Source organism: Gymnogyps californianus, chromosome 2 (assembly GCF_018139145.2).
Source record: "Gymnogyps californianus isolate 813 chromosome 2, ASM1813914v2, whole genome shotgun sequence".
Taxonomy (NCBI): Eukaryota; Metazoa; Chordata; class Aves; order Accipitriformes; family Cathartidae; genus Gymnogyps; species Gymnogyps californianus.
In genome coordinates, this window is record NC_059472.1 from 63,563,760 (window position 1) to 63,684,259 (window position 120,500).

A 120,500-nucleotide genomic window follows, 5' to 3' on the forward strand; every position below is an offset into this window, starting at 1 on the left:
ACATGCAAAAGGTCCAAATGAAGAAGAAACAATTGTCCCTCACCTCTACGCAATAATTCATTATTTACTCATCTAAAAAGATGAAGACTGATGTTCAACTCCCTCTGCAGTTGACAGGAAGCATGCCTTCTCCTGTGTGAGACAAAGAATGGTATTACAAACTGTATGTTTCCAACTATTTTTGACATCCCAACCCAAATCTGTCCAGGTACAACAGGTATAATATGAGATTGAGCTTTTGTAGTAATAAGCTGCTATGCACAGAACCTACTGTTGAACTCCCAGAGGAACCAGAGGGAGGCAAGATCTTCAGCTTAGGGCAGATCCTGGCATGAAGAGTTATAAAACGAAGGTAAACTTCCTAGAAATAACCAGAGTTCAACTCAGAGAAAGTCAAGATGCAGAGAAAAGCAACAGGCCCAGTATGTTTTCAGTTCAGTACTTGAGGGGTAGTGAAGGAAAGGATTGTCTTGTTCCTACTTAAGCATCAAAAAGCCACGTAATTTGGATGCCTGATCCCTTTTTCAAATATAGCTGCAAAATGAGTAATATTACAGACCAATCTGACCATTTCATAATAGGCAAAGACTCCTCAAGAGAAAGTTTGTTGTAATAAGACTGACGTTCCTCATCCAGTCAGGATTAAGAGAGTTCAGCATTCAAGTTTGCAATGTTTCTCCACAGATAGGAAAAAAAAACCCAAAAAAATCAACGGCCAGAGCACTGAACACAGCACCGCTTCCCACACCCAGAGGCCTTCAGTCTTGGGAAGGCTCATCCAACAGAATATCTCACCAGGCTCCTGACAGACTCAGGAATTTATGTATCAATACTTCCACTACCAACTTCCGTTAGCCAAAGAGATAATAAACAATAAGCACCGTGTGATTCCCTAAGGCAGAAGGAAAATGAAATCAACGCTTATTTCTGTGAAAGTGTCATCATTTTCATGCAGAATCAGCTGCTGGTGGCCCATCAGGTGCTCATCGCTGTTGTTCAGCAAACAGTTCATTACCCTGTAACAGGGCAGAGAACAGAGAGAGATGTTCTTCCTAATGACTTCCAATCCCCATTTCCAAACACACACACATACACCAAATGCTGCACTTCCAGGTTTCTCTACAATTCATTAATGTTCATTCTCTTAATCAAGTAAGGCATTCTGCAATCAGGCAACAAATTCTTAAATAGAGAGCTTGCCCAGCTTTCCTTAGAAGCATTTACTTTTATCTCTGAGCAGAAGTCACGAGTGTCTTTTTTTTTTTTTTTTTTTTTTAAGAACTAGCAAGTAATTAGCTGCTATTCCCAATACTTTTCCCCTAACAGCAAAGCAAGTGTTATTTCTTAAATAGCTGTATTATGGCTGCGCTCAGGGATACTCTTCAGTATATTACAGAACCTTGTATATTCTCACTTTTTCCACAGGCTCTTCCCTGCCACATCAGTTTAAAAAAAAAGGAGAGGAACTGAAGTCATATCCTTGGCCACTAGATACCATGCAATACCAGCTGTTACAGTCATAAGAAAACTCATCCTATTTTCATAGGAATCAAACAGCTGCAAAAGAACAGACATCTAAGTCTTTACCTATCATAATTTGGTAACAAATATGTTAAGTGTACATAAACATAATTGTTAAAATGTTTCATATCATGAAGTACAAGGGTACTTGGACAACTTTCCTCATACAGGAGCCATTTTCAAATGACACCTCAACCACATGCTGAAATTTGGAATAGGAACTTCACAGTAGTGCTGATGAGAAAGGGTCAAGCACAGCTTCATCCGATTCATGGGTTCAATTCAATACTTGTGGCTAATGCAAGTTTTTCTACCAATATGTATTTTTATATTGGAAGAACTCTACTTTTCAGATGCATAATATTCTGTGTGTCGCTTCCTTTGGATGCAATGCTTCAAATGTGATTTTGCCTATTTCACAGAATCTACTTTTCTCTTTCTACATATATACCCACATTATACCCACATATATATACCTACATTATACCCACATATCCACACATTCAGAATCACCAAGTAATTGCAGTGATTATTCTGACCTTCTAATTCAACTTAGCAAGGATACTAACAGAAAAAAGTCTTGACAAGTTATCCTTCTAGATAATTTGATATTTTGGATCAAATAGTGATTTGGTGTTCATTTCCATCTTCTCTAGTCACATACAGTACATGGAACTACACCAGTGTTAGTTCTTACAGCTTTTTGTCACAACTGTTGACTGAACCAAGTGATGGTGGTAAAACAGCATAGTACTGACATCTTCTGGCACAGTTCTATTGAAGACCATGAACCACATAGTCTGACCAATTTAGTCAGTGGGCCAAACTCAGTATTGTAGGCATTGATCAAATCTAGTCCAAAAATATGTATGTGTGCTGGTTTTGGCTGGGATAGAGTTAATTTTCTTCATAGTAGCTACTATGGGGCTATATTTTGGATTTGTGCTGGAAACAGTGTTGATAATTCAGGGATGTTTTCGTTATTGCTGAGCAGTGCTCACACAGAGTCAAGGCCTTTTCTGCTTCTCACACCACCCCACCAGCAAGGAGGCTGGGGGTGCACAAGAAGTTGGGAGGAGGCACAGCCAGGACAGCTGACCCCAAGTGACCAAAGGGATGTTCCATACCATATGACGTCATGCTCAGCATATAAAGCTGGGGGAAGAAGAAGGAAGGGGGGGACGTTCGGAGTGATGGCGTTTGTCTTCCCAAGTAACTGTTACATGTGATGGAGCCCTGCTTTCCTGGAGCTGGCTGAACACCTGCCTGCCGATGGGAAGTGGTGAATGAATTCCTTGTTTTGCTTTGCTTGCATGTGTGGCTTTTGCTTTCCCTGTTAAACTGTCTTTATCTCCATCCATGAGTTTTCTCACTTTTATTCTTCTTATTCTCTCCCCCATCCCAACCCAGGGGGAGGGAGCGAGCAGCTGTGTGGGGCTTAGTTGCCGACTGGGGTTAAACCACAACAGTATGCCTTCAGCTTACCCCAGAAATGGACACAGACACAATGTAAAGAAAAAAGGAATTTACTACCACCTCCCAAGCATCATATCACTGCTTGCAAATTTCAAGCAGCCACATTGCAGAGTCTGTTTTCAGTGTCACCATCTACAAAATGCCCTACATTTGATATTATATAATTTCCCAAGACAGACTTGCTAGTGTCTCCACATTAATGAACAATGAGATCTCAGAAGAAAATGTTCAGGGGATTTTTCCAGTTGGGGAAACAGTAATACATATTCAATAGCTGCCACTTACTTTCTGCAGAGCTTCAATGCTTCTATACATGATAACAAAAACATTTTCGTGCTTAAAATTAATAACATGCACAGGTGTCTGTCTGGATTAGGCCAAAAACATGGTTAGGCCAGTGACCCTGTTACATGGTTTAACACACACACAAAAACCACCAAGGCCTTTGGGAAAGATGCAGGGTTCCCAAGTTACTGTTATCACAGACCCCATCACATTTTTTATTTCACAAAATATACACTAACATCAGTGATATTATTCAGTCAATGAATGTGATCATTTGACTCTGCACATTTAACATTCTGCTAGCACATTCAATTCCCTAAGACAACTTTGCTCCTAAAAAAAAAAAAAAAAAAAAAAAAAAAAAGGTGTTGGTGTCCAGTTCAGCATAAACCCATCATCTTCCTCTCTAGAGATACTTCTACTTCAGTGATAAGCAAGGAGTTTTTTATAGTGTAGGCCACTGGTTTTGTGCTCTAGGGTGATGCTCATAAGCTACTTGTAAAATGCTCATAATAGATAACCAAGAAAAACAATATTATTTCTACTGGAATTTTATGTACAAACCCACAGAACAGAATTTTGAAATAAAGGCAAAAACATTTCATTGTTCAAGCAGACAATATGTGAAATGATCTGCACACCACCTTGATCTAAGGCGGTATAACAGTAAAACGGATAGTTTTGCTACTGAAGGAAGACATCTCCAGACATGGAAAACCACACTCACATTTGCATAATTGGCCATTTATAATAAGGCCGTGTTCTGCAACTCGTACATGTTTTGAACACTTTCCCACAGCTGTAGCCTCATCAGAATCAAACATGACCTTCTAAATATGCTCTAACTCTTCTAACATTATTCAGAACAACTCCATTTAAATCAGGAGAGCTGCTTGCAGACCAACTTGCTGTGGAGCTGAATAAAAGAAACAGGTCTTTGCATATCTAATTGTTTAGTACCTCATATCTTAGAATGAAAACAGGATAGAGGCTCATGTATGAATTATTCCTCCCAACAGGAAAAACAATGTTGTGATTCAAAAATGTTCAATTCAATTTAAAAAAACCACCAAAACCCAAAAACACACACTTTTTTTTTTTTTCCTAAGAGCACTATGATTTCAAGGAATGTATAATTGCTTCATTTTTATCCTCTGCATGTAGAAAGATGCAGGATTGACGGACAGAATGCCAAAAAGCTTGAGCCGCTGACTTCAAGCAGTCTATAAATTCTTGTGGAATCTTTAAAATCATGAATTACTTAGAAGGCTTCCTCTTCCCTCCACCCCTTCATATACAAATTGAGAAGAATAACACAGAGCTTGATGTCATAAATGACAAGAAGTCAACAATCCTAAAGACTGACTGGTCTAAAAGACAGCCCAAACCTCTCATTCAGCTTGCAGTTAACAAAATCATGCAACCCCATCTTCCACATGAAGCAGGCAGGAGAGAAGTTGATTCCCACACTTCCCAAAAGTTAGGGAGGGAGAGAAGAAATCTAGAAGTGCATCCGCAGATATTGCAAAAGCATTTGCAATGCAAGGATTTACTGATGTTACACATTCTACCAAAGCTCATACTCCCACATATTCAGCCAGTTCAGAAATTGAACGAAAACTGAGAAACTTGCTGGACAACAAAAAGAAAATACAGTTTGACTAAGGAATAAATTGCTATAAAAATGGTTAATACAGGGTCAGATTTGGATGGAACAATGAAGTTAGTCTGCTCTTAGACTTTACATAAGCAAAACTGAAAGTTCAGATGAGACACGGGCAGCTAATTCTCCCACGTGAAGCAGGCACAACCTGACCTCAGTGCAACGTCAGTGAGTGTTGCCAAGGGAGCACTCACAAGCCCGTAAATTGTTTTTAATCACTGCTAAATTAGTTTGTTGGAATTTTGGAACTATTTTACCTACACACATACACCCCCTCAAGTTCATTGATGCAGAGCAGCTTCTGCAGGCTGAGCAGCCAAGATTCGGAGGAAGAGAAACAATGACCTGAAGATTTTCTCATTTTGTTTCCAAATGACACACTGGGGGGGTGTGGGGGTGTGTGGTAAATATATCAATATCATGAAGAGCAATGAAAACAACTAATCTGCCAATCTGATTAAAAGCATTCATTTTGGGTTTTGAAGCCTTGCAAAAGGCTATAACTTACAGAGTAAGAAAACTGACAAAATTATACTATGTATTTGGTTCTTATAAGATAATGCTAAATAAAGTTACTGCTTGCAAGATACGTGCAGTGTCACAACTCCTGTGCCAGGAAGTAGCTTGTTTCAGGGACTTAAACATCACTACCTGGCCAAGAAAAGCAAAGAGATATGGGAGGCTTCCCCAGTACATACTCTCCACCTTTAAAAAAAGGCAAGGTTGTTTCTACTTAGACATACATACATACAATGGTTTCAGATTCTATTTGCTCTATTCTATTTTATCCTTATCTCTCCCACCGCTCAGAAATCTCTGCCCAAACACCAACATTAAGCAAGGAACTGCCTAGTCAACCAATGTAGCCCAGGTGATAAAGCAGAGAGAAAAACAGTTTTCCTGCTATTTGCTATGGCTGCTCCATCTCTCCCTATCTAAACACCATTCCAAATAGACCCATATAATCCATGCCTTGCCCCTCCAAAGAAAAATCAAGAACATCTCTTCTCCAAATATCCTGTACAACAAGAAAATAAAGAAACATTCTTGAAAACCTCTGAAAGCATTGGTGTGCAGGGCAAGACTATCTCTAAAACCATACAGAAATATCTAAAATTTTGGCACTTAAGAATTTGGTTTCACTGCATAGGAGTGGTCTGGCCAATGATTAAACTTAAAGGACATGAGTATTGGGTTATCCTCTTGATGGCTCCCAATTCATAAACAAAACAAGCAGAATTACATAGGAAGCTTTTAATCAGGAAGTGCATTATGTGGGATGGTGATGATCATTTCATCCACTACTGTACCCTTCCTAAAGTGCACAACTGAAAAAAAAGCGATTTTCCCAGTTCTGTTATATCTTAAATAGATTGTAATTACTAATCGGAAAGATGTAGCTTGTATAATTTCTTTTTCTCAAAACTATTCTGAATAATCAGTAAACATTGTCAACTGTCAAACGCTCCTGAAGGCATAACTGAGAACAGGAAAAAATGATCCTGATTAACTGCATGGTTGCATCTGTATCTGCCAGACATCCAGAGCAGGCAATTCTGTCATGCAATATGATAAGCAGCTTCTTGCAAAAGAAAAGGGCGGGGGGGAACCCAAACAAACAAAAACCAGAATACTAGCTAATTGGACACATCCATCAGACATGGAGATAGCCGGTTCAGAAAGAGTTGAGACTTGCAGTTAATTTGTCAGTTCCTTTTGTAGTGTGAGAGACCATCACTAACCTTCTGCAACATCATTATAAAAGTATGAAGTATGGTACAGACAACAGTTTATTGGTCTAAGATTAGGTAAAATAAATAATAGTAGCAGATTAATTTCTAGTTCCACAGTTACCGTTGCCCCTTATTTTCCCTTTTGTTTTTCATCACGTATCTCTTCTCCCAGCTCTCATGAATTCCATAAACTGCTTCATTTAGAAAACACCACATCTAAGCCAGCTCTCTTCCCACTCCCAGCACCAAGCAAAAAGGAAAGGAGCACAGTCGCTCTATTACAGCATCTTCCAACTTCCCCCAGGCTGCTTCAGGTAGAACAGATTAAAAGCAAACACTTGCACAAAGATTTCTCAGCAAGCAGTTCTTAAAGAATGTAAATTAAAATGATTGCTTGGTGGATGGGATAGCAGTCTTAAAACCAAGAAACACAAACCTGAGACATCACCCAGTTATGAAATATTTATCCCTGTTAATCCTCAATGAAGTTACACATTGCTGAAAATGGTCCTAGCTATTAATCAGCCAGATTCTTGCACTTCAAAAGCAACTTGCTGATCATCAAATGACTTCTTGCCACCTGTCAGGCAGGCCCTAGAACATCCAGCACAGTAACACGCCAGCTTTCTTCCTTTTGCAGAAGGGGTTAGGGACTTTCAACAAGCAGGATTAGCAGAAACTTCTCTCTGGTCGCTTCCCCTTCCCAGCCATTTTTTTTCCAAAAAAATGTAACCAAAACAACCAATGAGCCATTTGACAGAATTTTCATTTTCATGCACAGATTTCAGTTTTTCAGTCATTCCTCCCACCAAGTCAACTCTAATGTAACTTTTTTCATTCTCAAGTCAGCACTTCGCTTCAGTTAAAAATAATGACTCAACCTAAAAATGTTGCAATGCAAAAACATGGATTTAAAAAACAAATGGGTTCAAGTGGTGCTGAGATCATTCAAACGTAAAAAAATGAATTTCTCACAAGAGCAGATGTTTTCAGACCACTCAACCTCAGGGGCTTCAGTGCTATCCTAACTATCACAAGAAAGCCTGAATGAATTCGGGAAACCCTTGATCATTCCATTAAGTACCAACCCTATTTTTAAGAGGTCCTCAAATAAAAGTATGAAAATAAGAAGGATGAGAAGGTTAAACTCATGCAGTGTCACAAGAAAGACTCTGTGAAGATGAAGAGTTCATAGAAATATCTGCTTGCTTTCCACCTTTCTCTCCACACCAAGTTTTCAGACAGCAGTCTACATACCCCTAGACAACACTGCACTACACTGAGTCAATGTCACCAGAGTTCATACTAGAAATTCACTTTTGAACAGGATAGCCCAGTCATCCCCACTTTCTATGCTTTGGTTCAATTCCTGAAGTGGTTGCAGAACACATGAGCTGGATTCCTTTCAGGTGCACTCAAAACAGAGGTGCAACAACTGCTTATGGGTGCTCAGTTCACAGCATCAGACTAGAATAGTCCCAGGTAAACTCCCTACACGTGCAGCACGGCTACTGGATCCTCTGCACCAAATGTTTTGCCTTTGAGATCCGCTGAAAATCAGCTCCACTACTTCCCAACATATACACAGGCAGTAAGGGTTCCCCCAGAGGCAAGTTACCTGTGTGTGCTCAACCACCAACATAAATGAAATTTTTGAAATGCTCTCACTGGAGAATTTCATTCTTCCCAGTTCCAGAAATCAATAAGGTCAAAACCAACTGCCCTAGATAGTTATTATTACAAAGAACAGCTATATATGTTTTATTTTCAGAAGCAGAAAACTGCACTTATTCTTTTTGCCTCTCTGCCAGAGGCAAAAAAAGGTTAACTTCACGATCCTGCTCTAAAAGCCAAGCTGAATTTTTTGCGAGCTCTGCATCCCTCACCAGTGAGCAGCGACTCTATAGCTCGTGCCTGTTGTTTCAAGCCAGTGGAAAATCCAGCACTGCAAAGGGGAACGTATTTAACTAACTGACAGTAGCAGAAATTGAAGGGTATCTGTAAGCCCAGAGAAAAAGTGCTGAAAGTGCAATTTTCACTTCGCCTGTCCTACATTAATGATTAATTTTATGTCAACTGCAGTAATTGCTGCTCAGCTCCTCACATCTTCATCACAGCTGGAGGAGAACAAATTCAGAATTAAATATTTACATGAAACAATCAAAACCTGCTTTAGATTGCTACTGCATACCCACCAGTTACTAATTCAACTGCACTTTAGTTAGAACATATACCTTGAACTAAACTTAAAGCTTTCAACCATTCTGTACTTACATATATTCTCAAAATATGACAACTTTGCACTTTAAAAATTATGTTTATCATAACAAAAAACCTCTTTGCTTCATTTCTAGAAGTCCAGCTATTTGAATCAAATATCTCTCTTAAGTTTCTAAAAAAAGGAAGAAAAAGCCAACCTTGTCCTTCAAAAAAACACACCTGTGTTTTACAAAGCCTTCATTGAACAAAAATGCCTCTAGTCCCAAACACTACAGTTTCCTAAAAGACATCTTGCTTCCTTAAAAATAGGTAACTGGGCCAATGATCTTTTTAAATTCCCTATTATATGCCTGTTTTGTGGTAATTTGAAACATGCAAGGGCAATTGTTAAAATTGTAACTCAATACAGAATCATTGAGACTCAAACAAGGACAGGCTTAGTATCGCACCCCTAATACACCATTTTATTTAAAAGACTTCAGTACTTCTGTGATGCAGCAGCCTTCCCATATTCAAAACAAGAGCAACATGCCTGCGGTAATGTACTGTGATTTGTCCCCTGGTCTCTCAATGCAGTATTAGCAGCTTAATAGCCTTTGGGAAAGCCAAACGCACCGATTGAGGGCAAGTCCCTCCCTCCAATGAAACCTTTTTCAGCATTCAGAGAACTTTCAGAAAAGCACTGGTACAGGAGCCAGAAGAAGGGTGGTATCTCATGGCTTCTCTAAGTCAGCATTTGAACAAAACAGAACAGAATATGGAACTATTTTTATAGAAGCTAAATTATTGCAAATCGTGAAAAAAGTACAAGCTTTAAAAAAAAAAAAAAGTTCATTTATCTTAAGTTTCTGGCCCCTCTTAAGCGATCTGGAAAAGCACTGCAGGAAAGTGGCCGGGATCACTGTTCTCTGAACCCTCTTCCTCCGTGCTGCTCACACAGACTCAGTGAGGGGCTGTCCCTTTAGCTTCCTGCTTAAAAACAAAGTACAAGAGAAGTCCTATGGGAGTAGCTGGACAAATCCACTCTGTCTTTTGCATTAATTTTATTATCCAACCGTATATGTCAGAAAAAAAGCTGCCGCACACTCCAGCCTAGCTGTAGAGGGAGCGCCCCTGAAGCATCTACCGAGAGACAGACAAGCTGCAGGCAGCCCTAAGGCACGTACTCTGTCTCCTTGCATATCCAAAAGCATCGCACTTCGCTGGACGAGGGCCAGGTGGACGGAGCAGCCGTGCAGTACACAGCTGGTCAGAAGTGCGACCTTTCGCTCAGAAGGAAATTCTGAAGTTTCTAAACTATTCTAAACTTTGCTGGCCAAGTGAAACTTGTGACACCAACTGCACTGCTTCCTGGTGTGTGGCTGCATGGCAAGAACCAGGCCAACAGCAAGTGTCACATCAGAGTTAACAGAAACTTAGAGGTAGCAACGGAAATAATTTTTCAGCCTTTGCCAGATAGGGATTTTGTTTCCATTAGAAAGGAAAAAACGAATCAGTCAGTAGTGACAAACAGAGCTGACTAACAGGCATATAATTCTGCAACATGAGGTGTATTACTTGCCAATAACATATTAAATCAATAGCTAAATGACTCAGTCACAAATCAATACAACTAACTCAGTTGTTCTTACTCATAAACATTCCAGATGATTTAAAATACGGCACTAGATTTACCTTGTCAGGGCAGAGTTTGGGAGCGGACAAAGTCTGCGTGGTGCTCACACTCTCAGAGCTCCATCTGCAAATCTGGAAAGCAAAGTGTTAGGTGACCTACGCCAAAGCCATCAGGCTATTCCCACATAAGAAATACTGCATTTTAACATCCAAAGCTGGTTATCTAGAGCTCTTTGTATGCCCCAGTATGACAGATTTCATTTTCCTCACTTTATCAGGCAAACTGCTATCATCTTAGAAACTGAAGATCATCTTTGCTCTGTCCAACTGTGCAGGTAAAAAAAAAAATTGATCAAGGACCAAAAGTTGGTCCACATTTTGCCACAACTGCAGAAGTTATTCAAGAATATGCTTAACCTGTCAGCAGTCCTAACAAAGTAAAGACGCTCATATGCCCACTCAATTCAGCAAGGTACATATCCATTTTACGTTCAGACTGAAAACATCTTCAGCCTGCTGTCCTGGTTTAGGTTACGACAGAGTTAATTTTCTTCCTAGTAGCTGGTATAGTCCAGTGTTTTGGGTTTAGTAGGAAAAGAATGTTGATAACACACTGATGTTTTCAGTTGTTGCTAAGTAGTGTTTATACTAAGTCAAGGATTTTTCAGCTTCTCATGGCCAGCCAGCAAGAAGGCTGGAGGGGCACAAGAAGCTGGGAGGGGACACAGCCACGACAGCTGACCCAAATTGGCCAAAGGAATATTCCATACCATATGACATCCTGCCCAGTATATAAACTGGGGGGAGCTGGCTGGGAGGGGCGGATCGCTACTCAGGAACTAACTGGGCATCGGTCGGCAAGCGGTGAGCAATTGCATTGTGCATCACTTGTTTTGTATATTCTAATTCTTTTAGTATTGCTATTGTCATATTATTATCATCATCATCCTCATTATTTTTCCTTCCCTTCTGTCCTATTAAACTGTCTTTATCTCAACCCACGAGGGTTTTTTTTTTTCAATTCTCTCCCCCATCCCACTGGGTGGGGGGAGTGAGCAAGCAGCTGCATGGTACTTAGTTGCCGGCTGGGCTTAAACTATGACACCTGCTAATTAAAACATCAAGATGGCTGAACAATCAAAATGAGATGGCAAACTCCTGCAAAATACTGATTTTAGATATTGATTCCAACATTTAAACTACATTTGCATCAAGCTTTAGCTAGCAAAAAAAAAATAAAATCTATTATGCATAGCACTCTTACGTCATTGCACATTCAAATAGGAATAGTATATACGTTTAAACACATGAAACCAAAATATGCTCATAGAGTTTCAAATTCTTTTTGGGAATAAAGTTTTGAAAGCACTTTGATTACACAAAGGTTGCGTTTACTTTTCATTGAGTCTTCTAACATTCTTATTACATCATCAGCTCTTTTTGTCCTCCAAAGCCTTTATATTACATTTACCAGATACAAGCCTGATATGTTGAAGCCAGAATTACTGAAGATCTGATAAAACTCTTTCCTCTCCAGGGGAGTCTGCACAGGGTGGAAGAAAGAGGCACAAGACAGCTCTTCAGCCTTTTGCCCACCGTGTTCACTGGAGCTTCAGCTCTTCAGCCTCCTCTGTGCTCCAGTTTTTAATTCCTTAGCTGTGTGTTGTAGCTTAATGAAGAGACCATCTCACAGGTAAATCAGTGACCTTACTGTGTGTGACATTTCCTATGTTCCAGCACAGTAGAAAGCTGAGTATCATAATCTGGTCCCAAAGGCCCTTTTCCTTAAACTAAGTACAGTATATATGTAAACTGCCTATACATGGATAGGCAGCTTTCACACCAAAAATAAAAATATAAACCTAGTCTAAACCCCAAAGAGACTTATAAAAGAAATGATGTGTGAACCACTGTGTGAATCCCTTTAAAAACAATACTCACCTATACATAACTCTAGACAGAGTACAGCAAGTTACCACATATAAGACATGACTTAAAAGACAGCCACAAGGAGTGGAAAAATACAGAAAGAATTCTTCCGACAAATCAGGAAAAACTATATGCAAAACAAGTGCAAGCTATATAAAAAGAGGTCTGAAATATTCCGTAAGTCTGCTTCAGATTATTCCACAGTATCAAACACCTAACTCTATTGTCAAGCAGGCAATTAGCAACTAAATCTCTGCAAGAAGTGATCAAGGAAAAGTAATACAGCCCAAGAAAACATGCCAAGGCCAATTCAAACTAGTGTGGACTTCAAGGCATAGGTCTGCAACAACTGATGCTGTACTGTACAGAAATACATTAGAATATATAGAAAATTTTTCACCAGCAAAACAACGTACTGTCTTTGGAGATGAATTGAATCAGTGTTCTGTTCCACTAACTTTCCTGCAAGGAAACAGATGAACCTTGATTGCATCCCCTGGCTCCCTGGCTGTTGTAACCCAAAACATCCCAGGTGGATTCAGCAGTATGTGCAGAGCAGCAGCAAATTTTATTTGTTATTTATAAGCTAGGTAGAAGCTGTTTCTGAAGTCTCTGATTCCTCTGAAAGGAGGAAATGAATTTGAATTTACACTTGAGAAGAGCAAAAAGTACTGTGGGAGGACTGGATATGGTTGGAGCAGTCTGTGATGTCCATCCTATAATCTCTTATTTTGAATGCCCTACAGAGCTTCTACAAATTGAGCTGAAACATCACAAACTCTTAAATTAGAGCTTTAGGCAGAGGCCTAAAGCCAGACTGACAGTCTGTCTGTACTGAAGTTTTGTTTTAGTTATAACTGTCACATCTCTAAAGTTAAAATGGAATTGTTAAAATAATTTATGACATGCTAAGTGTGTGAAGTGTGTGATCAAGGCACTGTTTCCAGAACACAAATACAGGTGTCACTTACTGAAAAATCAAAATATTTTATTTTGAAAGGTAAAACCTCTGCATATGCAGATTCAGCTATTATTTGAGCCAAATGAATTCCTGTCTTCTACAGTTATGGTTAACAAACAAGAAAGATGAGCTTTAGTAACCAGATTATAATTGCTGAACCAGTTTCCATGGACTTCTAACTAGCATATGGACACCTATAGTCCTCCTTCTAAAACAGAAAACTGGAATGGTTCTAAGGTATTAACAGAGGCCAGCACATCCACTGGATTTGTGAATGGAAATGACATGGCTTCAGAAAGACCAGCATTACGTTCCCTGGCAATTCTGTATATGAATAAGAAAGTAACAGCAAGCATACAGCATTTATGATGTTATCCCTCAAAGCCCACGAGATGACACTGCACATTTGATACACACACAAAGATAGGATCAGCTAGGTACATTTCAATCACTCCTGGCTCTGCTTAGATTGCCAAGGTAGAAATGTGATAAATTGCTGCTACTCCAATTTTTGCTGAGTAAAATGTACCAAAGCGAGGGCAGCCTGCCCCACTCCTGGGCTGTCCTCATGGGGAAAAATTTGTTCCTCACATGCAGCCTGAACCTCTTATTTCAACTTTTGCAAGTTGCCTTTCACCTCCTGCCCATGCACGGCTGGTCGTTCTCCTCGATAACCTCCCCGCAAGCATGCAGGGCTGCTGCTAGGTGCCCCCAAAGCTGTCCCTGCTCCAGGCTGAACCAGCCCTCGTCCCTCAGCCCCTCCCCACAGGGCAAGGGCTCCCACCCTGACCATCCTGGGGGCCTCTGCTGAATGCCTTTCTTGCACTGGGAAGGGGAGTTGTCCAAAGCTGCATGCAGTAGTCTAGATACGGCCTAACGAGTGACAAGTAAAGGGGGATAATCACTCCCCTTGTTCTGCAGTTAATGCAGCTTAACTGTAGGTTTTGTGACCACAAGCAGAGGAGTTGTTCCTCCTGTTTGTTTCCCAAGCTGCATGCCTTTGTGTATGTACATTTTATACAGGTGTCTTTTGCCCTGTTTTATCATTCCTGAGGTTTCTCTTGTACCTGTCACTCGGCATCCTCACCTATGGTATCCTTACTTCCCACGTTGTTCCTTATTTAAGCTCTCCTCATCAGGTTGGCCAGCCTGTTGGTAAAGATGCTCTCGCCCCATTTTGTCAGGTAGATCCCTCCTCTCCCCAGTGATCCTTGATCTTCAAAGAGGGTCCTGTAGCTGTAAAAGCCAGTTTTCTGTCTGCAACACCAGCTCTAGCTGGGTCTCTACACAGATATGCCAATCTATTATCCATCTTTCCTGGTGTTACACAGATTGCTCCCCTCCTCCTGCAGGCACGCCACCGCATCCCCCTCCCCTGCCCTAGCCCCAGCCCAACCTCCAAGGCTCTGCTAAGGCCCATGCTGTACCAGGGGAGCTGCTGGGGGCAGAGACCCTGCCCTGCAGAGCAGCACTTCCCAATGGCGGCCACTGAGCAGACCTGCACCATCTTCAGCAGAGTTTGGCCAATCTCTAATTGCTTAAAGATTTACACAATTTCCTTAATGCAGATTCTTCCTCTAAAAATGACCAATATCTGTCCCCTCATAGGAAGAGCCCCTGGAATAGACGGGGCCCATCCCAACCCAATACAGCAATCCCCAAGTGTCATTTTGGTTATAGGAAGGTGTCGTGGTTTAATCCCACCCAGCAGCTAAGCACCACGCAGCCGCTCCCTGACTCCCCTCCCCGCCCCCAGTGGGATGGGGACAAGAATTGGGAAAGAAGGTAGAATTCGTGGGTTGAGATAAGAACGGTCTAATAACTAAAGTAAAATATAATACTAACAATAATAATAATGAAGTATAATAATAATAATAATAGTAATGAAAAGGACTATTAAAAAAAAAGGAGGGGAAGGGAAAAAAAAAACCCAAATAGTGATGCACAATGTAATTGCTCACCACCCGCTGACTGATGCCAGAGCCACGATCTGCACCTCCCGGCCAACTGCCCCCTGTTTATATACTGGGCATGATGTTCCATGGTATGGAATACCCCTTTGGCTAGTTCAGGTCAGCTGTCCTGGCTCTGCTCCCTCCCAGCTTCTTGCACACCTGCTTGCTGGCAGAGCATGGGAGACTGAAAAGTCCTTGGCTTAAGATAAGCCCTACTTTGCAACAACTAAAACATCAGTGTTATCAACATCATTCTCACACTAAATCCAAATCACAGCACTGTACCAGCTACTAAGAAGAGAGTTAACTCTGTCCCAGCCAAAACCAGGACAGAAGGCTAATAAATAAATTAGGAAGGTCTTGTGCCTTTATACAGTTGCTTCTTCAAGAACTGTCACTATCCAGTTTGTATTCTGCACCTAGCCATAACACAGGCCCCTACCATTTTACAGCTCTTCAGTCTAATAATAACTAACAAAAAGGGAAGCCCAAACAACTTGCAGGAGGCTCAGAACAGCACCATGAGCAGAAAGACACAAACAGGGCACAGGCGTACAACAGTTGCACTTGTCGTAGCCAGAGTAATTAGTACATAAAATTATTCAAGAGTATCAAGCAAAAAATAGACTTCTTATAAAGTGAAATTTTTCACTCCCAGTGGTAATTGTCAGTGCTGTTGTGAGAGTTGTAACAGCCCCCAAGAGACAGTAAATACATAAGTGCCCTTTTAATCACTGCAAAATGCTGACATGTGGTTCTGTCCCAAATCCTATTGAAAGGCCTTTTTCATATATTGAATCTAACAGTCACTCTCTCATATACATATTTTAGACACAAACTATTATTATATATCAATGCTAATATAATGACTGTTAGCTATCAAAAGGTTTTTTAGAAAAAGCTTCCTGCAAAGTATTTCAAATTGAACTTGAATAAGCACTTCTCTGCAGAAAAGTGCTCTACTGAGACTTTAAAAACAACTCCGAATTTAATTTGTCTCATAACAAACCTGATGTTCTCTGCACCCTGACTTTGCTCAGCTCACTTGTAGACATTTTGGTTATTCTTGCTCCTGCACCTTTTACAAGCCTTACCAAAGACCATTCAAAATATCAGCATTGGGCAGAACTCATAACAGAAACACTGTTAGCATTTTGGAGTTGTCAATGCAAACAAAAACAAGCTGCAGCCTTACTCCACGGGAGTTTACTTTCCAGGTAAATCCTTTGTTTGATAAACCTTGTTGGAGAGTCTCTCCATGATGCAAAGTAGAAGCTCTCTCTGAGGTGCCCTCTGTATTCCCTGGGAAGCTGGAAAGCCAGGCTGGGGGCCAGTAAGCGTGATCATTCAAGACTTGCGTGCTTGAATTTCTCCTTGAGTTTTCCTGCTCAAGAACACCAAGGTAAAACTGAGTTCATATGGCTTTGATATGAAATCAGAACCTAGAAGCCCTCAAAGCCAGAACTGAATTAATCATTTGTGAATCAGAGAACTTTAAGTGGCTTAAGATGAGAGACTACGAGAGACGGGAGCCTTCTGCAGTAAGGGAGCAGAATATTAAAAGGCCTTTGAAGAGTCCCGCCAGCAGGTCAAGAGAGGTGATCCTTCCCCTCTACTCAGCACTGGCGAGGCCACACCTGGAGTGCTGGGTCCAGTTCTGGGCTCCCCACTATAAGAGAGACATGGACACACTGGAGAGAGTCCAGCAGAGGGCCACAGAGATGATGAAGGGACGGGAGCATCTCTCCTATGAGGAAAGGCTGAGAGCTGGGACTGTTCAGCCTGGAGAAGAGAAGGCTCGGGGGGATCTCAATGTGCACAAACATCCGAAGGGAGGGTGCAAAGAGGATGGAGCCAGGCTCTTCTCAGTGGTGCCCAGTGACAGGACAAGAGGCAATGGGCATAAACTGAAACACAGGTGGCTCCATCTGAAGATGAGGAAACACTGCTTTGCTGTGAGGGTGCCCGAGCACCAGCACAGGTTGCCCAAAGAACTTGTGGAGTCTCCATCCTGGAAGATATTCAAAAGCCACCTGGACATGGTCCTGGGCAACTGGCTCTAGGTGGCCCTGCCTGAGCAGGGGGAGTTGGACCAGATGACGTCCAGAGGTGCTTTCTAACCTCTACCATTCTGTGATTCTGTACTTACATGATGTTATCATTTAAAATCCTAACCCAGTAGGCACATGAAGGGGGGAGCGGGACGGGGGGGGACGACACACAAAAAAACCCCCTACCCGCTTTGCACTGTATACAGAGGAAGAGCAGGCTCAGTGTTTGCAAGCTGATTTTGCCATTTTGTTTACACCACTGCCTTACCTAAAACAACAGAAGTAATACTAAGCTTTTCTATCTCATGGTCTGCGTGAGCTCTACATTCCTACCCTACCTCCCCCTTTAAAAAAAAAAAAAAAAAAAAAAAAAAGTGTTGGCTTTTACCTCTCCAACAAGATGGCGTAACTGATCTCTCCTGTGCTGCGCAGTAATATTAGTTACCGACAGCCACAGAAAACCTCTGCAAAGTCTCAGGGTGAAGCCTCATGTATTTGTTATGACAATGACATTTTGAAAAGCGTAAAAAGGTAGTCAGAACGTAGGAAGGCTCCCTTAAATTAAAAGTATTATTTAATTTTGTTCTTAAACCCTCAGTTCTGGCTGCTCTCCAAGAGCAGAAAAGCTAGCAGTTTGCAAGAGTGGGAACCAATCTGAATAATCATGGGTGAATGTCACATACAGTCCAAACAAATCCATTTACTCCTCAATAAATGAGAGACTAATAATTGATTTTTTCCTAGCAAGTGAAAATTTGGTATTTGCAGAAATCACATTAGATTTTTCCCTAGTCATAAATTCATATTTACACCTGATTCCACTGACAAACACTTATATAATTCAAGAAAAATATCGATCCATTTTATTAGCCATGAAAAGCATTTAATTTTATGCTGGATGCAAGGGCAAATGTAAACATTTTGAAACAGTGGGTTTTAAAATATTTACTCTGAATAAAGAATAGAAGCAAGCTGTGAATACATAATTAAATCAAAGTAACAGTATGTTATCCTACTAATCTGGAAATAAAATTCACTCCCATCAAACATCATCATTCATTTAAAACACTTCCATTACACAGCATTTTCCTTGTACCTTTTTCCTTCATGATCCCACTGTTTTCCTATTTTAAGTCAGATTGGTTTTTGTATGACCTTAAGAAACAAAAGAATACAAGACCAAGAACAAACAAAGAAAATCAAGAACAACACTAAAACGTACAAACTGTTTAGTGAGGTACCTGAAGGCTTTTCATTGCAGGATCGACAGAGATGAGTGTCATTTTCTAGCTGCTAACAATCTTTTAAAATTATTATTATGGTTAGTCACACAGGATTTAAGAAGGCTGATACTTGATGGGAAAAAAAAAAAAAGACTGCAAGAGTTAATGCATTTTAAAAAAGACACCAAACAAAGAAAAACAACAAAATATTCTGATTTTTAAATTCACACACTCAAGTTTGGATTTGTAGGTGCAGAGAGTAGTGTACCAATACAAATCAACTTTACCTATTTCACCTAGGTACTTTCCGAAAGGCAGTCAAAACAAGTAAGAAAATCACACACATCTGAAGATGCAGACTACAGATAACAGGGTTAGGAAAACTTGATCTTACAGAAGCCTGAATTCCTAAAGCATTTTCCCAATTTACTAGAAAAGAAAGTTTTTCCAACACATTCAATATGGAAATGAAAAAAAACAAAAACAAAAAAAACCCAAAGCAAAAATGTGGGTTTGTATCAGTAAGTTTTAGAACCACGTAAGATAAGGACACTAATTTGATCTTGGCATGCTACAGTCGAAGCAAACAAGCTCAGTCTGAAGGCAATAAAAAAGTCAGAGCTATGAGCTAGATTTTCAGCTCATTTGTGCTGAGAATCTCAGTCATATACTTGTGCAAACACTGTGTACAGGTGTTGCTTTACTGCCATGGTGCTATGTAAGAGGAATAAGCACCTCTACTTGGAACTCTTAATTATAGATGACAAACTATAAATCACTAGCTTGTTGCAGCATCAGAAGCCTTAAGATGTGATCTATCATGTCTGCATCCCAAGAAATAAATTAATCCCCGTTTTGTTTAGCAGAAGGCATAGATTTATTACATTTATTTATGAGCATGATACTATTGGAAGAAACAATTAGGGCCATGCTTGTCTTGAATATTGCTTTCATCCATTCTTCTGCCATTGCCTATACCATTTTGCACTGATACCATTTGATACCCATCCTATGCAAGCATAAAACGACGTAAGGTGCAAGGCAGTGGAGAAGCAAGTACTGTATCTTAATACAGAGTGAATCCCATGGGATATTTGCTCACATGAAGAACAGTCCTAGTCATGAACTTCCATGAACTAAAAAAATTTCACAATATAATCCAGGCACGTAAGATTATTAAATGTTCACTGAAAAGCATTAACTACTTACATATATGTGTGTGTGTCTATCTGTATATATGCACAAATGTATTTTGTCCAAATGACTAGCTATTGTAATCTAGGCAGAAGTGGTTCTTTAGATACTCACTCTTAGATGTTACAAACAATATTACAAACAAGCCTGAAACACATTTGGAAATTTATCAGCCTCAAATGAACAGTGACAATCACTTTTCAGTGACAATAAGAAAACAATCAGAATTTGACAGGAAAAAAAAAATACTGACGGTTGAAATCAGTTTAAATCCTGGGGTACTGAATAAGGGTTTCCCACAATTATTTTATTTCACTATTCTTTAGGCTCACCCATGTTGTTTTACAATATAATGGTAATACAAGTCAGGCATGCCAGCAGGAACTTTTTAATGGAAGGAAAAACTGTCTGGGCTGTGGGGATACTCTGCTAGGAAGAACAGCAGGTGAACATACTAGTCATTTGTGTATCATAAGGTACTATATCCACAGCAGGACTAAATTACCCTTCAGAAACAAACTTCCTTGACCACCATTACTGTGATCACCAACATGAAGCTATATGCTGTTAGTGATGATACAAACATAGACCTTTATAGTCCAGCTGAGCAGAAAAAGCTCAAATTCTAGACTAAGTCTACGCATATTAAAAAGGCAATGAAAAATGCTTTGTTGCTTCCTATGAGAAAGGCCTTTAATACAAAGAGTATTTGGGGGACGTTTTGTCTCTCCTTTTTCAGAAGGTTTTAATTGTCAATTATGTGCACTGTCGTTCCCAATAGCACAGTTGTGGGTTCACGATAAGCTGTCATGGTTTAACCCCAGCCGAAAACTAAGCACCACAGAGCCGCTCGCTTACTCTCCCCGCACAGGGATGGGGGAGAGAATCAGAAGGGTAAAAGTGAGAAAACTCATGGGTTGAGATAAAGACAGTTTAATAAGTAAAGCAAAAGCCAAGTGCGCAAGCAAAGCAAAACAAGGAATTCATTCACCACTTCCCATCGGCAGGCAGGTGTTCAGCCATCTCCAGGAAAGCAGGGCTCCATCACGCCTAACGGTTACTTGGGAAGACAAACGCTATCACTCCGAACGTTCCTCCTTCCTTCTTGTTCCCCCAGCTTTCTATGCTGAGCATGACATCCTATGGTATGGAACATCCCTTTGGTCAGTTGGGGTCAGCTGTCCCAGCTGTGTCCCCTCCCAACTTCTTGTGCACCCCCAGCCTCCTCGCTGGTGGGGTGGTGTGAGAAGCAGAACAGGCCTTGACTCTGTGTGAGCACTGCTCAGCAATAACGAAAACATCCCTGAATTATCAACACTGTTTCCAGCACAAATCCAAAATATAGCCCCATACTAGATACTATGAAGAAAATTAACTCTACCCCAGCCAAAACCAGCACATAGGCCAAAAGCCCTGCAAACAGAAGTATGGATGTATTCTGGCATGTTAGCATTTTGACCAAAAAAATCCTGCTACTTGACACAAAAAACCCCCACAAGTATTACATATCCGAACAAAGCTGTCAGAGCACAAGGCTACTGAGAAAAGCAACCAACAATAACACAACAGCTGCTTAAAAACCAACCAACCAAAAACCTTTCCCGTCTGTAACATGATGCATATTCTCACAAGAAACCCGATACTGCTATTGGTAGTAGAGGATCTTCACTGAAAAGGATCAGTAGGATTATGCAATTTAGGAAATTAATCCTTCATAAGGTTCCAGGAACAGGTTGTGGTTTCTCATACATTGTGTGAAGAAATAAACTTCTGATTTAAGTGAGTTTATAATCACACGCTAATTAAGTAATAAGGTGTAAATTAAGCCTTACTGCAATAGACCAGATATTTCCAATACAAAGCTCAGATCACTGCTGTCTTAAAATCCAAGGCTGACAAAAAAACCAAAACCAATTACAACAGTAGTAGCACTTACCTTCCCTCCCCATCTCTCAGAGAACCAGAATCCACTGGGTAGCTCAAAGGATAAATATTCACAGTGCTGTTCTAGCTACATCCAGTTGCAACAGACTTGCGTTACCACTTAAGGCCTGCCCCATCCTGTATGAGGGCAGCAGCAGACCCACTCCCTCCATTACACACACACTCTGCCAGTTTTAAGATTAGTGCTACAGAAGACACAAACACCTTTGTGTTGATCCCTGCAGTAACGCAAAGAAGACTTGGATGGATACAAGGCCTAATGCAATCTGCAAAAGTCGTCAACAGCTTATCCACTGCATTAAACTCTGTGTAAACAGCCACCGTACTAAAGGCTGTTTTAAGTTTCCTCAAATTCTCTGCACAATTGATCCATAATCATCTGAGTGCTCAGTGAAGCTTAGTATCCTACTTTATTCCATTGATTGCAAATTGCCTGTTCAGTTCCCTAACCTGTGTTTCAGCCAACACTGCACTCAGTGGAAAAGGCTGTTTGCAGTGTCTGGCTATTCTAGAAACAGTAATCCAATCACACACGGTATGCACGGTGTTTGATTCCTTTGAGAGGTATCCTTGTTGTTTTCTTTCAACCCTTGGGGGATATATAAATGGAGAGTTTAAACTGAGCCCATGTCATAGGTTCCCAAACATCTGTATGAGGTAGCAGGAGAGCTCAAAAACCTATTTGAAACAAGATTGCTGAACTCGCTACAATTAAATCCCCATGTACAAGTGCTAACATCACAAAAATAATCATCAAACTTGGAAATAATCGGCAAATCAGCTGGCAAACTTGCTAAAGCAGCCATGAATGGGAAGGCCAAAGAGACAACTACCTTCTCCTCCAAACAGTGGTAAGGCCAAAGACAGTAGTGGGTTGTTGTGGAGAAATACACGACTGCCACTGCCACGAATCTCTGTGCTTCATTAATTAGTTTCTAGGACTAATTAGTTAATTCAGTTTCTAGGACTGCTAAATACTTTTTCTTTAAAAGGCAAGAAAAATAGTAGGTGCAAGTTAGCAATTCACGTTCTGATGAAGAGCATATCCAGGTAGGAAAAAAATAGAAGTCCTTTTAATACATATTTAATCACAATTAATTTGCAAGGAAAAAGCAGGGCTGTGTAATCCTGTTAGTGGTAATCAGGGAAACAAGCAATTGAGGTAAATATCAGATCTGACCAAACTAAAACACTTGTTTGAGACATTTAAACCAACTGTGTTCTAAAGAGGAAAAAAATAGTTCAAAAAATATTTCTGTAAACAACAGCAACAGTTTCAAGAAATATTTTAATACCCCTTCCATTGACATTTCTTCCCCCAAATCAGTAAGCAAGTAAGCAGCTGTGTAGCCTTTGGGGTAGGGGTTTTATTTGTTTTAAACAAAAAAGATCTAGTAACCATTAATTCCTCTCAAATAACAGGTTTCACAACACAGGGGCGTGTGCTGTTTTCTTTATAAATGGGCCTAAAGAAAGACTGGCCAGAATTCACTACGATGAATGTTGTTCTTTGAACTATTTGAACTCAAACTACTTTAAGTAAAATTTGCATGTTAATTTAAACACATAAACACAGCACCCTAGCATGCCACTGATAATGAGAAAATCAACAAAGCCTAGTCTAAAAAATTAATTGATTCTGAGGTTTTTTTGGTCAGTTAGAAAGTGCATTGGTGCCTTGTATCTTCCCTACCAATTGCAGTGATCTGCAGAATAATGAATCCAAGTGAAAGACAGTTCATTTATTTCTTGACTAGCAAATGCACGGTTGTCTTGAGCTCACACAAAATAGTTTTCAAAGGAAACCCCATTAAACTGGAACATATGTTAGTTGTTCTTATATTGTTTCTAGCAGAACAGCAACATGAAATTCTGAGTTTAATTAAGGTTAAAAATACAACGCTGTCTTTAAAACAATGTACCTATATGTCTCATGCTTCCTTCCTCCATGTCTCACAGCTTGTTTTTTAAGGCTCAGAAAATCATATGCTCAGAGAAGACAGGAAACTTGTAAATTATTGCTAACTTGTAGGTGAGGTTATCTACAACTGCTTTCAAAAGATGCTAAGTACTTTTAAAGTTCTCTCTCCTTCTACTTGAAACTTTTTGCAAGGAAGACTTCCATTTCGTTGTTTAACCTTAATGATACATAGGGCCCGCATCTGGAGCCACACAGATGCCAGATTGCGGCTGTCCCTCTCACCCCGCAACACTTTCCTGGTTCCACTGAGCAGAAAGATGTAGGCTACCATCCAACCATCCAGCAAAGAGCACGCATGTAACTTCAGAAAATGAGTGGTACCATTAACTTTAACAGACAGCCTATGTGCTTAGACATGGGCATGCACATGTTGTAAAATCAGACCACTAGTTTACTACTATTCTTTAAAAGTTTATAAGCATCCTCACAGGGCAAAGAAAAACAAAAATAAACCAACACTGCAGTAGCGAACACATTAATGGCACTTACTACTTAGAAAAAATGGTAGACTTCAGTACCAAAGAAATTCATGTACCTGTTCACCGTCCTAAATTAAAGCATTTTTGTCATTCTTTTTCCTCCAGAAACCTAATTAAGTTCAGTAACTCAACACAGGGTTCATTCTCCTTGAAAATGCACATATAAGGTACACCTAGTATTTCAACCTTGCTCTACTTGCACATGCACACAATTATCTACTATAATAAAGAATGACAGAACATGAGCAGGATACTCTACTGTGCTGCACACACTGCATAATTTATTGTTTCACTGTTCATTCACTGGAAAGATGCTTTCGAGCATGTTTATTGTTATCTCTTTCTTTTCATCCATTCATGGGTGTATGTACTGATATCAGAGGACTTAAAAGAGAGGCTTTAAATATCAGCGGAAATCAGGTCGGTGTCTTTTTCCTCAGAGAAGTGCTGAAATCAGAGGTGGTGGGAAGTACTGCTTGAGCAATTACTCCCAGGTTGCACTGCAGCAAGAGACTCAGAAATCTGCAACAGAAGGCACAATGACAGTAGATGCTCCACAGACACTTCTCTGACAACAGGACAATCTATTAAATGAATAGAAACCAAATTCAGCTTTAGAAGTCCTACAGTGAAAGTGGCTAGCAGGCAGGAGAATATTCTGTCAAATAATCATTACAGGCTTGCTCTAGCCTTCTGCTCTCTGCAAAGCTCACTCTTTTAGCCACTGTTGAGGGAGGAAAAAAAAAGAAAAAAAGACTTCTCAAAGACAGCCTGCTGAAAAAGACTTGGACTGTAGTCAAACAATTCCCCCCCATGACCACCACCCTAATGTCTTTAAATTCACATCTAATTATTTTCATTTTCTTATTGCCAGAAATTATTACTTTTTCTGGAATAAATGCTGTGCAGGAATACAAATTCTGCCTTTTGCTGCCACCTTGTAAGACATTAGACTTGTGCCTTAAATATCGTGGCACAAGTTTATTAAAAGAGAGAATGGTAAGTTACCTCAAAGAGTTTGCTACTACAATTTAACAGGTATTACAGTAAAAGCTGAATAAACAAGTTGCACCAGCACAGGGTACATAGGTACTGCATAATACAATATTGTGATGCATGAACAAGACACTAATTATAAGATCAGAAATTCTAGATACTGGATAAAGGATTTTTGCCTTAAACTATTTAAAAAATACAAAACCCACACTAGACTCTTTAGTTCAAGTTTACACAAGCTGATGGAAAAAAACCAAACTGAACAGGAAAGGAATAAAATCAAGAAGCAGCAATGCAGTTTATGCAGGTCTGACAGAAACCAGCAGAAAATAAGCATCTACGGGCTCTAAAATAAGTATTTACGGGCTCTGAGATCAGGTCAGACTCAGACTAAAATTCAGCCCAAAGCAAGGTTTTGCAGCCAAGTTCTGCACTTCCAAAGCCAGGTTTTATTGGTGAGAGCAGCTGACAGAGTCTCACCTACAACTCTATAAATGGAATTTCTGCAGTCCTCTTCCACCTCTGAAGGAAGTCCTACCATACTGTCAAACCAACTTCAGAGCTATCTGTCTGTCTGCTTACATATCCCTTTCACTCCGATGGTTCTCTTGCATTTGAGCAGTGCTTGAGGACTCTAAACCCAGCAGAAATGCTGCCATCACAGTGAGTACTTTACAAGGGCTGCAGGAGGTAACGATTCAGGATACACAAGGCCATTAATTGATTATTTTACATTTAGCTCCAGTAGGCAATCGTAGCTACATGCTGAGCCATGGCAGTTACTTTCCAAGCAAATACTTTCTTAACTGAATGCTCCTGTACTTTCAAAACTGCCTTGCCTTTTTTTTTAATAATCTTTTAAAAGAAAAAACATATCCTGCAGAAAATTGTTTCTTCTTTCAAAAACTACTTCCAACTGTGAGGATTTGACAGGAATTATTTCACTAGTACAGCTACAGCACACAAACCATCCCATATATATTCTTTCCATTCATGTTTTAAAATGTTTATTACCAGCTTCTCTGTAGGTGCCTTCCAACTTACTGCCTGCTCTCCTGTTTCCTAATACTAAAACAGATTCACAAGACAAATATTTTGTGCTATGAAAAAACTTCACCTTGCTTGTAAGTCCAGCCTTCTCTTCACAGTTCAGTAAGGGCTCACTGCAGCAGGCCAGGATTTTTCTAAGTTCTTTTAACTTATAAAAAGTGTAATACTACATTACTATGACAAAAACCTTAGTAGATCAATATAGACAAAGTTTTCATCAAAAAACCCACATCCTGTAGGCTATTATTTTGGTTTTCATTTTTTAAATCCAGCTTTGATAATTTTGAAAATACCTCCCCAAGAAACTCCATGAGTGACCTCTCATGAGAGCTTGTGACAAGTTTGCATTTTGAGACTTTGGAACTAACAAAGGATGTAAGTAGTACATTTCCATCACCTCTACATCTCCAGCATCCTGGCAAGCCCAACTTAATTGCCACTCAGAATGCCTTCACTTTTAACTCATTTTACTCTGAAAAAAAGCAAGCAAAGCCAAGAGAAACTCAACTGGTCAAGTTCACAGAAGAAAAACATATGCATGTTTAAGCAGCCAGCATATTACTGCGCATGTAGAATATTTCTAAGTTTTAGAAGTTTCAAATAAACTCTTGTAATACAGGCCTTCACCTGATATAAAAAATAACAAAATACAGACATTTCACTGAATTATTGTACTAATGAATTTTGTCAAAGAGATCTGGAAAGTTTTGCCATTTCCTAATGCTTAAAAACGTGGATCTTCCCAATTACTGAGGAAAAATCAAAGTTTGTCATGCTCTCATTATAAAGTATGAGAGATTACAAGCAAAGTAATAAATACTTAAATGGCAAGTACAGTATATTGCTTTGATCAAAACTTATATAAAACAGGAAGTCTGTAAGAAAGCCTAGGTCTGATATTTTTCCCATTTAAAAATCAAAGTTCTTTCCATTTTTCTCAGAGTAAAGCTCAGTATTTTCTTGAGGGCACATGGTGTTTGTTTCCCGCCCCAACTTTGTTAATTAACCTTATCTAGTAAGTCCAAAGGATGCAACTGTAGCTTCTATAGTATCAGCTGTGACTGGACCCTGTTGTTTACAGAACCTAATTCCGCAGGACAGTTGCAAGTACCACGGCATTGCAGAGCCTGGTTTCAGTACAGCTTTTTTAAAATCCCACATAAGTGTTATTTGTGAGATTTCACATCAGCTCTTCTGTAAGCTACAAAATCATCCTTCAAGTGAGATCAAATATGTTGTATTAGCAACCAAGAATAAAAGCAAGCACATGCACAAACAGTTCTCCACACAGGAGACACTTTGAAATGTGCTATAATCACAGATTACAAGTAATGAACATCAAATTAGGAAGGGCAGCAATCTTCTTTTCTATTCCAGTGTTTTAATTAGGGAAGGAGGTGAGGGAAGAAGGAGGGGATATTGTGAAAGAGGAATGGTTTTAACATTCAAAGTCAGCCTGTAGCTGAGAAATATCAGAAGCGGGCATAGTCCAGAAGTGGGCTCACACCTAAAAAGTTTACCTGAAATTTCAGGAGGTATATTTGTGTTGCTTCAGTAAGTCACTGAGTCAATACCATTAATTAATCAGATCAAAAAAAAGCAAATTTGCTATTTGTTCATGAGAATGGAAAGTTTTCTTATCTTTCCCTAGGCAAGCAGGGGATATTACAGGCACTAAGGCCCTTGTTTCACTCACACCCACCCCTTTGCTACCCAACAACATAACACGAGAGGTAATAACTGTAGCATATAGTCCTCAGACTCTCAATCCTTGTCAAACTGCCTCTGTACCAGAAGAAAAGAAGACTGAAATCATGCTGCAAATTTTAAAGAGTCTTCCAAGCAAGATTCAGAAACTACAGACAAATAAACCTGACATCCACAGTTCTTCAGAACAGCATTAGTGGCAGGTCCTCTTCCCCTCTCTAGTTTTTGCCAGGTGGGGAAAAGATTACAAAGGACACTGAGGAAGATACACTATGCATTCACATACTAAAGAAACTCAAAGACTGCGTAAAAGACTTACATTATTAGATTACTCCCTTTATAGCAGTTATTTTGATTGACAGATGATTATATTTCCATTGAGTCATCCCCCTCTCTCTGATGCAATTTTTTGTTCTCTGCAAATACACCTTTTCCCTGTTGGCCAAAGGCATCTGCTTTGTGCTGCAGTTTTATCTTTATTCCTATGTGCTACGATGCCTGACAATGGGGTTCTGAGACAATATTGTTTACAACATCTCACATAGTGCAGATAATTACGAGTTTGCATGAGTCTGCATTGTCCATATCTATCCATTTATTCAAATACATACCAAAACCAGTAGGGTGCACTAAAGAGATCCAACTGAGTCTACAAGAATGTTGTTCTACCTCCACTAGAAGGAATATCTACTGCTGTGAACAATTCAAAACCTTTAAATGCCATCAGCATGCAAGAAAACAGAAAATTACATATGAATGTATACCACAGACTCAAGTGCATTTTCCAGCTGCTAAAATAAATTATTCTCACATGCACGACATAGAACATTTGAAACAAATCATGTCACGCAAATGCCCGATTAAAACCATCTCCATTGAATGTAGTATACAGCATGCACTGAGTCCCTAACACTAGAACATTGAATGTGTCATTTTTTGGGAAGCATTGCGGCCAATTACCACAATTTCCTAATAATAATAAAGTTTATAAGCTGTTCAGCAACCACAGCATTTTCCATAGCACCATAATGAATTATCCTCAGTTTCCACCTTATTAGAAGTTTGCTGTTACAATGCACATCTTGTTTCTTGTCTCAGAAAAGTATTTATTTCTTGCTACCTGCTAGAATCATCTTTCAGCTGTCATTGTGGCATTGCATACTACTTAAGGTGAATCTGCTTACTGCAAACAACACCCACTTGCCATATTATTGGGCTTCAACACAAGCTGAACTATCCTTGTCCATGAGGTATAAGAAATATTGTACAGTTGTGTCACATTACAGTTGTGTCTCATTTAACCTCATCATATACATAATAGGCTGGCTCTTGGCTACCTTCAGATGCTGCACATAATTCCAGAAGCACTATAGCCTGTAGATTTAATTTTTTTTTTTTTTTAAATCAGGAGAAGGACTTTCTAATAACTCAGAACACTTACAGTTTTTCAACCTTGGGGCTGCTTTTTTAAAAAAAAAAATCAAATCATTTAACATTTTGTTGCGTGTTGTGCAGAAGAATTCAGAATACCCAAGCTAACACTATGCTTCCAGTTCCAGAACTGTATGAACACCATTCTATATGAACACATTAACCCTGTGTTGCCATAGCTATACTATTCTTTGAACCTGCACATGGATCTACAAATCTACACTAAGGAACCACATTGCCAAACGTTGCACTGCCAGAGGTATAATACAAATTGTCAGATCTTCCAAATCCTATAATAAAAATAACACTTTTAACAAAAAAATAACACATTACTCCCTAAAAACTTTGCTTTTTGAGGTTTTTAGGTAAAGCAGAACATTTTCTGAATCTATCCAACTTCTTGCTGTGCAGAACACTGAGCAGTTCTAAAGGAGCACTAGACAAAAACATTGTTACGATATCAAAGACAAATATCTAAGTCGTTTGCAGAGCACGGGCAGTGAAGAGTTTTAAAATCTATACAAGCTGTTGATTCTTGGTTCATTGATCAAAGATCTGCTGGCATAAGAAACATTTCAAAACAATCTCTTGCTTCAGTTTAGATGAACTATGATGTTTCAACCATAGAAATTAACTAAGAAGAAGTGAAATATTGCCGATTTTCTATGCAAACCTCAGCAGCAAAGTCCAACTCTGACCCCACTTGCACATTTTACAGTGGAACCATCCTGACTCTTCCACCCAAAGAAAGTGACTTCATATATACTATAGAAATTAATGCAGCAGGGTATGGAAACACTGGGATTGACCCAGGCATAATAAAAACAAGGAGCCTGGAACAGAATTCACTGAGGAGACAGAAACTGCTAGAAGGTAGTTAAACTGCTACTGAAAAAACATTATTCAAGACAAAATGTGCAGAAGCACAAAGGTCAACAATGAGTACGAACTAGAACTGCACTCAGTAACTAGCTCCTCAATGAGTGACTCTAGGGCAGTGATAAAGAAGCACATATAAGCAAATGAATCCTGACCTACAAACTAAAGATTGCTAATCAGTGTAACCACATGGGGACAGCAGTTACTTGGAAAGGATAGTTGCGTGACTACCCCTAGATTTACTGCTGCAGTTTCAAGATACATTGGCTGGAAGGGGGAAAAGGGAAACGACGTGAACTTCACTTTGCTCAGACAACCCAGCAAAACTGGCCCAGCAGTTCAGCTACTTTTAGAATTCTTTTCAGCATCCATTTCCAATCGTCAACCTTCACTTCTCCAAAAAAAAAAAAAAAGAAAAAAAAAAAAAAGGAGTTTTTGAGAGAGACCTTACAAAATTATCTTTTTCACAGTAACCTGATTAGGAACCATTACAAGGAGATGCATTTTACCATTACGTTACATGACTGCAGGTGCTTCAACACAAGAATAGTGCTTCCTATGTAATGCTGGAAAGACAAAGAAATTTTCCAATGAGCACAGGAATACACCTTCTCATAAAGGCAATGAGGGAAATGTGAACACAAAAAGCAAATTATGTACTGACAGAACTTCAGACTTTTCAAATGTATGCTTACATGTTTAACTATGCTTATCACATAAGTCCTGCTGGGATCAAACCCTTTCCTGCAGATATGCTTCTGTCAATATTCTCACTCAAAAAAATCTGGGACAATGAGAGAAACAGGTGGTGATTTTATTCCCAAAAAGCCAAACTAGATGTATGCATAGATACTCAAAATGAGATTTTGTAGTAGAAAGTACCTTTCAAGTCACTGGTTAAAATCCAGTCAAAGAAATTCAACATAGCCTTCTGTCATTATCAGATAAGATACGCTACCTTACAGTTACTTTAAGGCAGCAGGATAAGATCAGCCACATAACTGAAAAGCAGGTAACACAGACATAAACTGCTTGCATGTCAAAACATGTTTCTCCCCACAGTTAACTGAAGAATGCAGTGAAACTGCAGGTTTATGCTACTGCAGGATGGAATTTCTGGATGATGATGATGCCAATTTGCTGCATCATCTTTAGTATCTCTAGAGGCAGCAAAGCTGAAAGGACATGACTGCTGAGCTACCTGCGTATGTCCAGAGGTGACATTCCCAGGGTGAAGTTGCTGATGAACTTTAGGTGCCATCCATGCTGCACCATTCTTGATCTACTTAGAATATCTCTGCCTACAGGAAGCACTTTCCACAGCCTTAAATTCACTTAAAATGCAAACTAGGAAAAGCATTGCCCATAATATCAACAGGAGTTTTTTTAAACCCAATGACTAAGATTAACCAATTTCAGTGCAAATTACAAAATTCCTTTCAGTTTAAACTAACTCATTAAACTCCCTTACATGCTAATGTTCTTAAGGCTAAATGATTAGAATGCAATTTCTTCTACTGAATCAGTAAGCCGCCACAGAAGTGAAGCCAACTATTTTCACAAAAGGACCCTCTCCTTCCTCTACTCCCTATTTTACACCCTGAAAATTCTACTAGCCAAGACAAATCTCACATGCCTATGACTTCTCTCGCTGCCTGTCACAAAGTTATGGGAGTCTACTGTGAAAATAAGCATTAGTGAAAGTGGCAGGGAAAAGTGCTGGTTTATGATTTATGTCCTTTACAGAACAGATGGCTAGAAAGTTCACTAAGTCCCTGTTGCCAGATTGCAGCTACTATACATATTAAATTCATGCTTCAGTTCACATTTTCCTTACAAATGGCTGAAACCTGTTCTATAACCTGTCCAATTCTGCCAGTAGTAAGCAGATGCTACCAGTGTGAGACATTCTGTATAAACTTTGCTGGTCTACAAGTTTATATTATACTGGAATCTTCTGTCTCTCAGTTGCTTTAATCCAGTGGGCAGCTACTGTTGTTTTCATCAAGGTCATCAGGAATTGCCCCACACCTTTATAAGATATTCAGTTCCATACTTGTGGGAAGAGTTCAAACAAGATTTATTGTAGTCACTATGTGGCCAGACCACTTGCCTGACACTGATGAAGCTAAAAAAGGTCCTGGCAGCTCCCAGCAGCAAACCTGCCAAATATTCAGCAGATAAATGAACAAGGGACATCCCTCTGATTCCCTCTATGGATACCACTTGGAGGAAGGTAAGACAGAGGCAGTATCTGATGTAAAGAAGTGTGGGAAGAAACAGGTAAAGAAGCATGGGAAGAAACAGGTAAAGAAACAAAAGCAATAGGAAAACAAGAAAAAGAGGTAGAGGCTGAAGCCTGAAGTACAGAACTTTTTTCCACCTTCAGCTGCAACCCTTGTACGTGCCATTACATACAGTGACCTTTTTCTTGCAGTCTCCTGCTGCAGTTTCCAAGGAGGAGCTGCAAAGATTACCATTTGTCGGCTACATTTGTTGTACCAGCCTTACATTGCATTTCCTGAACCCTCAACAGTGGTCCATAGCACAGGAGACTGGTATCATCAGCAAAACAATTAAATTACAGAAGGGCTAGTCCAAAACTCCAGTAAATTACTGCTCAGTAAATTGCTCATGGGTAAACTTTGCATTGTGAGAGACATCCTGGAAATAAAAGAAATTCACCTCTCCATAAGGATTACAACAAACCAATGGGTTCCATGGGCCATCCACACCGACTTTCTGCTTCCACCCAAACTCCATCTCTCTTTTGGGACTCGTCTCATGACAAGCTCCTTGGCAAGCTCTTTGTTCTACCGTGGTGCAAGAAAGTTCGTGGACTCAAAGGTCTTAGATTTATCTCACCTGCCTCTATGCACCTTAGCAAGTTACCTAGGGTAGGTATCCTGTTACTACAGTCTTTCACTACCTTAATGGGAAAGAAAGAGGTACATGGGGGAAGCATTCATTTTCCTCTAAGACAGCAGAACTCAGTGCTGCTTTCCAGTTCAAGTCTTAGCCTGCTACACAGGAAACACTGGCAGTGACCAATGCCTAAAAGTTATGTTGCCTACCCTATACCCCCTTAGTAGTAAAGAAGTTCTTTGCCTCCTCATACAAACACCTGTACAAGAAATACATATAGCAGGAGAGGAAAGGAGACAGCAGGTAAGCATATGCAAGACAGAATCATTCAATGAAAACAGATTACAAGCACAGCCAGACTACCAGCTATTTTGGTGCCTTGAGAAGAAGCACCCTAACAGTAGGAAAAATGAAGGCTTAACTGCAGGTGACCTTGCACAGATGCCAGCTGCTGCCCATGTGAAAAACAGAGTGAACTGTCATGGGCCATTCTCTATGAACAAGACTTTGTGTGCAAGTTAGTGTGTGTTATTTTATATATTACATTGAAACAAGAAAAGGTAATGAAAGGAATGAGATTGCTGTACACAGGAGCTGCCTGGAATGCCAAATGCACAACAAAGTTAGTAAAAGGTGGTGCGTGCTTCCATAGGGCTAGGGAAAAGGGGGGGGGGGGGGGGGGAGAAATCAGTAAAAGGAGTAAAATGAGAAAGTGTCCTGTCTGAAATTTGCTACAATGATGTGACATAGGCTTGGGGGGGAGAAAGAAAAGAGAGGGGAAGCGGGGGGGGGGGGGGGGGGGGGGGGGGGGGGGGGGGGGGGGCGGCGCAGCAGAGATCCAATGTCTTAAAATCATCTCTGGGTCTTGAAAAACAACTTTACAAAAACTCAGTCCTTGAAAACAGATTCAAATTGCAGGTTTAAAGGAGGCAGCAAATTATTCACAGCCAGAAAATGTATTATGATTACCTGGAGTTATAAATAAGTTTTCACACACAGATACACACGTACTCTCTACCTAGGTAAGTATGTCTACACTGTGAGAACATAAATGTAATGAAAGCTTTGCAAAAATTATTAATGAAGGACAAAAGGGGTAAATCAACTTCCGTTATTCTTATCTCTAAAAGAGAAAAAATTACTTTTTCAGAGAAGAATCTCAAAGGAACAAGTAGCTGCTACAACAGTCAAATGGCATGCATTATTTTCAGTTGGATCAAGCAGTCATAAATTTGGGGCAGTCTGCTAACATCTGAGAATTAGCTTCTATATAAATTCTGGCAAAAAAAGCAGGAATCAAGACTGTTTTTATGCTAATATCCAAGTATTAATTGGAAACAGGTCATTTGCTTAAATCAGATTTTTAATAGTCAAGGCAAAACTATCAACACAAATCAGAAAACTTAAATCTTCTTCCTCTTGCTGAATGTAATTCTGCCCAGTTTCACTGCTAGATAATTTATTTCAGCTCTCATAGAGACATGAGATTATAAAGGACATCTACACTGGAAATCCTTACTGCTGAATTAGTAGGAATAAACATAAAGAGCCGAGCTAAAGCACGAACCAAAACTCCAGTTTTAATAAATCCTGGAATAAATGTCCCATGTAACACAAATACGGATATGCAGTCTGACTTGCAGATGGGCCTCTCTTTGGACTTTAAAATTTGCAGACATCTTCCTCTCTGCAGTGAAATATACTGTACACAATTTGCACAAAATTACTGCAGGTGCAAAATGAGGGACCAAGGCACAACAGAAGAATCTCAGAGAATGCTCTGTGACAGTAAATTAAAATTCCACATATAAGTGTATTTAGTAACTTAAATGGAAAGCCCCTAGTACATTAGAGATTACACTGTACTTGCAAACAGTCATTGTGGGGAGATGCCAGGAAAAAAGCCTGTGTCTCTCAAAAGTGATAAACTTTGTGGCCCTGGGTTTTTCCCAGTTTTGTTTGCTGGCTAATGAGAATGAGGCAATGTATGAATGTACTCATCAGTAACGGACAACTTTTGAATTCATGTTTTTGAGAAAGAACCCACTGTTGCAGGCTGGCTTTTAATGGAACAGAGCTGCATAAAAAATTGCAAAATTTTTCATATACAGTTCAACAACAGACAGGTTAACTAGCACTTCAGTTCTAAAGAGTATCCTAAACCAACCCACATGTAGAGGTCTCCAGCTGCATAAAACTGGAGTCCAATACCTGAGGTTTGATCCTTCAGGAATACTGAGTAAATTGGGCAAGAATCCTTAAGCTCCACAAATTCCTACACAGATACAAAAATTAGTGAAAACTGAAGGCCAAAATAACTGCCTTCTGCTCATGCTTTGTACATATCAAAGTCTGTTCACATAAATTTATCTGTGGGAAACTGACTACTACTATGTCACTCCCCCCCAGTCCCACACCTTGCTAGATTTGTTATACTATCCTAACCTCAAGCTTCACTTCCAGCAGTCTCAGACTGGTCACATGCCTAATTTCCAATTTGCTGAATCAATCATTTCACATCAGATGAATCTTTATTCTGCAAAGTGTTGCAAATCTTTAATTGGGCTTGGGACTTTGAAAATATGTATATAATCAATTTCTTCAGGATACCATGGAGGGAGAAGCGAAGCAGAAAATGGATTGTTAACACTAGAATATCACCTGCTTAAGACACAACAGGAGGTAGGATTCAGACATAAATCTGCTGGTCCCAGAGCAAAACATAAATCATGTTCAGTAACTTAATGGCTTGTCCATGCAAGTACATTTGTTCCATTGGTTTTTTTTAAGAATGTATATAAGCTGTAAAACTGAAATACTGAGATTAAAAAAAGTAGCAGGTTGTCAATTACTTCTACTACTTCCTAAAGACAGTGTATTTCCAATTCAGTCTTTACCATATGTCCTACAATATGTGAAAGTAGATGCAAAATTTGAAATAAAAAAATTACTAAGTAATTGTATTATTCCATTACTTATTCATTAAATGTCTTTTCAGGATAGCATAACATTAGCATTACAAAGTTCTGTCTTTCCTCATGCACAAATATTCCATTCTTACAAATCTACTCTACAATAGAATTAAAACTGAAATTTTAAGATCCTTATATACATGTGTAAAAATTAGAACAAGCCATGGTGAGCATGTGGTATAGTTACTATGACGGGGGGTTTTTTTCTCAAAAACATTCTTTTACTTACCATATCATACAGGTAGCAAACTTGGAATAGAATGATTTAGTTTCAGAGCACCTTACCGCTCTTTTAAGGTTTTTGTTAAACATTTTCACTAGGTACACACAGACACCTCTCTGCAAATTTCTAACAGAAAAAAAAAAAAGGGAAAATTGTAAATCAAGGTGTTATAAAACAAATGAGATAACAATGAACAAAGAACCACTGATAATCACAAATAAGAATACTAACTTTATTATTTCCAGATTTTTCCGAACATTAAGAGTTTTCAGTGTATTTCTAAATAGATTTTTTTTTTTATCTTTAGTCATTATTTCCAGATTTTTGTGAACATCAAGAGGTTTCTTCCAGCATATTTGTAAAAATGTATTTTTTATCTTTGGTACAGAAGAAATATTGATGATACTGAACTCTGATAAGCTAAGCATTTGCCTTAGCTTGAGGGGTTTGGTGGTGGTGTTTTTTTGTTTAATAGTTAAATACTTTCCAATCCCTGCAGACTAAACTGATCTATGGTATTTCAGTGAATAAACAGGACATAATCCAGCTGTTACACATTCTTCCCCACCTTGCATTTTTTTGGATAAGATTTCATCAAGACAGCTGAATTTAACTTTGTGCATGACTGATCCAGGAGAGAAAAAATTACTAACATGCATTCCAAGTGGTCTGCATGCAGAACAAAAGTAATTCTACCTACTAATATATGATCAGTATCTGACTCATAAGTGCCATTTCCCTTCAAAAGGTTCGTTTCTCTTCAAAAGGAGATAAACAAACCTAGAAAGAATAACTCCCATTTTAGTTTTCTTTGGTGTGTTTAAAAGCCTTACAGTTTTCAACTTTATTATAAACACTTCTACTACTTTGTATTAATGCTGCTTCAGTTGTATTACTCCTTTTTCACGGACATTTCAAAAGAGGCACAGCATAAGAAAGATTCCTAAATGGTTTAAAATTTGAAGTAAGAACAGAATAAGCAATGCTTTGACATTCAGTACAATAAATCTTTCCTCACCACACACAACTCACTAGTTATCCTTGTTGCCACCATTTCCCATTCTGATTTATGGTGGAAGCAATAGACAGGAAAAAATGACAGGATTTAACTAACTTCTCATATTAATGTCCTTCCAACCCACTACCCACAAACAGAGATTAAAACCCATTGCTTGTTCTCATTCTAATTTCTCGAAACATTGTTTTATCCGTGCAGTTTCTAATGCAGTTATTGAGCTCAGATTCAGTTATCACAACTTAGTCACTGCATATCAGCTGAGCTGTAGTAATATTCCAGACAGGCAGAAGAGCAAATGCTTTTACCTAAATCTCCTTCTAATTGAATGTGTTGGAACACCTGGTAAATACAAGGTAGGCTACTACATGACTGTTGCTGGACGGTAACTCATTAAGATATACTTAAAGTATACAACTTGATCACTTGTCTAGATTCTTAATCTGAAACAGTATGAATCCATTTCAGCTCATGGTATCCTTATTATACTATACATATATTTTTGCTAAGTATTCAGTCACTAGCATCAGATAGCCATGTAGCTGAACTAAAAAAAAAAAAAAAAAAAAAAAAAAGGCAGTTCTTGTCTCTAAAAGCAAGCGTATGACAATGAGAACAGTTTCAACAAAACCATGACTATACCTAAATATCTAATGGATGAATGCAAATCAAAACATGCCTGCTAAACAGGGAGAGAGAGGCCAGGTGGGAAAAAAAAATATCTGTGATGAGGCTATCCACCATACAACTGCTTCCTGTATTCAATCACATGTATCAAAAGCGCTTTGGAACAGAAATGCATTATGAAAGTAGAGCTGGTTCTCTAATAGCAATTGCAAAGAGATAGGAAGAAAACCCAAAACAACTGAAAGGCCAGTTTGAAGAAAAATACTGTGATTACTAGCCTACACTACAAAGACTTCAGAAATACATAGCTGCTATTAGTTCCCCACTAAAGTAAGCCAACTGCAGTAAAGAGCAATGATTCCAGAGTGGCAGTGTTAAAATTAAAGACAATTCGTCAGATGATATAAACCAACACAGTTCCAGCTTATATCAATAGAAGATCACATTAAGTGTCCAAGAATATTAACGAATTGTTCATTGAAGACATTTTCCACTTACGTCTTTCAAAAAAAAATTAAAAATAAAATCAAGAACACAGAATAGGAAAGCATTTAGGTACACAGCAGATATCTGGCAAAACAATGACAAATGGCAGGATTAACATTTAGATGTAGTTCTATTAAAAAGACAACTCCTCCACTGTTGGAATAATCTCATAAAAGCCCTTTCATTAAATCACTCTTTCATACTGATTCCTTTTCAATGCAATTTAAACTCATTATGTTAAATGAGCACTATTATATTTGCAATAAAATAAACATAAGTACTGTTTTTATGCTTGCCTACCAAGTAAATCACTCTTTTAAAAATATTACAGTTCTATCTGTTGCAGAGTACTTAAACATACACATTTAAAAGCTGGTGGTGGTTACTCTCTTTTTATTTGGATGAGTTGGTCCCTGAAGTGCACACAAATACAAGTAAAATCTTTAGCTTTTAAATTTTTTTCCACTTACAAGTGCTTATACTTTCTCTCACAGAAATTGTCCTACTACTTGGATAAATGATGCAATTACAACAAATACATTGTCCTGTCTTCAGTATGGAACACTAACAAAATCATTAAAAGCAGCTGCAAGAAATCCTGAGGCGTTAAGAGAAAAATGTGATGTAAGGCTTAGTGTCATGACCAGTTGTGTATTTTGATGATCAGATTTCAACTGCTGCCTCCATTTTTCCTGTTTGTTCTAACAATTGTCTTTTATACAGCAAGAATTTTTTATCGCAGAGTGGGACATGCAACTCATCCTACCGCCTTTTGCGCCAGCTATATAAAAAGGGACTTAGCAGAAGATTAGCCGAAGATTTTATCAAAACATGTACATTTTTGGAACAGATGATATTTTCTTTCATGAAAAGGGCCAGTGCAGTTACCTAATGTCATCCTTTTTCTTTGTGGAGGTTCAGTGTATGTCCTCACTTATACAAAGAAAGGAAGATGGGAGATGAAGAAATGAAAGTTTGAGTGAAGCCGCGTGTAACTTTCCAGGTTTGATTATACAGGTGGTAACTACTGAATTTGCTTCTGCTGTGCAAGCTAAAAGCAACTGTCAGCTGAAATTAAAGCAGTGTACACATGGCATAATACTACAGCAGGTTTAGGTCCATCTCAGGCCTACCTGAAGAGGTAAAAATGGATTCTTAGTCTTCATGTCTTCAGAAAGGACAAGAGTATGGTGCTGTAACTTCAGTGAAGATGTGCAAGAACAGCTCTTGCAACAGTTATGTCCATTTTTGAAGATCTCAGAACCACCATTTGCTTGGGTATGCTGCACATACACATTCTTGTTTATGAACAGCAGAAATAAGTTAGCGATAGCCTGAGGAAACTCTGTTATACCTTCTGTCACTTTTTAGGTTGACAGTGCTGCTAAAGACTTACCCTCTTCCTCATTAATTCAGTTAGTAAACTTTCAGGCTACTAGATTGGAGTATTGGGGGTAGGGACAGCATACTCTCTTGTTTCATTTCCAATAGTGACACCAGAATTTTCTATAAAACATTCAATTTTATAAAACATTCAAATGCTTTAAAAATTGAAATTGCTTTTTAAAGAAAAGGAAGTACTTTACTTTTAAAAAAAAAAACACATTGGAAATGCAACAAAAATTCAGCTAGAATGAGCAGTGACAGAACTGTTACCATTTTATGGCTGCTGAGTGCCCATTGACTTTGGCAGCTTCACAGCAAGTCAGAGAACATACCTGCACTTCTCAAAGGATCCATGCAGCCAGAATAATTCTAGATCTTCGTTTACAGGCTTAGCAGTAAGGCCAAAAACTGAGAGGACTTTGGGACTGAGCTACCATTTCCTTGCTAAAGGTCGTGTCTCAAAGTCTAACTTCAGGCAAAAGAAAATCTTGACTGGCCACTTGTCTGTGCAGCATGAATTTCAGTGTCTGTTGTTCTGGCATTCATCACATCCAGACCGCTTGTTAAAACATTATTTCAAGGGATCCCAGTCACCATCAGCAGTCAGCAAGAAAGGCGACAGAATGCAGCTGATCATGCTTGTTACACTGGCTAACCACCAAACACAGAAATGTTTCTGTTTCTTCATTAGGCAAGGTTATACAAGTCAAACTAGAACTGAATCAGCCTTAACTTTATTATCTTTGAAAGTTACATTAAGAAACAACCCTATCGCTGTAGTATAGATCTCCTACGTCTCTGTAGTATAGAGCACAAGTGCTTACACATAAACATTGCTTGCATGAACCAATCAATGTACTTAAACGAATAAAGGTAAGAGAGAAATTATTTTTAAGGAAATCACTACCGTAATAAAGTCACAGAAGTCAACAATATAGTTGTGGTTTTTTCTTAACAGAGTACTGTGAAACCACACTAATTTGTTGTGGTTTGTAACCCACTATGTAATGACACTGGAGTCCCAATATCATGTCATTTTATTTTCTTTATACAAGGAATAGAAGATTTGGTCCTAAAGTTACTTCAAGGCACCTGAAAGATCAGACACATAGATTCAATTTTTATATGAATACTTACTGTTAGATAAATGGTATCAGATATGCATTGTTTCCAAAACAACTGACTGTTACGTACATTCAGTAAGAGCAAACATCAGCTCAGCTGTGCTGATAATTGGGACACTTATTCATAGGCCAATACATGAGGCAAGTATCTAGGCTCAAATCAGACAGAAGGTTAGAACATGGGAAAAGAGAACAAACAGGAATTTAAAGAAATTTCATAATAGATATTATATGTGATTTTCTTAACAAATGCCTTAACTGCCATATTGTTCAGATCTGTGACTTCCTGTCTATCTTATAAATCCTCTACTAGAATACATTTAAGTGAAGTATTTTCTGAAAAAAAGTATTTCTGCATTTAACAAAACCTGTCAAAACCTGTTACTTACCAATAACACTCTAACGAATCTGAAGGGAACTGCACACATGCTGTTTTACTACTAGGCATAAAAGTCAATGTTCTCAAAAACAGTGTAGCTTATGTAAGGTAAGGCATCTTCACAGTATGGCTCTCACAAGAAGCAATTCGTTAACCATAGTAACAAGTATCTATAAAGAAAAATATTCCTAAAAAGAATTTCAATATACCCAGTACCAGAAACAGACTAACCATGTGATGTTCAACAGAGAAGAAAAATATTCATTTATATCAACATGTCTCTTCAATCCCTCCAATGCCAATTAAAAAAAAAATTATGCAATTGCACTTGTTACTGAAAAACTTGCAGGAACAGTCTTGCTCATTGGTATCAATTTTAAGCATCAAAAGTTTAGTGTGGTTTTTTGGTTGTTTGTTTGGTTTTTTTGGTTTTGTTTTGTTTTGTTTTTTTAAAGCAAGGAAATTAGTCACCCAGTTAAGTCAGTAATTTGTTCCATACCAGTTATTTACCTTTTTGGTGCTTATATAAAGCACCAAATTGACTATAAAATACTCCTTGGTTTCTTTCAACCATACCAACTCAAGACAGACTTTTCCCTCTGAATCTGCATAGTCTGTGGTATAGATATGACCCATGTAGTCATAAAGGCTGGATGCCTCGGAAGACAGTTCCATGTAGACCGGGGCACTGAAACACCAGAAGGGCTTTCCAGTTTCATCCAAGAGAGTAACATCCATCACATAGCAGTCCTACAAATGCAAGCAGAAGAGATTATTTCCCTATGCCATGGCACAGTAAGCAGATCTGTCCCTGATTTTAGGAGAAATATCAAGGGTTCAGAGAGCAATTTTTGGTATGAAGGCTAAAAACTCAAAATATAATTGATAGTGCTCCACTGACTACTGCAAAGCAACAAATACTTAGAGGTCTCCTACAGAAATCAAAATTGCAACCTACAGACATCAAAAACTGTGCTACAGAAGGTAACACTGTCAACTTAAATCAGACATTATTTCTTGAACATTTTTTTAAGCCTTTAACATCTGTGTTTCTCAATTATTAGTTACCTTACCATTCAAATAATGATAGTCCTTTCAATATAACAAACTTAGGTTTCAACTCAGGCGCTAAACTTGTGTGAATGCAATGTTTGCAAAGATACTCAAAGAGACCACCCCCAAGGCAGTGTACACACACAACAATTACCCTTACATGCCAGCTACAAATGAAAGGTATACAGCACTTTTTGAATGGCTGCAAGCTTCAGTTCCCAAAAAGGTAAGATTAACATATCTTTCCACCCTCCAAATAATTCTTCCTTTTAAAAATTCTTGAAAATATTTCTTTACAACACTACACAATTACATCATTTCATAATGCTAAAGTCAGGATGCCAATTCTTGGATGCCAATTCTTGGGCACTTGCAAACTGATGGTTTCGCACATGCCTTAAAAGCATATGGGTTGTGTGTCATTGTTAATATCAGCTGTTACCTATTCTCATGAGTTCTGAATCACTAAATGAATCAGATTATCTTAATTATGCTGTATATATGCATTACTTCCAGGAGTATTATATGCTCCAACAGCATAAACAAACCAACATCACATATTCCACGCCAAAAAATTAATTTGGAATGCTTTATTTCACTGTACTACACCGTTGTGCTTCTGTTGCTTTAACATTTCTTTCACTATTACAGTACTTCAATCAAACAATACAGAGTAGATGGCACAAACGTAAAAGGTAATGTGATACATACAGTTTTCCTAAGTTTGTTACTGTAGACTATGCTGAAAATACAAAATTCAAACCAAATCTGATGATCATTTAATAACTTACACGAGCTATAAATTTACTTGAAACAAGAAAGAATCACTATTTTGTGGTCTGACATCTTGCATATCAAAGGCCAATTATGAAAAGTAAAGCAGGGTGGCCTTGAGTGTTCGGTTGTTTTTTTTTTTTTTCCCATGTAGTTCCAACTATCTGTACTTCAGCAATTATTTTTTTATAAAAAATACCCAGAAGTGCCAAAAAAAGCTTTTTTTTTTTCCTTAGAGTATTGGACAAAATTCAAATAAATTCAAAGTAGTGGCATGTTCTGCTGCTGTGGCTGATTTTATTTGGCCTTCACATGTTTTAAGAGTTTTAGAGATTTATGTTAAAAGACAAATTTAATTCTACCCACAGCTATGTGTTGACATGTGCAATCTTTCACCACAAAATGAGGGGTTTAAAAAAAAAATATTGATATTATGTATTTTTTCCTAGAAACAAATATTCACTATAACTTATGCTGTAAGCACATAGGACAGAGCTAAACTAAAGACTACAGCCATAGCTCTCTGTTTCCTCTGACACTTAATTTCCCAGATTTTTATGTGCTACTCATGATTATTTTCAAGGAAGAAAAAAATCTGCCAAGCAGCTGTAAATCATATAGAATCATAGAATGGTTTGGGTTGGAAGGGACCTTTAAAGATCACCTAGTTCCAACCCCCCTGCCATGGGCAGGGACACCTTCCACTAGACCAAGTCGCTCAAAGCCCCATCCAGCCTGGCCTTGAACACTTCCAGGGAGGGGGCATCCACAGCTTCTCTGGGCAACCTGTTCCAGTGTCTCACCACCCTCATTGTAAAAAAAAAAAAAAAAAAAAAAAAATTTCTTCCTAATGTCCAGTTTAAATCTATCCTCTTTCAGTTTAAAACCGTTCTCCCTTGTCCTGTCACTACAGGCCTTGGTAAAAAGTCTCCCTCAGTCTTTCTCATAAGCTTCCTCTATATATTGAAAGGCCACAATAAGGTCTCCCCAGAGCCTTAATTTTCTGATACCTGCCCAACACGGCAGCAAGATTTCCTACCTCCTATCGTATGCTTTTCAAGTAAATGAACCATATTCTGTAATTATGTGCTAAGATTTCACTAACTTTAAGCATGCAAATAGTTTTAACAATATTAATGGGATACACAATAAAAATAAATAAAAATAAAATAAACTAGTTCAAGTCTAAAATTTTGCAGAAGCCTCAAATAAGTACCTATTCTGCATTCTGGTTCTCAGTGAACATTCATAGCAATTAAAGAAAGATGGCAAACAATTGCCTTAAAAGCATTTTCTTGTTAGCTTGAATTCCTTCTAATTAGCAACACACAATTTTTATTAACACACACTTCTAGTTACAGACACCTTCCACAAATAAAAACATTTTTTTTAAATTAGCATATTTAGGATGCATAAACATAAATCTGTTTTGAGATAAGCATTTCCAGAAACAAAAAATATTTCTGACTGACCTTTACATTGCCTTTAAACACATCTGTTTCCCAGGATAAGCCAAGTGTCCCAATAAGAGGCAAGTGCTTCGTACTATCCTTTAAGCTTACAACTGTGAGTCTCAAATATCCATTTGCAATGTCACCTGAAAATATTAACAATATATAACATTATACTACTACTAATCAAACTAAGCCCAAGTACACTGTAAATGTTCTCTCTGCTTCTCTCCATGCCTTCAGTTTCCTCCCACTCACCAATAAGGAACCCTGACATACACCAACAGCTAGATATCAAGCACATTACAGAGAATTTAAGTCGCAGTTCAGGGCTTTGATTCTGTGATCCACAGTAGAAGCAGCAGCTAAAAAAAAAAATTTGGTACATTTGAGTATAAAAATCTGAATGCCACCTGAAGGACTTAGGCAAGGATGCAAGGAGTAAATTCCATGTTCAATATTCCAATTTCTTGCCACCAGTGTCTCCATCACTGCCCACTCCCCAAAAGTCAAGCTCAACACATAACACATGAAATAAATGATGAGATACACCCACCCACAACCCCCCCTTTTTTTGTTTAAATCTCTCTGCTCTGTCTGGTAACTCAAATAACCCTATACAACAGGGTATAAGGATAACTATCAGTCCTCCCTGGAAAGGATATTGCATCATTTAAACTGACAAGCAGTATGCCTTGATTTGAGTCAAGTTTTTAAATTATGGATTTTTTCATTTTTTAAATAGCTTTCCAAAGGCTCACTCTCATTTTTTGACAGAATTATTAAGATTTCTTTGTGATTTTTAAAAGTATTTTATTATCCCACATAATCATATTTCTTTGGTATGTCTTCCTCTCCCCACAGAAGAGATTGACTTTTTTAATTGTTCTTTTTCCCTTGCTATGGGAGGAGGAAAGTTAACCAGGGAGTCCAATGGTCTAATCATAATTTGGAGTACATCATGACAAACAAGATCTCAGACTACAGAAAAAAAAAAAAGGCATCACATCATGACACAAGCAGATGTCTTAGAAGGACATCCCTTAAACGAATTTCCTTGAACAAGAAATATTCTCTTAAAAGAGCAAATAAAAGCACTAGAGACCTCAAAGAAGGGGGGGCGGGGGGGGGGGGGGGGGAGGAACAGAACTAAGTATTTAGCACTTGCAGGAGACAAACAGGAAGGGAGAGAAGGAATTCCCAGGAAAATACTGCTTGTCAGGATCCAGTAGCAGGCCCTGGATGATAATGGAAGGGGCTTGTAGAGATTTAAGATGCAAGTGGCAAAAGTGAAAAGAGAGAGAAGTGTTTTGCCTGTGGTTCTCCTTCAATCAAGCCCAAGTAGCAGCATGAGGCTGAAGAAAGAAGAAGCAACATCAGAAAGGCTGGCTTTGAGTTAAAAAGCTAAAGCCTGTGTGAAAGACCAGCAAAAGCCTTTGCCTGGTGGCTGCTGAAGGCAGACAGCTGGAGGCAAAGTGACAAAGAGAGCCCACAGTTTACCACAGAAGCCAGAAACTTCTCTGAACTGGTACTGTGGGGCCAAGCAACTCCCAAGAGATGCCTGACCACAAACCAATGCTGGAAAGACACCACTCATAAGCAAGGAGAGTCCAAAGAATACTTACTGTGTGGAGAAAACAGCCCAACACATGACAGAGGACAGAAGCAGCAGGTTTTTCAGTACAGACACTGTCTGGAATAGGAGTGTGAATACAGTGAAACCAACATGACTACGCCCAGGAAATATTTTGTATGGTTGAAGAAAAACGCATCGCTTCAGCAGTGATACCCACTGTCCTTGCAGTGAAGTCCCAGAGAACTCAGTGAGGAAAATGTAAGCAGAATTCACTTTCAGGATCCAGCTCAAAGTGCAAAAAGGCTATTAAGTTGATACCTACCCAAATGGTTCGGTTCCAAATCTCAGTAAATCAAATCCAATGACAAGATTTCATTCAAGATAAAAATATTTTAGATAAACAGTCAAGCTTTATTGAGTGAACATTGAAAGCCTGCATTTAAAGTGGAGCTTTTATAGAAGAGACTTTAAACATCAGTCAAAAAGCATTTTTTCCAAAGGACTATTCAGTTATCTGCAATTCAGATTTGAATTGAAGCAGCTATTCCTCTCACTCATTCAAAACAAATGAAAATTTTAATGGAATAAGAACAGACTGAAAAAAGCATACTGCTAATAAATGAACGAGGACATCACCACTATTGCATGGCATTAATACCATGAACTGCTGCATTGCTAGATGGGTCACCTAGCTAAGGTGTAAGTTATAAAACCCCTATTGCAGTTACTTCTTAACTTTAAGCCCTAATGGAAATAGGTGACACAGATCAAGAATCTGAAGGCTAATTATTCATGGGTTAGTTAATCCAGTCTTCGTATTTTTTTTTAAATATAAAAGCTCCATTGCAGTCCTTATATCCAGAAGAAAGAAAAAGTATGCCTAGAAATTAGCAAGAAGTTGAAGTGCTAAGTACTGAAATCTCCCCTTCCTCATCCCACTCAGATGAGAAAAGGAAATTGAAGGGCAGAGCAAGCTATGTTAAACATACCAAGGGAAACATAGAGGAAGCAAATTGGACAGGGCTTTCTTCAGCCTGATCTAGAATTTGTTTCATTGTCCCCTTGCGATATCTACAGTCCAGAGTTTATGCAAGACACGTATAGCAGCAAAGTAGCCCTTTAATCAGTATAGGTTATAGGGAACAAATATTTCCAAATAAAGGGAATACCAATATAGAGAACAGGTATCATGTAGACAAACCTCAGGGGAAAGAAACAAATGGCCCAATAGTTCAAAGGCACTTATTTTAGCTAAAAGCCAAGCGAGTTTGTTTTGCCAACCAAGCCTTTGTTGCAAGTTGTAATTTGATTGTTTCAAATTACCAGGAAGGCTGTGCTTAACACTAATTCTGGTGGCAACAACCAGCCTTATCATGCTGAAATGGTCATTTAAACTTGCAAATCAATCTTCAAGGTCAAGCAAAACCAGTTCAAATACATGATGTGATATTTTACAAACAAATCTTAAAAGCTCTCTAAACACACAAAATTCACCCCATTACATTTTGCAAGCACAACACATCAACTTACATCAACAAGGAATAACACTGAAAAGCCAAAGCTTAGACTACCATATGGCTACAAAGCTATGCTTAAAAAGTTGAAAAGCTAGGTAAACACATTTCAAGAATGTTTATTAAAAAGCTAGATGTAGTATTCATGGGTTCTATGAGTCATATGAAAAGCCTGTCACAGCTTCCTGAAAACAGGAAAAGTTTTCTAATACTTTCAATTCAATTTGAAAGTATTTAGCATATTCACCCTACAGTACCTGTCAACAAGACCATATAACCAATTCTGTTTAAATGGAAGGAAGCATAAAATAAAATGCTAAAAAACAGCCAAAACAGAGTGGCAAAACAGCTAGTTACTGCAGTGCAAGTATTAATAACAGAAAAAAAAAGATCTGAAACCATATATACGCCATCTACTTGGTTCAATGAAGTGTGATATAACTTTTTTAATGTTAAGAATTTTGCAGAAAGAATTTAAAATAGAGCAGCAAAATGAAGCACAACATTAATGAACACTAACAAAAAAGTAGACAAAAATAAAACTAAAAGTGAACAGATAAATCAGTTATGCTGCAGAATAACAAATGGGCGTTCCCTGGTAACCTAGGAGTGTCTACAGCTTCCTAATGGAAACAAATAAATAAGTAAAACCCCAGTATAATAGCTGACAACTGATCTGTGTCTCAGGTTTGTGGAAACTGCCATTGGCATGTCACATCCATAATTTAAAATAAATCTGGATTGGGTAGAGAATTTTAAGAAATAGCAAGACTTCTCACTGTGTCGGAGACCTCCATGCTTCAGAGCCCTCCCAGAGAATTAGAATGGAGCCTAAACACAAAGTGCAAACCATCAAATACAACCAGCTTGGACAAACCTATACTGTTGGCCACATTCAGAAACACCATGTTTACCAGAAAGAGCAAAGCGAACAACAAATTACCATGAAGATATGTGACAGCAGACAGCCATAAGCTGCCTCACTACAGCATTTTTGAACACAAATTATGGAGGAAATCAAACATTTTCCAAAAGGAATTATTGTGCAAGTACATAGAAGGGACTAGATGACAAATGAGCTTATTGCCTGCAGAACCATGGCTTCAGCTGGCTGATGTCCTGTGAGAGCAGAATCTAGTGGCTGTCACATGGCTAAAGGACACAAAACCGAAACAGTTCAGAAAACACTCGGGATCATAAAACAGATTCTCTAACTAGCAAAGTGAGATGGCATCACAACTGTAGCTCCTAGACATTTACTGAAATTTGCATAAACATCAGCTTAATCTTTAACAGAAGTAGCTTCTAAGCGGCAAAAAAGTGATACCAACAAAGAAAGTGTGCCACATACTGCTTCCTCTTGTACAGCTGTATTGCTAGGAGCATAAAATTTTCATTTTAGAAAACAAAACATGACATCCACCTAAAAAAAAAACCAAACCCAAAACCAAAAACCCAACCCTCTGGCCAATTTACAGAAGAAAATTTTTTTTTGAGGGTATAAAGAGGACTCCTGTATTGAACAACACCTCAGGAGAGATTTTTTATTGCTACATAGATAGAATTTCACTGAAGTTTTACCCTTATAAGTATTGCTTTATTTTAAGCTTGGAGTTTTTCGGGAATCTGAAAACATGTGTGTTTCAAATTCAAAGGACTACAACACTCCACACTGTGCACAAGGCTACAGTCTAAATGACAGTTCTTGGAGTCATCAAATACATATTAAAAAAAAAAAAAGTCATGGGGAAATTTGTTCTAACACTGTAACAGCACTCAAGCCTGATAACAGTGCCCTCTACTGTCTTCATCAAAAACAGTATTTTCTGAAATTAACAGAAGGCTTGTTAGTACTGTCATCAGAAAAATACTGGGGAGCAATAATTAATTTACAGTGTTTAATTTTAATTGTTTAATTTTAATATTTTAATCTGTCTCTGCTGACAGAAACATAGCCGTGTAGCTGTGGGCAGGGCTGTACTGAAGTTAAGTCAAAAGAGAGATCACCCATATATTTTGCAAAACCCTAGTAGAATTATTAAGTTGGGCTGTACACGAACAACAAGGATAGCCAGTCATGCCTCATTAAAAGAAACGATAAGAACTGAAAAAAAGCAGCACAGTTAAAAACAATCACTGAAATTGTTTATTACACAATGAAAGGATTGTGTAATACAATTGTGTGACAATACAAGGTCAACAATCTTAAGTTGACCTAAATAAAAGCTACAAATCTTTAAGTTCACAGTTATCTTCTACAAATATATTTAAATATTTAATCTGTCAATGCACCTAAAGTATAGTTGAGAAGAATTCCACAGAAATAGGTCTCCAAACTGTACGAGGACAAACTCACTCTCCCTTATAGTATACAAGTGGAAGGAACATCAACCTTCACCAAAAGCTGTGCCACTGCATTATTAACTCAGCACTGAACCAAATGAAAATATCCCAACAATCTCCAGAACTTATAGCTCAGGCCTGACACTATGTCAATGTAATAGCAGGCAGAATTCATACAGATCAAGCTTATGACACCACACAACGCACCATGCAGATATAAAGAAATCACACAACAAACAAAAAGATAGCTTACTCTTAAAAAACCATTTCAATTTCTCCCCTTAAAACAGAGATATTGGATATAAAAGATAAAACATAACAGCAGGGATAATTTTAAAAACAGACATTATTGTTCTGTCAACTCTACCTTTTCTGCAGAAGAGGCTCTTGAATGTTCCACACAGGTAGGTGCAGCTTCCACCGTGTATATCAAGATGTAGATTGTAGTCATGCAGTCCATATTCTGGGTCAACATCATCCAATACAGGTTTATTAGGTGGAAGGGCATATTGACTTTAAAGAAATAATAATAGAATGAAGAAAGGGGGAATGACTTAATAGAAAGAGATATAGTAAATAGCCCTATACCGAGACTATCATTTTAGGAGAGGTTGTAAGAGGGGGAAAAAATTATTAGAAGATACAGCTTTTCTTCTTTATTAATGATTTTGAAAAATCAAACATCTCTAGTTCATCATACTTCTTTTAAGCTGTCTAATACAGTGTCTAATACTTCTAATCAGCTGTCCAGCCTAGCCAAAGGCAGAAAATATGGCAGTCAACTTTAAAAGGTACATCCATTAAACTCCAAAATATGGACTTGTTCACACACAAAAAAATGCATCAGCTTAACTACAAATCTAAAAGCCAACTAGCTACAGACTTCCCTGGAATAGCAGTTATTGAGTAATTTTGTCTGTGCCTAGCCTAAAAGAGAAACTACTGCACACAAATGACCAGAAGAGCCCAAATCCCAGAGGCAACTGAGCGGCTCCTACATAGGATCCTATTTGGTAGTAAGGGAGATGATGTTAAGTCTTACCTTCTGTGTGAAAAGAGCCATACTAAGTTATAGCAGGCACATAAGACTACCAGTAGATACAACAGTATCTGAGCAGAAAGCTGAGGGGGTGGGCTGGGGGGAAAATAAATCCCCAAAATCATCCTCTAAAGCTAAAAAGCTCCATCTTTTTAAACAGTTTACAGTGTATAAACAGGTATTGTATTATATTATACACTGCAATATACACATATACACAAATACTTCATAGGAAATCCAGCTAGTTTTTCAATAGGACTGAAAGATAAATGCAGGCACATTGCCAGTTTACTAGATTTTTTTTCTCCCCTCTTACACAGCTAAAGATTATTTTCCTACTTCCTAAAATGTCTCCCTCTTTTATAGGTCTTTCAAATAGAAAGGGGGAATAAAAAGACTGCTTGTGAAAAGGGAGAAAGCATAGGCAGCGTATTTCTAACTTTCTCAATACAGCAAGTACTAGTACACTTATATGACTAAATTATCTCCTTAATAGCATAACAGTGGCAACATCTTAGTATGAAAATACTTCTACAGCTTTGTATATATTACCGTAACTGTTGTTTATATTAAACAAGAATAGTTAATTACTGCCTAAATACAAACCTCTTACCAGCAGCCAATTTTAACTGTAAAACTCAAAGCTTTATTCAAAAGGTTATCTTTATTACCCACAAAGGAGAAACCAAAACTTACACAGTAGCAGAACCCAAAGTGCTTCTCTCAAGAAGTTGATGATAATGAAGACTTGCCATAACAAAAGCAATTTCATTTTTCTCCTGAAAAGTTAATTAAAGTAGATTATTTTCATCTGGAATACTTTTTTTCACAAGGTCTTCCTGAGCATTAAAATTCATAGATAAATGCTGCTGCTTATTACTCTGCCAGTTACTGTAATAACGTTAATAATGGCTTGCTTTAACACTTGGACTCCTATAACTGCTACTGTCTTTTCACAAGAGTACAGAATATATGTAAAAGATCACAGCATTTCTATATTATGGGGAAAGGGAGGGAAACTAGCTATGCAAGGGCAAAAGTTATCAGCAGCAATCCATGAATTGTACTTGTCTAGCTTCTACTTACCACTTTAAACTGGATACCTAAAAAGAGTCAAACAGGCCTTACTCCCAGCTACTAAATACCTAAGCATCAACCTTATTTTCATATGTAAGGACCTATTTGCAAAGAGGGCTAACATCAGTGAGGAACACAGAGCTATTCAATAGAAATATTGAATTTCAAAGTAAAACCCCAGATGTCTTCACCAGATTACATACTCCTGGGAAAACGGTAAGACATGTCTTCTATAGGCCTATATAGCTCAAAGAAAACTTCAGAGCTCAATATGAGAACTAAACAGAGCCAAAGGTATCTATTTACTAAAGGACACAGAATGTTAGGATTTCAGCGCCTTTTTTTTTTAAAGAAAAATGCATTTTTAAGTCCTACATTTGCGAACACGTAAGTCAACAGCAAAATTATTCACTGCCAGCAGTCTATTACTGTCCTGAAAAGTGGACAACTATTGTTTTCATATCTCTGGGTTACCAAACAGAAAATTACATCCCCTACTCAAACTTTTTTTTTTTTTAGCTACTCCTGTACTTCTGTAGTGCAAAATTACAGCTATAAAATACATAATGAGAGATTTATCAGTCACATAGTCTCTCAGTCTTTCTCTATCCAAATACCAGAAGGCCCACATAACCTGTCCTTGGTTGTCAAAACTACTAGCATCAACAATTTCTGTTACACAGCTAAGCTATGTGTAAAAAAACAAGATGTGTGGCATTTACGATTATTACACCCATCTACAGTTAACCACCTAATGTGACTCTGCCCACATAGAGAATAAGAACAGCTGTTCAGAAAAATAAGCAGGAAAAAATATACTAGAGTGAGGCACTCGATGCTTAATAACTTTGTGGAAATTAGTTAAGATTTAACCATTTCCAGGTGCTGAAAGAGTTCTCTTTCCAAGCATGGGAAGGGGTAACGCGCTAGCAAGACCATAGGGACAACACCACAGGGACACCAATCTACTAAACTTCTGAAGATACAAAAGAAACGGCTGTTCACTTATCAGAGCTTTTCATAGATTGAGACAACCCATAATAGGTTCATGCAGGTCAGCCAGTCTCAAGTTTTCTAGGAAATGGACACCTTTAAGTAAGAGTGAAACAAATACTGTGATTGTGCACATTTGAGGTGGCAAGAGTTTCCAGCTGGAAATGAGACACAGCTTAGAGCAACCGTTCACAGGCTCCCTGAGGGAAGTTCCTTGCCAGTGCTACATAATGTAAGTCTATGTCATTAACATGGCTGGGGGAGGAAGAAAGGGCTGCCACCTCTGAATTCAGTGCAAGAGCAGAACACCTGAGATAGGCTTCCATAGCACCTAACCATATGCAACTTCAGGCAGACACCTAGGTCCCAGTGTATTCAGTGCAAAGACACAGATGCCTTTAGACTGGAAGTCTACTTCAGATGTTCTGCACTGCTCTCTGAAGACATTCATCTCTACACATAGCCTACAGAGGCTAACCCCTTAACTTAGACACTCAATACCAAGAATTGAATAGCCCCAAAAGGGCATGATTTACACCGTTCCTACTGCTGGAGCAGGATACGACTACCTGGTGATGTAGATTAAAGGAAACAACTAGCAAAGTTGCCTTGTGGGAATTCATCACTTTGAGTGACAGGGGCAGGGCAAGGCATGAGTCAGGGGAAGAAGCACATCTCTCCTCAAAACATTCTATTTAAAATTTCTTTAGGATATCAAACTTTGGCACGTGAAGACTGCAAAATAAATACAATTGAACACAGAAATAAGATCAGTACAGTATCTAATATACTATGATACATAACTGTTCTTTTAATTAGAGGTGGATTTTTTGAAAAGTACAGATACTCCTGCAACAGCTCTTTAGAATACAACAGATCATCAACTAGCTGTCCCTACCTGTATTTTCCTGTTGTTAGTTTAGACAAGATCTTTCAAAATCCAAAGAAAAAAAGGAAGATGTAAAAAAAAAACCAAACAACCCCACCCAAAACCCAAAACAACTCCCAAAATCCCAAACTACAAGGCAAAAGAATCCATTTCTTCAAGTCACAATAAAGTATTGAAACAAAATGTTATCTTACCTTCCAAAGTCCCACTATGAGTCCTGGATTCAGACTGAAGAGCTGGACAAGCTTATCAGCACCAACTGCTACACTACTTTCAGTCAGGTTAGCAAGATGGTATTCAGCAATTAAGGAACGTCGACGAGGTCTTTGAAAAGAACATACAGAATGTAGCAACAAGACTATGTCTCCTTATTTATGTAGAAGTTCAGCCTGATCTCATTTTTAACTCTGAAGTCTGACCAACAGCACATGATGAAAACAGTTTTGAAAGCATCCAGCATGCACAGCCATAAACTTTACTTCTGAACAACTACAGCGTACTAGCAGGATCTCAACACCTAACAATAAAAGAAACAAAAGCCACCACAGGATGGCCTAATATACTACTTAAAAAAGAAGAAAAACTTATATGCTTGCCCAATATTTCAAAATAGCCACAGAATTACTTTATAATTTTTTAATACTACGTTGGTACTAGATGGAATCACTGAACATTTGTCAGTATGAAGCAAGCTACTAAGAAGGTAAATTCTTCCTCCACAGAAGCAAAATTCCAAGGAAAGGATCAAACTTTACATATAATAAATTAAAAGCTTCTGTTAGAGGAAGCTTTTCTTTTTTAGAAAATTATTTCTAGATTTTGCCTGTAATTAAAGCGATTCAGCTCCATAACACCCTGTAACTAAAGTTCATACTTCACAGGCGTTCTTATTGGCTAATGATGCGTAAAAAAGAGCAGAAAGCGGAGTCTGCATTACCTATTCAGAATGGAGAAATAACTCTTTCTAAAACCCTTCACAGCCTTAGGCTCTTATTATATTCAAAACTGTTCCAAGATTTCCCAATAGTATCACAGTAGTATCACCTACCACTACACACTGCTAGGAAGACAGCAACCAACAGGAACTTCGTCACATTACCTTGAACTGTAAGATTTGGCGCAGGGATGGGACATCAACCCTTTCAATCAGGCTGGTATAAATACAGGGACTTTCCCAAAGTCCCTGCACTAGCTCCTTATAGTCTTAACATTCTGAGTAACATTCTGATATTTGTGAAATCATTACCTTCATGTATATTCACAAGCTCTAACAACTTATGATTCTGTGAAATAAATACACTAACTGCCTACAAGTTTTCTTTTACTATTTTCTACATATGAATTATCATCTTGGTAAAACCACTACATTTCCCACATAATTTGACTGCAAGACTTGTTTAGCTGACTTTACACAAAAGGCTTCTCTTGATTTTTTTTTTTTTAGGCAAATACTTTGCTTCTGCTTGAGGAACCATGTTTTTTGTAGGTGAACAACTCTCTCTTTTCAGAGCTCTACTGCTAGGCGTTTTGTGTAAGAAGCATGTAGCTGATACTGCATATACTAAAATGACACATAAGACACAGCCATGTGGAAAACTCCTTGACAGCAACCAAATACATACATACCTCAAATACACACTTTTAATTTAAACATCTTTTCTCAGAATATAATGCCAGAAAAATATTGTACACACTTAAGTTAAAAAACAACAGCTATCCCACATTGTGCTGTGGACTATTTTTTTTATATGCATGTACTTATATTGTACACGCAGCCAAACACCAAGTTCCCTAATTCACATACACACCTATAGAAAAAAGTAAATGTTAGTACCATACATTACCTGACTGTAGCCACATAAACATTGATGAGCTGTTCCAATCTAAATGTCTCACATCAAATTCTCCTAGATTTACATGTTTCTTTCATGCTAATTTGTATCTATGCCTTAGATTCAGCTTTCCAAGGCAGGACCTATCAGTCTGTATCTTGCATGCCAGGAGCTAAATTAAGCTATGAATTGATGTCATAGCTTGCTGGATTATATCTGTTTCTTGCTAAAAAGCTCTACCAATGAAGAGTACGACACAGGCTTTGGAAGAAATACTACAGAGAGGCTTTCTAAGAAAGAATTAACTTGTTAAGTCAAGCCAAGGTGAGATAGCTCCTACAGACACATTATCAACCAGTTACACCAAAAACCCCTCAAAAATCCTATGTTAAAACTCACCCATTCTTGCTGGGAGCTCTGCTTTGGTCAGGAAGCAATGGCATAACTCCAAATAGTTTTAGGGTTGACAGGATGTCTAAGCATGGCCAATTTGTACTATACCAAAGTATAGTAACAGATGTGTCCTTGAACGATAGGTTTGCTTTCTCCATTACATGTTCCTTTCCATTTTTGTCCTTTAGAACAATTATCCAACTCAAGCCAGAGGCTCTGTTATTTAGGAATTGAGAGGGGAGAGGAGTGTTTTAAAAAAAAAAAAAAAAAAGATTCTCAATATGACAAAACTTAAACTATGCTTCCAAGAGAATTTTAAAATTTCTACTAACTGCTACTTATGTTTCTCAGGCTAGGTCATTTATAGGCTATCATTGTATCTTCCCATTATGATATACATTTTAAAGTTCTATTTCCATATCCCCCCAGCATTTCCAAAGCTATTAATATTCTATACATTGTTCTCTAGTAAACATGTTCTGTGACAAGGCATTGCTTACTTCATAGCTTCTTTGTTTTTACATGGAAGACCTGTATAAGGGTCTACAGGTTTAACAAGTCGCATTACTCTAGTTTTGACAGCAGCTATTTGTTTGAAGATGTATTCTTTCTTCCAGTACCCAGGCCTTCTATCATGTAGAGCAGCACAGCCCAACGAAACAGTTTCTGTTTGTTCAGACTTCATTTTCCAAATTGTCTTTTTTGGTTGAAAGCAACTGGAATAGATTTTCAGCCAGATTCCACTGAAAATAAAGAGAAAACCCACATAAATTTCAAGAATACTTAATTATTCTTATACGCATGTCTCAGCTACCACTGAGCATAATGTTAGCAGAAAAATATAAAGTCCTAGATTATCAGTAAAATGGGTTTCATCTAAATCTAAGTTTACAGAAGACCAGAAACTGTAGTCTCCTAGGTACTAGTCAAGAAAATGCAAAGGCACAGTTGTACACTTTTCCCCATTTTGACCTTCCAACAGCTCATATGAGGTCAGTTTCCCTGGTGAAAACATGAAGGCTCAGGAACTAAAAGATGCTAGATGTCAGCATTTCTCATGGGCTTACTAGGTTATTTCAAAGAATATGGAATCTCTGAACACGTTTCTTGTTCTGGATTATACATACCAAATGAGATCCACTTATGACTTTCTGCTCTACCACAGAAAGAAAAAAAAAAAAAAAAAGGTTATTCAGTTAATTCTTACAATATGCCAGTAAGGTTGATAAACATCTCAACTACATATACAGAAAATGTTTGACTAGCGCTCTAGAAAGTAGGATCAGATATTGGGAACTTCCCACTGTTTTACGCCTCTCAATAGCACACTAGAGTACGTGGTTTTTAAAAGGCATTCCCTCCCCTTATGCTGCTACTTCCTTCACAGGCACTCACTGAAGCAGACTTAAAAAAAAAAAACAACAAAACAAAACAAAACAGTACATATCTGCGAGAAAGCTATCATGAGAAAACAAAGAAAAGGTAAGTCTTGTCTGTCTTCCTGAAAATATAGGATCCAGGATGAAGCTCAGAGACAGAATAGCCATACTCAGCAACTTAAATGAAAACTGACTAAGGTTAAGCAGTTACTTTTGAAAATTCCACCCCAAAACAACGACGCATCGTCCTCACACAAAATCAGCTAGTGGAAAAAGTGTTTTAATACCTCTTACTCAACAAAGACAATCTGGACCCCTCAAGTTTCTCACACAGACCCAGCTGGAAGTGGGGTAGAGGAGGACAATTAGAATCACCTATGTTTGGTGGTGGTACCACTGTCATGTCAATTCCTTCTGCACTCTCTTTTGAAAAGCTCAGAGAAGAGATGTCTTTTTGAAGAGATCAAAGAAACATGCAACAGGAATGATGGGTTCACCTCTTTCCTGTTAGGAAACCTATGAGGTCACTTTTCTGCCCCCCACACCCCAGTATCTCTAGGATAGTTCAGGGAATACGGAGTACAAGAAGTTACAAGAATTCAAACAACAATCTGTGAATAAAGGTTTCCAATAAGTTTTCTAATTTTAAAGTGCTAGCCCCACAGTCTACATAACTGCACTAAAGAAAATTAATAGCAACAGAAATAAATTCTCAAGAGAAATTCTTTACCATTTATCAGCAAGATTACCTTTACCAGTCCTCATTTATCCCCAGGCAAACTTACACTAACATGCTTTATAATGCATCTTCCCCCTCCTTAAAGCATTAAAGCATTCAAGGACTGAATCCATCCCACACTGCCTCCTACCCATGAAAACCGCTCTCACTTCATCAGCTGCTGAGAATAAGTCCCCATGTGCCGAGAGCCGGGCTCTTTGTTATTGATACAAACGTACCCAGGAATTTTGCAAAAACCTTCCAGCCTGCTGCCCTGCAGATTATATGTAATCTCCCACTGCCGTTTTTTGAGTCAAAGCTGTTTAAAACACACAAACCCATAAGCTTCTATGACTGGTAAAGGGGGGTTCACAGTCAACATGAGCTTCCAACCTTCCTTTCACCAAAATTGGGGGGGGGAAGTGGAACATGAAGAACAATCCCATAAGTAAAATAAAAATTTAAGATACTTCAATTTTGAGACCAGAAAAGACAACCCAGTTATCAGATAGTATAAAACATTTCTGATGGAGGGAGGAAATTCTTATTTAACTCCAAAGCAGCTAAGAATTGTGAGATGATGAAAACAGAGGATAGATGTCCTTGACAAACCATCATCAGGGGAAACTGAGCTGTGTATCGTCCAATTGGTCTTTATCAGCCTAAAAAGTCCAGTAAGATGTCCTCCTATAACCCTCTCCTGTTAATTAGAAACCCCTTCCCAAGACAGACATCCTTTCTTTCATGGGGAGAGATACTCAGCATATGGCTGCATGATGCTGAAAAGACAGGGGTTAGTAGTAGGCATTTCCTGCATTTTGAAGGTACAGTCTCAGGCAATGTAAGTTGAATGCAGACAGATTTGCCACCAATACCTACCACCCTTCTCCTCACTCTCAGTTACATATTGCTTCTTCCTTTCCCAAAACAGCATTGTGCAAGCACATGAGAAATCAGTTCAAGAAGCTCAAAAATTCAGTCACGGCAGGGAGGCAGAGGAGAGAAAAAAAGGGGGACTTGGAATCACAAGTGTTTAGGGAGGTATCACTGCCCCTTCATCCTCAACTTCTGAAGAATTCAGGGCAGACAAATTAAAAAGGCATCCCACAAGGAAGCACAAATTTGCCTCTCTCACAGCAGAATACGTGCTACTTTTTCATCAAAGTGTTAAGTACAATATTCATCTCAAGGCTTCTTATTGGATGTTGTTACAACAAGCCAACGCAGCCTGTTACTGCTAACTCAAATGCCAGAATCAGACATGCACCACTGTCAGTCATCACTTGACCACAACAGCAAAAAGATCTTCCCCTGTCCTCTGGCTTCTCACTTCCTCTTATACAAGCACTTTCTGCTGGTGATCAAAACCCTCAGGCTTTCAGACAGACCATCTATGTGAGCTTCCCACACTGCATGACAGGAAGGCTGGAATAATAGCACATGCTGGGGCAAGGGGAGTGCAGAAAGGGGGGGTCAGAAACATTTCCTTGCCTTCAACAGTTACATTGAAGACATCAGTGCCAAGGAATTGTTAAAGTGCAGACATTACTTGAAGAGCTCAAAGACAAAGCACTGCATTAGGCAGCACAAATATATCATGATGAAAGACTGATGGTCCTGCTGCATCAAGGACAGCATCCTGTACGTCCAGGACAGCAGAAATATCCTCAAAAAGATACTCTGCCTAAAAACCAAGATCAGATTTGTCACAGAGATATGCAGGGACTTCAATTAAAACCTCTGTTAATTCACCACAAGATTCAGGGACTCAAGAAGGTCCATGGAAATCCAGCAGGAAGAAGTGACCTGGTCCCACTGAACCAGTCAGTCTCCTAGATAAGAGAAAGTATCTCTTCTTCGAATCCCATTTGTGCGCATACAGTAATCTCTGTCGAGATTAGAAAATGGAAACAGACATTGTTGAGATGGAGACAGATGAATCAGCTTCCCTTGAACAGCCACAATGATTTTATCCTACCTTGCTATCCTGAAGTGGAAAACGCATATTAAGATATATAATTTGAGTCAACTATGCAATTTTTATCTACATGCACCTGCTGACAGCCTCAAAAAATAAATCTGGATTATGGCCTTCCCTTTAAATTCATCAGTTCTAAAGGTGTCAATGCCAATGTTAACCGATTCACTGTACAACTTTTGGCAAATAAGTGAGAAATTGATGAATACCAGATGCAGCAATTTCCTATATAGGAAGACGTTTTCTCATTTAAACAACACTAATGCAGCAGAATCCTAGGAAAAAAGGATACCCAGATGTTCTAGTTATCGCATACCAACCAGGGTCTCTCCTCTTGATCCTTTCACAGAATTATCATGATACTGGTACAAGCAATTTGTGAACTCTGTATAGCAATCACAAAAAATGTGTCAGTACTTATCTTCGCCCCTTTTGTTTTCATTTAGAAGTCACCAAAATCTGACAGAAAGAGCAATAGTTAAAACCCACTGGTGAACCACTTGACTAAATCTAACCCTCTGCAAAAACCTGATGAAAGAGCTAAATAAGTAGGACTTCAAAATTATGAAAGCTATGACAATTCTACAAAGCTACTCGCTACACACCACTAAGGACTGCCTGAACGAAAAAGCCTGTGCAGGTGCATGTGAATAGAAACAAATATATGCAAATTTTACAACAAAATAAATGCTAAGAGCAACATTTCAAAACATTGTATTTAGTTTTTGCTTCATAACTCCCATTAAACTTAACAGGCCTTGCGCAGCTACAATTCCATACAACACACTGTACTGTGAGCTACGCAGTGCATCTTCAGCAGAGTAATTTGCCAGTAGGTACATGCATCAGTGCTCTGGCACCAGTGAAACTAAATTAGAAAGACTCATAACTCAGATAAACTCAACTGCTGTACGATTAAGACAAGCATTTATGCTTCCCTCTTCCTTACTTGTCATTGGCCAGATGATAGAAGTGCTTATTCACACAACCAACAGACAACAGGGACACAGCATCCAAATAGGAAAATATCTTCACCAGCATTTCTGATGGCATGCTGGAAAACAAGAGAAACACCATTAGACTTGCCTGCAAACTCCAGAAATGACAACGGCAAAGAATTTTAATTCCAAACCAGAGCAAAACAGAAGAGATGGAAACTATCACCTTGTAAATACGCAAATCAAAACTCACCTGAAGAGTTAATTTGCAGAGTTTGGGTTCTGATTTGTCTTTCTGATATAGAACATTTGCTTAAAACAATTCACCACAACCTATTCAAGTGGCAAAGCACAATTACATGAAAAGTTATGGGTTTGCATTTTCATTAAACTTTGTTAACTTTAACCCAGTTTGACATGAAACTACCTCATTCAACTTCAGTTTCTCACTGCTTGTACCATGACTTTAACACTTAGTCCATAACTACCAGCATTTGCCAGAACTGTGTATATTCACTCTCCTCCTGACTGTGGTGTCAGGTCTCAGGATGCACCAGGACAGAAATGTCCTAGTCAAACAGCGAGATCATGCTGTACCTCATCAAAATCTTCAAACCATGTATCCTCAGGGGTCTCACAGTTTTCATCTATGTCAACAGAAAGATGTGAACTTCAAAATAAGAGCTGAGTGGCACCTTGAGAACGTTAATGTTTTTGCGCATCTGTAAGGCTGCCTGAAACGCAGGTGCCAGCCTAAGTACAAGCACAACATAACCTGGAAATGAGCCACCATGATCTTTGTATTAACAGACAGAAACCTCATACCCTTCAAGTAGTATCTGGTAACTGCACAGAGTTTAAAAAAGATGCATTTTATACTCTTAACTTTTTGGAGTATGAGAGTATGGTAACACCAAAATCACCACTGAAAATACAAGCTGCTGTGACAGTCAACACCTCAGCTGTGTCTCTTGTCCATTTACTACTGTCTTTCACCACACTTGCTGATTTATAATACTTTATTCCAGAAGCACATAGCTTTCAAGAGTAGAATGATAATAACGCCAATACTCAAGGTTTGTATAAAAAACTCAGAATATTAGTTGCACTAACATAGAGGCAACCGTGTCAAAACTTGCACAGTTATTATGTGAAATAACTCAAACACTGTAAGCCCAAAGCAGTTAGTGCATTTATTCCAGAGAGAATTTAGAAATGATCCCTTAAAAAGCTGCGAATTAGCTAAAATAATATGCTTGATCCAGAATTCTCAACAGTAGTTTTTACAACCATATTATTTTTTCTTTGAAGGAAGCTGAGAGAAGGGAATTTTTTTTTTCTTTTTTCCTCTTGTGTTTCACATCAAACTAACAGCATAAGGGATTGAACTGTCCATCCAATAGAAAACAGAGAAATGACTACATAGGAAGCTACAAAATGTATAAAACAAAGAAAATGAATTAATCTTTCATGTACCATATTCTTAGATGTTTTTTCTAGAAACATAACTAATTTTCAAAAAGAAAACAACTCACGATCATATTGAAAGTGCCCTTCCACTGTCAAACAGGAAGGGAAACATTTACCTTGCAGCAAATACGCAGCAGCCACTTAATTCCTCCCCCCTCATCCCACTCCACCATCCTAAGCCTCTCTATACAAAGCAACAAGCATCAAGAGAAACATCTGAAGTTTAATTCCAAACTCGCTTTTACTGAAGCAATACAATAACAATTTTTATTCTCAAGGAACAACACAGCCCATGATTTGCAAAGGAGCTGCTGAAGGCTTCATATGACTTGGAAAACCTACATACTTCATATGAACTTAGAAAAGGAGGTGAGGGAGAACCACGCCAGAAAACATTAGAACGTCATCATAGGATCACAAAGTAGGCCAGGAAGGCAAATCTTTTCTTTTCGACTCACAACATCTGACACAGAAATCTCCAAGGTATGAACATAATAACTGTAAGCAGTCAAAAGGTGGCTTATAGTCTGCAAGGAGTCTTCCACTCTTACTCCTAAACTAAAGACATGCTCACCTCTCAATGCACAAATTCGGTTTCGGTTTTATGGAAGGTGTCAAATACAGACTTTTAATTCCAGCATTTACAGTTTCAGAACATTCCCCAGGCCTGGCAGCAAAGTTCCTTGACCTATTTCTAAAAAGGAAAAGCTGTTAGGAGTCACATCATCACAAAATGAACAAATAGGCATATTGTGCACACCTAGACACCAGGTCTCAACGGAGACAGGATTCAGGGAATACATCACATGGTAACTCATTATCATCCTTTCACAAATTTGAACACTTATCACCAAGTTAAAATACCGACATCAGGAAGATGTTAAACTCTTAGGTGTCTCTCCTATGATTGATCTCTCACAGTAGTCAGAAGGGAATAGTGTTGCACCACCAAATCAGTCTGAATCCAGTAGAGGTCTATTAACCTTAGGCAGCTGCACCACTGTGGCCACCATAATCAAGCTCTAGATAGGCCCCTGCAGTAAGTCAAACTCACTGATTAATCTTCTGTTTTGCAACATTACTCCAGAGACGTTTTTGAGCCATCCAACTTTGCTAAGCTATTAAAAGATATCAAATAAAACAATACCTTGAAACTTTCTCAAAAACTGACAAGGCTCAAAAAGAATTCCCTGGACTACGCAACACAATTACATTTGAAACAAAGTTACAGTCTCATTTCAGACTTTCCCCTGCTAAAATACTTGCAAATCTGCGAGATAAGTGTTAGTTCAACAGGCAAGATGGGTATCAATGTTTTTATTGCTCATTAACACATAAAAATTTGGACAGAAATTAGTTTCTTTTACTAAAGAAAGCAACTTTGCATATTTCTAACACAAATAAACTCCTACAATCGAAGTGGCCACACATTTTTTCCAAGTTTTCTGATAGTAAGAACTTTGTAAGCTGTAATTACAAATACTATCATTAAAACACATAGAAATATTCAGATGGAGTTTCAGTCTTAATCAAATCCTTACACTTCATACCCACTGATGCCACTGAGCAGGCAGAGCTCCCCATACACTCTATTAGTGATGGTTTGTATTGCCAGCTGACTTTCCAACACCTGGTCAATCCATCTCTGGGTTTCTACGCAACCAATCGATGTTGGGGGGGAAAATCTAATTTTGAAGTCCATGGGTATCACGTACATTTAATGCACACTGTTCTTGATTTAAGATTGGTTTATGCTCAAAGAAAAATAAAAATCAGAAGAAAAGAACAACTCAGCCCTACATTGTCAACTGTGCTATGTAAAAAAAATCCCTGAAGTTTTACTGGGAATTGTTATAAGCATAACACAAAAAGACATGCACATTTCAGCTTGGGTGCCAATCACTGATAGACTAACAAAATTAACAACTACAAAGAAGTAACTGTATAACAAATACACCCTGAAGGTCAAGCAAATGTTTTACTCATGTATTATTATCAAGAAGTACGCTCAGAGGATGACATGAGGCTGTAACAAACTCCATTTTTCAAAAGCCATTAAAGAGATTTAGAGACACAAGCCGTGTTCAACAGCAGCAGAACTACCACTTCCGTATCTTTCTGGGCAGCACGTCCCCGCTATTCTGCCCCGTGTCTATGCTGAAAGCACAAAGATACCTCGTTTGGGCATACCCTACAGTAACATGCCTACACAGACTCCAAGTACAGAAGTAACTCAGATCAGGAGCTGGATCCTGGATTTTATAACACACTTCACCTGGCACAAGCATAACCTGCATTGCCTGTATTCAGTCCTTCTTGCTCTCTTTTTAATCTCTCCTTGCATCCCCCTCTTCTTCACCCCAGAAAGGAATTTCTTAAGAGAAATGTTGCCTACACTTGCCTTGAAACTTTCAACATACCATCTACCACTTTTGTAAGCTTCAATTCAAAAAAAGTACTGAATTTTTGCATCTTCCAAACCAAAAATATTCTCAAGGTATGAAGAAACAACAGCAAATCCATTGCATAAACTATTTTTCAAGTATTGTGTGTGCTAAGATTCGAAATGAGTATTAAAATGCTTTTACACTGCATTGACAAAGCTTGCCTGCCCAAATTAAAAATCGATGACAGCTGTTACTCCCCCTCTTTAGAGACTTCTAGTAACAACTGAGATGCTCTTGCTTAGAGGCACAACAACCTCAACTGCCATTTCATTAGCTTTCAACTTGTGGGACTCAGCTTTGTACCAGTATTTTCACTTTCATACCCTGTACTACTTGCAATGTAACTGTTGGTTTTTTACTGGTCAGGGAACAAATCTATTTCAAAGAATGTATAGTAGGTTGTAAGTAGTGACAAAACCTGTCTCCTCCAACTGTTAAAGCATACCTGGGGATAAACAGAAATGACAGTAATGTTTTGACATTTGGGTTGTTTTCCTCAGCTAACAATTCTGAAGTCTTTTAAAAAGGTGGGCATTATCCATTCCATTTACAGGTTAAAAAAATGGGGGGAATGAAACAGCTATGAAACCCGAGGTTGTACAAATGGGTTAGGAGAAAAACCGGCTTTCTCAACTTTGCTTCTAGGATTGGTGCTTTAAATTCTTGGAAGCTGAACCCGTACTATAAGAATTAAGCTAACCACACCTTCCACAATGAAATCCTCCCATTTATTACAAAGGCCTAACTACCCTGAAGATATGTACATTAGCCACTAAGCTAGCTAGTACTTTGTAGACAGGCTACTGCTTATTACACTACTTCCTCTAAGCTCAAGCACATACCCAAGTTTAAGACCCACTACCCAGACAGAAAACAGTGCATTAAACCTAGGCCTTCCGTACACCTGGAAATGCCTGTGTTTCCTATCGCAAGGCATGTCACCTCTATAAAGGCATCCCCCTCCACAGGGCCAGGGGGAGGGAGAGGAGAGCACCATGGCCATGAGGAAGCAGGCCCGAGCTGTGGCAAGTTCAGAGCTGGAAACCAGAGCCGTGAGGCGGGTGGAAGGGGTTTCCCAGGGGAACAATGGGACTTAAACAACAAACCACCCCCCACGGACAAGATGAAAAAGGACGAGCAGGCAGCTCCGGGGCGGCAGAGCCCTGCTCCCCGCTCGACGCCCCCCGGCGGCCTCTCCTCAGTCCGGGCAGGGAGACCGTTACCTGGGCCCCGCGGCCCGGCCGGGCCGAGGGGCGGCGGCGGCGGCGGCGGCGACAACAGCAGCAGGGCTAAAAGGCCGCGGCCCCCCGACCTCGGCGGTACCAGGGGAAGCTGCCACGCCGGCTGCCGGCACCGCGCTGCGCCCGTACTGCCGCAGGGCCCCGCCGCGGCCCATCGCCATGGCCAGCTCCGCCGCCGGACAGCGGCTTCGCGCCGGGCGGGGGGGAGGGGGCGCCGCCGCCTCCCACGTGACGCCGCGGGGCGGGACGGCGCCCAGCCCGGGAGAGGCGGCGCCCGGGAGCGCCGGCTGGGGGAAGCCGGCAGAGCACCCGCAGCAGCCGGCTCTTCCCCCCCCGTTGCCTTATCGCTGCCTGAGGGAAAGGCAACCTGCGGGACTTCGTGGTCGCCCCTAAGAAGAAGTTTATTTTTAACTGGAGAGAAGGGACACCGCCTCCCCTGAGAGTTTCCAGCGTGCGCCGGAGCAGGCGTCGAATGCACCAGCGGGGCGGACCCGGGGTAGGACGGCTGTGGGGCCGGACTGGCTGCCCCGGGGGATGAGCGCCGCACCTTGCCGTGCCCGCCGCGGCGGCGTTGGGTTCCCAAGCAGTGCGGTGTGGGGCACACGGAAAGCGTTAATACACCGGGGAACCGCAGTGACTCCCGCCATGAGCCCCTGTCAGGGCCTCCGACAGGCATCCTGTCAGCTTCCCCCTCCACGCCCCACAGTGAGCTCCGCGCAGGTGCGCCGTCCCCGGGAAGCCGGAGCCCGGTCTTCTCAGGTGTTCCGGTCTCCATTCGTGGAAACGTCAACTGCATCACTTTTACGCACCTATGTGTGCAAGATCAAAAAACTATATATATATATATATATGTATAAAACAGCTTAAAAAGGGTGACCGGGACCGCAAGCGCACGGCGCCGCGGGGAGCCCCCGCACCGTTTAACGGCCGGCGGTTCCCCGCCCCGTGAGGGCGGGCTGCGGCTGTGGCGGCGCTCGGCACGGCGGTCGCTGTAGTGATCTTGCCGGGAGCCGTTCCTAGCGGCAGGCGCAAGAGGGAGCCCGCTCAAACTACCGCTCCCAGGGGCCGCTGCTGCTTTCTTCCCCTCCACCCCCAAGATTTCCGGCGGGGCGATGGCGGGCGGCGGCTGTCGGTGGGTAAAGGGTAATGGGGGCTACCTGACCTGAAGCACCGGCCGCAGAGCCGCGCTCAGGGCGGGAGGCTGCCCTGACTCTTCCCCGAGGGTTCCCCTGGGAGAACGGTGGCGGTGGCGAGCGGCAGAAACTTTCCGTTTAGCTCGGCTGCCTCCGCCGTACTTCCGTGAGGGCGCTTGGGAGCCGTGCCCCGGCATGCTGCCCGCCTCCCTTGCGCGGGCGGGGCAGCGCGGCGAGCGGCTGCGGGCCTCCCTTGGGAGGTGGCTGCTCGCTCCCCCTGGCTGGGTGCTGCTGGGGACGGGGACGGGGACGGGGCCCTGCCTGAGGTGGCGGCACCAGCCCTCCCGCACGCAGCCCGCCCTGCTACTCCGGGCCGCCCGGCAGAGTATCGGGACGCAAGCGCGGGGGCTGAGAGCTGAAAAACCTGGCGATAACAGCAAACATGTCTCCCTGCAAAGGGGTCGGAAAGAAGAAACTCTGCTGTCGGCTGCTCAGAAAGGTAAGGCGGGCCGTAGTCACTCGTGAGTGGGTGTAGGAGACCAACTGAAAAAAACAAACTTGTAGCCCCCTGGAACAAAGAGCTGGTTGTTCCGAAGGATAACGGCGGGAGACAAAACTTGATAAGGGTGCAGGAGAGGATGTTAGATCCCCTGAGCCTGTCCGAAGAATGTCTCAAACACTCGCAATTTACGATCCTTGAAGAGGAGCTAAAGACTGATAAGAGGGAGTAGCCTGTCAAAGGCTGGATGAATTGCCCAAGAAGCTGTGAGGCCAGCAGTAATTGCCCAACAAGCAGCGAAGCCAGCAGTAGCTAGGGGAAAGGTAAATGTGGCAGGGGGAGATCGCGACCACCGACTCAATTTGAGACCAAAAAGTCTTGCCCCCCCACACCTGCAAGAAGTATGCGTGCTAATTTACATAGCAAGCGAGGCTAATTAAAATAGAGGTAGTCCACATTGAAGGATAAGAATATAAGGAGAAGGCAAGTGCCAAAAAAGGGGGAACTAAGAGGAGAAGACGACACCCACAGACCAGAGACACACCCCCTCCCCGTTGGCTGGACCAACGCTGGAACCTGGACCAGTGATAAAACACACACACAGACACACACAGTCTCTCTCTCTCTCTCTGTTATTCTCTCCCTCTCCCCCCTCCCTCCCTCTCTCTCTTCTCCCCCCTCCCCCCCGAGCCTAACCAAGAAATCCAGTCAGAGTTTTGCCAAGTGTCTTAGTCTGAAAGTTTTAAAGTTTGGAAGTAAAATTGCTTTGATTAAACCTCCTGAGAACTTTGTTGTTTCTCCTGTGCACCGCCCAGAGCATATCAAACTACCTTTCCCTAAACCCACCGAGCAGGACAGGACAGTGGGAATACTGTGCACTGCACAAGGAGGCTGGCATGGAGAAAATTACTGCTGCAGCTGAGATTTTATAGCCCCAAAACTCAGGAATTTTAAAAAAAACAAACCGATTTTCAGAAAACCAACAAGCCCGTTTCTTTTCACGTCATATTGTTTGCAGCAGTTGATACATTTCAGTGTATGTATTGCACAAGCAGAACAGAAACTATGTGGCTTCTTCCAAACAGCTTGTTGATGTAGTGTTTAAGTCACATCAGGGATAAGACGTAGTAGCCTGTCATTTTCCTTTTCCAAAGGAAAACCTATCACACACAACCTGTCTCAATGCTGTTAAAACAAGTTTCCCGCCAGCAAAAGTGTCAAAGCTCTACGTGTGATACTAGTTTCTTTATAGGACGGCTGTCACTTTGGTTGGTCTCATTCACTTCAGTGAAAAGTGGTTACTACATAATTAGCCTCAGAAATTCGAAGTGCTTTGAAAAACTTTGTGAAAAACACCCTCAACTGATTAGAAGACTGCAGGAAAAATGGTTATTAAAGTTTCCTCGGTAACTTGTACTTCACTGAAAGGCACACCTTATCACTTTAACAGATCAGTAGTCTGTTTCCAAGTTCTCAAAAAATATTTTGTAACAGAGAATCTCATGACTTTTTTTAGAGGGTATACTGACACTTCTGCAAGTACATTAGATCAAAACTAGTAGATAAAAACTAATCAGATAAACTGCAGTTAACGATCTCAATAAATAAAATACATATTTTGGTCTAATATCCATCCTTTTTATTGTTCACTTGACTGAGAATTCATAAAATCAGTTATTTTCAGCCAGTGTGTGCAATTTATAAGCTTATGCTTTTTTTTTTTTACGTCACCCTTTCTCTGCATAAGGATTGCAATGATTGTGGGTTTACATGGTAGCTTGAATATTGCAGTGCTAAATACCTCATTAGTTCTTAAAAAAACTAGCTCTCATACACAAAAAGTAGCAATAAGTGCTATTCTGGGTCTTGAAAACATCTAGTAGGAAAACAGAAAATAATAAGGCTTAATACAGAGATATAAACATGCCCTGTACAACATAAGAGATGTTCCATGGTCTCTTTCTTTTAGTGATGAGGCATTATGGAAGCTGTTATTGGAATTTTTTCTTCTCCCAAAACGTTATTTGAGCTGCAGACTAATAGAAAAGCATTTATATGAGAAAGCTATGCAAGTCTTACTATCCAAGATTGTAACTCCTGCATTGTTTTCTGTCTATTTCAGTGAAAGAAGCTGGAAGAGACTTTACCTATTTTATTGTGGTGCTTGTTGGAATTGGTGTTACAGGTTATTTTTAAAAATTATATTCCTTATCAGAAGACGCTTTTCATTAATTCCATCTGGTTTGATTAGTTTTCATTCCATTTGCTATTGTTTCTGTTACAGGTGGTTTGTTCTATGTGATTTTTAAAGAGCTATTCTCTTCTTCTAGTCCAAGTAAGATCTATGGAGATGCCTTGGAGAAATGCAGATCTCACCCTGAGGTTGGTTTTTTAACCTTAGTCATAAGTTTATGTTTCTCAGTAGTTACTGTCTCTGAGTCAAAAGTTTGCACAAGGAATCTCACAAGCAAACCTACAGGAAGACCCACGTGGTGCTTAGCAGGCAAACACCAGCAGATCTGCCTATGCTTTTAGCTGGCCAGAGGTGGGTCAGCTCCAAATTGGAGCCTATATTAGGACAAGTTAATGCAAGCACTGAGCCTGAGCAAATTAGCCCGCTAAAAGCCAAGTTAAGTGAGTGTACCACAGCACAACAACTGATGCAAATACAGTGTCTGCCCCTTCAGAGCATGTGCTTGTATCCCCATACAGAAAGTCTTATAGACGTAACTGAGTGCCTACTAAATGTAGTGCATAAGGAGTTCTGCAGGTCAGGGAGGTAACTGGTCCCACTTAAGTTTTGTAGATCTAGCCTGCTGCCTTTCCTCAGCACAGTTATTCTGACTGTGCACTAGGGTTGTGACACTGCACTAGGGGTCTGTCATTCTGCAAAGCACTGCATAAGTATCCAGGAATTTGAACTCTTCATTTGAAATGTGGTTAGCATTCCCGTGGCTAACAGGAAAAGAGACAGAGAACAGTCATGTGATCACACAGTCATATAAGATAGCTAGATGTAAACAAAAATCAATCTAAAACTAGATTCTAAAAACCACTGCTTCAGACAAAACAAGAAATACATGGAATAGCTTTCAAACAAGGTTGCCACAGATGCCACTGAGGATAATCTGGAAATGAAGTGACAAGTTGTCACTAGAATAAAAATGAAGACTGCTTTGGAACAAGTTTGTAGAATTAAAACTTCTCTCCAGTACTTACACAGTAAAAATCGCCCTCCCTTTCTAACCAACTTTAAAGTAAGTTTAAAACGAGGTTAATTTGGTCTGGCTTTATAGATCTGGGGAAAAAAAAAAAAATTGAATTTCTTAAACAGTAGTGGTTTTTAGATAATGTGAGGGGAGTGCATTTGCATTTTAAACTTTGAAACATTCTCTTGGAGGAGACATGAGCAAATATGCTTTTTTTTCCTTTTTACACAAAATGTCAGTAAAGCATAAAATACACAGTAAGAAGAGATTAAAATGTCATAATCTCAGAGGACAGTACAAATGGAAGATACTAGTAGGTTTTATTTTAGACACTTAATACGTGACCGTAAAGAAAAGCACTGAAATACAGAGGAATTTTCCTTACGCTGTTTTCTTTCAGAAACTCTTCTATTGTTGACACATCAGACTCACAAGGGGCATTTTGCTGAGAGAAAATGCATTCACAGCAGAGGCGTGAGCTGATACTGGAATATCTGCTTGAATGTGATACCTTCTGACAACTCAAACCTCTTTTCTCTTGTAGATAATTGGTGTTTTTGGTGAATCTATTAAAGGTTATGGGGAAGCAACAAGAAGAGGAAGACGACAGCTTGTCAGGTGCCCTTTGGTGTTTGCCCCATACAGACACTAGTTTTTGCAGAGCAAAGACATTTTGGGTCACATCATAGCAAGTTAGATCTAGATTAATGAACTGTATGTGACGTACCCTGTCACTTCTGAGTGAAAATGAAAGCAGTTTTTTGCAGTACCTCTTGTGTGGCACATACCACTAAATACCGTGCACATACAATATAAAATGCCAATTCTGAATGCCTCAAAACAAGCAATGGTCAGCACAGTAAGCATAGAGCTGGTGTCTCCAAAATATAGGACGAGTCTGAAGTGAGTAGTACAGAGGCCTAGGCATGTATCTGGGGAGCAGGGATCTGGCTGAAGTTTACAGTCTGAAACCCTCAAACAGAGTGAAATTGTTCTTTGAAAAATTGTTCTTCAAGAGTTTTTCTCCTTTTGAAGCAGTAGTTTTCATCAGGCCAGAAAGAGCAGGAGGTACTAACTTTCAGACTTCCAGGAATCCAGCTTGCTCTGTTTAAAGCTAGGCTGGGTCTGACTGTACAGGTTGTAGTCACTGCAGTGACTATATTGTCCCAAGCTGATACACAGTGTTGACTGCCCATTTCTCATGCTGCTTTTTGGTACTTGAGGCTACATCTCTGCTGTGTATTTAACAGAACATCTCTCACCTAAACCTTTCATGAGTGTGACTATTTATTATTCTCCTTTTGAGGGAAACAACAGAACTAATTCTTAGAAAATGTAAATCCTCCCTGCACTATAACCCAATAGGGGCTTTGTCTTTATTGAGTTCTTTGACTTAAATTTATTCAAGGAGGTTTCATACAGGATGGGACACACAAGCCCAGATACAGAACTTGAACCATGAAATTGAGCATTTTTTTTCCAGAGGAAGGTGATTTTAAAGTATTTAAAGTGGAGCTGCTAAATGAAAAGGATATGCACAAACGTTTTAAGCATCTGTCTGTAAAACAAACTATGTGAATAAGTAAATGTACTATCAGTTTTCCTAGTATTTCATTTCCATCATTTTGAAAGTCCAGTATTTTAAATAAATTTTTAAGCTGAGGACTTTGTAAGATTGTAGAGTTTGTGTCTGCAGTATAAGGATGACCTTAAATGTCTCAAAAATGTACAGATTTTTTTTGTGTATGAACACCGTGAATGTCAATTTACTGCAGTAAGGCTCTTCATTCATCTTTATTCTCTGGAACCCGTCATGTCACCTTAAACTGTATTGGAAGTTTAATTCACCGTGTGTATCTGGGCACAACTGATGGAAATAAGAGCTTGGTAGTATGCAGCAGTTAGTAACTTCAGTAGGAAACATAAACTGGCACCAGAACTCTAGCTTGACCATTAGTTTCTGGAAGTGGTCGCCTTGAAAGTGACGAGACCTTCCTATTTATCTAATACTTGAGCATAACCTAACTCTAGTCTAAATATCAGCATTTAGGTTGGAGATCTGATATCAGTGCCAAAGTTACACAACTTGAGTAGAACAAAATTATTGCCAAATAAGTAAAGCATATAGTAAGCGTTTTTGATGTGATTTAACCAACATTCTTTCTGTGTTTTGGCTTCTAACTTAGTTTAAGTGCCTAAAAAAAAAACCCTGGCAGTCTTGGTGATGTGGGTGTTCCTTTCTAGATGTCAGGCTCTGAATCTGGGGGTTCTTTAGAATAAATACAAGGAAATTCCAGAATCTTCAGCCATTGGATTGCTGTTGAGTTTTGAGGGGAGAACTGGGGTGAGGATGTTTAAGCACTTCATCTGTTAATCTGCAACTGCTAGTTAGTTCTTCTAACTCTGCTAGTCCTAGCTCACAGTAAAGCTTTGGAAGAGCAGTAGGGAAGGAACCCATGGTGGCATGAGGACTGCATTGGAATACACTTTCTCACAAAATAGTTAAGCAGCTCCTCTAAATAAGAAGTTTAAATTTGAAGTTTAACTAGCATATAATATGTATCCTTGCTGGGTGGGTTGGGTTTTTGTTTTGTTTTGCTGTTTTTAGTCACATTGAATACGTAAAGGATGGACTGAAACATATGCGTTTGAAGTTCTATATTGAGGGCTCTGAACCAGGGAAGCGGGGAACAGTCCATGTGGAAGTCAAAGAGGTATGTACAATTGCTTGATGGAGCTGACAAGCTTAATCTTGAATTTAAACTACCAAAGAGAAAAAAACAGCCTGAAATTGTTTTCCTTACAGAATCCTGAGAGAGGAAGATTTGAGGTCCGCTACATATTTGTGGACGTTGACACCTATCCTAGAAGAACCATTGTCATAGAAGACAACAGATAGCCAATGATCAAAGTTGCTGCCTCATCTCCTTGAGAATTGGATGATACTGGTGTAGCCAGTCTACGCATGAATTGTTTGGTGTTCTCGATTGTATCTTGCAACTTTGGGGTTGTGTTACAGGAAGTAGCCTCTCAGGGCCTCCATTAAGGTCTTTTCATAATAACAGATACAGGATTTGAAGTGAAGCCAATGAAATACAGTAGAGCCATCACTTATGGCAAATACTTTTGACATAGGAAAATAATGGCTCATAATAAACAGTTTAATGCTGGATAATACTTCTGCACACCCAAAAACTGAGTCTTCCAAGATTTTAGGTTTGGATGGGGAGTTTTTTGTCGTCCTTTGCTTGGATTTCCCACTAGCACTGCAATAAAGAAAGTGGTATTTTAAGTGTAGACAAGCTCACTGTTTTCATTCTGGATGCCTTTATAGATAAGGTAAAATGAGAATGTGTGTTAGTGATGCAAAGGAGATCTAGCCCAAAGGCATGTAAGGATAGGAATTGTGGAGACACAACCCATGACAAACAACTGAAGATAAAGACTTCGTTATTGGTGTCTTCTATATAAATTAACAGCACACAGAACAGCAATACTGTCTGCTCCTTCCAACGTTTGCCATGCTGCTCCGCAGTGGTGTAGCTGCTCAGCACTGCCCACAGTATTTCCATTAACTTAACTAATCTAAATCTTCTGGGAATGAGATTCATATAGGTTTACCCAAACTTAGAAGCTCAACTTATGACCAAATTTCTCACCTGGGTTTCTTCCTTAGTGCAACATGGCAGATGATAGCGAGCATAACCCTGTGTATTAATAATCAGACTCAGTCATGCTGATCTGTCAAGCAGCACCAACCAAAAAATTTCAAGCTTTAGCTTCTTACATTTAGCCACTTTCTTGAACACCAACTAATTCATTTTCTATAGTTACTTATCCTATGTTACGAGCTTTTTAGTTCACTAGTGAATTATCCCTACATTAAGCATACACTGATGTTCAGTTATCAGCCCTTATTATGAGTTCATTTAATGGTACATTTGGGCTGTTCTAAAGTTCATACAATATTCCCTCATGCAGTGCCACAAATCTCATATATAGACCTTTAGTAATACTTTACTGGACTTCAGCCATCCTGTTCCTCTGTCTCCCAGTAGTCTCATTTGCATAATCATAACAACTAAACATAATACTTTGTTAGACCTGGATAATTTTGCTTTATATTAATCACTACAACCTTGACTTCAGTCAGATCCTCATGTTGTTTGAAAGTATTCAATGAAGAGGAATCAGGCATTCATCCCAGTTCTGTGAGCAGAGCAGAGTAACCGCACATTATAGCAGAGCAGCCACCAATGTCAATCTGTGTTAAACTGCAAGGCACTTGGGAGTTTCCACACTATATACAATATAACTGACTTCTGCTGTGCAGGCCAAAGGGATTTTTACAAAACTTCGAACCTCAGTTGAGATGATTGACCGAAGTGATTTCATATCCATTAGTTTCAGCAGAGTTATAAATTTGTCTGCTTTCTTTCATCCCTCAATGGATGCTTGTCAAGACTAACAAGCCCACAATTTCACAGATAGTCAAAAGCGATGGAAGTCCGTGTTGGTGGCTCCCTATTGTAAGTATGAGAAATCGTTGTGGTACTTGATAGCATCACCATGAAGTAACTTTTATAAACTTCTATTTTTACCTACAGTTAACTGACATCATTAATGTCCATCTGGAAAGGGGTCTTTAAATATTGAAAACAATTAACTCCCGTTGTTCTTCATGATATTTTCTTGAAAGCAGTAGAGTCAATAACACCTTTTGACTTATGCTTAGGACTCTTCCCAATTCTTAGCATTACACTTGCCAAAACTTTTGTTTCAGAAGAAATTTTCAACCTAATTGATTTATAACCCAAAAGAAGAGTAAAAAATAAAAGAAGAAAATACCTGAGGCCCTCATTGTTTCATTGCAACGTGCTGCAGTACTAACTGACAGCATTACATACCACGTTTACCTGCCCCTGCTTATGTCCAGTTGCTGTAAGCATGTGTCATACCATGGTGGTTACTGAAAACCATCTGTGCAAGAGTTTTGTCATGAATGCAAGATGGAGCATGTTTGTCAGAGCACATCAGAAATACTGCAAGCTATAGAAGTTTATAATCCAATACTAAGATTACTAGCCTTAAGCCCATGCTATACCTTGATAAAAATGTAATTGTTGTTCACCTTTTACAAAGCAAGACTATATAAAAATACGCAGTTTAAACTAGAAAATGTAATACTATTTTGTCCCTTCCTTTAGGAGTTTTTACCATATCAAGCTGCCTGAAAGCCATTGTAAACCTCCATGTCAACAACAGAATTGACAGGCTTTCTTCCTGTAACTCTGCGTCTCAGCTTTGCTTTGATATTAATCCAGCTGTGGCTTGTTTTCAGTGGGCTTCACTGCTGGAGAAAGGAGTACTTCCTAAAGCAAGATGTAAAAAACACTTTTTTATAGTAAATAGTATAAGTACAGCAAAGAGGCCAGCCGTTAGGTTTACTTTTCTCTTGTTTTAGAGCCTGAAGAAAGAAACTGTCAGGACTAGAAACTTTCTGGGAAGGAAAAGATGATGACCTCACATAGTGATGTTTTTCCAACAGTGCAGGTACGTGAAATTCTATGTCAGGCTTGTAAGACAGCAAGAATTGGCCATTGGGGTTAATGTGTATGTTTGGCTTCAGCTTGAGAAGACAGACTAAGAATTTGATTATTTGCAACGAGATTTATTTACAGGTTTTTTCAGTAGCAAGGACTTCCTAACATACACGGAAATACAATGTATTATTTCAAGGGTTGTGTGAAAGAACTGTCTATTTGGAAATCAGATCCCTGGTTGGTTGGTCCCTTTGAGACATCAGAATAGAAGTTTTTAAAGTTGTCTGTAAAGCTGTCGGTGCCATAGTTCTTGCACTCAGTGCCCTTGTCATACTTTGGCATTTGTGCCAGGCCTTACTGTCGTGCTCCCTAGCTGGGAATAAATGCTACAGTTACAGGTGTCAGAAGAAGTCTTTGCAAAGTCAACATAATGATTCTGTCTGGCCCTTTGGCACCCAGTCCAGACCGTATGAGAAAAATGGAGACAGACCAAAACTGGCAATAAGGAAGAGACATGAGTATAATTCAAAAGACGCAGATGGATGTGGAGTTGTCCACAGTGCAGCTGACCTTCACGATTTCTCCATGATGCTATGACTGTATAAAAGCAAAGTACAAACCTCTGGTTTATGCACTGCATTTCAAGAAACTGGAGAATCCAGAGAAACAAGTCAGGGGATTACTTTCAAGCTTATTTTTTGTTAGGGTAGCCCCAATATGACAGGGTTATAAATAAAATGTTTCTCATCCTGTACTTACATGGAGTGCACTGTTGTCATTGTCACAACTCATCTTTCTTCTGTGGAGTTGCAAGAAAGCGGGTGGGTGAGCACACGTGCTCAAAGCAGCGGGATACACAGCCGTAGTGGCACCCTCCATATACTTCATAACAAACAAAACATCTCACTGGCTGGAAGGAAGCTGCAGTGGAGGAGTATATCGTATATAAATCATCTTTGTATATCGTCCTGCTTTGTAAATAGCAGAATACTAGAGGGGCAGGATAATATTTTGCTTCTAAAAAGGGGAAAAATAAAATAGCCATTATAAATGTAAAATTATAATTATCTCCAGGAACTGCTAATTGCAGTTTCCTAACTAAAGCTTAACCCGCTTTTACTTTGTTGGAGTCCAAGGAACATAGCAAGTCAGTCAGTCTCCCCCCTGGTGGGAAGGGGTACAGAGCCTTTTCAGGGTGCCTTCAGTCATCCTCTTCACTGAGGTTGCATTACATACCCTACCCTATCATGGTTAGGTCTAAAAGTTATTCACAGACTGGGGGGGCTGTAATACTTGCAGCCCTGTACCTGACAATGTCCTTTCCTCTTGGCCACCTCCCTCAACATCATCACCCCCACAGAGAAAAGGGAGAAAGACCTCAGTATCTGCAATTAGCTTCTGACGTTCGCATATCTCTCATCGGTGACATGAGCTGTGCCCCTGGATGAATTGTGTAGCACACGTGGTCTTTTTACCATGCAGTGCTAGTTACTCTCCTGTTGGCAAAAGGCCCCATAAATGGAGGGGATTTTTAGCTCTAGAAATGTTCTCCTGTAATTTCAGGAGAACTTTTGGTATTTCCTTTAAAGCTGCCTTTTCTGTGGAATAACTAAAGTGCCCAGGAAGTAGTGTACTCCATCAGCATACTTTGTTTTCAAGCCCTGATACCAAAATGCTAGCTAAATGCAACAGTAAGAGAGATGGGCATACACATACAAAATGTTCACAAAGCCAAACAGTAGTGAGATCTTCACTGGTGTCTCGTTAAGAAAACTAGCTGGCCTTAAATATCATTACCTTCAAAACGTTCTGAAAAACACAATATTCCATTTAAACTTCTCTCCTTCCCATCTTGTCTATGTCTAGAAGTAGTATTTATCAGGATGTGTCCTCAGTCCATAAAGTGCTCCTCATGATTTTTTTTTACTGCCTGCATCACCTCGCTAGCTAAACAGATATACAAGGATATTTTTCTTTATATTTCTCGAACAGGGGGACACAATTCTAAAGGACATCACTTCTCCTGCTTTGTGAAAAAGCTGACAATATACTTGATAAAATGAAGGCAAAATAAAAAGTAGCAGAAGAAATCCACCTTTACCTGGGCTTAGATATATTAGCGTTCTTAATCTGGACAAATGATACATACAAGGCTCAAATGCTTTCAAACCTCAGTGGAGGAAAGCTTTTGGGCATCCTTTTTCTAGTAAAATCTCTTCAGTGAAGAAAAAAAAAGGAACTTCATAGCATGATTTATCGTCCTCCTCCTAGCTAGATACCTGTCACCAGCGAGATTATTTAAGCCCCATGAGATTTCAAGGGTATTAAAGTTTTATATGTATGTAGTTTGGCTGCAGAAAAATAAGTTAAAAGGCTCTTGCTAACATAGAAGTCTTGTGGGAACTAGTTACTTCTTTCCATATTCCTTGTGAGGCTGAAGTTCTGTTGGTCCCTATGGACCAAGCTCGGATCCATGTTTAAAAAATTTTTTGCTCAAATCCTGTTTAAAGCAAGCAAATATAGGAGGACACCTTCTTCAAAATTAGGTGAAGAAGATTAGTCCAGCAAGACATCTGATTTAGAGAACATTGATCTCTTCTGCAGTACCGCTTTACCTGGTGGTGGTTTTGCACTGGAGGAAAACAGCTGCATGCACTGAGTTTGAACATGTTTTAGAATACCCCTGTTGTAATTTTGAAGACTGTTAGCCTAGATTGTTCCTTAAAAAGCTGTCCCTGCTTCACTGGATCATCGCGCTACCAGTAAGCCGTGCAGAGCTCCTTCTGCATGGCAAGCAGCTCAGAGCGTTCCATCCTCTCACTGGATGATGCTTGGCTGGGGAGGAAGCAAAGTAACTGGAAGGCTCAGCTTCACTTTTCGGTAAACACAAGCAATAAACATTTCAGTGTTTCCTTTTTAAAGCTCTTTCCTCTTTTTCTCTGGGAAAGCACAAAATTATAGCATATGCCAGTTAGTTACTTTCTGATGTAAAACTGTCATGTTATTGTTACTAAAGCTGTGGGAAAAAATCACTGCCAGGAAGTCAGAGCCAAACCAATGAGATTTTCATGGAAATTAAACACATTTTCCAGAGTTAAGTTTTGATTGTTGCAGAATTAATAAAAATACATATGCTCAACCCCCCCTTCTCCTTTAGGAAATGAAAATATGTCACTCACCAGTGAAATGCTGTTTTTCCAGAAACATTGTATGGCAGACTACTCAAAGTGTATTTGAGGTATGTGTGCAACTTGGTCTTAACTTTCCCGTCTCTGCCTTCATTTTTGTGGAAGCCAAAACTTACGTATATAGTATAGACAGCCAACATCCTTCGAGCTGGTTTGTGGGAATAATAATGTTACTCTGTCATCTACATGACCTCTATTTGAGTCTAGGTCCTGTGTATACTTGCTGTATTGTGACAAAAAGAAATATACCTTCAGGAAATTGATTTTGTGGAAACTTTAAAATATCAAAAAATGACTACTCTTTTACTAAGCTTCAGTAAACAGAAGGTCTTGCAAAGAAAATGGAATTTTAGACTGGGAAGGAAAAATGTTGTTGTGCATAACTGGTTGAGTTTAAAAATGACCTTGATACATAGATAATTCCAGTATGGAAATCAAGTTTCAACAACCAGTTTAGGCAATGGAGTCATGATCTTGGGAATGGTTGCAAATAAATGCATGTCTGATGATACAAGAAACTTCAACAAACTCACTTAACAAGGAGAGAAGACAGGAATGTGAATAAGACAATTATTTTATCACATGCCAACTGCAGAAATAAAAAGACAAAGAAGATGAGCTGGGGGTTTTCACAATTAATTTCAATTCACTTTGTTCTCAGCCTCATCTCACTATCACAAGGGATGCCATCCATCCTAATACTCATGGGATTATTCCAATGTGTAAATTATTAGGAACCTAACCTGTTAAAGATTAGGTCCAAAAAACATTGGGGGCACATTTTGAGTCAAAGCCCACTTTTAGGATTCATTGCAGCCTGTAAGCTGATGGAAATACATACAGAAAGCACAAAGATTTAAAAAAAAAAGATTAAAGGATAAAAAGTTTCAAGGAGCAAGCTTAAAGATGACAGTAAGGGCTCATAACTGGCCTCTGTATATGGGGTTGTGAAGTCTGCTTGAAGAGCTAGAATACAGTTGGCACTGGAAAAACAGAAATTTGAAAGCAAAAAGATCTCCCTCCCTCTTTTTTGGGGAGGAAAAAAGGCTTAGTCCCTAGAGAGACATTCACTTGCTTAGAATAGAGAGTAATAGAACTCCAGTGCAAATTCGCCTTAGACAGCTGGGAATGTATATCATTATGATATAATATACCAAGAATTATGAAACAATGATTCCAAACTGTACTGTAAATAACTGAACAGCAGAAGTATTTGACAGTTTTTCTTAGTAAATTCTCAGGGGTTTTTTGTTCTGTATGTGTGATGTAAAATAATCTATAGGAATTATAGAAGAATGTGAATTAATACCATCCTGTATTCAAATTCAGTATATTTAGATTTTCTTAATAATGATATATAGTTAAAAGTTGAAAATGTAGCAAAAATATTTTGCAAGTAAAACGAAAGAAAAGGAAAAAAAAACCAACTTATTTGGAAGTCTTGTGGTTGTCCTAGAAGGAATACATATGATTCCCTTCATCTCATATAGGTCATCAAAGAACATTTGTAACTCGACAAATAAAAGAAATAAGCACAAGCACCTGTTTCAGTAAGGCAGTTCAGTTTGGAAAGCCTCTGTTTGCCTCTCAGTGTTCACTATCAAACTACTGCATTTCATTTTAAATATCCGCATAAAAAATAATACCAGTTATGGAAAAAACATAGTAAGTAACCTTGTAATTATCTACATAAAGGAGATGACACAGTACGTCTACAAGAAAGTATCAGGGATTTTAAACTAATAGAAAACGTCAGTTTTAGTTATCATACATGGCAAGCACAAATATTTACCCATCTATATAAAAGTTTGCGGTATATACTTTGGTACAGGCTTTTGCTTGAGGTGGCAGTGTGGGGGGAGCACACGCACCCCTGTCCCTCTGGCTGGGCGTGGGATGCCCTCACCTTCTCTGGCCCGGAGCCCTACTGTGGCAGGTTAGCCTTGGCCAGCACCCAGACTCCCACCCGGCTGCTCCCCCCCCAGCAGGATGGGGGTGAAAAAGGGGAACAGCAGGAACAAGAAATCTTGGGGTCTGGGAGGAAGACAGGGAGATCACTTGCCAACTACAGTCACAGGCAAAACAGACTTCAAAATTAACTCAATTTATTGCCTGTTATTGCCGGTGTTGCCGTGTTGCTGCACGGTGCGGCAGCGTGGGCAACCTGCCACAGTGGTGGAGCACCCAGGGGGGCTGGCAGCGGTGGCATCTCTACTTCCAGATCACGTACGCACGTCTGCCTCTGCATCTTAAAACCTCCCGGTACTGTGCTGGGAAACCTTTCCAGGATAATCATGTTTATCCAACCTCCATTTAACTACAATTCCCCTTTATCTGAATCACAATTATGTTCTCTAGCATGAGTTGCCTTCTTGTATTACTCCCCACAATTAACTCTATTAACCTTCATTTATGCAAGCGCGTTTTCACTTTTTATAGGAACAGAGTTGTTTTGCAATTTCAATCCTAATTCTTTTTTTCCACTAAAAACGTAATAATCTTAGCCATAACAATGTCTTATTACAGCTGTTTTATACACATACTAAATACGTGGCTATATTCCCTGAGATCTGATTTGCTTCGTTAGCGCCACAACATCCATAGAGGAGCTGGAAGTGAATTGCTATTTTGTGTGCTGTCTGGGGCTATGCATTATCCTGTGTTGAATAACACGAAGCCAAATCCCAATGGCGGAGCGCAGATTTGCAGCATGCTACCAGTTGCTTGTCGGCATGATACCTGGCAACGTCCAGGTGCCCTCTCCTCTTCCATGTGCCTGCAAAGCCGCCGTATTCAGGTGTGTGACACTGGTCAGGATAAAAGTGGTGGAGAAAAATAGCTGAGACATCTCAAGATTTAAAACAGAAAGCAGCTTTCTATCAACTGTCTTGAGCATAAAAGCCTCATAATAAGCCACGACTATTTTTCCCTGAAAACATCCGTGAAAGATGTCCTACTTTACTAATTTTTTGTATTCTTCCCACTTCTTTTCCCTGAATTTCTCTTTTAACACTTTTTTTTGGGAGTCCTGCCAGCCTCTACATATATTTCTCTTTTCCTTCAAAATATTATGCCTAACTTCCATGTCTGCATTTCTCTTCTTTACCTATATTTAATTTAGCAGAATGAAAGCTGAGGAAGAAATATTACACCTTCAGTTTCCAAGGTTTCTAGAGCTGGCGGCTTTTCTCCTGTGGCTTTCTCCAACTTTTCTGTCATGCTGACTCGCTTAAAAAGTGGTACGAAGTCAATATGTATAGCCTGTAATTCAGCATCATCCAGATGATAAGTAATCTTATAGTTACCAAATATTTTACCGTATGTTAAGGTAAATAAAGTGAAATAATTTCAGGGAAATAATTTTAATTTTACTGAGTGTCTGATTTCTACATGAAACAGCACCAGTATAACATTCAGTGTATTGCCTATGAAAATCTGGAGGTATGATTACATCAACGTACCATATGATACATGATGGTTTATATCCAAAATAAAAGTCAAGGAATTCATCCCTGCCCCATCAAAAACTGAACAATTAATCCCAAAGAACAATGTCATCCAAACCAGCCCTCTGCCACATTCTGCAACTATTTGCATTTTAATGTGGCATACGTCTCTACATAAATACATATATACGCATATGCATAAAAACATATATAAATATATGATGTAGAGCATATATGTTATATAATGTATATTACATATACATAATAGAAATACCTACCTACACATATATATGTATATATGTTCTTGACCTCACCTTGGTAAGATTTTCATGTCACATCAAAGTAAATCAGCTTCTGAGGCCATTCAAAAACAGACAACTACCATTACTGACCAAGTCATATCGGAGAGCAGGTCTCCAGCAATGTTCCTGAGATCACCGTGATCCACGTAAGCCACGTGGAACTCACAAGTGGTGAATTCTGGATGGTGGGTCAGATCGACCCCTTCATTTTTCAACTGATGTCCAGCACCCCATCCAAACCTTCAATGACTGACATCTACAAAAGCTCCAGACATCTCTCAGTGGCAAATACTTCAAGGGGAATTAAAAAGAAGAAATCAGATAAGCACAAGGATGTGAGTTGTGCTAAGATTAGAGCCAGTCAACTCTAGTCTTCTCTCCTGCGCTGAGTGAATCATGATGGCAGTTTCTCCTTGATAATCCCTCGCTCCATCCTGCATTGTAAGGTAAAGGCCAGAAAAATAGTGCTGCATTCGCTGGTGGTTGTCAGCCTTTGGGATGGAATACCAAAATGAAAGTATATGGAGTTGGTTTTTGTGGTTTTGTAAAAACATGCATTTTTCCTGTTGAAAGTATTAATTCTAAACCAACTGCCGATGTCACAGTCAGCCCCATTTACCCACAGGCTAGCCATCGTGCCGTACCACCCACGTGAGGGATGTGATGTAGTGACTTCCCTTTCACGGAGGACTGACCCTGTGCTTCCTAAGCGAAGTGTTCCTACATGATGTCTCCAAAATAATTATCCACCACAACATAAATATCAACACATACACACACAAGATCAAAGAAAAACTAATACTCTCAAAAATGAAACCATCGTAATGTCAAGAAAATGAGTATGTATTCCACAGAGTGAAGTCTATGTTTTTAGATTTAACATACTTCTATGAACATTGTCAGGCAACACTATAATCAGTGAGCAATCTTGCTGTGTGAGAGCATTAAATGCTTTTGCTATATGCCCAATCTGATGTGGTTACATTGCTGTATCTTGCAACAGAGTTCAGGAGCAATCAGCACATACATATCCATGTTGAGGTCATTGTGATGACTTATAACGGGTTTTGCTGCTGTGCCCGCTGGTGTCATACTTGTGGGAATCTCCACCTTTCAAATGCCAGGCATTTAATGGCTTTCTGAAGACTATATTCTATTCAGTCTCGGAGCCACGGGGAAGGTTCCTGGCTCTAATTCAAGGGTCATTCGTCTCTTCCCTGGGAATAAGAGGTGGTTTGCTGGAGGCTAGCTGCAAGCCGGTCCTTCAGACCTCTGCATACCATGCATGTTCCTCAGGCCATGCTTTCTGCAGCGACTCCATGCAGATCTCACTGGGATTTTAAAGACAAGAAGTAACGTGGATATTTTTGGAACTGCCTATACATCACTGCCGCAACGTACAGGGTTACATGAGAAGCACGCTTTCACACTTAAATAATTTACTTAGTAGAAATAAGGACTTGTCAGTAATGATACAGATACTTTCTGCGTCACATAAACCAGTAATGAGCACAGGGCTGGGACTCAGGAAATACTGCTTCTAAACTAAATTCTGTCACCCATCCCTTCTGTGGGCCTGGAGCGAGTATTTTTGTCTTTCTCCCTGCTGCAATAATCACTTGTCCCAAATGCATGTTGTGAGAATCAGGTAATGAGCTGAAGCTGCAGAAAGCCTGGGCAGGTAGGCAGGAGCCCTCAGAACAAAACAATGAGTTGGAGAAACCCAGAGGGACGGGTTTTCAGAAACTCTTGAGCACATTTCTTAAACACATTTCAAGTCAGGTACTCAAAAGCATTTTTCCAGGAAGAAGATCTCATCACTTCTGTCTTTTAAAGTGATGAGTAAAGAAACTATTACATAATATGTCATGACATTAAAAAAAAAATCACAATATCAACCTTTCTCTCAGGCCATACCTCAAGAAGCCCATGATTATACAGGAAGTTGCATAGGAAACTGATAATATTAGTGCTGATAATGAAAGGCCAAAGTGTCCAGTAGCCCAGGCCTGGTATTCCCGGACATCCCACATCCCTGCACTGCAATTAATCTCTGGTTTTAGTGAAAAGCTCTTCGGACTTGAAAAAGAATGTGATAAGAAGTAGAAGCTCACTTTTAAGTTCAGATTAAAAAACAGAGCAAACCAAAGAGTTTTATGCATAACAGAACGAAACCCATCACTTGAGGACAGTATGAACTTCTTTATGCACGTAAAGAATAAAATACATTTCTCTGAGCTAGATGCAGCTTCCTTCTGATGCGAACAGGAGCCGTAGCACCGTGTGCCGTGAGTGGGAGCACACACATCGCTCCACAATATAATGACTAATAGCAATTAAAAGTCATTGAACTGCCACCTACCGTAAATGACAATGCTGTAATTTACAAATGTGATCTGGCAGAGCATTTTGAGCCTAACCATCGCATGGTACCGCAGGGTTTTCTTTTTGCCTCTTTATAGCTTAACCCCTCAGAAAGGTATCTTTCACTAACCCAATGGGTCTGGCTGGGCAGGAGCAGGCGAGGCTGGAGCACAGCTCCTCATCTCCAGGCGCAGGGACAGGGTGCAGAGCCTGTGAGCATGAGTCCCTTACGAGCACAACTGCCCTAGGTGAGAGGGAGGGAGGAAAAGCAGGTCTGGAAACAAGATCCAGCAGAACACGGGTATATTATCTTACACTGCAAGTGGTCTAACAGGTGGACTGGTCGAGATTTTGCTCCCTTGGCTGACTTAGTGGATATTGTGAAACACATGCAAAGAGAAATTTGCAGGTTCGTGTCTCAGACGTGCGTCTCATAGACCTTGATCTACAGCTGCTTCGGCCCCAGGATTACGCAGATGATCCCTGTTGAGGAACTGCTGCCGGCAGTCTGTGCACCCAAACTAACCAGCACGTCGCAGGAAACGGTTGGGGAACAATCCACAAACTCAAGTGTGTTGGCAATGAGCAAATTATTTGTAAGAGTGAACAAATATATGGGAACAATAAAGCAATAATCTGCCCATCTGTAGTTCACAAGCAAAAAGGATGGCAATAATTGATGAATATCTTTTCACTGTAAATAGCAGGTCTAGCCGCATCATACCTGGCTCTCACTGAACGTTTGCTTAAAAGTTGGTGGAAGTAAGTGGGAACACTTACGACTTCAAATATCTTTTTAGTCAACACTTGAAAGTTTTACATTATTTCATGTCCATGCACATTAATTTAAGCTTTCTAGGGGTTTTCATAATAGAGTCTCACCAATCATGGAAAAAAGCCACAAAGTTGAGAGCAGATCTTGATTCTTCTCACACGACAAAAGTAACAGATGCTGCAGAAAGGACTGAGCTTTCCTAACACTGAACTGGGAACTTTATTAGGAGCCGATAAATAATATTACCCTAAGCACACTCACCTTCCTTTTCGACTGCCTACAACATTCCCTCTACAATCTTTCTGAATTTCAAGAAACAGTAACTACCATTAGTAAGTCCTTCTTTATCGGCAAAGAATGCACACTCCCTCGGCTTTTGCCATAATTTGTAGTTTAGCACCACCTTCCTAGACACCAAAGAATGACAGCTTTGCACTGCCAGATCTTTTGCCTTGAAGCTTTTGTACAAAAGCAAAGAAAAAGGGAAGAACAAAGGAGGATGGTTATTTCCCGATCTGTTTTAATTACTTGACATTTTTAGTAATGAGACGGAGTTCTCCATCCTCAGTAATTTTTAAACCTCAGCAGTTTTTAGAAACTATCCCACAGACTAGTGCTCCCTGTAGCACTTCAGTTATGGCAGCTCTATCGATAGCTGTGGATCTGTGCTGTCATGGTTTCAGGGCCCGTGGCTTACGGTTCCAAGTGATGAAAACTGAAGTTTCTAATGCAAACTGTAGTTTATGCTGAATATAGTGTATTTTTGTATTAAAAAGGAGATTGTGAGTGCTTGATCTGAACGCGATACATTTGCTCAGCATTCTAGGCAGTAAGTTTCAACCTATTTTCTACACTTCATCATAAACAACTGTTAAGGAAAGAGTTTCAATGATTCCTTAAAAGAGAAACAGAATTAATAAATGTATTTCATTGGCAGCCTCATGGTCCACAATATAAATATTTTCTTCCATAATCCAAGGAGACGATAAGAAAAACAGAAAAGGTGGCAGACATAAGGGTAACTGACCTGCATTAGCGTCAAAGACAAGCCCATACCTCAAAGAAAATTCAAGTGAAGCATCTAGATTTTTTTTTTTAATGCATTCTTCAGTTTTCCCCTTCTGCATGTTCCCCAGCATGCCCTCACTTGCATGGGGCATGTCCAGGATCAGCTAACCAAGAATAAGCTTAATCACAAAATTACCTTACAGTCACCCTCTGCAAAACCTCCTTCTCGGCTGAGCTCCTTATCTTGTGACCCAGAAGCTGCATATACCCCCCATGACATGACCTGTTTTACAAAAGTTTCACATACTGGTACTTCAAAAAAACCAAGAGCTCTGTGTACTTTCGCTTGGCTTAGTGCTTTTCTTCAGCGCTGTATCAGAGACTCACAGGAGGTGCTCCCCAAGATGTGGTCACAAAATTCTGGGTGACACGTTGTGGCCGTCCTGTCTGTGTTTCTCGGGACAGCCTGGTGGCTAAGCCGCTCGCTGCCATGTTGGATGCTGAAGCTGCATCCCCTCTTAAGCCTTTGCTTCCCTGTCTGGTTGTAAAATTATTCTCCACCTAGAAAACCCTTTTAATATGAGGGAAACCTCTTAGGCATTTTGTGTCTTAGTTTCTTTGCCTGTGCAATTACTCAAGCGTAATCTGACTGTGAATATAAAGCAACCCCTCATTTTTCTCTCTTTGCGGGAAGAAAAAAATAGTGATATTGCATATTAAGCAACCATCACACTTTTCCTGCTAGGTCTCCACCCTTCTATCCCATACTTAATTTCCCAAAATCAGAACCCCAGTGGCAACTGACAGTGGTTTTAGTTATGGCAGTGAGCTAAGGAATGGACACACGTTGACGTCTGCTGACTCTGGGCAACAACACAGAGAGAAGATGATAAATGAGAAGAGAGGAGCTGTAAGTGTCAGCCTTTAAAATCTTCCCCAAACTCCACATGTGAATCAGGTATGGTTTCTGGAGGCAGCCTCAAGAAAATGCATGTAAATGAGTCGTTTAAGGTGAATTAATTTCTTTACACTTTTGTGTGGATATTCTCATTCAGAATTAAAAAGCCTAAAGTGGCCTTAATTTCATTTACTTAATTTCCAAGGAGAACTAAAGCAGATTGAATTAAGGACACTAATTCTGGCTAACAGTGTCCACATAATACTGTGTAATGCAGTTTAATTCTTTCCTTTTCAATTCACATGTTTAGTTTGTTTGGACTGCATTTCCAGCGGGGCCCTGAGAAGGCAAAAACCTGTTTGAAGAATGTCACGATAGCGTGCAATGCTAAACAGATATGTATTATTTTCTTGTCCCAATTAATGGAGTGTATAAATATTTCCATAGACATTGCCACTCAATAGAGGCAACTGCATAAACAGATCTGCATGCTCACATGGCACATATTTTTGATGCTTCTGTTAAAATTTGAATTTGACTTTAATTGCACCTGGAGTTTGCATAGAAAATGTATTATATCAGAGAGTTCCCTCAACTGTATATGATATTTACACTTGCAGAAATTGCTGTTTTTCATACAGGCATGCCCAGTGTAAACAGATTAACTCCTATTACTCCAGGAAAACTATTTTGAGATGTCTGTACTTCCCTTGGCTCTCCAGACCGTCTCAAACACCAATTGTTCTTTCTAAAACCCCTCTCAGATTCCTCAGTATCAGATCCAGACCAGCTGCAGTGTGGGACAGGTAGCTCAGTCAGGAAAGCCATGGTGAGGACTCAAGCGTCATGGCACTTCCCCGTCATAATGTTTATATCCCCAGTTCATTAAATGGACTTTGGCAGGCTCTGACTTCTCTTTGTAAAACACTAGCACTCTAGATGAGCCAGCAGGTATCTCAGAGGTGTTAACACTGGAGAGCAAGCCCTTTACAGCTCCAGTCCATCAAAAGCCACTGTCCTGGAAAGTGCAGCCTGCCGAGCAGGCGGCTGTCCTGGGCTGCCAGTAATTCTCCGTCTTCCTCTCCATCACCCATGGCACTGCTGGCAGTGGCAGAGGCCACAGCCTGGCTGTCCACACAAAGGAGAAAGCAGCACCTGGGCACTTACGGGCCTTCTGAAAGAGGGGCCTGGAGAAGGGTCTGTGGGCTGCCCACAAGCAGGAGTTATGGACTCAGTCACTTTGATGTAATGCTTTTCTTCAGTGTAATCCATCTTCCCTCGTGAAGGACTGATAAGTAAGTCAAAGTATGGGGGGCAGTAAGATATTTCTACTTCGAATGTACTGGGCTGGTGAAGACATTTGTTTGCCAAGTGGTTTTCCATCTTTCAGGTAAGTGAACTTTGCAATTAGCTCCCCGAGCATGGTATTTGCATTAAAATCGTGCCATTAAGGATGCTCTCTTTGTCTCCAGCTGCTGCACTTCAAATTTGATGTCATTGCTGTGTTGTTAGAAATTTGAACAGAACGAAGGGCATAGAGAGAGAACAGAAGGCACACAGTATTAGCAATTATTGTTTGATGAATACAAAGTGATAGCGCCAACTATAAAAGCTGGAGAAGTCCTGCTTACAGTTCTTTAACAACTTGGAATTAAATTTTACACAATGAGCATCTGTTATCAATCAATTTTTCCCCACGCTCCTTCACCGAAAGCTTCAGTCAAGACAGTTTGCCCGTTTTTGGATCCAAGGCTGAACAAAAAAAGTGTCTCCATTTCTCCTCTGCCTGATGTAAAATACCAAGACCCTCTTCTGGCAGCTCCAGCAACCTCCAATTTGAAGCAGGGATTTCGGATTTGCCTGTGGACAGCTTCTGCGGCAGAAGTGTGGCCTTTTATTCCCATGAAAATCCAGACAAACTTTGCCAATACACAAAAAAGTGATAATTACCCTTGTCTGCTTCCCACAGACCAAGGCCAATGCCCTCTGCCTGTGGTTATCCCCCAGAAACTGGGACGCGGCAGCCCTTCCTGAGCCATGGCACCATCACATGCCTTGGGGCGCCCAAGCCTGGGCACCCCAGGGTGACCATACCCCACCCTGCCACAACTGCTGGGTCATATCCGTGCAGATATCCCGCTAGGCAGCAGGAAATCCCCTGGAGCCTCGCAAACAGCCTTTTTGCAGTATCTCACCCTTTCCTACAGAATTTATGGCAAGCAACAGGGAATAGCTTTCTTGGAAAACTTTTTCATCATATTTTTAAAAGGTAACATCTTATTTATTCTTGACTGAAACTTTTCTGTGTGTTAACAAATCCTTGCATCCTTCACGCTCAGGAAGGTGAAGCCAGCTGAGCAGCTTGCTACTGAATCGGAGTTGTGTGGCTGCAAAATCCATTTGGCAGACCCAACGCAGCTGCTCTGGGGAGCCTGGGACCTCTACTTGGGCACCCAAGGGATGACTTCTGATTAAAGCTGAGCTGTGAGATTCTGCTATAGAGAAGAATATCAATAACTAAAAAAAACTTATTTAGAAAATTATTCTGACATGGATTTGTTCTTTTTTATCCTCCTGTACGCTGAGAGCACCAGCCACTTATCCTCAGTAACTGCAGCAGCCCCAGCAGACGTCCCTGGCAAGGGCAGGGACTGGCAGATCTGGTTTAATTAGCACATCCCACCTCACCCTGGGGACGGGTGGCTCCTTCAGCCACCATGTCTCAGTTACACCCAGTCATGTCCATAAGCCCTTAGGTTTTTCCTATTGCCATAGGAAAGGTGATAAGCAGAGGCTGGAGCAGAGGTCTATAGCAATGGAAGAGGATGTTTTCCCAAGGCGTTTAGCAACAGGTCTTACTGAATGTCTGCGAACAACCATGCACTGCTAGCAATTGAAAAATTTGAAAAAATGACCGAATTGTCTTACGTCACCTGTATAAACAGTTTAACTCATACAAGTTGTGCTCTGCGGGTATGCTGGGAGGAGGCTGCCAGCAGACAGCAGTGAGGACCCACTGGGATCCATCAGCTCTTCCCTTGATACACTTGGGTCAGGACAGGATTTATTTCCATGGCCTAACAACTGAAACTCCTTAGTTTTAAGCCCAGCTCAAACTCATTAAATCCACTCTGATGCCTTTAACAAGTCTCTTTTTCCACTTCAGACTTCCCAATGTGGTAACTGGATTAATCACTGGTTACGCAGAGCTTTGTGATGGGAAGTCTTGGTAAAATGTGTTCTGTAGATTTAGCACTGTTCGGACTACAGATTCAAAAAATTGCAATACAAAGTTATTTAAGAGTCCTCATTCAGCAAAATACTTAAGAGCATATTTAAAGCTAGGGATTTGCATTAAGAAATCCACTAATTTCAAGCCTAACTTTATTAATTTCTTACACAAAATGAGCAGTTTTCCATGTTGGCATGTATGCCAGATTTCAACAATGTTTTATTTAAAGGTGTAAGCAAATTACATTTTTGTCAGACATCTGTAAATCCTACTGAAAATGTATCTATCATCTGAGTTATTTTGCATAAATAATTTGCTAATGTATATTGGGAGATTTTAAGTGTTTGGAGACAGATGCCTCTTCTACATCCCTGAAGAAAAATTGAGAATAAAAGTGTCTTTAACTGTTTAGAACAGATGGTAGGGCAATAAAAGTGCTGAACAGCTACAAAGCAAGCCTCAGAAAATTACATCCATCAGAGAGAAGCCAGTAGCAGTGAAGTGCACAAGTACAGATATTCGAGAGAAGTTACTTAAGAGTAAAGAACGAGACTTTTTATCCCACGTGTCATATTCTGTCAGGCTCTATGTCGTTTTGGCCTTCCTGATGCCAGTCTGCAATTGAGCGATGAACAAAAATACAGTTAATTGCTTTACTGGAAACAGGTCCAGCCATATTCAGCATTTATCCCTCAGGAGCAGCAGCGGTTGTATGCTGTATATATTACTGATTTCACCCACCAGTGCTGAAAACAGTGAACAATTTTTGCTGTAAATTCAAAATACCCTACCACACACCCTGAGAAACTGGTTTTCCCGCTCTTCTCTGTCTTCTGCTCTGACTTGCCCTGTTACGACTTGCATGCAGAACTGGAAGGAGCCAGGTTTCCCTGCCTGGGTGGTCAATGGCAATATTCAGCACCTGATGTACTCACATGTGTGTTCATTAAGGATTTCAGTGATACAACTGTCTGTCTCTCTGCTACTACCTGAACTTCTGTGGCCTATGACAACTTATTTTCAGACTTCTGTAAATAATATTCTTAATAGTTATTTAAATTATTAATCTTTGCATTATTATTTTTACAGTTATTATCTCTAGCACTCCAAAGCTTAGTGAAGAGCTGTGAAACATAACACTTCTAAACTTTTCCATTATCTGTCTACTCTGGAAGACCAGTAATTCAGTAGCCTATTTGAAAAAGTAAATGGTTTCAGGATCTCTCATTATCTGATATCCTCAGACTTTGAAAGTGTCAGTAGAATTCTTAGGTCCAGCCTCATCTATTCCAAAAATCCATGTGTCTCTGTAGGTCTTTCTGTCTTATTTGGGGCCTTGATGTCTCTTCGAGTTCCTCATGGTGCACATAAGAACTCGTCTTCAGTTGTTTCACTGAAAACTCTGAAAAAGAAGATTCTGTGTAAGGAATAAATGTTATGTTTCAAAGGACATTTCTAGATTTTGCAAGCCCAGAATTTTAGACTTTGAAAAACTATTATGCTTTTAAGAAAGTGGAGTTTTATCAACCATAGCTTTTATGAAGTGATTGTTTTGATTTGTCATAACCAAACTGTGATGCTAACACCGCTTATTCACAAATCATGAATCAAGCCTCTTGAAAAACATTTCTTATCCTTTTATTTTCCTTATTTATCTCCTTAGGCTTTGAATTAAATTTTAATATGCTCTGATTTTCATCACAGTCACACAGCCTACAAACCTGTAAATTGAGAATCTTGGATAAATCACTTGACTCCAGAAACAGAAGATTTATGCACATCTCTTCAAAAAAAGAGTAGCACTGCAAGTCTAGTAGCACTGCAAGTAAAAGTCTATTAAAAAAAGGGAAAGAAAAGTTCATTTTTATTTCCCAATTTTAATCAAATTCAAGGAGTAGACAAGAAAATAGTATGGAAAAGTAGATTAGATACTTTAAGTCTTTTGTTTTGATATAAGAACTCTTGGTAGACAAGATAAGGATTATTTATAACTGAAAGTATAATTTAATTGTTTAATCTTCATTGTTTTGGTTCCACAAAGAGTGCTTAATCACATGTGTTGGCCATGGAACATGGGTGTCTTTGAGGCTGCACAGAGCAATGAATCATATGGCAATTCCTAAAGAAGTAGAGCTAGGCTGCTTCTTTCTTATAGAAGTACAGAAAATTTCTAAGTTCATGTCTTCTCTAGAAATGGAAAAATCTCTTCCCTTTGGTGGTTTCTTTAGAATTTATGACATGCAGAAGAAGGCTTGAAGTTTACTGACAGCAGGAGGGATTCACATCAACTGACTCTACACAGGGATGTCTCCTGCCTCAGATCTGCTGATGCTCCATGTTTGGGGGGATTCATCACCACATAAAAATCAGACCTGTGAATTATGTCTTTGCTTCAAAACTGTTTTGTGGTTATCTAATGCTTCACACTACATCGCAGTGTTGCAATGACAGGCATTTTATCCTGAATGAAAAATAGATGAAAGGTAGCTGGAAATGCAGTTTCTTTGTTTTTTTCTGAACAAGACCAATATTTTTTCTCTATTCATAACCTAACTTGTTCAGCTGATCTTTACAAAAAGCAGGTATAGGATTTCATAGTGCTTTTGTCTACATCATGCATCACTTTTTACATAGCTACAGTCACATACTATAAAATGGGAAAACAGCTTCCAAACAAGGCTGAGAAATTTACAAACTTATCCTGATGACCAGCAGACTTGGCTAGACCTTTAGTATTTTTCTTTCCATGCTGTATGTCAACAAACTATGCCTCATACCAAATTCACATAGCCCCTAAGAGGATAATATTAACTCTGGCTAAAGCCAAATAACTCAAAGTTTTTGTGTGTGAACAGGAAACAGATTCAGCACAAATCTTCTGTTATAACTAAGATTAACATAGCGATGAAGGCGCCACAGCAGGCAAAGGAATGAGCTGTTGAGTTGCATACGCCTAACGGTTTCTAAGAACTGAAGAAATGTATTTCAGAGCCCATGGGTAGTACCTTAGAGTCAGTAAGTCAATGGCAGAACTCCTGCTGACTCAGCTGAACTACCTCTGACTGGACGGATCTTCCCAGATATTTAACTGCAGACTTGCCTGGAATTCATCCTGGCAGGTCAGCCTGCAGGCACCAGTCCTGAATAACACAGGAAGAAAGAATTTGAAATAGCTACATTGGCTATGCAGTACATGTTATGTACTGCAAACACAATAATTAAAATGTGTTGCATCATACAATAACCATCAAGAACATACACATGAAACCATAGTCACTTTTCAGAGATAATAACTTTTAATCCTTCTCTGTTGTGCCGCCATTAAAGCAGAAGTAGCCTATTAGTTCAAAACACGTACCTTGGCGTCTTACCTTCAAAACACGTAGTGTAGATGCAAAATGTTTCAGCGTATCACGGCAAAATTCAAGAGAAAGTGCACACTAGTTTACATGACCATATACTGAATATACAACCTATGCAATATTTCTTAATGCAATTCTTAGTCAGTAAGGAGAAAATGTTAAGATTATTAAATGAAATCACAGTAGCTTTTAGTACTTGTACAGTCCTCTGCAAATTTCCTGAAATGCAGTCATCCATTTTTTCAACTAGTAAATACCTTTTTAAAGCTACAGTATTTTCACCAACACAACTCTATTTTTCACCCACAGCTTTTACTATTATTGTTTCCCACAATGAAGCCACGCTGGCAGCAGTCACTTGCCCTTATCTGTGATGCTGTGTATCTCTGCATGGCTGAGGGAAGAGGGAGTTTGCACACAGGCAGGTGAAGCACTTGGTCTCCTGCTGCTGTTCATACTGCCCCAGGCACAGGGATCGTTGTGGGCCACTGACCTGGGAGTCCAACTCCATGCTCTTCCTTCTTTCACAAAGAAGAGCAAAGGAAAAAGATGAAATTCAAACTCCTCTTTGAGTCTTTAGATGGGCATTGTATAAATACACAGAGATTGAAGGTTATGAGATGGCAGCCTTTAAAAAAGATTTTTTAAATGAGAATTCATTACTAAGGGACTCACTCAGATTAAGATTTTCACCTCAACTCCTGCCTGGCAGTCATAATAAAGGAAAATTCTACACTACCAATTACTGAACAGGCATCTGATTACTTTTATACCAGAAGGTTCAATGTTTTATTTACAATTGTGGCTGATGTGTTATGCCTATTTTCCAAAGCAGTAGCTGGGAATATCCTACCCCTTTATGATTAAATGCTTGCAAGAACTGCTTAGCTTTGCTACTAGAACATGAAAGCAGAGTGTTTGGCAAATCTAAATTGGTGTTTCACTGAAACACGTTTGTGCAGAAAGTTGCAACAAGCAAGTACTGAAACCAGCCAGCCCCACTTCTGTACACCCAAAAGGGGTTAAAAAGAACACAAGGTACATATATGCTGAAGGCATATATGTCCAGGAGTGTTGTGGCAGCATGTAAAACTAAGGATATGTCTTCACTGTTCAACACAGTACTGGGGAGATATCTGCAATAGCTGAGACAGCTGAAGCAGCATGTTAGCATCATGCCATGCCAATGTTGATTCATGCTGTGACTCAGGCCAGATATCATGCTTTCTCAGCCCACAAACGCTTTGTACTGTGTAGATAAAAGCTCAGATAAAATCAAAATGGACTTCAGTTTAAGAAGTCATCAGCATCCACAGAAACTATGCGCAACAGCTTTCCTCCAGCTTTGCCCAAAAGCCTGTGCAGACCCTGTATGGGATCTGGCACTCTTGCACGGGGCAGGGAGGACACCGGCAATGTTTTCTGAATCCACAGGCCACATGACCTGCACATCCACGATTCAAATCCCCCACGGCTACAACCTGTCTCTGTTTCATTGAAGACTTTTGCTGGACTCTGCTGTTCACACTGCCTTTGACCTTAACGCTTAGACTTCCATTTGCTAAACTCATCATTATAGGTAAAGTACCCATAGGACACCACAAGGTCAGTGCAACCAAGCTGTGTCAGAACAACATATGCAAAATGACCCAACACATCTTTGCACTCACCAGGATGCGTAGCCCCGCCAACAAAATCTGGACACGCATGGGTCCTACCCATGCGCACGTTAGGTTATCATACACTGCTGGGTGCCCCAGGAAGGTAACAGTGATGCCCTCGCCCCTGCCCCTCACTAACGCTTCCCCTCTGCTTTGCAGGCACCAGCCACGGCAATTACTCGGTCTCTTCTGAGCAGCTGTTCTCAGTGTGTATTTAGCTTCGCAGGTTGCCAAGAATTTAAAATCCAAAGACCTTTCACTGTACTTGCACAACAGAGCGTTTGTTGCAGAAAGCCAGTGCACGCACACCCACCATTTCAGCTTCAACTGTACCACAAAATTGCAAACTGTGCCTTTAGACCAGAGAAGTCATGGAAGAGACAGACGACTCTTATGAAAGTAATCTGAAGCTAACACATCCCACACCCACAGCCAGCACTGCCAATATCCAAACAAATGGTAAATGGAAATAAATGAAACAGAACGTAAGTAGAAAACATGTTGTAACTAAAATATCTGCAGCATGTTTATCAACAACAGCTAGGGACTTTCCAGAAATGTAAAACAGGATCATCTTTTCCCTGAAGAAACTAATAAACAAGGGCAGATAAAAGTTAGGGGATTCTTACACCCGACATAGACTAGAAGGTCACCAGAAGTTATTTAGTTAAAATAGAAAGAAAAATTAATTTTCATAAAGAGTGGGAAAGTTCTTAACCACTGAATACAGGTGACTGTAAGTTACCCTTACAAAATTTTGCACCGCATCATAGCATAACTTTGAATAAATGGCTGAACACTACTCTCACATGAAAAAAATTGCCATTTGGGATCACAGGATAATTCCGGCTGGATGGCAGCTCAGGGCACCTCCGTCCAACCTCCTGCTCACAGCGGGGCCAACTCTGAGCTCAGACCGGGTTGCTCAGGGCTTTGTCCACTTCATCTGCTTCTTACCACAATGGATTTTTTTCCCCTTCAAAGGAAAGAGAAAACATGAGAAGAAGCTGTATCGATTCAAACTGAGGAACCACCTAGGCCAGGATCTCGTCTCCAGTGGTGCTCCAGCAGCTGGGGCATCAAGAGCTGCCTTTGTTCTGCCCTTCCCGCGTGGCCCCAGGCAGCTTTACCTGATGCCCCAGTGCTGTACTTGGGAGGGAGGGTGGTCAGTCTCTCTCTAACCTAGTCGTACCAACCACAATTTTATACCGCTAAGGAGATGCAACACCAGAATTTCCTCCTTTCCTTTCCTGGATTGTTCCATTTCTTCTTTTGTTTGATTAAAAAATGTACACTGAAGCCTATAGACCAACAGTACCCAGTGTCAGAACTTTTAGATTTCACATATGACAGAAAGGATATATTCAAACATGACTGGATTAATAGCAGCCAAATCACTGCCTAACAGAAAATAACACAGGTCAAGCAAAATACAGGTTCTTACATGACCTTCTAGGTGAGAAGTCTGCACGAAAGGAACACATCAGGTAATTATTTTTTTTCCCAAAAGATAAAATTCTAGGAATGAATAAACATTCATACTACAGAAACTTTACATGATTTTGTACTAAGCTGTGTTCCAGAAAAATCTAAACTGCCATGTTGAACAGGAAAAGGGGGCGTTTTAGCTTAAAAATGCTACTAATTTAAAATTCATCACTGCTATAGCAAAGGCCCCTAGCAATGTTGTAAAGTAAGTACTTTTGAAGGCCACAAGAGAGGTCTGCCCAGAAACCTGAAGGGAACTGTACAACTGAGCTGTTCGGTACCTTCTCCAGGACATACACAGTGTAGAACTGTGTATCTCAGAATCTGTCTTGTGCAAATGTGAACAAGCTCACTCTGCTTCCTTTAGTTTCATGGAGGATATAAACTTCTGATCTAGTAAAAAATTGTTACAAAAATGCTTTTTATTGATTAAAATTAAATCCCAGTAGTTAGGGTAACTCATTCTGGCTGCAAAATCCATGTATTTGTACAGCTGTTACCTCAAATATTTTTCAGCTGCAGGTACAGACATTTTTGTCCCGTGTTTGAGAGAAAACGCTCTTTCAAATTTGCCATTACCTCATATTGATCAGCAGCTTATAGATGGGCCACTTGTGAGACTGAACTGCTGCCATATCTACTGCCATACTGCAAAGAAAGTTTGATAGCGTTTATCTCAGACATGTCCCTTGGAGGTGATGGGTTGCCCCGCTTCACTCCTAGCTCCCGCCAAGGCCCGGGACAGTAGTCTGCTACCTGCAAATAACGGAAGAGAATAAATCCCAAAGAAAAAGAATTGCTGGCCTGTTTTTATATGTGATTGATTTGATAGTTTGGGGCACAGAAACATATTATTGCTTTGTATGTTTCCAGCAGAAAATTAATAGCCTCTTTCTTTTGCCACAAAGGCAACAGTGATAGCTGCTTGCCTGTGGAGTCTGCCCCATTTCTCAGCTTATTTATCAGGAATGAGTTTAGATAAGGAGCATTTTGGATCCTATACTTTAGTTGAATAAATCATGATTAATTCTTTTGGGACATTTCAGCCCGGTTGCATTTTACACCCTTCCCCAAAACATATGCAGCGACACGCCACTCGTCTCTGGGAGATGCTTATTTTTACAGTTTTGTACGCCTTGCCTTATAGTACTCTGACACATGTAAATATCCACTGAAATGCATTTAACAGCTTTCTTCCCCTTGTATTTATCAAAAGCTTTTGTGGTCTGTTCCTCTTGTTGTTCCCTGACACAGGAGTTATCGACATGCCAAGCAAAGCTGCTTTGGCATCTTGCTGCTAAAATGTAAAGCTGTAAAGCACTTACTTAGAAGTTGGTCTGACTTTCCTGATTCAAGGAATGCTACTGCGTGCATGTAGTCAAAATGGTTATAAGAGAACAATTCTTGCCTTAAAGAAACTGAAATCATACAGCATTGTGTAGACGTAGTTAAAGAAAGGTACCACACAAAATAGGTATTTTGGATACAATTCAGTAAAAAAAAATAATTTGATCAAAATCTACTCAAATAAAATCTGATACATTTTTTTAATGAAGGTTTTTATATACCTGAAGATGTAAGTTTGTTTTGAACAGACAGGTTTTAAGCAAGTGTGGGAGTGAGGCTGGGTACCTACACTGTCTCTCAGATGCATTTTGAACCTGCTGAGTTTACAAGGTCAAACAGTTCTTACATAGTCAGCCCTGCAAAGCCTGCCAGCGAGCTGTCAAATTAGGGTTTTTTCTTTTTTTTTTTTCATCTTCATTAATTAAGGTCTCACAGGAGACAAGGTTTCCATGTTCCAGCAGCAGCAATTGTATCCTACTCTTCATTAAGCTATTTAAACTATGCTTAAAACTGTGAAGAGGCTTGAGAGTTTTTGACTGGCTTCCTGATTGCAAATAACATCAATTCTGGTCCCAAGTGCACTTGCAGGAGAAAAATAATTTGTTGTGAGCTCTTAGCTTATGGGTCTTGCCTACATTAGGGACTTTTTACACAAAAATCCCCAGTTATTGCAAGTAAAGCTGAGGAGATACACACTTAATGTGCTGCTGAAAAAAAACGTGAAGTGCCCTGAAGTTTTGTATGGTAATATATCCAAAATTAACATTTGAAGATGTGATCTCATCTGAGGGAATGAAAAAGATCTAATTACAGATGGGTCTTTTTACATCAGTATTGTGATGCTACCAAGTCTAAAATAGACAGAAATAATTTATTTTAATTTCTAAAATATGCATAATTGACTTCACATACAGCCTGGATGCAAATTTACTGACACAGAAGACACCATTCTTGTTGTCATGTGCAAAAGAAGAATTGCTCTTTAAATATAATTAAAATCCTCAGAGAGACTAGTATAAATATTTAATGATTTTCAGGTCTTGCTAAAGTGATGCTCATTATTTTTCAGATTCTGCACCCTTCCAGCTTTGGGAGATGTTTTTGCTGTGAGTGTCATGTGTTCACATAAATATCTCATGATCACTGAGACTGAAATTTAAAATTATCAGTGGTGGTTTTTTTCCCCTGTAATGACCACCGTGCACAGGATGTGCATAGTATCTGGCAACTATATTGTCCCTCCTTCTCCCACCTCCTCTTACTGGGTTTGCAGAAAATACTGCTTTTCAAAATACATTAAAAAATCAGTGGAAGCTCTTTAAATATTTGTTAACCCTGTCTTTCTGCACATGCTGAGTATTCTGTGGATAAAACCACATTGAATAATAAGAGTATAATGTGTGGGGAGAGAGATGGGGGCTGGGGGAGAGGCAGATCACTGAAGGAGCAAGCTGGAAGGAAGAAATGAGGTGATGTATCATGGCTGTAGGTAGACAGCTGGTCCCTGGCCTGCGCTGAGGCTATCTGTCTCCGCAGGACGTGGAGAAATTGCTGGAGGTAACATGTGAAATTGCTGGAGGTGACAGATGACAGTGGGAGAAACTGGCAAAAGTTAGGGGAGGGGTGGCTGGATTTCACAGGGGCCTAAGGGGAAGGTTTGTGAGCAAGGGCCAAACATGGCAGCCGAAGGTTGCGCGGGGACTTTTGGGCGCATTGTACCTTGCAAGGCCGACAAGGCCTGGGGATCCACTTCAGTAATGCCCTCCAAGGCTGAGGGTATCACAAATAGCAAAATTGAGGTGGGATGCAGCAAAACTGGGAGCAATGAGGAAAAAGTGATTAGGGGCAGGCTGTTTATCTCGGTGGAGATAGGGGGAGGTGGAGAAAGGGATGTAAAAGGGCAGCTAAAACGATGATCAAGAAAGGAAAAAGGAAAGGATAGGAAAAAGGGAGATAAGGTATACAAAAGATGTGATCTGGGCAGCCTGGAGGTACTTGCAGAGCCGCCCAGCACCTGGTCACAAGCTCGCAGGACCATTCAGGCTGGAAGGGAGCTCAGGAGGTCTCAGCCGAACCTCCTGCTCACAGCTGAGGTCAGACCTGGTTGCTGAGGGCTTTGTCCAGTCGGGTCTTGAAAACCTCTAAGGATTGCTGAAACCAGGATACTTAAACCACACCGGTTGTCTTGCCCACACCACGTCTCAGCCCTGCTGCCACGGCCCAGAGGGTGGAGGCAGTGGGGCACTTTCCCCCCCAAGCAGCAGGTGGTCCCAGGGAACACATCGAGCATGGACCTCCCTTACCAAAGCTGCACGTTACGGCAACGCAACCCTCCAGAACTGTGTTTGGTATGTCCCAGATGGCTGTCTGAAAGCTCATCATCCTTTCTGCCCCACCTCGCCCCCTCTCTCAGGTCATCTAATGGACACAGACGCAGGGCAGGGTTTAGCCACTGGTGAGTGACTGTACAAGTCAGGATCAACCAAAAATTTGTTCACAGCTAATCCCACTTTGGCATTTTGCATCAAGTCTTTCCTACAGAACTGAGGATAATATACAAGGAAGTGGTTTTAATCAGGATACAAGCCATTTCTGCAAATCAGGCTGCCTATCCAGTGTTTCAACATTTAGTAACTTGTGACTAATTTTTAACTCATTAAAAATTTTGGTACCTAATCATTTAATCACTCAGTTCTCTGCACACATGAAATTAACCAGGACTAGAGAGGCCCCATTTCCTTACGTTTCATTTTTGATTGGCTCTTTACATGAATCACTCTGGGACCGCAATGCCAACACTTCTTCCTCAGGCATCAGACAATACGATTTAACCACAGGAAACATCATTCATGTAGCCATAAGGCAGTAAAAGATGACAAAAGGTCAGCTAGTCTAGGTCCTGCTTCAAGGCTAGGGAAAATTACACCTAAAAATAAAGTCTAACCTTTGGCAGTGGCAGCTCCACAACCACCCATGCAGCCTCTTCCATTGCTTCCTATCCTTGGTATGTTATTGCAGCACTGTTGGACCTGCAATCCCCAAATGTCCTCTGATCCTTTCCTGTGCAGTGATGGTACTCAGTGGCTCCTGCCCAACTGTACCACCTTTCCTTTATCACCATGATAAAAGTGATCCCTATCTCAAGTTTCTCAAAATTTTTGAATTCTAACCTTGTTCCCCTGTGTTCACACTTTCTTGTATCCAAGAAAATCTGCGCAAGAGACACCTCGAGCAAGGTGTCTGGCATGAGCCAGGAGCCTTCACACTAGTGAAGGTGTGGCTGGGTAGTCTCTGTGTCAGCCTCCCACGGGCACTCTGTGTCCACACAGACTCTGCTCCTACACTGCTGTCCTCCAGGGCATGCATAAATGGCTTTTTCTTTGTAGCTGGCTACCTATTTTTACAAGTAGTGTCAAACTTAATATCTCCAAAACCTTTTTCCCACTGCCAAATTCATTTGACAATAGCCAATAATTTCAAAATTATTCAGGGGAAATAATACACATTTTTGATTCCAAAAATGACAGTTCTTTAGAAAATAGTAAGAGCAAATGATGGGTTAATGCATTTTGCGCTCACATTAAGTAATAATTTCTTCATTGGCTGAGCAAAATTAGATTAATCCACACCTGAATCTAACATTTTCAGCCCGGAGCACCTATTTCTGCTATAATTTTAAAATCCTGGCATAGGACGACAACTCTTAAACTAGTGACAGGCTCAGACCTGGAGAAGATGAGATATTTTCTAAACACTAAGAAAAGAACTGATGAAAGATTTACCTGTTCCACCAGAAAATACATTATGATACTCATCTTGCTTTAAGAGGTAGTGTTTTTTTAACCAGAATAACAAACCTGGTGTGAAGGTGTATTTAGTGCACAACTTTGTTTCCAATTTGAAAAAGTTGTTTTACGGTGAAGAGTCCCGTTATTTACACTTTGACTTCATAGTATTCCAGATCCAATAAACTTCTGATTCTCTTTTCTTCCCCTCTTAAAGTGGCTGTTTGAAAGGAAGGGAGAAACAACAACTCTTATTGTGCCAGTACTTTAGATACGTAGAATAATCTGTAGTTGACATATTTCATCAGTACAGGGAAATCCATTATAGTGCTCTTCTCAGTAATGCTGGTAGGCACGCTATTCTTCAAAGCTGCAAAATGTGCAACAGGCTTGAGTTTGGATGCAAAAGTTGAGCAACCGAGTATGACATAGGAAAGATTGTTTTTCCCTTTCTCAGAAGGGTTCCCAGGGGAATTGTCCCTAGTCTCATCACATCACACCAGAACATAAGAAGGAAGAGGCTGGAGCACAAATGTTCTTGGGAAAGAGAAACCCCCAAACTGGGCCAACATTAGCAGTCCAATCGTCCTGCAGCAGTGTCTCCAAGCCAAAACCAGGACAGAAGGCTATTACCCCTATGAAAGCACAGGAAAGGAGACAGTGAAGCCTGTTTGCACCACCAGCCCTCAAGCCATGGACATTGGGAAGAAACAGCGGCATTTTGAGACACTTGTAAAAACCACTTCCAGCTGCTCTTTCTCTAGCTAGTCTCCATCTTACCAGAGCTCATGGTGCTGTTGACCATCAAACAAGATATTGAAGACATGTTGTTCTGTCCAGTTTTAAAGGTCTGGGACCAAAAAGCCAATTTGGAAATTAATGGTCATAAATGAAAAGCACGGCAAGCAGAGAGCTGGGGTGCTGCGAAGGCAAATTTACTGCACTCTGCCTCATAGCCTTGATGTCACCTTACGTATTCCTGTACTCACTCCCTGCCTGCTATGCGCGCTGCAAGCTTTCAGGACATGAACACGCTGGATGTGTACATCCTTGCCTCGCCGCCCCCGAGCCCCCTGGCTGCCAGCACTGCTGCCTGGGGCAGCCGCTCGCTCCAGCTCCTTCCGCACACCCCGGTGCAAGCGCAGCACCTGCCCTCACCCAGCTCCCCAAGGGGAGAGTCCCAGCTGGCACCTGCCCCGGGCGCTGCTCCAGCCCTTGTATCGCTGAGGATGATCTGCATCGCTAAGAGAAAGAAAGAAATGAAAGAGAAGCGCTAACGAGGGAGCAAACCTGATTTTCAGTGCTGGCTCTTAGGGATTTTATAGTACATTTTATCTTTGACCTCAAAGTCAAAGCAAATCAATGAGAGAATAGAAAAGGATTGCATGAGCCACTGCCATTTTGCATGACAGTTTGTCCATTTCTAGTTTAAATGTTTCATTTCAAGATAATAAATTGAACTTGTCTCCAGAAACACCATTTCATGCTGGTTTTACAGTGACCTTCTGTGGCGAAGCACTACAGAAATCAGTATTGCATGTGTAGCTGGCATTAATTATGCTCCTTTTAATCAAAAACTCATTTTTAATGAAACATAGTTGCCACAATTCAATTCTTACTACTTTTATTTTCCTTTTTAAATAGTGTTACATTCCTTACCATTCAAATACTGCATCTAAATATCAGGATATTTTAAACCCTGAACTTCATACTATGATGAAAGAAATAATGAATAGATTTCTGAGTGATTTCTTCATAGACAGATCCTCACTTTGCCATCCACGCTTTCTGTTTTTTTGTTTTTGTCTTCACTGCAGTGGTATACACTAGTAACTACTTTGCTGCTCTGGTGTCCTACGCACAGATGCTGAAAGATGGAGTAAATCTTTGGATTGACACAGGGTTACATTGACTTATACTGGCAACATCCAAAGCTCTGATCAGCCTTCTATATAATGTCCCAATTATATTGTTCCTTTAACCTACTGCAAAGTGATTTTCATCTTCTTACACAACTTTGTATGCAGCTGAGCATTAGATTACAAGATTTTCAGGCTTCACAGATGAATGCCTGAACCTAAGAATCATCAAACTCTCAGAGATCAGACTGAAGAAGTACTTGCTATAATTCTAGTTTTGTACACCTGTCAAAATCCATTTAACTTTCAAAGTTTCTTGTTCTGTTCCAAAAACTGGAGTACCTCTGTGTTTGCATATTGAAAAACCAAGACACAGTAATACATCATGTGTCCTAGGAGGCTTTTTCTCCTAGCCGTATTTTCTTCTCCTATGAACATATATTTTAGCACACATATTATGGCCATTTAAAAAGGACTTATATGGGATTTAAGTGCTATTCCTAGATAATAGCAACTGGCAGAGAAAAGAAGATGAAGGAGAGCAGGAACAGAGGGAGGAAAAGATAAAACTAGGGAAATCGCAAACAGGTTATCAGCGAACGCTGATCAAGACAGGCCACCACCTCTGTCTTGTTGCTGCAGGTCACTTTTTGCTGTGCAGACAGGCAGGACTTCTAGATTTGCCTGTTTTGGAGCTAGAAATGCCCAAACACCCAGGATTCAAGCCTGTTTCTAGATATTTTTTCCTCCGAGGAACAAATATCTCGGGAAGAAGAAATTTAACTTGCAGAAATCCATAAACAGTAGCCCCTTACTCACATGGGTTGGTTGTCCTATAGCTGATTTTCCATACTTAAATGCTTTAGAATAGCAAGATAAATGACAATCATTTTCTTTACTCACTGATTTAGCCACAATGCCTTATGACAAATTTCATACTGATGTTTTCAGGGAAAATTATATCCTTAGGCTGGAGCAAAAGAGTAACCTTCTTTCAGTACTTATTTGCATACGCATATATACACACATACAGAGAAACTCATAGAAAAACCTCGGTCGGAAGGATCCTCTTGATCTCATCTAGTCCGATCCCTACTCAAAGCAGGGCCAACCTTGAAGTTAGATTCAACGTTAAAATTAGATCGGATTGCTCAGGGTCATGTCTAGTCAAGTTCTGATTATCTCAAAGGATGAAGATATATGCTCTTCCCATAATAAACAAGTGGCTTAGATCCAGAGCACAGGCAGCTCAAGGACTTAACCTTTTGGAGTTTATCTGCAAAATAAATTAAGAACACTAATGGAAGAGATCATGTGAAAGCAAAGACACTTCATCCCATTCACTAGACTCAGATATTGGCTTGGATTATAATCTACTGTTCTGTGATTAATTTTGCTTTCCTAATTCCAGTGTTTTACTGTCACCCTAATATCACAAAAATCATGGGTATTTTTTCCCTTAGGGGAAAAAATTAATTACATTATATACAGGTATGCAATTTAAGGGCTAAAACTGAAATTGGATCAAGATGTTTCCTTTTAGGTTCTCTCTCACCCACAGACTCTGAAACTTCCTTTACTGATTAATAGACTTCTGGCAATCAAACAGTCCAAAGTTTTACTGGCAGGACTGAACTCTTTGGCTCTTTATCGATGATAAGCCTTTTCAAAGAGCTGTAAAAGTAATTAGGTAGGCTTTTTAATAAATTACCCAGGGAAAAAAAAATTCCTTTTCACCAGCTTAGAGTTGTCAGTAAGCAAAATAATAAAAATAATAAAATCAATTGCTGAAAATACAGGTTCATTTCAAGATAAGTTTCAAAATGTTGTGGCATTTGATGTGTTCCACATTTACTTTGAACAGCTATGCAAAATATCGATATTTTGCATTATAAAATATAATCACTAAAAATATGAATTGGTTTGGAAAAAGCTAGCACAGACAATGTTTTAAACACATAAAATATTGAATAGCTACATGAAATTTTTCAGCTAGGTAGGACCCAGGTGAAATACAGGACCAGACTAGAAAACAAGGGCTGCTGTAGCTTAAGCCAAAGTCATTTCAGATTTTCTTGACCCTGCTGAAGGTCTCTCTTCACTGCTGAAGGTTGCCGAGCCCATCCGTGTCTCCATTCTTCATCCATCACAGTCATAGCCACTGCAAACCTCTCACTTATGAAGATGGGCTTGTACTAATATGCTGATTTGTAAACTGGGTTATATACCAGCTGCCACTGGCACAGAGCTGACACCTCCAGCAGAACGGGGCTAAATCCACCAGTACATGTCTGTCAGAGCTATTAGGCTCAGCAGCACACAACATTAGAGCATTTGTCCTCAAATGAGGAAGAGACTCCAGATTCCTTCTCCCTTTACCTGCCCCTCATAGAAGAAAAGTTTAGCCCCACCTGTGTAGCACGCTGAGCCTCATCCTGTCCATGTTCTCAGAGAATACCAAAGCCATTCCTCCCAGACCAAGCCCTCGGGGACTTTAGGCAGAAGGACATCTATTTTATGGTTCACATGATCAAGGTATCAATTTGCTCAGCCTGGTTAATACTGGGACATCTCTGGATACACATACAGATGCTACTGTAGTCATTGGGAAAACTTAAGTCAGACAGAAAGATTTTTTTGTGAATACTAAGAGGCTCCAGAGTTAAGCAACAACCAGGCATGGTTGTCAGGACCTTTAGTTTTGGACACTGGGCGATACTTTCGTCTGGCTTCCGACACCATCAGCAACAGTACATCAGCAGTAGGAAATAAAACAGCATCAAGGCGCAGGTCCTCACACCATAGACCTAGCCCAGGCAGCTCTACACAGCTAAGGGGTTGTGGACGACACAACATGCATAGCAGCAGGCAGACTACCCACAGAGGATGAGCATGTCCAAGGAGGTTGGTTGCTGCTTGCTGACGTAGCACCACTTCTCCACAGAGCAGTAGGCAAGTGAGACAGCATCATGCAGAGATGACCACAAACCAGGAAAGTCACTTGCTGTAAGCCCAGCTGACTTCTTTCTGCTAGCCTGGGCCTCTTGTAAATTGGGATTGCCATCAGCTCCTCTTGTCCTCACTTCCAGGTAGAGTATCCAGCACATCAACCCATCAGTAGGTTGAGAAGCACGATCCTAAATGCATCGTTTAACAAGGCCTCACTTGTCATTGCCTAAGTAAAGGTAGCCCTTACTCTGAACCTAACCCAAGCCCTAGCGCAGCCTGTGCCATACTGTCTTCAAGTTGTTTGCATGCCATTTCCCTGTTGGGACATCAGAAGGCTGACACGACCCACCAGGCCACTTGTCCTGTGCTTGGTCTCCAGCCTCCAAAAGCTAAAACCACAACTGCAGCATCAGCCATAATCTTACCACATCGGCCAGAACATGGCAAGAAGCCCCAAACTTAATCCCTTGGGGTTTCTTCTAACTGAGGCCTTATTCTTGTTCAGTGAACTCAAGCACACATCTTACACGCCGCCTCCCCCTCCAAATCTACCTATGCTGATTTCCAAATCAGCTGCCTGTCTGTCCCAGCCCTTATTCCCATCAACTGTCCCATCATTGCAGCCCAAAAGCAAAAAGCTGCAGTTCCCTCCAAAACGTTACCTTTTCACATCAACTTCCTACAAACCAAATGCATCTAAACCATAGCCCTAATCCTTTACACATGCTTAAAAAGGCAAACCTGATCTAGCTGTCTTCCTCAACACATTTCACTCAAGATATTCTGAGACTCCAGACACAAGTCAAAAATAAATAACCGATAGCTCAATATGGAAATTAGAAAATTATGTCTTCAATATTTATTTCCCTAACTGCTCACTTCTTTAACTGAAATCTGTAATTAACTCTAACTAAAAATTATCCAAGGGAACTCCTATCAGCTCAAGAGGAAAATCAAGCTAGGACACGTTTGACAAAACTGGGCATTTTTTCTGAATGCAAGACTTATCTCTATATTTAGACCACTGAAAAAAAACTACTCCTGCAAAGCCCAATAAAACTGTACCTATTACTATGAAAAAAGGTGCTTTGCAAGCCCAAAATGCACAAATGCTAACCTGAGCCCTGGACGACAGGCCTTCTGAAGCTGGAGACTTAAAAAAATGCCCTCAGACGATGCCAGTGCACACCCATAGCTTGGTGTAGCTGCCCTTTACACCAACCTGCTCCACTAGAGAAAAGGGCGATCCTTCTAGAAGAGACTCAGAGGAGCAGCCCCATGAGTTAGCCTGAACTCACGGTAGCCCAAGATAGCCATTTTTTCCAAAAGCAACCAACGCATGTCAGAAGCACTCTATCAAACCTCATTTCAGAAAACCTGGAGTTCAAAACATACACCTATAAATTCAAAGCTTCCTCAGACCTCAACTCAACAATGGGTTGTCCACAACACACTGCGGGCTGCAGCCTCATAAAGACAGCACAGCTGTTGCAGGTTAACAGGACACAGGCTTTGCTGTGACTTTGCAGAGCCTTGGGACAGAGGTTTATCAGTCTTGCTTGGCCTGAATTTGTCTAGACCTGCTCGAAGCTCTCTTTTCATTTGGCTTGATTTGTTGCTGTCACAGCCATTTTTCTAATGACCAGGTAGCTACGCCTAACTTGCTTTGCTTATCTTCATACAGTATAACCATAGCTTTTATACAGATAGTAGTAACATGCAGCTGTTCTGTGTAGCGTGAAATATTTATGACCTTAGCAGAATGATGTAATTCAGGCCTGGTATGAGAGAGGAGGCCCTGAAGGTGGGCTCCCAAGAGGTGGTGTAGAGGAGTACAGGGACAGGATGATGGAGGCGGGGCATGGGCTAATGCTGGGCGTTCAGGGCTATGACCCACACACCAGTGGTCAGCGAGAGAAGTACAGACCTGGGAGCTGAACAAAACCGGTCTTAGGAGTAACAAAAAGTAACAAAAAGAATAAAGAACAAGTTTCTAACATAGGTAAAATGCACCACATATAGTAAATTCAGATGTAACGTAGAATTGCAGACCAATGAAGAAAGAACAAAGCACAAAAGGTGTTGGGAAACATGAATATGACCTTAAGTGGATCCTAGAGGAGGAGGAAGAAACCACCACCACCATACTCATCCCAGCAAAGGACTTGGGATGCTGTTGCCTCGCCACACCTGCTCCCCCAGGGCTGAAGCCATTGACCCAGAGGAGCAGTGGAAGGGTGAGTGGGACACCAGGGGAAAGGGGTAGAGCCTAGACAGTGCATGCATAACAGTTTTGACTGTATTATTATTACTGAGGCTTTCCATAAATAATAATATTTCTATTTTTTCTCCTTCTTCCTGTTTTGAAAAACAAACAAAAAAAATCGATCTGCAGAATAACAATTTTTTTATTAGACTGCTAAGACTTTAGTTATACTAACACTAAATTCTCGGCATCCCCTGCCCTCCCTCCATAAGAAGATTTTGAATGTCACAAGGATTGTACAAGCATGGATGTATTTAGGCGAAGGATGGCAAGGGTTACTAGACTCCGGCTAAGGCTGGGTCAGTTTGGTTTAAGGTTGGGTTCATAGCTCAGGTTTGAAGGCCTGTTCCAGAAAGCATAGAGCTGGAGCTCCAAAAGTTCTGTCACGTGTGGCTGAGCTAAACCAATGTCATTCACTGTGAACCCTTCACATCCGCAGCCACATTTTTGCAGACATCCCTAACTCTAACAAAAGCATCGATCCTTGTTCAGTGACCCATGCAGGCACCAGCTGACAGCTTAACCTGCCACCACCTTTTTTAACCTGTTAGTTGCCTTGGTGTATCCCAAATCCCAGCTGCCGCCAGGTTGTGGGCGAGGATGATGGCTCGAGCTTGCGCACACCCATGAGTAGGAGTAGGCTGGAGGTGAGTCTAGCTGGTACCACCAGCACTTCTGCAGCTTCCCGCCTCCTCTGCTGCTGCTGCCCGAATCTGGGGGTTGAAGCCTGGCAAAGGTTCATGCTGTGCCAACAGGTGGGGAAAAGGAGAGAGGCTGCCCATGGAGAGCCCAAATCAGTTCACTGTCCCCAAGACAGTCTCACCTTTCCCTTGGGCTTCCTGCTCTCTGGTGTCTCTGGACTTGGCTTAGGTCTCAGGGGGATGCATTACTCTGAACGTTTTTCCTTCCAGTTTGGATACTGGACCATGACAATGGCTCTTAGACAACAGAAATAGTTAATTAAGCAGCGAACCTCTGAATGGAGCTGTCATGCAACAGGGTCAATTTAACTCTTTTGCCTTGGACTCTGTTCTGGGACTGTTGCCTCCACACAGTCCAGAAGGACACAGTCAAAGTTCAAGTAAACAAAAGATTATTGGTCTGCTTGGGCAACTGGGAAGAAGAGGAAAGATAAATTAAACTGCCTGGGTAATCATAAAAAGATTGATTGTTGTTACTAGTGTAGGGCAATGACAGAGAGAGGATAAGAGGTTTATCCAAGTTTCGCAGTGACAAAAGACAGAAAAACCATCAAGAACAAAGCCTTTCCCACTTATATTTATATGAAAATTATTCTACAGAGACACTGAGTTCAAAAATTTACTGAATGAGTAGGAGGGAAAAGCTTTTTATCATTTCCTCTCCTTTTTAAAAGGAATCAAAACCAAAATAAATAAATCACCTTATATTCTTTTCTGTTTATACATTTCATATTTACAAATAATTTACTAAGACCAAGAAATATTTTGACCTACCATTACACTGGAAAAAAAAAAAAAGATCTTAAGAGGTTTTTTCCATCTTCTTTCAGCTTTGGATGTTTTAGCAAATGGTAATTTTTACAGAAGAAAAGACAACACTACTCTCATTCAGGGTGTCAGCTTCATTGCATCTCTCCAGTTAAGCCCACAGCCTGACATAACTATATTCCTCATCACCGTAGAAAACCTTTCTGACACTTAATCAACTTAACAAGATTCCCACAAGGATCCCAGCATATACTACTCCCTTAGTGCAACTTTATGATGCCTTGCTTCTAAGGTCACTGAATTTCTTTTCATTAACGTGCACTTGTGTGACACAGCTGATCCTGGCACACCTTCAAAAGAAACTCCTCTCATAACCCCCCTGAGAAATGTTTGCTCTGAGAGTTTAGCAGTCTTCAGAGGTGCCTGTGAAAGGAGTCTTGCAAGTAAAGCCATACTAACAGAAAAGAAAGAATTATGGAAACACAACAGGCAGCCCTAAAACATCACCTTTATGACCCAATCCTCTACAGCCGGACATTTGTTTAAAAACCCTCAGCTGTAGCTAATTAAACCCTTGGCCACAGAGGGAGTCAGCAAGTGCCTTCAGCCAACAAGCCAGCACTGGCAAGCACTGAGAAAACACATATGAGTACAAAATCTCCTCTTCTGTGGTCGGTGTGCAGCGTTTCTTCCTCCTCTGAACCCTGAGTACTTAAAAAAAACAAAATCCACTAAGAATGAGGGAATCATCCAAAAACTACCCTCGGCACAGACCAAGCCCCTCCACAACTCAGAGCCCTGTTATTTCAGCAGGGTCAGTGGCAGTTAGCCTGAACTAACTAACTTGTGCTGGTCAAGCAGCATTTGGCCCAACATTTTTTTAAAGGCACTGAGTTTTCTTCTGCCTCTGCCTAACTTTCAATTAAAGGTATAGTGAAACTGGGGGAGTGGGACTGAGCAGGGTATTTATACTGAACCCCCAGCTGCCCCTGCCTATGGCACGCTCTGCATCACCCACGCTGGGGAGGGAAAAGCTTTGAAGGAAGAAAACACAGCAGCAGCGCTTACAAAAGCCAGGTAACGCCATATGGTACATATTTCTGTAATTTTATCTTGACAAGGAAAAAAATTAATAGATCACCTCAACCTCTTAGAAAACCTTTTGTTCCTCACTGGTCATGTTGTCTGGCAACAGAGCAGCTCTGTGTTTGGGCTGAGACCTGTGTCTCAGCTGTATTTTGGCACAGCTACAAAATACAGACACAGGTTTTGCCCCGCAGAAGGCAGCATTAAGGACCCTCTCAAGAGAGAAGGTGGAAGAAAGCTATTCATTCTTGGGTAAAAATTTGAACAGACGTTTTCAGAAAGAAAAGGATTTTTCAGTGCTCAATTCTCACAGATGAGCAGATAAGCCTGAGAATTTGAGAATTTTTTGGGGGGGGGGGGGAGCTTTCACTTTCTCAGTTGTTAACATGTATCTACATATATGCAGCTAGATGAATAATTAGGAAGATATCTAGGTCCTTTCAGCAGCACAGAACAATAATCCAACTAGTTTTTGGCATTAAGCAACCTTAAGATTTACCTTAGCTCAGTAAATCTGTTTACTTTGCTCAAGTGTTTCTAATAAATACTGTGTCTCCTTCATGGTTGTGCCTCTGAGAAGCACAGCTACCTCGGCACTAGGTTGCAAGAGGCTCGGAGTATAAACGGAACAAGTGGGTGAAGGTGGCCTTGTTTTACCGGCACAAGGCCTCTCGTGAATGCAGCTTCATTGGTACAAAGCATCTTTCAACTGAGGCAATGGTGCCCGTTTTAGCTGGATCAGCCTGGTCAATGCAACAAAGCACTGCCGAAATGCTCTGGAGTAAGGATGCTCCAGAGAGTATACTCCAGGTGGAGGGTACTCTGACGCCTGAGGGAGCTTCGCCAGCCGGGGTGTGGTGGTGTAGCAGAGTACAGGAGCTGCAATATGCGAGGAGTGGGGCAGGAAGACTGTCACTACCCAAAGATAACTCTAGAAATCCTTTGGTTTTGAAAATCGGCACCAGTGAAGTGTTGCAGGACACTCAGAAGGTGGCATAAGAAAAGCAGCTCTTACCGAGAAGAGTTCCTCGGAGTTTTCAAATCCATGTGCTCTGTCTTTGATGCTCGCTGCCTGGAGCAAACCATATTTTTATTTTACCAATTAAAACTTGTTAAACTTGCACTTACCTTCCTTATTCTTTTCTATTGCCGACAATTTAAAGAGCCCTGATGAGTCCTGTACGCTATTTCTATTTTGCTATGATACTTCTAATCTCTAATCTGCTTGGTGATGTGGTAACTCACAATATCATTAGAAGCTGGAGGAACTTTTGGATGCAAACTTCAGTACTTGGAGTACTACAGTTTAAAAAAAAAATGTAATGTAATACGTTGGTGAATCTCTCATTTGTCTTTTGGAGTGGAAATCAAATCAAGTTCTGACCTTGTGAAGTCACTGAATGTACCCTACGAAATGTTTATTACTACAGCAGAGATATGAAATGCCTGCACTCTGGCTTGGGCACATTAAATTGTAATAAGAAGACTCAAACTATTTCATGAAATGGAGAAATCGGGAGGAGGATGATAACCAGGGCATACAGTATATCTTTTGCTAATGTCTTAGCCACTTAAACAAAAGCCACTAAAACTTGTTTTGATACTACTTTCTATTTATATTGTTTATAATGCACCACATTGATAAAGATAATGCCTATTTTGTTATACTCATAGGAGACAAAATTTGTCTTATGCTGAGCAGCTGCTTGAATGGATTTGTGGTTTACACATAGCTGATTTATGCAACAAGATGCCAAAAAATATGTATGCCTAAGCGAACGTGTTTCTGGAAGAAGGCTATCCTTATTCCAGAGCATTTAGACAGCACTTTGTTGCGTAGACTGGGTTGATCCCTCTAAAATGGACACTGTTGCCACAGTTTAAAGTTTATTTAAAATTTTAAATTAAAAAAGAAAGGATTTTTATGATATAGTAATCTAATTTCTGTGGAAATCCTGTTTTCTTCATGACATTCCTGGTCACTGATCTCCAAAGGTAACATCACAGCCAGGATACGATCAATGAATCCTAGAATGTATAACACTTACATGACACATTAAAAGCCTAGAAGTCCTTTTTTGTTGTGTTAATAAAACAAGTATTATGGTAAATTTAGCCTTCGTCTAATAGCATTGTATGAGTGGATTCAAAATGAGATTATTAAGGGAAGGTTTACCCAAAAGACAGAATGACTAGAGTGCAGTATGCCAGAAGAAATAGCATGCTGAGAGACATACGTACTCATCTTGCTTACTTTTAAATAACACTCCATAGCACGGCACACAACTGCAGTTCATCACAACGTTCACACGTGGCGTCTCATTTTGTGCTCAGTTTCAAGAAAAAGTTTGTAGTCTTAATTCATTCCATACTTCTCTTAATTCATTCTATACTTCAGATTTTTAATTGTTCTGGTAGTTTACATAGTAAACAAAAAATCTAACACTGACACGTACAAATTTGTATTTATAAGGAAATTTAGACTAATCTGCTTGCCTGCAAGCCCTGTAACTGACACCCCTTTCAGCAGCGTTATTAGAACTACTGAGCACTCTGAACAAGATCAGAATCTACTTATTTGTACTAAGTATTTTACACACAAGAGTGAAGTCCCTGCACCAATGGGTTTAAAATACATGGATTTTTAAAGTACAAAAAGAATGCAGTTTGGTGATTTGTTATTAATGTTAACGCTATGCTTTTTTTTTTTTTTAATTCAAATTAGCAGTTGGAAGTAAGAAGGCCATCTATTTTTAAGGGATTCATAATGAGCTCATGCTGACTTCAAGAACAAACCGAAAGGTTCCCACGTGGAACTGTGCAACAAGTCTGGAGCTGTATTCTTGTGCTTCATGCAAACCAGAAGCAAGGCCCAGCAGAAACCAGTAAGGTCACGCCTACGGGAATGATGCGGACACATCCAAGCTTGCTCTAAACTAGGCCAGAGTTCACCCAGGCTGTAAAACTTTGTCCAAGAACCAGGGTAAATATTCAAGCAGTTCATCTGTTCCAGTAGAAAAAACAATGCTGAATTCATAGTGGAGAGAAGAGAGTAGGACTCTCTGTAGCTTAGCAGTTAGGGCACAGGGCTCAGAAAGAAAATCCTGGATGATAGTCCCTGCTTCATAGGCTATTTCTCTTTTCTCCAGCGACTGTTCCTGCTCTTTCTCACCTGCTGACACTTATTTGCAGACACCAACTTACTGTATGAAAAAGCATAATTTGTTGTGAAGAGTCTGATCCTGTTGATGTGTTTTATATGGGATCTGAGACACCATCCTGGATCAAGACTCTCATGGGACCTTGAGGCAGGAAGGTCTTGTTTGGTCAGACTTGCACATCTACTAGATGTTCAACTTCTCAAGCATGTGATAATACATCCTTCACCAAAGGTGCAATAAATTATCTTGCATGCGACTAAGAGCAGCCCACCACCAGGAGCTGCCTGGGAGTAGCTTGTTAGCTTTAAATCTACATGCCCTAGTTTGTATTCCAGTAACTTGTTCACCCATATTCTCAGGTCTGAAGATGTCCTCACCATGACAACAAAGTATATAATAACCTGTATTACTCAAATGTCTTTGTTACTTGAATAGGGTCAAAAAGTAGTTCTACAGAATCACCTAAAAATAAAACAAAGTTTTCTCATTCTAATCCCAGAAGCTGTGACTGCTCAAATACCAACTTCCCTTTATTATTCATAAATTGCTTGTCCTCCTCAGGCTGATGCAGAGAATGTTACCCACTGCAGCACTACTCTGAAAACAGATCCAAATAAATACAAGTTGGGAACCCATTCAGTTTACAAATGAAAGGACACATTTGCTTGTTTCCAGTTACCAGCCCACCACCCTGTGGGCTTCTAAGCAGCAGGCTAAGCTCTTCTTTCATGTCCACCCTCAAAACCTATGTAGACAACACACCTATCACGTTTTTACAGATATCCCTGCAAGCCATGTTAAGACCAGATGAGTGACACTAAAAGCATCAACTGGCTTCAGAAATCTGTGACAACTGAATGTGACAGGAGAATGATTTCCTTAATTTCAAGAAATCATTTAGGAAAGCACTCCCCTTGCTTGGCTTACCTTTTTCTCTCTAACCACCCCCTCCTAGACCTTGAAGCAGTTTCCAGAACACATTTTAGTTAAAGAGACATTTTCCCACAGCTGACAGGTAAAAACCTTGTAATTTCAAACAATACAAGGCCGCATTTATCCAGGACCTAAGTAGGTGGAACTCCAGAGATACTGTGGAGTGCGCTCACCCTCCGACAGGATCAGTCAATCAGCTTTATCCATAGACCAGGGTCTATGGAAAAAGGCCAGATTTCTGTGGTAATTGTGCTACTGGGTACAGTTCCTGGACTCTAGGGGTCCGCATGAGTTCTGTGGTGGTCTGTTCAGAGATACCAAAAAACCTTCCCTAAGGTTTTCCTGTGCGTAACTCTTCTTGCCTGACAGTACTACTTTCCTCTCAGTGAACAGAACTGACAGCTCTTGGCAGTATGCTGTCTGCCTAAGTGCAGTAAACTGTAAGACACAGGCACAGAAATTATATTTCACAGGATAAAAGTAAAAATCTATTCCTTATACATGAGATTGTGCAGTGCAATCGAGTCCATTCTGAGCTTTGTTTTAGCAGCTATCAATATAGACCAGTAGTCACATTGTATGTCCCCAGTTTTAGAAAGCTGGCAAAGAAAATGTCAAGGATTGTTTTATGCACACTCTTACACGTAAGAAGATTAAGAACAAGTCTAACTAGTTTTCAGAAAGAACAGAAAATCCAGCATTAATAATCTACCGAGATCTAACATTCCAACATTTCTCATTAATTCATGTGCTTGTCTGCCCACCTACTTATAAGCCAGGTCATCCAAAACTCAAAATGTTTCAACACATAATGAATTAATCATGAGAAGGAATGTAATGTAGTATGAAAGGAAAGTAAAATTCAAATACAAGATCCATTAGTTACTAGCTTCACCTCAGATCTGGTCAGGCATCAGAGCTAAGCATACAGGAGCATGAGATTCCTCCCGCTCCTTGTTCCTCCTATGCTGTTTCTGAAATCCTTTTCTATATTCAGGAGAAAATGCTGTAATACTATTAAAGTTCTACACGTTTTGTATGACACTTTGATACAGCTCATCCATTCCCACCAAGTTTCGGTTAATAATCTTCATTGCCAGCCTTGCAGAAAATACAGTAATGGTTTTGCTCAAAATGGCCAAGAATTTATAAGCATTCATTTACCCTCACAGTCAAACATTCAGAAAATAAAAATAAAAATAGCACCTTTCCGGTTTTTTGCTGCTGAAAAAAGTCTGTGATCAGCTTCCATTTGCCTAGCTTTTACCTACCCCCTTGCCAGTTTCTCTCCCGCATTTTGCAAAATCCTGACTGCAGCACAGCATTCAGAACTAGAGAAACGCATTGGACCAGCGTGCCAAAGCAAGTGAGCCAGAGAAACGGACAGCGTAGTATTTTTTCCTCATCATAGCAGAAGCAGCAACTGAACAAGTTGTGCTGGCTTTACTCCATAGACATCAAGACGAAGCCAAGGCTGTCTCCAATTTAAGGGAGCTCTCTGCCACTATGCGTTCTTGTGAACAACAGAGGATAGGCAAATGACAGCCAAAAATGCAATGCTCAAATAATTTAAGGCAGTATAAACATTATGGTTGTACAAGTAGACGACAAGACGACATCTGATTTAAAGCACTGACTACCAAAACCAGCCTCTCCAAACAAAAATTAGTATTAAAGTTAATTGCCAGACAATTAGAGCAAGTACCATCAGATCAGACCTGCGGACAAAGGACTTTGTTCTGAGAAGAAAGCAGACTCTGTCCACTCTTTTCTTTTTGCTGTCAGACTGTAAAAACATTGACTACCCTTAATTCACTTGACTAGTTTTTCAATAGCATAGTCATTCATTCCTCATCACATCCATATACCTTTTCTCTTCCTCTCATAGTCATAATCAAAAGCTAAAGTCACATAAAAACTACTGCATGACCCCCTATGGAAAGCAGCTCTAACCTTAGGGTATTAAACAGGAAAATTATAAGCCTGATCCTTTTTTTTTTAGTTTAATCAGTTTACATTTAAAACCTGAAACAGTCATGTCCATCTGAGGAACAGCTTACATCAGCACTGGTGGAAGGGAGTATCAACACACCAACTACAGGGAACAAGCTGTATACATCTACGTTAGCATTTTAACTTCTATCAGTTTTTGAAGCATTGCCTACTCATCACCACTCACTGCACTTTTGGTTCGCATTGTGGAAATTCCCTGCATATGCCAGCTCGACTGCTTTTAGATGGGGCTGAGCTTGCATAGGTACTCCAGGGGACTGCATAAATAAACATCCAGTATATGGGACCCAAACAGAGCTATACCATACTAAAACTCCCAAAACATATGCAGCATGGAAAAAAGGCCTTTCGCAGCAAGTGTTTTGCCTTACGGACCCACTTCGATTGCACTACCCTGTCTGCTGATGTGGACATAATTATCCCAGTCTGAGATTCTTGAAAAAAAAAAAACCAAAAGGTATGAAAGGTTAAACTTTCTAAAGTTGCTGGGTTGTTTGGGTTTTTGGGTTTTTTTGCCTCACCTAGACATGTGAACTTAAATGTTATTTTAAAAACTAACAGAAAATTCAGTACTTGAAACTTGATTTGAGTCTAAATACCAACTCAGAGTTAATATATCCTTTTTAAAGGTTATCTGTAAAAAAAGTCAATAAAGCCTGAATTTTTAAACTCCACCACATTCAGAGGAAAAGCTAGGGCAAAAACCAGGATAAAATAAGTTAGCACTAGACACAATCCCAAACACTGCCATTTATACTACAGGTTAAAACTTCCAAGGTCAAGCAGTTGATGGGATCTACTGTAAGTACATATGTCTGTATCTGTAAACCAAGTCTGACAGAACACACGAATACAAATGTAAGAGATACTAAACACTTCCATAGTTGAAGCTAGAAGATGTCCTTACTTTACTACTGTTGCTTGCTGTAACAGTAAAGGAATTCCCACAAAAGGAATCCCACAATAAGGAATTCTTAAAGGATTCCTGTATTGACATATTCCTACACATGCAGAAGACAATCTCCTGAAGTCATAGCACTTCCACTCCCC

General features: G+C 40.0%; 2 protein-coding genes across 7 annotated transcripts; one reads left to right on the forward strand and one right to left on the reverse strand.

Moving 5' to 3' along the window:
• Positions 1–40,590: 40,590 nt before the first annotated feature.
• On the reverse strand, positions 40,591–67,652 carry FBXO15 (F-box protein 15). 2 transcript variants are annotated; one of them, XM_050890754.1, is made up of 10 exons: positions 66,457–66,496; positions 63,361–63,480; positions 61,328–61,432; positions 56,804–57,046; positions 56,310–56,519; positions 54,273–54,402; positions 51,816–51,898; positions 50,448–50,593; positions 44,669–44,793; positions 40,591–42,119 (listed from the first exon to the last, which is right to left on the reverse strand). In XM_050890754.1, exons 3-10 carry the CDS (start codon positions 61,429–61,431, stop codon positions 41,850–41,852), a joined length of 1,311 nt encoding a protein of 436 aa, XP_050746711.1. In that variant the 5' UTR covers position 61,432; positions 63,361–63,480; positions 66,457–66,496; the 3' UTR covers positions 40,591–41,849. The 2 variants fall into 2 exon arrangements, with proteins under 2 accessions (XP_050746711.1, XP_050746710.1); XM_050890753.1 differs by lacking the exons at positions 63,361–63,480; positions 66,457–66,496 and adding an exon at positions 67,637–67,652.
• On the forward strand, positions 67,626–80,031 carry TIMM21 (translocase of inner mitochondrial membrane 21). Of its 5 annotated transcripts, none has more exons than XR_007766028.1 (7): positions 67,626–68,106; positions 70,229–70,291; positions 70,358–70,488; positions 71,860–71,933; positions 73,924–74,029; positions 74,122–76,868; positions 80,016–80,031. XR_007766028.1 is itself a non-coding variant. In XM_050890755.1 (6 exons), exons 1-6 carry the CDS (start codon positions 67,803–67,805, stop codon positions 74,212–74,214), a joined length of 771 nt encoding a protein of 256 aa, XP_050746712.1. In that variant the 5' UTR covers positions 67,626–67,802; the 3' UTR covers positions 74,215–77,612. The 5 variants fall into 5 exon arrangements, 3 of the variants coding, with proteins under 3 accessions (XP_050746712.1, XP_050746713.1, XP_050746714.1); XR_007766027.1 differs by lacking the exon at positions 80,016–80,031 and adding an exon at positions 77,318–77,612; XM_050890755.1 differs by lacking the exon at positions 80,016–80,031 and having other exon boundaries at positions 74,122–77,612.
• The last annotated feature ends 40,469 nt before the right edge of the window (positions 80,032–120,500 follow it).

Bases quoted from the DNA above. Each gene is read 5' to 3' on its own strand.
- FBXO15 (XM_050890753.1), bottom strand. From the start codon at position 61,431: ATGCCATCAGAAATGCTGGTGAAGATATTTTCCTATTTGGATGCTGTG. The intron at 56,520-56,803 runs GTAAGCAATGCC...CCTAAATAACAG, and splicing joins AAAAACAAAGAAGCTATGAA to AGCCTCTGGCTTGAGTTGGA. The intron at 42,120-44,668 runs GTCAGTCAGAAA...TTGCATTTGTAG, and splicing joins TGTTTAAAGGCAATGTAAAG to GACTGCTATGTGATGGATGT.
- TIMM21 (XM_050890755.1), top strand. From the start codon at position 67,803: ATGCTGCCCGCCTCCCTTGCGCGGGCGGGGCAGCGCGGCGAGCGGCTG. The intron at 68,107-70,228 runs GTAAGGCGGGCC...TGTCTATTTCAG, and splicing joins GCTGTCGGCTGCTCAGAAAG to TGAAAGAAGCTGGAAGAGAC. The intron at 70,489-71,859 runs GTTGGTTTTTTA...TTTCTCTTGTAG, and splicing joins AATGCAGATCTCACCCTGAG to ATAATTGGTGTTTTTGGTGA.